This window comes from Dermacentor andersoni, chromosome 7 (assembly GCF_023375885.2).
Source record: "Dermacentor andersoni chromosome 7, qqDerAnde1_hic_scaffold, whole genome shotgun sequence".
NCBI classification, from domain to species: domain Eukaryota; kingdom Metazoa; phylum Arthropoda; class Arachnida; order Ixodida; family Ixodidae; genus Dermacentor; species Dermacentor andersoni.
The window spans coordinates 49,859,612-49,992,265 of record NC_092820.1 but is presented as its reverse complement, the minus strand read 5'-3'; the positions used below and the strand labels follow the sequence as shown (position 1 = coordinate 49,992,265).

At 46.0% G+C, this 132,654-nt stretch overlaps 1 protein-coding gene across 1 annotated transcript; it reads right to left on the bottom strand.

The window, feature by feature from the left end:
* Positions 1 to 23,189: 23,189 nt before the first annotated feature.
* LOC126534457 (A disintegrin and metalloproteinase with thrombospondin motifs 13-like) lies at positions 23,190 to 109,666 on the bottom strand. The gene is made up of 11 exons (XM_055072916.2): positions 109,543 to 109,666; positions 106,465 to 106,589; positions 89,486 to 89,551; positions 84,915 to 85,060; positions 84,803 to 84,840; positions 74,108 to 74,213; positions 68,179 to 68,313; positions 34,079 to 34,193; positions 32,014 to 32,052; positions 24,308 to 24,415; positions 23,190 to 23,345 (listed from the first exon to the last, which is right to left on the bottom strand). The coding sequence occupies exons 1-11, from the start codon at positions 109,640 to 109,642 to the stop codon at positions 23,310 to 23,312; spliced, it is 1,014 nt and encodes a 337-aa protein (XP_054928891.2). The 5' UTR covers positions 109,643 to 109,666; the 3' UTR covers positions 23,190 to 23,309.
* Positions 109,667 to 132,654: the final 22,988 nt, after the last annotated feature.

Below are 132,654 nucleotides of genomic sequence, written 5' to 3'. Positions count from 1 at the left end.
TAGCGAGGCCGAAACCCATCCATTTCAATGGCGCACACTTAATTTACATGCGTCTAGTTCCATGCCAAGGTATTTTGGCGGTACATCAGTCCACTTGATGCCTTCAATCTTTTTCTGGTTCCTAGCACCATGAGCCAAACAATGACTCAATTTTCGAGGAATTTATTCGTGCTCCTGATATGCTGAGAAATTACTCCGTTGTCGATACTACATCTTCAACACTGGGCTTATTCGTCCAGAAGACCACTAGATCATCTTTAGAAGCTAAGACCTTTACTTCAATACCCACAATATTGAAGCCGTCGATATAAGTCCACTTAAGGAGGCATGGTAGGGTAAATGGCACATGTTGGTATAAACGTAATATTTTATAAACGGCTGCAGAAATTTGCATCAAATTTCACGCGCTTACAAAAGATGCTTTTCGGTACAACACGAGGCACTTTGTTTGTGTCTAGATGGGTTGCCTTTCCTGTGGCCCACTCCCAAATTTCGAGTGTGTTTAATTATTTGATGTACCTTTTCTCCGCAACCACGCAGAGGAATGTGATGGTATTACGCAGCGTTATTCTAAATACTCATAGGTTGCATCTGAACTAAAGGGATATCATATCCACGTTGGGGTGCCCATCCAGAAAAATATATCTCTGCTTGCACAAATCCACAAGGGCGGTTTCCTGCAGCGTAAATTTTTCCAGTATTATCATTCATATAATCAGATATCTTATAGTTTAGAATATTTATGACTGGTTGTAGTACATGACTACAACGTTTCACTGGAATGGGGAGAACACTTTCTGAGAACAGGTACATTCAATTTGAAAAAATAACTAAAAATGCAATTTGGTAAAAATGAAGTTTTATGTTCCAATACTGCTTGTCGATTCTCAAATTGCCCCAGGAGACGGCATTTCACTGCTGACTTTCTTGCAAGTTTCTTCAACAGCCTTCTTAGTGTTCCATTTTATTCGTCGTCCTTCCTTGCTCTCAGCAGAGTAATAGAATTGTGCCCTGTCAACAGGCTTTTTATCGACCTTGTCGAGGGCAATATTACAAAACAGACCCGGAAAAATTCGTTGGGCCTCCAGAACAGCTTTTCGTGCAGAATTACCGTCATTGTCGTAGGCTATAGCATTGTTAGTTGCTGTCTTCAATGTTTTAGTACTCACAAAGTTTTCTTAGGGCAGCGGCACCAGATGAGTTGGTAGAGAGACTCGTTGGTGTTCTGTGTTTGTCCATGAATACATTTGCTCAAAGATCGATTAAGTTTCAAGTTATCTTTCTGTTTCATTTGCTGGACGATTGTGTCATATTATGGGAAAGTATTACGTTTGAAAGTCGAAACAGAGGCGACCACGTAAGTAAAAGCAAGAGTTTGACATAATAGTTCTTTTCTACAAAGGACTATTACGTCAAATACTTGCTTCTAGTTAACAAATTCGACTTTGCCATGACATCTGCTAGCAACCTGGTTGGCTCATATGGTAGAGCGGCTGCCCCGGAAAGGCGGTGGTTTCGTTTTCGAGCCCCGTACCAGGACAAATTTGTCATCAATTACGATGCTATCCTTTCGAGGAGCGCGTATGGGATTCCTTTGTGGCAGTTCCTACGATTAGGCGGATGTCTAATTTTCTTTTAATTATTATATATTTTAGTGCAAATCATTTGCTTACCGCACACACACAAGGAAAAGAATAAAAACGAAGCCATAACGAAGCAAACCGCGAACAACAGTGATAAACAAAGCGGCCTCCGTACGCCATCTTTAAAGCCAAGGCGCGCGGCACACTTCGGCGCGACATTTGAACCAGTTTGAGCGGGCACTCGAGGTAGCGCTTCCGCAGGTTTGTGCCTCATAGTGGTAAATTTTTCTGTGCCAAAATTGCAAATTCAATTTTTTGGGTGATTTACCCTACCATAACCCTTAATTACGCTTAGACATAGCGGTTCCAGGTAAAGGGCGAATAGTAGGGGGGACATCGGGTATCCTTGTTTTACTAAAGAGAAAAGAGAAACGGGTTAAGAGAGATGGCCATTAATAACTAAACGAGTAGAACAACACATGTAGCAAAGTCGAACCCCTTTAAGCACAACCAAGTCAACATTGGCGTGCTCTAGAAGAGAACATAAATAGAAATAAACGAAGAGCTTTAGCAAGGACTTCCTGGAGCATTGCAAGCTGCCCAGTGGAACCGTAACAGCAATGAAGACGTGTATGGGTGATATGTATGTTCATTTGGATGGAACGGCCCTCTAATTCCGCACGTATGTTTCGAACCAATAAGAAATGATATCCCAAATTGCAATTTATCAGATTTTATGAATTATTTAGCAGCAAAAATTTTATGATCCATGTTTGACAGTTTCACTTTTCACATTTCACAAAGAACGCAGTTTCACATTACCTGAAGTTTTAGGAAATTAAACTGTGTGCGTTTTCCAAAAAGATTCTAGAACGGTGTCCACCTTTAAGCTTATAATAAAATATCTATTAGTGTGGGACTCATACTTGCTCTGAAAGCTTTGTAAACTTCACTTGAACGTCGATTATTCCGGGTGTTTTCAATGGAGTCAGCTGAACAATTGTCAACTATTGAAATCTGCTTGTCATAAAGTTAGTAGAATAGGCTATTTTAGAGATTACGACATAGCTAATGATGATTCTGTGATTGCGCATATGGAAAATTGCCTGATTGATTTTGCTGACGACCATCCTAATATATCTTTGCTATGGAAAAAGTTTGCTGATATGTGCGATAATTGTTTGAATACGTTCGTACCAAACAAGCGAAAGAAAGTGCATAAACATACACCCTGGGTAACGCGAAAAATCATTCATTTAAAACGGAAACTAAAACGGGCTAAAAGGTCTACTCCCAATCCTATTATCAGCAATGGTATCAAAAACGATCTCACACGTGCAATTCACCAGTCTAAGGATTTCTTTTTCCCAACAACTTTGCCCAACTTTATGAATAATAAACGAAGAAAATATTGGGATTACATGAGCGATGTGGACAGGCACGTGACACAGGTTTTGGTTGATAGCCTCTCTATTGCAGATCCACAAGTTATCGCTAAGCATTTTAACACTTATTTCACTGGAGTGTTTTCAAAGGCAAGTACAACCGTGAATGTGCGTCACGCTTGTTTGTGACCGTTTGTTATTAGAAAATTATCGCCCAATATGCTTAGCATGTTCTTGTTGTAAATTATTGGAACATGTAGCAAAACGCATCACTCTATTTCTTGAGGAAAGCTCTATACTCTCAAGCTTTCCACACGGGTTTAGAAGAAATTTCTCTACTGCAACACAATTGATAATGGTGGTACATTCATTTGCACCATGCATAGATTATTGTGGACAAATTGATGCAATATTCTTAGATTTCAGTAAAGCATTTGACAGAGTTATTCAGAATAAATTGCTCAATAAAGTCATAAATATTAACTTTCCCGACATTTTGGTGCCTTGGGATTCTGATTACTACATAACCGAACGCAGTTTGTTTCAATTGATGGTTTTGATTCCTGCAGTCTGCCTGTAACATCAGGTGTGCCGCAAGGAAGCGTTCTGGGACCCTTTCTCTTTCTTTTATATATAAATGACATTGTCTTCGTAATTAGTCCTGGAACTCAAATTAGGTTATTTACAGATGATGTCCTATTTCGTGAAATCAGAGGTGTACATGATCAGGTTAAAGTGAATTCTAATCTCTATAATGTATATAAGTAGTGCACAGATTCTAGCATGACTGTTAATACCGATAAAATTGTTTATCTTTGTGTAACGCTTAAGAAAACTCTCAAATATATTTATAACCTGACATCTCTTCCTTTGAAACAGGTTACCTGTTACAAGTATCTAGGAGGGACAATCACTAATAACCTCTCTTGTAATCTGCAAATTGATAACATTTGCTCTTCAGCTTTCCGCAAACTTTGTTACTTAAGACATAAACGTTGTAGTTCTCCTCGTAATGTCAAACTTCTTAGCTAGTTCACATTCATTCCACCTAAACTTGTATATTGCTCTATTGATTGGGGTCCTTATACTAAGCGTAACATTAAGAAGTTAGGAAAAATTCAGCGAAAAGCTGTCAGGTTTATCTATTCCAAATTCAAGTACACTGATTCTCCTTCTGAGCTCATGACAGCTAACAACATTGAGCTACTTGAATCGAGAAGAAAAAAAATGTCGTTTAAATTTTTTAAACTTACTTCTTAATGGTAAAATAGCTATTCATCAGACAGTGTTTCTTTACCCTTTGGCCACAAGACCTACGCGACATTACCAAACACACTTTCTAACCCCTTACTTTGCAAGAACAGAGATATATGTTTTCCTTTTTCCGTGTTCTGTGTCCGACTGGAATAGGCTCACAGCACCTTATCATGCACTATATGACTAAATGATTATGTCTTTTTGCGTTCTTTCCTCTGGTACTATCATGTTTCTTTTCTTCTTGTTGTTCTTTTTTTGTGTAAAACAGATATATTGTAAATTGTATCGCCCGTCCTGGTTGGACCAGATTGGCCTGCAGTATGTAATAAGTAAATAAATAAGCAAACAAACTCAATTTCTTGGATTGCAAGAGCACCTCTGATGAACGTGCCCTCATCATCCTGCAATTGTCTTACAAGAGACATACAGCTCTCCAAGACTTTAGCATTGTATTTGTCGGGAGGGGTAGAGATCAGCACACTGTAGTAAGTGTTGAACTAAGAAATTGTCATTGGCGTTTGTTGAACGAGCACCTTGGAGTATATTTCCGGAATTACTTGGGAAATAGCTTTACGCCAATCGTCAAGCAAAGCTCGACGTGTTGGCTGCTCGGGGTGCAGGGCATGACTATTTTGTGATTAATAAATTCGTGTACATTTAGGAGGTAGAAATTGCTCAGGTTATTTTCACACAGTGCGCACGCACGTTTATTTGTAAATCGACAAGTGCGATTTGACTGTTCTTAGTGCGTTGACAATATATAGTTAGAAGTTATGCAGCTTTTTTTTGTTAAAGGAAGAATGATGGTGTGGGAAACTTGTGTGGCAGGGGTTGATGCTGTGCAAATAGAAGCGTCTACATGGCTTCTGGAAAACAGTTGGAAGTTTGTGCCCGCCCTATCTACTTGTGTCTTTCTCAGTCGATGTTTGTTGCACTACGCGTGAAGGTTTTTAGCCATGAACCAACCAGCGCGAACTAAACATTTTTGTAATCTTCTAGAGAGCCCACTGTGGTAGGAAATTAGGTACAGATTTCTCACCAATCTTTGCTTTGAACATACAATGGTCAGAGAACGAAATTGGAATGGTAATACAGGACACTCCTCGCAAGAGGAGTGATGAAGAGACATAAATTCGATGAAAAAAGGAGGGCCTAAAAGCGACCCTGAATAGGAGTGTAAATGCGCGATGCGTGGCCAGACACTCCTGTATCTATGAGCCCTGCATTTTCGATTACGTTAGATAAAACATCACCACTGCTGTCCCGCTAAATGTTAATCACGCTTCAATCACTGGGATCACACACACAATTGAAATATCCCGTTCACACAATGCAGCGTTCACAGTTCATTGCGCTAGACACAGTATCAAAAAAAAAATTCGTTCAGCAGAGTCATTGAAGGCAAAGAAGTTAACTATTCGTCAACGCACACCCTGGAACACAAAACTGTGACGTATATGTCGGCCTTTAATGTCTACGAGGTAACAAAAGTCTGAACAAAGTACGCTGTTTTTCAGAAACAGGAAGCAGCCATGGATAAACCAAGATCGTGTGAAACGCGGAGATTACACTCAGACAGAAAAGTTGCAAAAGCATGTCTCTATTATCATCACTCTCAATCTTTGTTTCCTGCACAGCGATGAAGTCTAGGCGATTTCTAGATAAAAGCCTGCAAACCTGCGCCGTTTTCTGCAAAGATCTGACGCCTCAAACGTTCAAAATTGCGAAGAGAAGTTGCTTGGAAAGCGTCGTGGTTACTACCCACTATTTGAACTTAATGCCCTACGTGGTCAGCCCTTCAGGGCCATCGCAAGGCTCCCTTCAAACCTCCGCGAGTCCTCCTGGACCCTTATTCTCGCTACTTTCATGAGTGTTTTGACGTTTTGTGGCGACGTGCTTTCCTTGTGGCAGTGGCCTTGTCCTTGTCCGAGCTTTATTCAGATCTGTTAGTCGCATGACGCTTTGAAATTGATGTATACGTGCTACTTCGTCTGTTTTCTGACAGCATAGGGCAAGTGTTTAGATGCTTTGGTGTAGCAGATGAGTAACCAGCGGCTTTCTCATTCTCTAGCTTGAAAGAAACTCGCGGCGTGGTTACGGGCGCTTGGTTGCGTTGTTGCTTGGATTGATCATATGTCTCTCCGCTACCTTCCTGGTGCAGTCATACGATGCCATTGTCTTTAACACCTACAAGGGACTTGCTGACACGACTTGTCTCCGTGGCAAATGGAACATCTCCGGTTGCGTCGAGAACCTCAAAGGCATTCCTTATGGAATCTTGCAAGACTTCACCGTGAGGTCGTGCGTGTTCTGTGCCGTAAATAATCGGCGTATGTTATGACACATTCTTCAGCTCTGTAGCCTTTAACGTCAGTTGCAGTTAGATCTTGGCGTCAGATCATGGCTACGTCGTGTTGACCTGTGGCTACTACGCGGCGCCATCAGGGGCGCTATAACGTAAAACTATTCCAAACTTTTCTATTCCAATTCTGCTATCAGTCCTCCACGATTGGTCAAAAACTTTTTTCGACCACCCCCACTTCACCTGTCTGCCACGCGACGTCACGAAAACCGCGATACCTCCCCATCTGATATGATGTGTGCACACTGATTATGCATGATTTGACAGAAAAAAGAAAAAAAAACTGTTATTTCTGATTCGAACCCTTTTCGGCATTAGCCCTCGACTATTGGTAAAAAGCTTTCGGGCTGCACCCACTTCACCTGCCTGTCACACGACGTCACCAAACCGCAAGAACTCACGGCGTCAAAGTGACGTGTACGCGATAAAGATGCATTAATATGCCGAACAAAACTGAATTTTCTTCGGAATAGCCGCAGGCTGCCCCGTTCCGAAAGGAATAGAAGATGGCTGCCTCCGATCGCTCAGACGCTGGCTACTCGCACCTGCCGGAGAGCATGGGTGTATTTGCGTGTAATAAAACTTCTTGCGTGGCCGTGTAACGTTTTCGAGGACTTTCGGCACGTTTACCCCCTCATTCTGCCAACTCTTCTTTGCTGAGGGTCCGTTTTAGCATCATTCTTGAGCTTCCGTTGCATGCCGCCGCGATTTTCGACCAGCCACCGCAAGCTAAGTAAGGGAAAGCCGACCAATCGTAGACGCGGGCACCACCCTCTTCATCCGGTTATCGACTTTCAATGCAGTGGCTGGGCCCCGATCGAATCCCTCTCCACTTGAGCGTTCTCCTCGCCTCTTTTCAGCCAATTAGATACGACAAGCCGCTCAGTGTAGGCAATGTTTTTCGTTTTTCAAGCAAACAAAAGTGACCTGCTATCAACGAGGAGAGCGTTTGATTGGTCTGTTCAGACAACCCTGCGGGTGACCGCCCGGTGCTTGCGTTGGTGGTTACGCAAATTTGACGTCAGGAGATTGGAATAGAAACATATTGGAATAGTTTTACGTTATAGGGCCCCAGGTCATGTTCCGTTGGCGTATTCTTGACTTCCAGGCTTGTTCGGGATGGCATCCTGTCGTTGCGGCATCGTCGAAATAGATGTTGAAGAAGAACGCATACCCCTCCATCCGATAAACGACGCATTGGATCGGCTCTGCAACGCTAAATACTTGTCCTCGTGGGACCTCGAGACCGGCAACTAGATGTCGAGGAGGAGTATCATAGAAAGATTTCCTCTTTCCCGCCAGGCAGCCTCTTGAGTTGAACGACATGCCATTCGGACTGTGATCGGCACCTGTGATCGGCATCGCGCGATGAACGCGATGTTAGCGGCAATGAAGTGGCATATCTGTCTTGTTTACTTGGATGACCTCATCGCCTTCGTCTGAAATTTCGACGATCACCTTAGACGGCTTGCGACAGTACTAGATGCCATCAATTCATCAGGGCTCTCTCTGAAGCTGACGATGAGCTTCAGTTCCGGGGCCACGTCATCAGCAAATCTGAGCCTGGAGTCAACCCCGACGTACAAAAGACATCTGCCATGGCAATGTCCCAGCAGCCCAATGACAAGAAGGCCGTGCGTACAATCCTTGGTATGTGTGCCTACGACACGCGCTTTGTGAAATAATTTTCACGCATCGCTGAGGCGCTCGCACCTCTAATTAAATATGTCGAGTATAAGTGGGAAACGCCACTGGCCAACGCTCTTCAAGAACTCAATCCGTACATGTCACAAGCGATGCGTGCGCACTTCGACGAGGACTGCCAATACAGAAATGCACACCCTGACGTCAGCAGCTAGGCCTCGGTGTCATCCTAGTCAAGGAGGAAAGATGGACTTGATCGGGTGATAGGTTTCGCTACTCAATCATCGTCAAAAGTGGATAGAAGCATCGATAAGATTCAAGAAACTTCCGAAAATTGTAGGCGCGTACTGCGTTGAGCGATAACATTTCTTAGACGGTGAAACGAGCTTACCCGATAAACAATTACACGTGTCGATATCGACAACTCAAAACCTTGTTTCCCGGAGGAGTCGATGGACAGATGCTTTCAAAGGTAACCATTACCAATCCAGCAAGTAGAAGATAATGTAGCACAGTTCTAGACCTTGAAACATAAGGTATCCAGCGTTAGCATCTGATAAAAGGGAACGGAAAGGAATGGATGACATTACCCAACGCAGGGCTTGTGAGTAAGCACATATTTACTGTGTTTCCTTAAATAGCATGTGGCACTCGTGAAAAGGAATTGTGCCCCTTTCGATCCCACAATTTTTCACTCGCATATATATCTATTTTGTTTTGTTTTCTGGCTTCCTTACCACATAAGAAACAAATAAGATATGAGAAGAATATTTGTGTATCGTTCTGTGTAAATGCGGAAGCATCTTTTTAAACGAGGACATCAGGGCGAAATGGCGGCAGTAGAGGCAAAAGTAAAGATTTCTCTCACAGTTGATTTGTCCGACGGTAGAAGTAGTTTGTTGCAGCCAACGACAAAAATACGCTCTTGGGCATGCGGCCTCAGAAATATGCGTACGGAATGGGTAGCTCGTAGGAGCAAGGTACATTTTCATAACTCCACTATACTCCACTGGTGGCTTCTCAAAAACACTTTCACGCCATGAATTTTCTTTATATGGTTTTTCCTCATCTGACACATCAGACGGATGTAATATATCCTGAACGCAGTCACCATTTCCTTTTTTTTTAAATATAAAACAGCCAGCTTCCAAACTGTCACTGTCCTTAACGTCCGACATGTTTCAATTTTCAATTTCTGCGAACATCTTATTTTCATCTTCAAGCGACAGGAATCGAGACCTATGCACCTTCGGCACAAAGTAAATAAAGCAAGACTTAGTTCCACCACCTCAAAAGTAAAGAGAAATAGCTGTAGCGCAGGACGATGCCCCACAACGTTATGTGACACGCGGCCACCACTTAGGCCTGGTGTCCTCAAGTGAGGCTCCAGGTTAACATACATATGGTGACTTACCTGTGCACGTGCGCGTATTGTCTCGATTTATTTCAGCTTTGATAGGGAGGTAAGAAATGTCCGACTATTACGACATTCCCTAATTGAAAATGGGAGCGCAGCTTTACACATGTTTCCATTTCGCGTTATATTAAGGTAAATGGCCGCCTCGGTGGAGGCCCAGCCCTTTGTGAAATTCCTAATAGCCGTCTTGGAGTCGCTGATTATTGTTCTGTATTGTTGCCGTCCGCTGATTATAGCCAATGCGATTGCCGTTTCTTCCGCTGCCTCCGACGATCTAGTCCTTACGGAGCCCGCAGTCACGGTCTTTCCTTTCGTGCATACGACCGCCATTGCGAAGAGGGAGTTACCTTTGTCAGCGCCGACACCACCATTGTCGTCCCTGTTTCGGGGGTACCGCGCGGCGTCTACGAAGAGCACCCCCTCCCGCGCGCCGTGGTTTTTGAGAATCGTTTTCGTGCGGCATTTCCTTCTCTCGACATTGTGCACGGGGTGCATGTTCTTCGGGATATTTTCCGTGTTAATTGCGGCTCGGACGTCTGGGTGAATCTGCATCTTGGGGCCGTTCATTCCGTGGTAGTTTATGCCGATCTTTTCCATGATTTCTCTGCCCGCCTTGGTTCCGGAGAGTCTTTCGAGTTGCGCTATTCTCTGTGCTTCTGCGATCTCCTTCAGCGTGTTATGCACCCCGAGTTGTAGTAACCTTTCGTTTCTTGTGTATTGGGGGAGACCCAAAGCTGTTCTGTACGCTTTTCTAATGAGCGCGTCGATCCTGTCTTTCTCGGCCTTGTTCCAGTGGACGAATGCCGCCACGTACGCGACGTGGCTGATCGCGAAGGCCTGAACGAGCCGTACGACGTTTCTTTCTTTAATGCCCCTCCTGTTGTTGGAGACTCTCTGTATTAGCCGAATGGCCGCCGTGACTTTCTTTTCCAGGCGTGTTATAGTTTCCGTGTTTGTTCCCCTGGCTTCGATCCAGAGACCAAAGACTCTAATCTTTTGGACCATGGGTATCTCCGTGCCTTTCCTCGTGGTTAATCTGATTCCCCTTTTGTGTAGTTCCGCTACGTCTCTGGGCGGTTTGCCGAACCTCCTGGGGCGGCAGAGCAACAATTCCGATTTTTCCGGCGAGCATTCATGTCCGGTGTCCTCTAGATGATTTTCGATTGCCTCTACCGCCCCTTGAAGCCTGTTCTCCATATCGCCCTCGCTTGCGTCTTTCGTGGTCCAAATCGTAATGTCGTCTGCATAAACTGTGTGATTAATGCCTTCTATTCGGTCCAGTTTTTCCGATAGTCCGATCATGACGAGGTTGAAGAGCATCGGTGACACGACGGACCCTTGCGGCGTGCCAGCGCTGCCCATGTCCACCTGGACACTCTCCTCCTCGTCCAGTCTGATTCTGGCTGTTCTTCCCGTAAGGAAATTTCGGATAAAATTATACGTTCGTTCGCCCAGGCCGAGTTGCACGATTCTGTCGAGTATGGCCGTGTGCTTGACCCTGTCGAAGGCCTTCTTTAGATCAAGTCCAAGTATTGCCCTCAAGCCCCGCCCCGTGGTATCTATGACTTGCTCCTTTAGTTGTATCATGGCGTCTTGTGTAGAGAGCCCTCTTCTGAAGCCAATCGTGTTGCTGTGGTACAGGTCGTTTGACTCCAGGTAGCCGTTAACTCTACTCAGGCAAGCGTGCTCCATCACTTTACCAACGCAGGAAGTGAGAGAGATCGGCCGCATGTTCTGTATTTCTAAGGGTTTACCCGGCTTCGGGATGAGGATCACGTCGGACCTCTTCCATTCGTCGGGTATCCCGCCGTTCCGCCAACACTCGTTGATGTAGTCTGTCAAGCGGCTCGTTGCCTGGTCGTCCAGATTCCGGAGCATCTTGTTGGTCACTTTGTCGGGGCAGGGAGCCGACTTGGTCTTGATGGTCTGCAGGACCGCCTTGATTTCTTGCTGGGAGAAATCTCTGTCGAGGTCTTCGTTGGGAGAGCCCGAGTAGTACCGGTGTTCAACGGCTGGAGGTCTCTCAAGGTAGAGCTTGACGATTTCATCACCCATTTCACGGATGTTTCCTTTGTACTTGTGTCTGAGCTTGGTCATTTCAGCTTTCGCCGCTGTCTTCGTTCCCGACGGGTCGAGCAGGTGCTTGAGGATCTTCCACGTCTTGCCCGTGTTGATGTTGCCGTCCATGGCGTCGCATACCTCGTCCCAATCCTGATTGCATAACTGGGCGCAGTGTGCTCCGATGGTCTTGTTTAGTTCCGCGATTTTGCGCCTTAGATTTCTATTGTGTTTTTGCCCTTGCAGCCGTTTCTGGATAGATTTTTTGGCTTGTACGAGGTGCGCGAGCCTGCTGTCCATCCGCGGAGAGTGACCACCACCGTTGTCGTCGTCTTCATGTTCGCGTCGAGCCTCCCAGTTGTCCCACTCCATCTCGGTCGTGGCCTTTTCTACGTCTCGTAGCAGCTCTCCGTTCCATTCCTCTATGTTTCTTATGGGTCCCTGTTCTTTTTCGTCTCTGATTTTGCGGAATTTGTCCCAGTCTACTAGCCGGAACTTATGTTTTATTCCCTTCGTGACGCGGGCCTCTCCTAGGGCTATGTTGAGTATCCTGTGATCGCTCCCCAGGTCCTCGAAGGTGTTCTCCCAGGTGATTCTCCCGGCTCTCCTGCATAGCGTTAGGTTTGGTGTGGTGTCCCTATGGGGGCCCGCACCCACTCTGGTGTGTGAGGCCGGCTCGTTGAGAAGGGTTAGGCCGGCCTTTTCTATGAGGTCGGCCAGATTTTTTCCCTTCTTGGACGAGTGTCCATATCCCCATTGCGTGTGTGGAGCGTTGAAGTCCCCACCGATGACGAGCCTGTTGTCGCCGGCGATGGTCAACGTTTCGTTTATTAAATCTTCGAAATTGTGTGTTAGGCCCTTTTTGGACGGGCTGCTGTAGACGTTCATGACGAAAGTGCTGCTCTCCTTCTTGCTGCGTGGCACGACTTCTATGAGGATGTGGCTAATGTCCGTAATGTTTCTCATAATTCTCGGGATCGCGACCAGTCCTTTTTTGACTAATGTGGTCACGACTATGTCCATCCCCGTCCCTTTTGTGCGTTGTTTGTGGGTGGCGTACCCGGAAATTTTGGCGTGGTCGAATGTTTCCTGGAGAATGATTACGTCGGACTTTTGTCTTTTTGCGGTCAATTTAATGTGTTGTGTCATTGTTGCTTTTTTGTTTGAGAAGCTGCGGCAGTTCCACTGCCAGATGACGAGTCTTCCCTTTTTGGTGCCCGCCATCTTTACGAGAGCTTCTTCTCCAGCTCTGCGAGCCACCTGTCGTACTTTAGGGCCTGCGCCTTCCTCTCTGCCTCGCTGTCACTAATGCGCGCCGCCAGCATCTCGAACATTTTCTCCATTTTGTCAGAGAGTTTGTTGAGCATGTCCTGAAGGACGTCAGTTTTTTTTGTGCTAGGTCGGGGTCTCTTGACCTCCTGTACCGAAGCGACCTGTTCGTTGGTCTTGGTCTCCGGGATTTTACGCTTGGCGCCCAGTGGGTGTGCTACATCTGCTAAGATATCGACTTCCTCCTCCATGGCTTCGGTGGATGGGGTGGAGACGGAGGCGAAGGCGGCTGACGGGGGCGACGATTGTGTCTGCATTTTGGTAAGTATTTCATTAAGTGTTTTCTGTAGTTCGTCAATTTTTTTGGCTGATTCGCTGTTTTGTTTTTTTGCCTTTTCTAGCTCCTGTCTGAGTAGCTGGTTTTCCGTTCGATATTCCTTCACGCGTTCCTCTATGTGATCGTACCCGCCCCTATCGTTACTGGTATTGCAGGACCTTCCCGATTCACGATTGGCCACTACGTCTGACCAGCTCACCTTTGCTGGTGTCGTCTGTTCTTGATTCTTCCCCTTCGTGTCGGGCTTCGACCCCCTCGAGGTGGATATGGACCCACTCCCGGTCCTGTCCCTGTTCCTGGACTTGGACCTCGAGGTCGGTCGTCCCCGCGCTCCTGGCCTAGACCTGGATCTGGATCTGTCCCTGGACCTCGAGATCGGTCATCCCCGCGCACCCGGCCTGGACATGGATCTGGATCTGGACCTGGACTTGGATCTGGGTGCGGGAGATGGTTGTGTGTGGTTGCTTTCCCCGCCGTCAGGGTCTTGTGAGCCGGCTACTCGCAAGAGTTCTTCCTCGTTTCTTCTCGCTGTCCATCTTCTTAGTTTTACCATGTATGGCGTCTTGTATTTAGCCCTGCAAGTCCGGCCCGCCGTGGGGTGAGCTTCTCCGCAGAGCTTGCATTTAGGTGTGCATTCGTGGTCTTTGTCCAGGTTTTTGCTACCGCACGCCGGGCACAGCTTGTCGTCCGGTCTGGGGCACACATCGGGTCTGTGCCCGAGCCTGCCGCACTCTTTGCAGAAGTCTATTTGTTTCCGATAGAGGGATACTCTCACCATGATGCTGTTGAAGTGCGCCCACGCGGGGACCCTGTTGCCCTCGTACAGTAGTATCACGGTGGTCGTGCTGCCCAGTCTCTTGGCGTACGCCAGGAAAGGGTTCCTCACGTTCACCAGTGCGTGCAAGAGCTGGTCTTGTGTGTAATTGAGGGGAATATTGCGGATTATCCCCTTGGCCATCTCTTCTGGTGCCGAGACGTACGCGTTGGTCGTGTGTTGCCTCCCGTTGATTGTTAGTTCCTTGATTTTGGCGACTTTAGTCGCCGTCGTCTCGTCAGGTGTGCTTACCACCAAGATGTTTTGCTTGTGGTTGGGGCAGATCGTGATGATTTCGTCGCTGCTCACTCCTGCTTCATTGCGTATCGCCTCGTCTAGGCTGGCGCTGCACGTGTTTCTGATGTTCAGCCCGTCTCTCGGTCTTACGATTATCTTGATGCCGTCTCTAGGTAGCCTGGGCATCTTGCTTGCTCGTAGAATCTTGTTCACTATGCTCTTCCCGCCTTTGCGCGTCGGGCTTCTCCAGCGGATGCCTTGCTTGTCTGCCTCTTGGGTAGCATTCGCCAGGCCCTTTCTTTTGTGCGTAACTCTGATCCATCCATCCGCGTCGCCGTCCTCGGCTCGGCTCGCGGGATCATTTCTTTCTTCTCTCGACTTGGTATTCAGGGTTTCCCCCACTTCTGCCTCGTCTACCTCCATTTCGGAAGTGCTTCCGAACCTCTGGCTTACACTGCGACACCGTTTTCCGCCCTAGCGGGGGCCGGTAGGCTTCCGCTATAGGCCTAGTCGGCGTTAAGCTTAGCTGTGCTTCTCACTTCGAAAAATCTTCGAAAATGGTCGCTCACCCCGGGTCTCGGTGTCCCTGGGTTCGGGTCGATTTGCTCTATCCGATGGTGGTCGATTTTCAGGTATTTGACTCGATAATTCAGCGGAAAACATTCATTAAGGCAGAGCCGTCGCGAAGTGCGTCTGCTGCGCTAGCACTTCTTCTTCTTTCCCCCAGAAACCACGAAATTTTATTAAGGAAACCTAAGTGAAAAATACACAGAGTAGACAGAAGCAGGGCTGATGGGTGCTAACACTGCTCCTATGTCAGTGATCTGTATTGAATTTTCATGGCAGGTACATATGAGCACGCGTGCACTCCAGGCGTAATCGAAGTATCGAACCAAATGATGCAGCTGCCCCTTCTAATCTTAGCGGCGATTACAAACCATCATTGATGAATGACATTCCTTTGTCACTTAATGCTGATTACGGTGTGCTAATGCACTTATTTCCTGCTCCTTTTGTGAAGAAAGTCTCTATAGCTCCCTTTCGGTGCGGTTTCTTTGCTTCCTTAGAAAGGTGGTTTTGTCGAGGAGTGGCACACAACCACAGTGCTTGCAGCATTCTGTCAAGTGGCCGCCCATGTTGCTGTTGACGACCAACTTTTGTCCAATATTCAGCTTGCCACACTTTATTGGAACATTCTAAACGAGATCGCCAACACAGTCGGTGTGGCACGTGACGTGCTTCTTGGAGCACGTAGCCGGCAACTTATTCTCCATAAAAGGGTAAATTTTGGCCGATTTGCATGTGGTGCAAAACGCAATGCGCACATGGCATCTGGCTCCGACCTTTCTTATATTGGGGGACAGCTGATGTAGGTACAAAATTACGTCCGTGTTCATGTTTTTTTTTTTTGACTTCCGCGTTTTTAACGTGTTTTAACTTCTGCAGGTGGCTTACGCACACAGCCGTAATTACGGAGGGAGAAAATAGAGTGTATTCGATACGGTTAATCTGGTTCCTAAAACATGTAACAAGCTCGTGCTCACATAACTTTTTTAATCTCGAATTGAGGCACACGTTAGCTATTCCTCTCTTTATCAGTTTTGAATGTGCGCTGTCAAATGGTAGAATGCTTTTCTTAGTGACCGATTCTAATAGACAACTTGAACCACTGGGTTGGAGCAGAATGCGTAAGAAAAAAAGCATGACAAGGGTCCGGTCATGAAACTATAATGACGAGAATTATGCATGACCACTGCATGACGAAGAGAGCGTGACAATGACACCATGATGAGTCATGGATGACAAGCCTGGAATGACGGTGACACGATCATGATAGCATCACAACAACATCTCCATACCCAGTGACCTAAGATACTGGGGAACTCGTGGGGCTGGTTCGAGGTAGGAGGCGTGATAACGGTGACATGACGAGAGTAACGCGCAGCTGGAAAGATGGCAATCTTGTGGCAACAACATCATCACGAGCATCAGCGAATGCCAAGTGCCCCAAGGAGATTGAAAACTTGGACTACTGGGTAGGGATTAAGAGATAGATAGATAGATAGATAGATAGATAGATAGATAGATAGATAGATAGATAGATAGATAGATAGATAGATAGATAGATAGATAGATAGAAAGATAGATAGATAGATAGATAGATAGATAGATAGATAGATAGATAGATAGATAGATAGATAGATAGATAGATAGATAGATAGATAGATAGATAGATAGATAGATAGATAGATAGATAGATAGATAGATAGATAGATAGATAGATAGATAGATAGATAGATATCTCAAATCGGCTGAAGTAGGCAAAGAATACTATTCACAATAAAACAATCTACTAAGTTCTCGTCACACAAGACACAGCGACCAGCGAGTTGCTGCTTCTAAACATGGCTTATACTCACGTGCGGGATTGGCCACATTGGGTTGAATAAAACATACTCCCAAAAAAAAACACCAAAGGGGTAAGGACAAATACTTAATAAGAAGCAATAGGCAACTGAATGATGACGCACATTTTGAGAGAGCCTGCACATAAACTTTCGAAGAAATAAAAATGCCAACAAGTGTCCCACGGTGGGTGCCCTTGCAGCGTAACCTTCCAGAGACTTAAATGAAGTTACGTAGAGCAGTAATCATCAAGTCTGGCTTGTGCGTAAATCAAATGACCGCCACAAAAAGACAAAACGTTTGGTTTTGAAAACGCTAAACCCAGATTAGCAGTTGGAAGTGCGAAGAACATTCGGCGTTGGCTGGCGAGTAAATGCCATTGGTTCGAGGCCCCTATAACTATCTGTCCATTAACTTCGCCTTCATTAACATCAGAGATTATGAGTTCAATGCATACAATTGTTCGTGGTTCACCCACACCAAAAGTCGGGGGTTCTTAGCCTTGATAAACACAAAAGTTAGAAAGTTTCGTATATATTTTGTGCCTATCGTGTCGTCGATGCGTTTTCATTCAAGGTGAGACATATGAGACACATAAGGATTTCATCTTCAGCATAAAAATGGCAATGAGTATCGTTGGCGTTAACTCCGTTGTCTTATATCTTTGTTGCATTGCGTGGGCGTTCTCATAAACACCCCAGTGTGAAACCTTACTCTTATGAGAATGGAGATGTCTTTCAAGTTGTTGAAGACATTCTTTTCGCGTTTGTTTTGGTCTATACAACGCCATTGCCGTATACCTAGTTTTTTTCCGCATTCAAAAGACATCAGTACCGAACGTGTACTTGGGTTGCAATTTGTGTACATGTGGTTTTGCAGAATTTCACTGGGCCCACTACTGCCGTTTTTTATAATATTCATGTCGAACACGCAATGTAGAAATAATGGGAAGGGAAGCTTTCATGAACGAATTAGACAAATGTCATGCTCTAAATGTGCCCATTTCACTCTTGCGTGCTTGGCGCAAGCGAGAGAGGCCGACACGCATGTGCTCTCGTGCACCCGTGCTATGCTAGGTGAGCAACGTGGCGATAATTTGAATAAATGTCAATGAAACGATATAAGTACACGTGCAATTCTGGCCTCAAAGAGCGTCTAACTTCTGTACTACGGACCAAGGTTTCATTCTACCATCATACATATAATTGAACTTTTTACCTATCAGCTATTTGCAAGGCAGCAACATCCAGCGGCCAGGGTGAGAAAAGTACGGAAAGGTTAGTGTTTCGCAAAAGAAAGGTTCATTTTAATATTTATTGAAACACGGACAAATAACTTATGAGTGCTAATAGTCTGCCTGTAGGCCGTACACAAAAGAGGACAACTACACGCAGCCGTGATACGAGTGCTACGGCAGGAACCGTCGACGGCAAATATTACGCGAGGCAATGGCCCGAGACATGAGAACTTAAGTTCTCGGGCAACCAGCAACATCGACGGTGATGCCGAAGAACGAAAGCTAAGAATTGGGAGCGGAGTCGGCAAGCGTGGAGCATGTGGGCGGACATGAAACATTGCGTCCGGAATCGCCAGTAACTGTCACTAAAGTTCCGAGCATATAGTCGCAGCAGGGTCCCACCTACATGCAGGCGTCCTGATCAAGACCCCCTTAAGTATGCAGTTGGAAGCGCCGCAGTAGCGTCCAAATTGGTTAAGACCTGCGTATTTGATACCTCAGCGAAGCACCAGCCGGTGGCATGCGCCTGCCTGCAGCTCGCGCTCACATCACCTTGAATGTACGTGGCGACCAAATCTCTGATGAAGGATTCTCACTCTGCTTTTATGACATTTCCATCACCAATAGCTTACTTGATTTAGTTTTTGGAACTGTCTTGTGCCCTGTAGCCCGAAAACAGTATATTTATGTGCATATGAGCTGGCATCATGTGTGCGTCCTTATGTGATTGTAACCCCTAACGCCCTAAGTGATGTAAACCCTGACCAATATAATCAACATGAAGCCCCACTGCTTTGTGATACATTCCTCACATTTTTTTACTTAAAAATCACCCATGGCTAAAATATTGTGCTAAAATCTTTCGTAAACTTATCTTCGGAAAAGTGAAGGAAGCTGTAGACATAGAACATCTCGTCACAAATGGCTTTGTGGGGAAAACTGCTTCATAACATTGTGCAAAACTGAAAGCAAACAACGAGATTGGCTTGCTTTGGATAAATATGACAACGCTCAATCGGGAACTTTCACTGATCCACCTTTCAGGTCGCGGGCGTTCTCGATCAAATAAATTTGAAGGAAGGAAGGAACGAAGGAAGGAAGGAAGGAAGGAAGGAAGGAAGGAAGGAAGGAAGGAAAGAAATCAACTCTATTCGAGGTCCTGCCGGCCACGAGAGCTTTGGGCTCTCATGGAGTAGGCGTCTCCCTCGACGGAACCGGGAGGTTGAGTTTCCTGGCGGCGTCGTGGACCTGCTGGACGGCCCAGAGTTGGGGAGCGAGTTCTTCGCTCCGGATTGCTTTTTCAAGCTTGCGCTTGTCCGGTTCGGTGTTTATGTGAGCTTACGAGCACGGCCAGAGTGAATGATAGACGTTAAGGAATGTGTTGCAATTGGTGCAATAAGACTTACCGTAGAGCTCAGGCATGTCGTGGTGTAGTCTGTTTTGCATGGGGTATGTGTCTGTTTGTAGCATTCTGAGTGTAACCACTTGAGCTCGAGTGAGCGTGCGGTTTACTCTCTACGTTATTTATTTCATTGTATGTAGTGGGGGCGTCCTTGTTCTCCGAGTGGTCGGGTGAAGCCACACGGTCTGTAAGCGCGCGCGTAGCCTTGTGTGCCACCTCCTTAAGGTCTGGGACATCGCCGATCTTTGGTCATAAGTGTGCCGGGAACTAGTATATGACGTGGTTCTTAATCCCTTGCTTTGAGACAATTCTGACTGCCTCTGCGTAGACCGTGCCCTTTTGGAAAGCTCTGATAGAGGCTATGGATTCACTGTAGATATGGGAAACATTGTCGTCGGTGAGAGCAACAGCGATCGCAACCTTTTCGGCCTGTTCAGGCATCCTTGCAATTACCGTGGCTGCATGTCTTGTGGATCCACGACCATCCTCAACCGCCACTGCGAATACGCGGGCAATAAATTTGAAGCGTTAACATTCATAGGTAAGCCTTCATTCAATCAAATAGCTTCCTAGCAATAGCGCGTTTATGATTTTACTGTATATCGTTTGAAAACACAACACAGCAATCAGAGTGAGAAAAATGACTTTCTTTTACGCAATTAGCATTGCTTGTCTACTTTGGGCTTATTTAGCCCATCCATCTCTCGATATGTTATATTGATCTACCCATCGATTTGTCTATATATCTAGTCTCTTAGACTGACTCAAAGGTCCTAATTGTGTACCAGGTTTGGACCCCCAGTATTGGCTCGTAGCAGTGACGCCATCGTGATCAAACCATCGTTATCACTCCAGCGTCGTTATCTGATTCTCGTCATGCCACGATGCAGCCGTCGTCGCACAGCCGTCGTGCCACGCCAGCGTGCTCACAGAGTCGTGATGTACCCAGTATGCCACTGTCATGCCATCATCATCATTGTGCCAATGTCATACGATCGTCGTCATGCAGTCGTTGTCATACTGTCTTCGTGATCTTGTTGTGCTCGTTTCAATGTCAAGAGGAAGGGGGTTAACCGAGGCATGGAATGGCAAGAACTTTATTTTAGTCCAGAGAAACTAGGGTCCGAGGGCACAAGCCCCCAGGCTAAGTCGGTGGCTCCGCTCACGTAGGCACCGGTAGGCCAAAGGCTTCCCCGATGTCGTGAGCTCTCCGGACGGCCAGGAGTTGATCTTGGAGGACTTCGCTGGATATGCGCCGACTCCAGTCCTCCTCACTGTTGAGATCCGAAGCCCTTTGGTTAACCGAGGGGCCCGATTTTTATTAGTCATATCACAAGAAGCGAACAAGCCCTGAAACCAAGGACAACATAGGTTAGATTATTTGTGCTTAATAAACGAAAATTTAGAAACTATAAATAAAGGGAATATAAAGTGTATGGAAAAACGACTTGCCGCACATCGATGGAGAACGATCCCACAACCTCAGAAATTGCCATTAATTTATCGTTTCTTTATTTTCATTTATTAAGCCCAAGTAATTTCGCCTGTGCTGTTCTTGGTGTCAGTGCTTGTCGGCTTCTTGTGATATCGTTTCATGGTCGTCATTTTACCTTTTTCAGTCGGCTCTCGTCTGGCCACCGCCGTCCCGTAGTCGCCATCCTTTCATTGTCATCACGCCGTCATCTTCGCACAGTCATCGCCATACATTGACGTCATCTGTCTTTGTCACGTTTTCGTCATACCACCCCCATCACTTCAGAAACTTCCTCCCACTGTCGTCCCGCTGTCACTCTCATACCGTCTTTGCCGTTTCAACAGCATCTTTCGTCTACGTCATTTTTTCGTAAGCATGCTCTTTCTACTCAGCAGAGATATGTACCTTCATATTGCCATTGCTGTCATTTGGTCGTTCTCGTGCATTCGTTAACATCATGCTGTCACCCTCATACACTCGCAGTCATCAAGTCGCCTCATACCTTGGTCCTCACACTGTCGTCACTATAAGATCATTATTACAGACTGGCCATCTCGTTTTCGTCGTGTCAGCTTCATCGCCCTGCTGTATTTATTGTCGTATCAATGTGATTCCTCCTGCGTCCTTCTACATAAGGGTTGTGTTGGGCAATAAAAATTAATAAAAGTAAAATAATTAAAATAGGAAACTAAGCCCTGCCTGCTGCACCGAAGTATGGCAGGCTGCCAAATTGGAAAAATAAATGAAAATGACGTGGTCAAATAATTTTGGAAAAATAACAATGGGGGGGGGGGGGGGAGTCTACCACCAGGGGAACCACGGCCAAGGGAACGGATGGTTGCGGGATTTATTATTCATGAATAGAATACATATTACCAATATTGTCTGTCTTGACGTACATTGGTCTTCTTTTGCTTCGTGATATTACATGCATACTTATACAATTTTTATTTCACTCGTCTTTTCTTGACTTACAATCTTTTTCTTTTTTCGTCTTCAATTGCTTGTGTCCGTTGTCTTGTCAGTTATCTTCTGTCTGTCTTGTCTTGTGTGTCTTCTTTCTTCTGGAGTCTGCTTTTCAGAGTGGGAAAAAAATCCTCTTTTCCCTTCCCTCCTTTTCTTCCCTTTTTCTCCTTTTTTCCTTTACCCTTTTTTCTCTTTCTTTTTCCCTTTCCCTCTCTACCGGTTTCCACAGCCTACAAAAGCTCAGATTGTTTTATCTGCCTTAGTTAAATGATACCAATTGTAAAGCCTAGTATCTGAACTAGTCCCTTCCCCGCTTTTTTTTTTTTACTTCATTCGAGTCTGTAAATATCTGATTTTATGTTAGCTCGTCTTTTCTTTTTCTCAAAGTGTTTAGTTCGTTTCGTTTGTATCTATTTATATTTTATTTATTTATTTATTTAAAGATATACTTACGTACATGTATATATATATCCATATAAATATACACTCATATACACATATACACGTACTCGCATGCACGGACACATACTCACATATATATGTTGTGTATCTTACAACTTCTTTCGTTCTTCAATTATTTTCTTGGTTGTTAAATAAAGACTACCAGCCTAAGTATTAATGTATGTATTATAGTTCTATAGGAATTAAGAAGGTTGGACTCTGGAGGAGATTGATTCGTTTCCTAGCACAATGCAGCATGGAGCATGGACACTCCCGCCCAAAGGGGCAGTTCTGGCCCTGTGATTTTACATCCCTCCATTTATTTGGTAGACCATTAGAGAAGGCAGTTTGAACTCATTGGTGTTCAATTCAGTTCTGACGTTATCCAACATGTTTATATGAGATGTTTTTAGTTTTACAGTGGTCATTTCATCGTCATCACTGCTTCGTCAACGTGCAGTTTTGTCGCGTCATCATTCGTAGTTTCATAGCGAAATCAGGCGGCGCCGGAGACAGTGTATATTGCACATTGTTGGAGAAAAGGAGGCTTCAATGTGACCGCTTTAGATTACAAATAAAATGGTTTGGGCAACGCCGTCTGCCAGTACATTGCTTGAATGTAAATAACATTACCATCAAGAGCGATGTTGAGAGCGATTGTCGTAGAATATCATTATTATACGTTCTTGGCGTTTTATTGCGGCATTTTGACCTCTCTTTTTACTCATTGCAGAGCAGCATGTATATAGTCATAGCAGTACCTCGAACATATGCACTCTCTTAAACACTCTTTCACAGCAAATCAAGGGCCATTTTGACCAATATGTGGAGCTAGCGACTCGGCAGAGACATTCGCGAAAGTTTCTCTAACTCTGGGTTTCTTGAAATTAAACAGAAACGTGTCGCTTCATAAAGCTTCATGCTTAGAAGCTTGAAGCAGCGCTTTATTGATTGTAAAATTGTGCATGTATTCGCGCAAAGGAATGCGACGCTTCCTCCATTCCGCGTAGTATTCGCAGGTTAGTTGATTTTCTCGCACATTCCGTTGATACACCTCTGAAATAAGAAGTCAGACATCCATCTTTAGACTCATAAAATTTCTAAAAGCTCTCTATGTTCTGTGTTTTTTGTTTTATTATTTTCAAATGACCTAAGTCTCCGAAGCGCCGTTTAGGTAAAAGAAAAAAAGTTTACATAGGTAAAATATTGTGCAGTTAAAATAGCACACCATCCGTATAAACAAATGTGCGCAAAGGGCTCACTATGCATAGTGCATTCTTTCTTGATTTTTTTCTTCAACATAATGAATTGTGTACTTGCAGACAAATCAAAACAGAGCTTTTGTTGAGCACTGGCTCGTTGAGTGCCGGTGTTTGCTTAATTGTATTGTTAACCCGCTGTAAATTCCTGCTCGCTGCTGTATTTCGTCACTAAGTAGTGCGGAACTGTGAAATAACCTGCGATGATAACTGCTCTCTCCAAAGAAACAAGCAGGCACACCTAATGAATATGCATTTCTACAGCACCACTTTTTGTGTCATTCTGTTGAAGAAATGTATGACGCATTCAGGCCATACTATGATAGATTCTGTCAGAGCTGTTAAAAATACTGCACTAAGTCTCAATGCCGCTCTCACAGGATGTGCCACGCTGTGCTACGAACACGTTAGCTACCGGGCACTTGGGTCGCATTGTCTGCAACACTTGTTAATAATGAGAAGTTCCCGTTACGCTCAACCCTAAAGGAAAGTAAGCAGAACTGAATATTCAGGTATTATTCATGTATACAGGTATTTCAGGTATGAATATTCAGGTATTTTTTATCAATAGTGTTTATTTCATTTTTGTGTTGCACCACGCGAACTTAAAAGTCCGGGTAGAGCAAGGACCGTGAGTTTATTTATAGACGTTTTTCTTGCCATTTGGGTGATTATGTCATAAACGGACATTAACTCCATAACAAACTGCATTGAGTGACTAATGTCCTCACTATAGGGATTTGAAAACTGTTCTCTCACCCTGTCCACAATACCTGTGGAATCTTTACCACAATGAAGGCCGTCGGGTGCGACTATCTTCTTTGGCGATTGGAATCCCGAACAGCAAAAGACAAAGCAAAGCTTTTCCTGCGGTGTCAAGTGAAATACATCATACGAAGTTAGGCGTGAACGTTGATAGGTGGCAAAAAAATACGATGCAATATTCAACGCCGGCCTTGACCCAAGAAAAATAATGCGATATAAGACCGTTCTTGTCGCCACATAGCTCGTCAACAAAAATAAAGCGTTGGTTCTTCTAAGAAAATAGCACACATATGTGTATCTGCTTGAAGTAGGTTCTGAAAGTGCACTACGAGAAATAGACACGTGATATCCTGGTAAGGATAAACAGCGGAAACTCGCGTTCAGTGCTTTCGGGTAGCATGAAACGCGAAACACTTTTGGGGAGTATGGCACACCATGGTATTCATGTTGCGTTAGGCAGCCCTGCGGTAAGGATGTTGTACGATTTCGTAAATTATTAATAAAATAAAATTATATTTTTATAATTTTAAAAAAGTTTATTGCTTTAATAAATTTTATATAAAATTTTGTTATATAAAATAAATTATAAAATTACAATTTTATATTGTTTTAATTTAGCATTATTGTTTCAGTTGCGAAGAAAACAAATTGGTGTGGCGAAGGCGTAGGCTGCTCACTCAAAGTCGTAGACCCTCTTTCCCTCCGTTGCTACAGACAAATGTGGGCCACTCGAATCAGGCGACGTGGTGCTGTCACGGTAAACTTCCAGTGTATGTGTATTCACCGAACGGGGCCAAAGCCAGAAAGATGGCCCCTACGCAATGATGTTCAACGGATAAAAATAATTTTAAAAATCGGCTATTTCCTAGTACTGTATATACGTCAGACAATGTTCTTTTCCGTGGAAACTTCATTTTTAGAAAACCCAGAACACGCATTTATTTAAAGAGATTGTTAAATGCTAGAGTAGCACTAAACATATAGTAATAGTAGCCATGATTAATGATAATTTGTGCTGCATTCGTGATATACATATACAATTTGGACCGTATACCTTCGGAATATTCTTCGTACTGTTGAAGTCAATGCATTCAATCAATAAATATGGTTACGCGAAGGCCGAGACAGTAAGACGAGCAACTATTTACAGGCTATAGTTACAACAGCGGTTGCAGCGCTGACCGGTTAGATTCACAGCGCGAACCCAGTTCGTTCGACCTTCTTTTTTTTTGAGCGATAGTACCCACGCACCTGGTTCAAACAATCAAATACCACACGTGTGTAGCACAATTCCCCAGCGGCTGAAGCGACGTGCTGGAGCGTCTAAATGTCATTACTCGGAGGGTGATGCTGCTTCACTGGATTGGGAAGCAGATGGGGCGTTATGGGATATCCCGTAGGTAACGGAATCACGGCATGAAGCACTCGGTATAGGCCTGCGTAACATTACAGTGCTTCTTTTGACAGGCCTGCCTGACGCGCCAGGGACCATAGAAGCACCAAAGAACCAGACGGGAAGTGCACGTCTCAGTGTAGGTGGTCGTACAAATGCCTTTGACTCTATTGGAATTTAAGATGGCGGTCAGGGGCAATTTCCCTTGCGTGGGCACAGCGGGTGATGGCGTCAAGTGCATATTGACTGGTCAGTGCATCGGGAGCAGGGAGGGTTGTGTCGAGGTGCAGTGCTCGATCTCGGCGGAACACAAGAAAAGAAAAAAAATGGGGAATAACCAGCTGTGTCGTGGCGCGAGGAATCATAAGCAAATGTGACAAACGGTAGAGTCAGGTCCCAGTCAATGTGGTCTAAAGAGACATATTTTGTGAGCATTCCTGTGAGAGTGCGATTGAGACTCTCCGTGAGGCCATTTGTTTGCGGATGGTACGATGTAGATAGCTCGTACCTCGTGGCACATGACTGCAGGACTTCCGCGATAACTTTTGAAAGGAATGTCTGGCCACGGTATGTGAGAAATTGTCGCGGAGCTCCATGTAATAAATTCACCTGGCGTGCAAGAAAATCGGCGACATATGTGGCGCACATTGTAGGGAGCGCTCGGGTGGCGTAGCACCTGGCCTAATCCGCAGCCACAGCGATCCACCAGTCCCCAGAGGTAGAAAAAGAAAAAGGGCCCAGCAAGTCCAAACCAAACTAAAAGAATGATTCCGCGGGAATGTCGAGTGGTTCAAGGCACCCAGCAGAAAGCGTCGATGGTGTCTTGCTTCGCTGGCTTATCTCACACGCAGCTATGTATCTTTGAACGGAGTGAGCAAGCTCTGGCCAAAAGAAGCATTGGCAGATCCGGTCGTAGGTACGCGAAACACCCAGGAGACCAGAAGTGAGAAGGTCGTGAATTTCGTGGAGAACACCGGAGCGGAGGTGGTTAGGGATGACAAGGAATAATGCAGGGCCGTCAGGGTGAACGTTGTTGCGGTAGAGTACGCCATCCTGAAGCGTGGATAAGTGAAGGGACCTATCGGCAAGTGACGATTCAAGGCGGTGAATGATGATACGCAAGGATAGGTCACGGCGCTGCTCGTCGGCGACGTTGAGTAGTCAGAAAACAGAGAGAACACATGTGTCGGCGTCAGTATCAGACGCAGAGGTTGCGTCTTCAACAGGGTAGCGATAGAGGTAATCTGCGTCCTGGTGTTGGCGTACAGACTTGTAAGTACCTGTGAAGGGATATTCTTGTAGTCGGAGGGCCCAACAACCGAGGCGGCCAGTAGGATCCCTGAGAGACGAAAGCCAACACAGTGCATGATGGTCGGTGATTACTGAGAAGGGCTTGCCATACATATATGAGCGGAATTTGAAACAGCCCCGACAAGAGCAAGGCATTCGCGCTTGGTAATCGAATAGTTGCGCTCTGCAGTTGTCAGGGGCCGGCTTGCGTAGGCTATAACGTGTTCGAGTCCGTGTTGGCGTTGCGATAATACGGCGCCGATCCCATAACCAATGGCATCGGATCGGACCTCTGTAGGTGTGGACGGCTCAATGTGGGCCTAGGCCAGTGGATTGGTGAGAATCGTGATAAGGCATGAAAGTGCGGTAGCCTGAGGGTAACCCACGGAAAAGGCATGTCTTCCTTAAGAAGTTCAGTGAGTGGTCGAGCCATTGCTGCGAAATATTTCATGAACCATCGGAAATAAGAACAGAGCTCCACAAAACTCCGGATGTCTTTGACAAGCTGAGGTGAAGGAAAAGCCTTTACTGCTTGAACCTAATCCGGGTCGGGTTGTACTCCGGAAGTATCGATGAGATGGCCTAGCACTGTAATCTCTCGGCGCCCGAAGTGGCATTTCGATGAGTTTATTTGGAGCCCAGCCTTGAGTAAAACGTCATGGATAGCTGCGACATGCTCAAGGTGCGTCTCAAATGTAGGAGAAAACACAAGGACGTTGTCGTGGTAACAAAGGCAAGTTGCCCATTTGAAACCTTGAAGCAGAGAGCCGATCATCCGTTCGAACGTGGCGGCGACATTGCATAAACCGAACGGCATGACCTTGAATTGGTAGAGGCCATCTGGAGTGACGAAACGGTATTTTCTTGGTCAGGCTTATCGACAGAAATCTGCCAATAACCAGATCGAAGGTCGATGGACGAAAAGTATTTGGCACCGTGAAGACAATTAGGAGCGTCGTCGATTCGTGGTAAAGGGTAAACGTCCTTTTAAGTATTTCGGTTTAGGTGGCGGTAATCAACGCAGAAACGCCACGTGCCATCTTTCTTTTCGATGAGCACGACCAGCGACACCCAAGGACTAGACGAGGGCTCAACAATACCTCTGGCGAGCATCTTGTTTACTTCCTGCCGAATAACTTGCCTCTCTGACGGGGACACGCGATACGGTCGGCGGTGAATGGGAACAGCGTCACCAGTATTTATCCAATGCTTAACAAGGGACGTCTGACCAAGTGGTCGATTGTCACTGTCAAATATGTCGTGGTAGGAAAGCAAAAGGCGATATAGGGCGGCTACTTGGTCAGGTGGAGGTCCGGAGCGACCATGGGATGTAGTGGGCCATTGAGATTGAAGGTATTGTTCGGGCAATCAGGAGGATCTGGAGATGCGTCGACTGCAAAAGAAGTGTCGTGGTCGTCTGTCACTAACCACAGCGCGCGCACCGCTATGCCTTCAGGTAACACTTGCTTCGTCAAGCCAAAATTGATAACGCGTATACACATCCGATTAGTGGCAAGGGATAAGACGGCGTGTGGCACAGAGATGTCGCGAGCCCGGAAGACATCACGAATAGGTACGACGGCATAGTCGCCATCAGGCACGGTTGCCGTTGAGGCCAATTCGACGGAGGTTAGGGCTTTTGGAGGTAAGCGAACAAACGCTGTAGTGCAGAGTCTGTTCGGTTGTGCGGGACAAATGTTTGAAAGAAGAGGAAGCCCGAGGCACAGCGTAGCGGTGGAACAGTCGATGAGGGCAGAATGCTTCGTCAGAAAGTCGAGCCCGAAGATTAGGTCATGAGGGAAACTGGTCAGCACGGTGAAGAGGACAGCAACTTAGCGGCCACCAATTTCTTTGCGAGCAGTGCACATACCCCTGACAGCAACAGTGGTGCCATTGGCGACGCGTACCGCTCGAGTGATGGCAAGCGTAAGAACGTTTTTCAGGCGACGACGTAGGCTAGCGCTCATTACGGAGACTTGGGCTCCGGTATCAATTAATGCCGTCAACGGAACACCATCTACGCCTACTTCAATTAGCTTACCACCAGTGTACAGTCGACGACTGGACACGGGTGGTAAGCTCTTTTCGTGCAGCCTGTTCGTGACCTCACGGGTTGTCAAATAGGTCACGAAGCCTCTCTTTGAAAATGTCCCAGCTGGAGAGCTCGATTTCTTGGGTGCGAAATCAGACAAGCGGTGTCCCGTCCAGACAAAGGTCACATTGGCAAGCATGATGGTAGGTTCGCAGTGGTGGCTTTGGCTAACAGGCTCATATATGCTGAGCCAGTCGTCGACGTCAACGTCATTTTGAGCGGAGGGTGACCCAGGATCACGGAGACTCGGAAGCGTAACGTACGTTGTGGTTAGCGCCGCAGGTGTAGTGGCGACGGGGTCGTTCCATCGGAAGCCATGGCTAACAAGGCGACGGTGTGGCCGCTTCGGAGCTCTGTGGCGAGCACATGGAACGGTCCACCTCCACCACAATGTTACGGGAAGGACAAGTCACTAAGACGAGCAACTGTTTACAGGTTATAATTACAGCACTGACCGGTTAGATTCACAGCGCGAGCCCACTTCGTTCTTCCTTCTCTTTTCTCGCGTGATGGCGCCCACGCACCTCGTTCAAACAATCTAATACCACACGCGTGTGGCAGTATCAAGATGGTTCATTGAATTGTTACAGTAAACACTTGGCATGAAGCCACGTCCTCAGGCACGTGAATCGCCCTAGTGAATTCTGACCATATTGATTCTGGTGCTCAAGTTTTGATTCCTTTATCAGTCAAACAATCGGCTGAAGAACACAGGAAAGCTTTTGTTCGGGCTAGTTGGTGAGCCAAACTTAAACTATTTCATTTGCAGAATTTACCAAAAGCACAATGGCTCGGCCCTTTCATGTTCGTTTATGATTTTTGTAAATTCTGCACTAAAACCGTATTAAGTATCAAGAGCAAAGCTAACTGATGATTTTTAATGGGCCTTAATACAAAGGTAAGTGAAAATCTTTGTGTTTATTACTTCTTCAAGCGCAACCTTCGTATGTCAACACCTTCCAACACCTTCGTAATTGCTCAGGCCAGTTGTTCGTGTGGCGAAAAATTTTCCATAAGTTTTCTCGAGCGAAATCAGCAGCATTCAAGCGTTTTTTCTCCAAGGACGCTTGCGCTGGGCCATTTTTGAGCGCAGTAGTCTAGAAACTACCGAATGAACAATCCACTTGCTCTGTTTCTACTTACAGCCCGTATTTTGTGCTTCAAAGTCACACAATGCCTGCTAGTCTCCAGTTGATGGAGTTGGTTTTCCGTGTGATATTGTGCTTTAGGCACAAATAACTCTTTGTCTCCGCTATCCGCAGACTCCACTTGGACTCCCCTAAAGTCTCTCTGAACTCCCGCTCATGCTCGTAATCTCCTAGCGTCTCTGCTTACTGTTCGAGCATGTTTTGGACAGTAGACTCTAAATAAATCAAGCCTTAAAGGACCGGCGGAATATGCTTCGTACGCTGCTGTATAGACGTGCCATACATCCTCCTGAAACTTTTAAATATGTCAAGCGTCTGCAGCAGCTAGCTATTGCAGTGGTTTGGACGTTGTCGATGCCTACTCGAATGTCTAAGCTTCACCAGTTTTAATTTCGAACGAGGAACCCAGAGCGCATGAAACGAAAAGCATATATTCTAATGTTCCTGTCGATTGCCGAGAAATACTTTGTTGTGCAGCGGAATACACACCATTACACGGCATCCTGTAAGGCATCCGAAATTTCAGTTCTCCTTATTTTGGTCGTCTAAAAAATTTAATTATAGGGTTTTACGTGCCAAAACCACTTTCTCATCATGAGGCACGGCGTAGTGGAGGACTCCGGAAATTTCGACCACCTGGGGTTCCTTAACGTGCACCTAACTCTAAGTACACAGGTGTTTGTGCATTTCGCCCCCATCAAAATGTGGCCGCCGTGGCCGGGATTCGGTCTCGCGACCTTGTGCTCAGGTGCCTCACACCCTAGCCACTGAGAAACCACGGCGGATTATTAAGTGGTAGCGCCGCGAAGGTGTTCCTGTCGGCGCATGCTACATATATAAAATCTAAAATTTGCGCATGTTTAAACCTTACCACCACTTGTTAAGAATGGCTTTCCAGATAGAAGACAAATGTCACAAAATCTATATTTCCGATGATGCCTCTTTTTGATAAAATCAATAAGAGCTTGCTTCCATGGTCTTGTTTATAGAGTGTTAAAAGAATTTGGTTTCCGAATAACGAACGTTTTCATTTAAAATTAATAATTCAGGCTGTTGTCTAGCACAGACGACAAATCCGCTTGAGCTATTTCTGCTTTGCGAAATTCTACAGGGTTTTGGTAGCGGTACACGCTGGAGAGGGAAGGGGGTTGATCCTTGTGGCGGCGCCACTGTAGCCTTCAGCGCAGTTGAGGAAGACCACTGCTCGTGACGATGCACTGTGAGGTAAAGAGCACGCTTGTTTATTCGGCATGAGAGAGCGCATTCAAAACTTGCGGTAATCATCAGAGTCATGACTTGTCGGTTTCAATAACTTCTGGCCACCACTGATCTCTCTTTACGTCACCTCTGCAAATTCGTGTTCAGGGCAGCACAATGTTATTTACTTAATCACTGTGCTCGGCCGTATCACGTGGCAAACATTGCAGTGGCATGGCTAATAAGATCATGCATGCGCCGTAAATAACGGTATTATAATGTTCATTCACTGTGAGTCTCATTCCATCTGACCTCGCAGCTTAATGTACCAGGATTGTGCGATACACTCGCGTCCGCAGCACGAAAATATTTATTGGAGCTCAATCAGCAAATTATCCTATAGTTCTCGGGCACAACACTACTTAAAGCTGACCAGGCCACCAAGACCTGGAAAACGCAACTTCAATAAATAACATAATAAGGTGATTCGATATCATTTAGCCTAAGTCACATCGCATAATTGTTGTAAACATCGGCAGTTACACACTGTAAGTGAAGACGCAAAGACAGTTGTGCTTACCTCGTCTGGTATGCATGCTAGGCTGCCCATTTCCAATGCCTGAAAGTAAAGAAGCGCGAAAAATAGAAGATCCAAAAAGGAAGCACTGAAAAGTTACCTTCATTCCATCGTTAACGAATTGTGGTATACTATCAATGAGCACGTCAATGCTCAGCTGCAGTGGTGTAGCTTCCAAGTAAGGTTAAGATGGCCCCCAAATTTATAGTTTCATCTTAACTTCAAGTTGGGTACATCGCTAATCCTCCTATAGTCGGTCGCGTTCAAATTTTTACAGAGGGGATCAATTACAGAACCAAAGACCCAACGTGGTTTGTTAATGGCTGTGGTCTTGAGCTGCTATGCACGAGGTCGCTAGATCAAATCCCGCTCATAGCGATGGCATTTCAATGAGGCCTAAATGCGAAAACACCAATGTAGTTAGATTTATGTGCAAGTTAGAGAATCCCTGGTGGTCCAAATTATGCTATAATCCCTCATTATGGCGTCCTCCCTCATAATGAGATCGTGGTTTTGGCACGTAAAATCACTTAATTTTATTTTGATTTACGTGCTCAAAGCATATACGTTGGAAAATATGAGCTGCAGGCATTATGCAACAGCTTAAATAATCGGTTCGACGTCAGTTATAGCAAACGAGTTCAACTTCCAGACACTGCTATAGTCCGTTAAATAAATGTGCTTCAGTTCCAATACATCGCGCTAAAACTGAACATAATGCACATTATCTACAGCTGGTATAACACACACGTTTGTAATGCGAATAACTATTGTCATTGCCATTGCAGCCATGCCAAAATAGGTTACACAAATAAATATTGCTACGTTACATTGGTGGACGGGTAAAAGAAGACAAGGACGTTAGTTTCAATTCTGGCGGCTCCCTCAGCTAAGCATTCCGCTACCATCGTTCGTCCTCGCATTTGTAAATTAACGCGTTTCACCGTAACACCACTGGCGGAGCTGCGAGACACCGCAGTGGAAAGCCGAAGAACGACAGCGGAAGCACAATCTCTGGAGCTTCGCCGAAGTCGCCGACTCGCCGGGCCACCAACTTCAGCTATCAGCCCTGAACATGAAAAAACCGCATGAAAGACGGCCGCATATTGCGCAAGGTCGAAACTTGTGCGCAGTGAAGCTGACCGCAGCTACACCGCAAAAGTGCAAGAGTGCATTGCGGTCGTCTTCGCTGCGCACAATTTGCGTCCATGAATAATGTCAAGAGGTCATGACAATATCTTGTACTTTATTGTAATTTAATTTGCACAACACTTATTCTATGCTTTCTAGAAAAAAGTATGAGTGCCTTCTTTTTTTGTAGCTCTAAAATGTAAGGCTGAGCAATTGTCAACTAACCTGTTAGCAGTAAGCGACTGCTGCCTGTAAGTGTTTCTAACAGCAAAATTATCATCATTATTATCATCACCAGCCGATTTTATGTCCACTGCAGGACGAAGGCCTCTCCCTCCGATCTCCAATTACCCCTGTCCTGCGCCATCCGATTCCAACTAGCACCCGCAAATTTCCTAAATTTGTCGCACCACCTAGTCTTCTGTTGTCCTCTATTGCGCTTCCCTTCTCATGGTACCCCTTCTGTCACCCTAATTGTCCACCGGCTATCTAGTTTGCGCACTACATGACATCCCAGCGCCATTTTTTTCTCCTAATGTCGATTAGAATATCGTCTATACCCATTTGCGCTCTGATTCAAACCGTTATATTTCGGTCTCTTAAAGTTATGTCTAGCATTTTTCCTTCCATCGCTCCTTGGGCCGTTCTTAAATTGTTCTTAAATTGTTTGATGAACTATTTAAAAAGAAATCTCGGGTCTCTTTTATTTCTGTGAGGTAATCATTCACAACGGAGAGCTAATAATACGACAGAGAGAGAGAGACAGAGAGAGAGTAAGCGTCAGTACAGAGTGGGTACGCTCTTTTAGCAACCAAGTTACACATGAGATTTCTGTATTGTCCTTTCTATTTTGACATTGGCATTTATAGGCTTCCGTCAAGCTTAAAAGGGCATGCATGAAAGAGTTCCGTAATTCGTGTAACCGCCAAATGCTTACATCACAGTGTACAGAGCTCAACGCGGTACAGTACGACGTTCTTGAAATAGGGGGCGGCAACGGAAGATCCTTTGCTTTACTTGAGGAAGTTCTTTTTTCCAAGCATGTCAGCTTCCTGCAAGGAAAATATTCAATAATATACTTTCATTTCAGCAACATGATTGGCGGCTGATTGTGTGCCATGGGCAATACCCACAACATGGGACTTTCGAAAGACGTATCAAGCAAAAAAAAAAGAAAGAAAGGAAGAAAAGAAATCATTACCTTGGTTTTGCTAAAGAATATATGTAATTCATGGGTACATTAGGTGCAACTAGTTTTCTGAGGGATATTTATGGTAGACCTCATTCGAGGCCATTTTCAAGATGAAGTTAATCAGCTTTTATGCGTGAAGCAAGTTTCCAATAATAATAGTTAGGTATGACACAGGATGCTATTAAACTAGCGAATAATATTTGCCTGGTTCACACTTCTTTTTGTATACTATTCGCTCTGCTGACGGTGGTTGTTTAGCAATCTGGTTAGCATTAAGCAATAATGTACGGTACACAAATCTGCGAAATTAAGTGTCTTCCGGAACGTATGCACTTTATTTTGCTAACACTGGTCCACCCCACCTCCCCCCGCAAAAACACATAAGCAGATTTCAAAAGCGCTTCCTTTGTAAGCAGACATATGGAATAGGCTGTATAAGGCAAAGAGAGATCCATTGAGACCGGAAATAAAAGCGCGTGAACCAGAGGAGAGGATTCTTATTTGCGACGCTAAACTGGTGGAGGCGTAAGCGGGAAAAAGAATGCAAGGATGCGATGCATAGTACTATTGCTGACTGCGCTAGTTGGCAATCCATACTAAACGTGAAGAGCGCAACAGCAACAAATTGATGAGAACCATAAAAGGGATCTATCGCTTTAATTTATTTGTGAAAATCCCACTAGCGACCAGCCAACCGATTACACGGACAATACGAAACCATCACAGTGTAGGCAAAGGAAACTTCGATTCAAGATCATGCGCTCACATGGCGTGGAAGGATTTCTCAGTGTAAGTGGGTGGCTGGTGGTGCGGCTACCCTCACTGTATATTAGTGCTGGTGCCTGATCAAATAATGTGAAGGACAAAGAAAAACTCCTGCCAGCATGTACAGAGAGAACCAAACAAGGAATCGTACTCATAATTCCATACATTTATTGAGTATCACCTAGCCTTCTCAAAGTAGCACTTTGACTGGATGCGGTGGTTGTATTTTCCGCTCCCCTGAAGCATGGCGTGACTGTGCAAGTTCATTTATCTGTGCTCCAGAAACTATTTAGTTGTACTGAGAACCATTCAGAAACTACTGTTCACAGTTATACAGGGGTAATTCAACAATTGCTGTTTTGTCTGAAAGCGTATATATTGAGCAAAGAAGTCGTTGGCTCAATCGTCATCTGAGGGAACGCTGTAGTAATGCTGAGTAACAAAACCAACAAACATCTCGCCGCCCACTTTTATTGAAAATGTTATAGGTGTGCTCTTGTAGATCACACCTATAACAATGCAATCAATATCAAATGACTATTATTTATTCGAATTTTGAAGAAAAGGAAAAGTTACAACAGCGGAGATTCCAGAGGGCTCACAGAAAATGAACTTCACTGTTGAGATGGCACGAGAATGCAATTCACATGTATGAGTGTGAAACATATGAGTACATTAGACGACACTGCTTTCAAACAAACCCGTTTGAACTTTTGACTGCGGGTTTTTTTCCATTCTTTTGTCAACGTATGTTAAGGAAGTTTACACGCTTCCAATGCTCAATCCACTCGCCCAACTAGCTGTGGCATTGCTCCTTACCTGCCCATCACAAGTGATAAATGTATGTAGAAATAACGTATTTGTTGAAATCATGGGATATATTCTGCAGCTATTAGTTGTGAAATTATTGAACAAGTAAAGTGACTATATACTATTCATCCCTGTTGGGGTATGTATACGGTATTTCTTTTAGAACAAGTTTCCCGTTCTTACATGGATGGTGTATGTTACTGGCATCAAATCAATTTATTTACACTAATGGTAAAAAAGTGCATGTAAATAATTTGCATACTTAGCCTTCCCGGCTTGAAATTGGGCGCACAAAATAATGCGGTAGTTACGGTAGCGAAACAACTCTACATTGTATATCAATTTTGTCTACAGCAAAGTTATACAATGTTCGCATAGAAAAATGAAACTTAAGGCACACAAGAATTTATACAATATTTATATAAGTAAAAAAAGATATCTAAAAAGATAATCAATAGCTTTCAATGGACTCACGGTTTCATCACTTCCTAATAACGTTTTGGTATCGGCAATTAAAACATGACCTATCTACGTTTGCAGGTACTTTGTAGGCAGCAGAACAGACAATAGTTCTTTTACCGTAAGCATTCTTAACCATTGAAAGGCTTAATTGGCAGTGGACAAAAAATCTTGTTCAATGAGGTGGATACGCAAAAGCAGACGAAGGAAGTGGTGTGTTTTAATTTATCGTGTATGAGCAAACAAGCCAATTTGTAAGGCCTCATAACAAAGAATGGTGTATAATTTAGACGATCAAAGTGTGGAGCGGATCTATCCGTGAATCTGCTATGTGCAAATAAACGAATGTTTTTTTTTTCAGTATTTCCGCGGGGATGAGAGTAGAATAGTTCGTTTAAATACGTGTTATATGTTGGTTACCATGATTCTACACAGTAAATCATGTGGCTGGGGAAAAGGCAGTAATATAGAGTTTCTAGTGCACGAATTGGAAAGGACTTTCGAGCTTTTATTTGGACAAAACAAGCTCGTGGTAATTTAATGTTTACTTGTGTTATACGAGGATGAAAGATAAAGGTAGCGTGATCAAAAGACTGAAGAGAAGAAGGCTCTTTTTTTGTCCTGTATTTTAATCGCGCTGCCGTATACCTGTTCAAGATGTGTTACCAAGAAGCCCTCATTGCAACCCTGAAGAAATAAACAAAACTTGAATCGAGAGTTACACCAAGACATACCTGTTCACCGACTTGCTCTAAGAAGTTTGTGCTAATTCAACGGCCAATGAAACTGTCTGAAAGTTTCTAAGGACTAGAGAAAAGCATGTACTTAACTTTTGGCGTATTTATTGTCAATTTCTTTTGTGAGAACCATCGGAATATCTCAGAAAATCCCTATTCAAGTGAATTTCACCCATCTGAATTTCTTGACAGGAAAAAAGATCTGTGTGGTCCTCCTACTTAATAGTGCACCCGTGAGTGCAGTGATCATAGGTTAGTGAGGTCTAGGATTCCTCTCAATTTCAAAATAGAAGGAGTAAAATTGGCCCGCAAGAAACAGCGCAACGTAGACACAGTAAGGGTAAAAGCAGACCAATTCAGGCTGGTACTTGCAAACACATATGCAGCCTCAGAACAGAGAGATGAAGATGACATAGATGTAATGAATGAAACCATAACTAGGCTGGTTTCAGAGGCAGCAATAGAACCGGCACATAAGACACCGAGGCAACCAGTAGGCAAGCTCGCCCATGTAACAGAGGACCTAAAAAACTCAAGACATAAGACCGAATTCGTGGAATTGTAAAAACTGGTCAAGAAGCAGAAAATAAGCAATATTCGAAATTATAAGGTGACAAACACGGAGCATACAGTAAAAAAATGGACTCAGGATGAAGTAAGTTAGAAGGAAGATTGGAATAGGACAAAGCAAGATGTATGCACTAAAAGATAAGCATGGTAATATCTATAGCTATCACGAAGGCATACTGAAAGCAGCAGAAGAATTCTATACTGAACTGTACAGTACCAAGCGCAGCCACGATGCCTCCATTTGAAGCAATAATGAACACGTTACAGGGACTCCTTTTATTACTAGCGATCACGCCAAAAGGGCCTCGCAGGACATGAAACGGGGAAAAGCGGAAGCAGAATATGAACTACCAGTCGAGGAGACATAATGACTGAAAAACCGGTGGCACTTTATACGAACTGTCTATTGAGTTCAAGGGTCCCAGAGAACTGGAAGAATGCCTACATAATACTATTCAATAAAAGAGGAGACGTTAAAGAATTGAAAAATTATAGGCGAGTTCGCTTACTCCCTGTATTGTATGAAATATTGACCAAGATAAGTTCCAATAAAACAAGGGGAACACTGGACTTGAGCAAACCAAAGGAACAGGCTGGCTTCAGGAGATACTCTACAATAAGTCAAATCCATGTTATTATTCAGCGTAATTGTTAATTCCGAAGATTATAATCAGCCTCTCCGCATGGGTTTCATAGATTACGAAAATGCATTTTGATTCAGTAGAGATGCAAGCAGTCAAAGAGTCACAACGTAATCAAGGAGTACAGGGCGCCAACGTAAGTATCTTAGAAAATATCTACAGAGATTCCACAGCCGCCCTAATTCTCCACAAGAAAAGTACGAAGATACCTATAAAGAAATGGGTCAGACAAGCAGACACAATCGCTCCAATGTTATTCACTGTGTGCCTCAAAGAAGTATTCGAGCTATTAAACTAGAAACACGTAGGAGTGAAGATCAATGGTGAATATCTCAGCAACCTTCGGTTTCAAGATGACAGTGTCCTGTTCACTAACACACGGGACGAGTTACAAGTGATTGTGGACCTTAAGAAAGAGGGTGTGAGTGGTCTTGAAGACTATTATGCAAAAGACAAATGTAATCACAAACAGCCGGGTAAGAGAACAAGAGTTCAGAATTGCCAGTCAGCCTCTAGAGTCCGTGAAGGGGTACGTTTACCTAGGTCAATTACTCACGGGGAACCCTGATCATAGGAAGCAAATTCACGGAAGTATCAAAATGAGTTGGAGCGCAGACGTTGGAGCGCAGAGGCAGATATTGATAGCTCCTGAGTGGAAGCTTACCATTATCATTGAAAAGGAAGGGCTATAATCAGTGCATTTTACCGGTGCTAACATATGAGTAGAAACTTGGAGACTGACAAAGAAGTTGAGAGCAACTTAAGGACCACGCAAAGAGTGATGAACGAGGAATGTGTGGAGTAACGTTTAGGGACCGAAAGAGAGCCTTGTGGATCAGACAGCAAACGGGCATAGCCGATATCCTAATTTACATTAAGAGAAAAAAACCGAGCTGTCAATCTCATGTAATGCGCTGGTTAGATAACTGGTGGACCATTAGTGTTTAAGAGTGGGTGCCGAGAGAATGGAAGCGCAGTTGAGGACCGCAGAAGAGTAGCGGGGCGATTAAATCAGGAAATACATGAGCGCTAGTTCGAATCGGTTGGCACAGGACAGGGATCATTGGAGATCGCAGGGAGAGACCTTCGTCCTGCTGTGGACATAAAATAACCTTATGACGATGATGGGGATGTAGATGACGATGATGATGATAATGAACTGAGAGCGCTTCACAGATCACGTTTATATAAAACAAAGAGTAATGGTCTCAACACTGAGCCCTGAGGCAAGCCACACAGGAATAAGTTACCGTTAGATACAAACCTATCTATTTTAACACACCGCTTTGCGCCAGAGAGCTGGCAAAAGACTGCTTAGCTGGGCTTCTAAATCGATACCGTTCCAATTTTCGATATCATTATGTTATAATTAACAGTATCCAATGATTGTTGTGTCAATAAAAAGGCCGACTACATGTTGTTTGTTACTTAAGGCTTTGATAATAAATTCACTCGAATACTGTGCAGCCGTGGATGTCGGTCTGTGTTTACGAAAGCCAGGTTGTTTATCTGCTAGGATTTTCTATTTATGCAGAAAACAACTAAAGCGTTCAATTAACAATTTTGCAAATTCCGTGTTAAGGGCACTAAGCATTGATATCCGCCGGTGGTTTTGAATGTCACCTTTACTTCCAGACATGTACATAGGAGTGACTGGAGGTATTTTGAATGTGTGCGTATATGTAGCCGTATAGAATGATATGTTACATAATCTTTTCAAATACTCACTGAGCTCCTCGGTGTATAAATAAATGATGAAAATGCGTATTTTATCTCTACTAGGTGAGTTCCTCCTGTCATTGATTTAACAGTATAGATATGTTCGTCATGAGTAATGTCGCATACGCATGAATGACATATAGGAGCTGGAAGCCTAGGGGTCTCGTAGGCGGTAAACTGTTTTGCAAGAGCGGGCTCTAGAATACAAAAATATGGAATAAGTTCTTCACCAAGGCTTGACATGGTTATTCTTGGTGGCATAACTTGTGGTAACACGTGGTCCTCGCCAGGAAGTTTAATTACCGAGTTCACTTCTACCCACATGTTTTGCGGAGCATATTGGTGGTTTTGAAAGAGGCATGTGATGGTAACGCCTTTTACATTTTCTAAGCAGGCCCAGAGTTCTATTTTTATGTATTTTCACTCGCTTCGATGGTATTCATTGCCTTTAAATCTGTCATGTTATTATGCCACCTGTCGTTTGTATAGGGGGCAAAACCTAAATGGCTGCCCAAGCACATACCAAGTGGGAATAATAACACTTAACATCAGTAATTATTTAAGACACGATGCGATAACATTAAAGAGGTGGTGTAATTCTATAGTAACATTTATATTGTTCTTAACATTTATCTGTAGAGTGCGTTTATGCGAACTACAGAGGTTATGATCCACTGAGGGAATTACGCGTTCCTTTAATTCTTTTCTGAAGGGGGTAGCTGGTCAATAAAAAAACAAAGGAAAATGGTCTGAAGTACCTGCGTCAATAGCAGCAGAGATAGCCCGTTAAGTCCCAAAATAACATGTAATGTGGTCTATAGCGTTTAGGTAGTGGGGTTAACTCGACTTGGTTGCTTCATATGTATAACATATCGATACAATTCATTCAGGTTCAGGTACGGTATACTGTTTTAATTGATAGTGCCAATGTTTAAGTCGCCACATATAATAGCAGGTTTATTCATGGAAGCAAAAAAATTTTAAGGTTGGTTCTAAGGTAGCTAAAATGCTAATGCGCGAACGTGGGCAGCGGTATAGAACACGCATGGTTCACTTTGAACTTATTTCGGTGAATAAGAAATCTCGTGCTCCCGGAACGTGATATGTCATTCTTGCAGTGCTTAAAAATATACAGGTTTTCATATAAAATGCAACTCCTCCGACACGAGCCTTGGCTGATAGCGAGAGATAATTGAAATTGATATTTGGTATATTAAGGACATCAATACTCAACCATGTTTCTGACAATGCAGTGATGTACTACTCAAAAGAACGGGAAAGTAATAAAATCATAGATATTCAATGTTTTTATTTATGGTTCTAACCGTGCAAAGTAGTAGTTTCAGGTTATGTGTAGCTGAACATGCAGCTCTTAGGTACGATATACTACACATTTCTGGAGTCATATTACGTAGAGTAAGGCTACTAAATCACACGATTAGCTTAAAACCTTCCTCAAATGTTACTTGAATGACCGACGAGTTTCAGTCTTCTTCGCTAGAATTTTTCCGTTAGAAACCCACGAAATTTTCCAATCGTGTTCCTTCTTTCTTTGAGTAGTCTTTTGCAGCAATATTTTCAATTCGGGACACAGATGGTTATTAATAAAGAAACGATTGTCCGCTTGGAATCACAAGCCGGTAGTTAAAAGCTTGTTCCTTTTATACAGTTGAAGCATATTGTTTTGGATATTGCGGGATGCGAACCGAACAACGTTGCATTTAGGTAAAAACACAATGAACAACTTCCACACTAAGTTTACTTTCGACTGCCTGTACAGCATTCTAGAGGTTCTCGCCGACAATGACAGGACGACACTTTCTGTAATTTCATTGCTGTACTGTATTGCTTCAGGTCTGCCACATATTGGTTTTAGCGGCAAGTTCTTGCTTGGGTTGTAAGTTTTATTTTTTTTTCGAGTTGGTTATTGTCTTTTACAGACTTGAGATCCGCGCAAGCACCTTTAGGCTTTCACACAAAATCACAAAGGAACGGATAATAAAGACTGTGGCTGTCTTGATGTCACCAAAGTCTTTACTGATTGTTTCAATTTCGTCAAGCTTAGATTATATGTCCTGCACAATCCTTGCTAATTCCTTGATGGTGCTAGGTGCCTTATCTCCCATTATACGACCAGAGCAGCGATCGACTCAAATTAGGTAAACGAAAGAAAGCACCACAGTCCCACACCTGAAACAAACTGAATGGCGTTTTAGCAGAGCAACTCCATGCGCACTTCTCCCACAGGCAGCCACTGCTCTGTGCCGATATAGTTCCGCCGTCTTGCATACATAGTGGTAGCTCCGGCGGTGCGAATGCGCAACGTTGTTCTTTAGTCAGCAAGGTTGAAGGGCTGTCATCCAGGTTGTCCTTGTAATCAACGTGTTGATCTGAAAGATGATGAACGGCGTTTTAGCAGCGTAGTTGCATGCGTGCTTTTACCACTGAGTTGCCCGCTTCTCTGTGCCGAGGTAGTCTCGCCGTCTTGGTTTTATAGGTGTTGCTCTGACAATGCGAAGGTGCAACGTTGTCCTCTAGTCAGCAGGGTTGAACGGGAATCATCCAGGCTACCCGTGTAATCACCGCAGTGATCTGAAATATGGTGAACGTCGTTTTAGCAGCGTAGTTAAATGCGTGCGTTTATCATTGAATCGCCCGCTGCTCTGAAGCCTATAAAAGACAGGGCATGTTTAAAAATAGCTTCAAGATACACCAATGAGACCACGATAATAAGCGCTACGGCGGCCTCTCTTTCAAAACAGACTTTTATGTGCTTGGTAATGGTTCGTTCTGGGTCCCTATTTTGACAACTATAAAACACATTACTAAGCAAATGATTACAAAAGCGGTCTCCTAGGAACAATTGGTTACTGAATAAGCAACTCCCGTACCAGCGTGAACATTTCGCTGCAATCTGGCGGTCATTCATAACTTCATTTGTTTCGATGTATTGGCGAGCCTCTACGTTGCTGCCCAGTGGTCATTTCATATTTCATCACAATTTGTCGAGCAAGACCTGCACATAAAGTGGGTCCCATCAAAGGCTGGACAAGTTGCTTTGAAAATAGCTACAAGGTATGGCAATGACATCACCAGTGTTTTGTTAGCAATTACCTCTCGCGTGCTGGTATATGTTCTGTTTTAAGTGACCAGCTAATTAGTGAAAATAAAGTGCCTATATAAAAAAATTCCTTGCACAATTGCGTAGGCCAGAATGTGAAATCGTGCATCGCATTTCGCATAATTATTTTGCAGTTTTCAACTCGGAAAAATTTTTCCACTTGCTTTTTCTCAGTTTTTACGTTACAGAAAAAAATGCGAAGAATGCGAAATAATGGCAGACCTGAGTGCTGCGCGCAAGCGACAGTAGTTCTCTCCAAGACAGATTTAAAGAATCCACACTACCTAAATGGCTGGCTCAGTAACCACGAATCTTACAAAGACACAGCATATGCATTGGCTATTCGAACTACGACATAGTCACGGCTTGCTTCTTCACTTTTTCTTCACTTAGGTTATATTTTTAACACCACCCTAAGGTGGCAAACAATATTTTAGCTTGGAGTGGCTGCTTTCTCCAGGCAGCAACGAGCAGCTACGCCATCGCTTTATCACTATGCCGTCGCCTTATCACTAGTCAGCCATTACCTAGTGCTTATTCTTTGAAGGCCGTTTTGGGGAACGCGCTGCTGCCGCTTGGGCGAAACTCGCAAACCCGTCTTCCTTTGGCCTTTTGCCTCTCCTTTTAAGTAGCAACCTTTAACGCGGAAAAGGTGCGTGGGGAAATGTAATAAGCTCCAAACGGCTATATACGATCTTGTTAAACGCTATACACAATTTAGCTCTCGAGTATAAGCAAATATGCAAGTTTTATAAATTAAGGCAATATTGTTACGGAAGGATGAAAGAAGAGAGAGGAAGAAGAAGATCGGAGACGCTGGCTGCTGCGTGTTGTTGGTGGTCAGCCATCTTAACTACTCTGACTCATCCTGTACATATATTGTAAATATAGTTTTTCTACACTCGCAACGTCCCCCTAAGACATTGGTGAGAGGTGCGAGGGTGCCACGGCGGGAAACGAAGCTCCACAGTGGACGTTGCATCACTGTCCGCCCCATGACTGACGCTGAGCACGCGGGATCAACGTGGTTGCCGCGACCAACGTCACCGTCGCCAGCAACGTTGTCATCACTTTCGGTTGTCGTTGTGCAACGGAAGGATCCTGGAACTTTCTGCGGGACCGATGGCGCCGGTGTTGCAGAATGGGTGGCCATGTACGAACTCGTGAGTGGAATAAACAGATGGGACCCTATGCCTAAGCAAGCTGTAATGTTGTTCTACCTAAGAGGCACGGCAAAGGTGTGGTACGAAACCACAAAGAGGAGCTAACCAGCTGGGACCAATGCAAAGAGAAATTGACAGAGTTGTTTGGCAAGCCAGCCGACCGTAAGATTGCCGCAAAGCAGGAACTGGCCTCTTGTGCCCTATCCCCTATGGCGTCCTATGTCTCCTCAATCCAGAACTTGCTCCTACTTTGTCGTAAAGCCGATCACGGCATGCCAGAAGCTGGGAAGGTCGGGCACGTGCTTAAGAGAATTGCTGACGACGCCTTTAATCTGCTCATGTGCAAAAGGTGCTCTACAGTTGACGCAATCATTAAAGAGTGCCGACAATTCGAGCTCGCCAAAAGCCGACGCTTCTTGCTATCATTCGTCAGACTTCCTGATACTGCGGCAACGTCAACGTGTGAAGATCAACTCGCACAGCAGCATGCGTCGATGTCAGAGGACGTGGTGCGAATCGGTTGACGTGAACTGGATGCGATGGCGCCCGCAGCTTTCTATTCGCGTAGCCCTGACGTTACCACATTTTCAGTTCCCCTCGTGCAAGCTATCGTTCGCCAGGAACATGAAAACATTCGTTTACAGTCTGTGTGTGCCGTCGCAAATCCCAGAGCTAACGACCGCCCGACTATTACTTTCGCTCCACCCCGACGCTTCTCTCCACGTTATCGAAACCCGACTGAGCGGAGACCTGCAGACAACCAGCCGATATGTTTCACCTGTCGCCGTTTTGGTCATGTCGCCCGACACTGCCGCAACTCGTGGCCCTCAACACCTCGCAGGCCGACCAACCTGAGCCGTTTTGACGGAAATACCAGCACTGTTTCACCTACGGACTAGTCTAACAGCGCCAACAATTCCACTCGGAACACGTAGTACAGCCGCTCATCATCGCCGCACGGACACCAGTCTCGTTCACCTCAAACACGTCGTCTATCTTCCCGTTAGCCGCAGCCATGTTGCCTTTCGTCCCACGTAGCTTTTGGCCGCACCCTTTCGGAAAACTAAGGAATGCAGCCTTCGAGGGTGGTTCTGCATTGTCGACTACTGCAGCAAATCGTTCGTCTGTGCCCACAAGGAGAATTGTAATTGACGTTAAAATAGACGGTCTACCTGTCCAAGCACTCGTCGATACTGAAGCCCACGTATCTGTGATGAGTGCAGCCTGCGTAGACGTTCAAAGAAGGTCCTCACCCCAGCAGCTGCCCGAGTGCTTCGTGTGGCCGACGGCGGCGTGCTGGTTGTTCTTGGAATGTGTACTACGCGTTTATTATAGCCAGCCTCCCTACTTCTGTTCTCTTTGCTGTGATCGACAACTGCCCTCACGACGTTATCCTTGGATTTGACTTTTTATCGACTCATTCTGCTCTCATCGACTGCGTGACTGGCGTTTTTCAGTTAGAACTGCCTCAACTCGCCGATGCTCCGAGTGCCGCGCCACTGCGCTTGTCTGACTGACTGACTGAAACACTTTATTGTTTGAAGTATTTACAGGGAGCGTGTGGAGCAGTCCTTAAGGGGCCGTTCCTCATAAAGACTAGGTGGGCACCTCATTACAGGAGCCCATTGGCTGTAGCCACGACTCGGGCACGGCCGACCAGGGCCTTCTGGCTCGCCAGGTCGGAGCAGCCGAGTAGGGCCGCCTCCCAGTCCTCCCGGGTAGGGTTAGGAATAGGGGGAAGGTGAGGGGTTGATTGGCATGCCCACACCATGTGAAAAATGTCCGAAGATTTTTCCTCAAAGTGTGGGCACTTCCTGAGCACGCCGGGTCGAAATGTTTTTAGACTGCCGGGCACAGCAGTGCTTTAGTATAGAGGCGAAGGAGTAAACGCTCCTCCGCCTTCGTGAAGCCCTTACAGGGCTTAGGAAAGATTGCATGGCCGTATTGGTAGTGTTGGGTGATTTCTTTGAAGGTAAATGCCGGATTGGGGTCGGAGTCCGCAGCGACGGGAGATGAGGGCGATGCCCGGAGAGTGAGCGCACGGGCAGCGCCGTCGGCCGCTTCGTTTCCCTCGAGACCCTCGTGCGCGGGAGGCCCCCCTGCAGGCCCCTCGTGAGTCGCTAAGATTAACCCGCAAGTCCTGATCTGCGGCGGGCAGTGCGATGGCCACCTCTTCCGCATGTGTTATGTTTTGTGCTTTGAACTTAAGGCCGTTCCCCGCGGTGCTTGGTGGACGACTGCGGCCGTATACCAACCTCCATGGTGTGGGCCGGAGGCGTCCACGTAGAATACTCCGTGCTTGTTCCCATAGTCATGTACCAATGCTTCCGCCCACGCGAGGCGCCGGCCACTATGGTCGTCTCGTGTCATGTTGGCCGGAAGAGGGCGCACGTGCAGGGCGTATCTCTAGATTTCCGGGATGCGCACGCGCTCTTCCGTCAGTGTTGGATGGTGGATGTGTAGTCGGGCAAGAAGGCGGAGACCCGACGGCGTCTTTGAGAGTCTTGTGTAGTGGTTTGTCAAGTGTGCTTCTCGGAGTTCCGCGAAGGTGTTGACTAGTCCCAGGCCGAGGAGGCGCTGGTTGAATGTGTTGATCGGGAGGTCAAGAGCACGCTTGTAAATTTTACGGAGAGTCACCTCGAGGGCGTTCTCGTCAAACCTGCGAAGGTGGAGGTAAGGAGTCGAGTACAACACTCGACTGGTTACGAATGCGCGCGCCAGCCGCAAAGCGTCTTTGCACTGTACCCCCCGCGTTTATTGGGAACCCGGCGAACCATGCGGCCCACCTGGTCCCCCACCTTGCGCAGTTTGGCCAGTGTTGTGTCGACTCGGCGGTGCTTATGAATAAAGAGTCCCAGTACTCTGATCTGATCGTGTTCTGTGATGGGTCAATTTGGTAGGGACAGTTCGATTTTGGTAGAGCACTTCGGCGAGGGGCGAATGTGCACAAATTGCGATTTGGCCGGGGAGCATTGAAGGCCGCAGCGGCGGACGTAGGCATCCACGATCACCGCCGCTTGCTGCAGGTTGGCTTCAATGTCTCCTACCGATCCGTGTTTAGCCCAGATGGTGATGTCGTCGACATACAGCGCGTGCTGTATGCCTTCTACATTCTCCAGCTGAGCCGGGAGTTTCAGCATTGCCAAACTGAATAGTAGGGGGGAGAGGACTGCGCCCTGCGGGGTACCTTTGGTGCCTAATTGGTAGGGGCCGTGTTCTTGATCTTGTATCCGGATGTACGATTGCCGGTCGGAGAGAAATTGCTTAACGTATTGAAACGTGTTGCGTCCACAGTTGGTTTGGGAGAGGTGTGTCAGAATTATGTCGTGTGCGACATTGTCGAAAGCCCCCTTCAAATCGAGGGCGAGTACTGCCTTGTCATTGAGGGGGTATTCGACGGGGTTTAGAATTTCGCGGTCTAGTTGAAGCAGAACATCTTGCGCGGACCGGTGCGGGCGGAACCCGAACATGGTGTCGGCGAAAACGTTTTCGTTTTCCAGAAACTCGGACAGCCTATCTCGCACCATAGTCTCCATCAGCTTTCCCGCAGAAGACGTGAGGGAGATGGGGCGGAGGTTGGTCGTGGTTATGGGTTTTCCGGCTTTCGGAATGAAAGTGACCAGGGCGGTCTTCCATTCGATTGGAAGGAATGCCTCACCGAGCCGGATTGAATTTATGTATGCGAGGAGCGCCTCGTAGGCCGGGTCGGGAAGGTTGGCAAGAAATTTCACTGTTATTTTGTCTCTTCCCGGCACCGTTCCTCGCCTCATTTTAGTGAGGGCCGCCTTCAGGTCGTGAAGCCGGAATGGTTGGTCCAGCTCCGCGTTCTCGGAACCTACATACGAGTACGCTGGCCCTCGGGGGTCCTGTTGTATACAAAGGTATTGATCGCGTAGTTTGCGTGCTAATTTTGAGATGCCTCCGTCGAAGCTATGGATAGCCCGTCGGAGATGCTTTTGTGTGTCGGCTCTGGTTTGAGTAGGATCGATCAAGGCGCGAAAGAGACGCCAGGTGCTCCGGTTAGACATTTGTCTAGCGGCCGTGTTGCATCGGTCCACCCAATTCGAGTCGGCGAGCTGGGCCGCGTACTCTGCTGCTCGTTGGGTGAGCACGGCGATGCGAATTTTGAGCTTCCCATTGTGTTTTTGGCGGCGCCACCTACGGACGAGGCTGTGCCGCGCCTCCCATAGGTGCAGGAGGTTGTTGTCCACCTCCGGCGTGGCCTGCGATAGTTGAACTTGAGTTTCCGTCGAATGAAGGTGTGCAACCAATTCTTGGGACCACGCGTGGTAACCTTGTTCGTGGATAGGGGCCGAATTAGCGTAGTTTTGCCGGAACTTGGTCCAGTCGGGTAGGCGGGCTTGGGCGTGGGATCTTGCCAATGGTTTGCTTCTGACGGTTGTGTTGAGTATGCAGTGGTCACTGCTGAGGGTTTCCTCGGTGTTGGCCCATTCTGCGTGTCTAATGTTTTTTGGTGAAGGTAAGGTCCGGACACGTGTCCCGAGTCACGGAGTTACCCACCCGCGTTGGATGTGCAGGGTCGGTGTGAAGAGTCAGGCCCAGCGTGGACGCAAGTTCCGCTAGCTTGCGCCCGCGCTTTTCTTCACGCACGTACCCCCAGAGTGTGCTGTGAGCGTTGAAATCGCCCACGATCACCAGGGGATCCCTTGCCCGCAGCCTTCAGGGAGCGACTGAAGAGGGCTGCGAAAGTTACATTTTTGAGCTTGGGAGTACAATAGATGTTGAGTATATATATGTAATGGTGCGTTTTGTTTCTTAGGCGGAAGAAGGGTGACCATCACATAGGAATAATCAGTGTTGAGTTCCAAATCAACCTGGTTGGCTGTATAATTTTTGTGCACCCAGATACAGGAAGAGGGGTTCTGCTGGAACGTGGTATAATTTCTAAGGGTGGCTCCGCTCCCTGGCTCCTGGAGGGCAACCACTGCGGGGAGTGAAGCGAATCTTGACAAGAAAAGGCGGAGGTCCGCCCGCTTGGCGCGGGAGCGGAATCCCCGGCAGTTCCATTGGGTAATTTGGAAGGGGGTGGCCGAATTGGTACGGGGAGAGTGCCTAATTTGAGGGCTGTCCGCCATGGTCATTGAAGGGAAAGACCAATTGCAGGGACGCTGCTCCGGAGCCAGCACTCGCGGAAAGAGGAGCATCCTCCATTCCGGAGAGCGAGGAGGTGTCATTGTCTTCTGCTTCAGCTTCAATGTTGCGGCGCGACGTTTTAGGACAGCGGCCAGACACGTCTTTGATAAGACCGCCGGTTCTTCGGACGCCACGCGAGGATTGCGCGATGTGCTGTGCCATGATTGTCGGTATGTTTTCAGTTATTTTGGCGATGGCGGAGGTGATTGCCGCGGAAATTTGACTTTCTAGGGTGTTGAAACGGGCGTCTATGCGGGCCTCTAGACGGGCCTCAAGTGCAGCTTCCGCGCTCAGTGCTGCATTCGGTGCCGCGGGCTCACTCTCCATAGCCTCAGTTGCGGGGGTAGAGGGTGGAGTGGTAGGCTGTTTTAACTGCGATTCCAGGAGCGTAATTTTTTTGAGCAGCATCTCAATTCGGCCCTCGAGAGCTGCTATCTGGGCTTGCTCGGCACTGCGTGCCGCAGGAGGGGAGGAGGTAGGGGAAGAGGAGGCAGCCCTGCCCGTACCGCTCACCGGCGTTCCGTGTTTCACGGCGTTGGCCCAGGCCCTGGCCTCGCCTCGTGGTGGCGACGTCGACAGCTTTCCAGTGCCGCCGTGTGGTGGGGGCTGCTTCGGCGGTCGCTTGCCGGCTCCTCCGGTAGGTGGCGCCGGCTTGTCGGTGTTACTGTCGTCCCGGCTTGGTGACTCACCGGGCAGGCCAAGATGGCGGCTCTTTTTCTTGGCTGCCATTTTCCTCTTTGCCCTGCCTTCGGGGCGGCCATCTTGTGTGTGCGGAATTTTGCCGCACACTCCCCTGAGTTTGCGGCGTGTCCACCGCCACAAACAGAGCACCGTGGAACACACACGTGAGGGGCCCGCTCCCCCTCCACTAGCGGGGCTTGTTACCCGCAGAGTCCGCACATGTTCTGCTGCGTGTTGGGACAAGCATCCGCTCGGTGGCCGACAACCCCACACAGACCGCAGGCCGGAATTGTCCGGTAGTAGGTTTGCACTGGGATGAGCATGTTCGCATAGTGCACAAAACGCGGTTTCTCCCCCCCGGCGAAGGTTACCCGAGCTTTGTTAGATGAGGCGAATTTCCTCACCTCGACAATGGTGCCTGCTCTCCATTGCACCTGCTCTCGAAGCGATTCAGTAGTGTCAGAGTTGCTGACGACGATGACGCCGTGGCAGATATCGCCTCCGTCTTGCCTAAGGTATCCGTGGAGCGGAATCGCCCCACGCTCGGTGTTGATTGAGAAGTCCCCGAGGAGCCGATCTGCCGCCGCCGGGTTCGGGGTGTGGATCAATATCAGGTTTTGTTCACGGGACGGCAGAACCGTAACAGACCTTGCCACCTCAGGCCCGAGGTAGGCCGTAATGGCGGCACCGTAGCGGTTCTCCGAAAAGGCTTGGTGCAGCGACACATGTTCGCGTGGCTTGAGCACGACCACGAAGTCGTCAGGGCCCGGTTTTGCAAATCGCCGAGGCTTGCAGTTGGTAAGGGCCTTGCGTTTGCTTCCCGCAGCGCGCGAGGCGGGAGGCTGCGTCTTGCCGGCTGGTGTGCCGGAGGCCAGGGCGGCGACGGACGCCGCCGTCTTGGCTTGAACGAGCGAGCGACGCGCGACCGCGTCATTGAGAGATTGGTGCCAAAATGTCGGAACAGGAGCGGAGTTTCGATCTTTTGATGTTGAACCCGTCATCCAGGCCATGGCGTCGGGATTGTAACCCCTCAGGAATGACGCGGGAGCCGTCATTTGACCTCGGGAGGCCGGTTCCACGCCGCCGGGCATCGGCATCGCCGTGTGGCCTAACGGCGTCGCCCACGAAGGCGGGTGTAATTCGGTCGTAAAATCTTCAAAAGTGATCCCACCTGGTGAACATTAGTATCCACGTGGTCCAGACGGTTTCCTGCGTCGATTGACGTCGGTCTTGCTGGGGTGCAGAGGATTGAGCCGTGACTCCAGCCGAAAATCGACGGTGCCGATACACCACACGTCTTACGTCGTCGCGTGCTAGCAGCGTCTCCCTGCGCTTGTCCTCGCTTCAAGATATGCGTCTGTCTCCCGAGGCAGTCACTTACGTCACTTTGACCCCCCCCCCCTGCCACAGGTTCCTGACGGTGAATATGTACTTCACCCCATCATCGACGTGCCTTTGATCCGGAACGTTGCTTTTTGCGCATACGTTGATAACGGTTAATAAGAGCGACGTCGTTATACCGCTTCTGAATTTCAGCCTGTGCCCTCAAGTGCTTCCGGCCGTCATGTTCTTGGTCAGTGTTTCTAGTGGTTTCAAATTTTACATTGAGAGTCTGAATACCGGGAGTGGCTTATTAGCGCCAATCGCAGCTTACTGCTCTGGTTCCTTAACGGAAGACTTCGCGAAAGTTATTGCACCTGACCTCACCTCTGCACAGGCAACGGACATACGACTCCCGCTTAAATCGTACCTTGACATCTTTGATATCGGCGACAGGCCTTTAGGTCAAAACATCTGTTGGTCGTCACCGTATACAGAATGGATATACGAAAACTATTATTCGGCGTCCCTGTCGTGTATGGCATGCTGAACCTCGAGTTATCCAATAAGAAGTGGACAAAATGCTCCACATAGGGGTCATCGAGCCACCAGCCAGTCCTTGGGCTTCGCATGTTGTCCTTGTGAAAAAGAAAGATGGCACCTGGCGCTCTTGAGTCGATTATCGCCACCTAAACAAGATCACGTGAAAAGACATCTACCCACTACCACGCATCGATGACGCCTTGACTGCTTGCACAGAGCTAAATACTTCCCGTCCATCCATCTTCGATCCGGCTACTGGCAGATTTCACTTCATGAAATGGACTACGAGAAGACGGCCTTCATCAAGCCGGATGGCTTATATCAGTTCGAAGTCATACCCTTTGGCATATGCGATGCTACTGAGACATTTTAACGTATGATGGACTCTCTTCTGTTGGGCTACAAATGAACCACCTGTCTTTGTTACCTTGACGACGTTATCGTTTTTTTCTCCCACGTACGGCAGCCACCTTAGACGACTCGCTGAGATTTTTGTGGCCTACCGGAATGCCGGCATTCAACTCAACTCACATCGCACGTTTTTGGTCGCCACAGACCACCACGCACTCTGCTGGCTGACTTCCGTTCTGTACCCGAATAAACGGCTTGGTCACTGGGCTTTGCGACAGCAGCAATTATCATTTAGTGTCCAATACAAGACTGGACGCCTCCACAAGGACACTCACTGCCTCTCGCGTTACCCCGTGGATCCTCCCGATCCTGTTGCGCATGATCCGGTGACCTGCGTGATGGCTTTGGCTGACATTACCGACATGCGCGCTGAACAACAATGCGACGCATTCTTACAGTCCATCATCATAGGAGTGCAATCCGGCAGGACTGACGGCACGTGCCGCATGTTCGCGCTGCATGACGGAATCCTCTACCGCCGCAACATCAACCCTGATGGCCCTGAGTTGCTCCTTGTCCTTCCTTGTCATCTGCGACCCCTCGTTCTCGAACAACGTCACAATGCACCAAATGTGAAAAACCTTTCAGTTTTGCGTACATACGACCGTATACGGCGTCGGTTCTTCTGGCCGGGTCTCTGCCGCTGTGTGCGTCGTTATGTCGCAAGTTGTGAATTGTGTCAGCGCCGGAAACCTCCTCTGGCACCTGTCGGACGACTCCATCCTATTGATGTTACCTCTTAACTGTTCTTTCGCGTAAGCCATTGACCTGCTTGGCCCTTTTCTGAGAACCACAATAGGGAAGAGTGGATCGCCATCGACACTGATTACGCGACACGCTACGCGAAAACAAAGGCGTTGCCGACTAGTTGCGCAACTGACGTAGCCGATTTTCTCCTCCACGACGTCATTCTCCACCACGGTGCACTTTGACAGTTACTTACAGAGCGCGGCCGCTCGTTCTTATCTCGAGTTGTCTACGACTTCCTTTGCTCTTGTGCCATTGAGCCCAAGCTGTTTACCTCCTACCACCCATAAACGAACGGTCTTACTGAACGCCTGAACCGATGATGATGATGATGTATAGGGTGTTGTGGCGCAAGGGCCAGTCATGGCCAAAGAGCGCCAAGCAATGATGTTATGTACTCTGTGAGAAAAATAACAACAAAGGGTATGGTGGCTGTCTATGACGAGATAGTGTGGCTGTATAGAGGCATAAGACAAGAAGCAGGATATGAACATGCTAACAAAATGACAATGGCTTGTGAGGTGCGCTGTTAAGCTAAAAGCTATACCATGAAGGTGTGAGGTACTAAAACGTATATATGTCAGTAGCACTACTGCCTCAACGAGGTCCTTAAGTGAAATGGCCCGGAGGCAAGTGCTATACAAAGCGCTGCTTTCGCAGCAGGAGCCTCTGATTAGAGGCCGTGCTACGAAACATGTGGGCCTAGTATTTGTAATGCGTCAACATCCTGTAAAACGTTAAAAATGGTTTTTGGGTTAAAAAGCGGGTCAGCACCAAGGAACATACATGGGTGTAAAGGGATCTGCTTTCGGTACGCTAGAGGGAAGTGCTTTTTCCTTTGAGATTCTGCTTCGCGACACTCCAGCAGGAAATGGAGGATGGTCAGTGTCTCGCCACATTCACGACAGGTTGGACCTTCGCTACCGGTCAATAGATTAGAGTGTGTGTCATAGGTGTGGCCTATCGTAAGGCGGCAGAAAATGACTTCAGTTCGCCATGTTTTTGTTATTGGTGCGTAATTTCCTAAGTGTGGCTTAATTAAATGGAGTTTATTGGAAATTTCAGCACCCCACATCTGTTGCCAATGCCTTCTATGTTCTTTGCGCAAAAATAGCTTTAAGTCTGAAGGTGCGATACCTATGGAAGAGTTGCCAGCTTTTTTTGTAATCGATTTGGCAATTTCATCAGCGAGCGTGTTGCCCTCGATGCCCATGTGCCCAGGCACCCAACATACTATGATGTGTTTATTACACGAATATAATTTGCGCAGGAGTGAATATAGATTGGTGAGTATGGGATTCTTGAGGTTCTTGAGTGACATCAGAGATTTTACGACAGATAGGGAGTCTGTAAATACAATGGCTTTCGGTAGGTTTGTTTTCTTGATTTGTTGAACAGCAGACAGTATTGCGTAAGCCTCTGCGGTGAAGATGCTAGTTTCCGGGTGCACAACGTTGGATTCGGAGAACGATGGGCTGACAGCTGCATAGCCAACGCCAGCGTGCGACTTCGAAGCGTCAGTGTAAAATTCTGTGCACGGGTACTTGTGCTGGAGTTCTAAGAAATGCATTCTTATGCGTGCCTCTGGAGCGTCTTTTGTAACGTCTACGAAGGATGTGTCTTATTCTATATGCTGCCACTGCCACGGCGGCAGTGGCCTTGCTGGGACCATAAGGCTTTGCTCAAGAGTCGGAACTTCCATTTCCTCAGAAAGTTTTCTAACGCGCAGAGAAAATGGTTGTCTAGCTGCAGGTGGAATATCAAACAGCTTTGCAGATGCGAGGTGGTTTATGGTTTCGTAACACGGATGGTCGCGGTTCGCGTTAACTTTCTGAATGTAAAGGAAACTGCAGTAGGACCTCTGAAGATGAAGCGACCATTCGTTGGCTTCAACGTAGAGACTCTCTACAGGACTCGTCCTGAAGGCATCGGTAGCCAGGCGGATACCTAAGTGATGAATAGGATCAAGAATCTTTAAGGCGCTTGGAGTGGCAGACTGGTAAACCACGGCCCCGTAGTCTAGGCGTGTACGTATCAGGCTTTTGTAGACGTTCATCAAGCATTTCCTATCACTGCCCCATGTTGCATGCGACAAGATTTTCAGAATGTTCATTCTTTTTAGGCACTTATGCTTAAGATATCTTATGCTTAAGTCTATATTGGGATCTGCGGTCAGTCCTCTCTTGCGTGTGAATAACACACATGAGCTTTTATTGGGATTGATTTTAAAGTCATTTTCTCTGGCCAATTTAGACCCTTTGTTCAGTCCTATTTGGATGTGTCGTTCACAGATTGCGAGGTTACATGACTTGAAACGGACCTGTATATCATCTACATATAGGGAGTAGAACATGCCGTGCGGTATTGCTGAACGCAAGGAGTTCATTTTTATGATGAAAAGCGTACAGCTAAGTACGCCTCCCTGCGGCACCCCAGTTTCCTGTGTATGTGGTCTGGACAGAGCATTCCCAACTCTAACGCGGAACGTGCGATTTGATAAGTAGCTTTCAATTATGTTAAGCATATTCCCGCGGATACCAATTTCGGAAAGATCTCGTAATATTCCAAACCGCCACGTTGTATCATATGCTTTTTCCATGTCGAGTAAGACAGACAGAAAAAACTGTTTGTGTATAAAAGCGTCGCGGATATTTGCTTCTGTGCGAACAAGATTGTCTGTTGTAGAACGGCCTTCTCTAATGCCGCATTCATAAGGACCGAGCAGTTTGTTTTCTGCAAGGAAATGTAAAAGCCTGCGGTTTATCATTTTTTTATAAAGTTTGCAAAGACAACTTGTTAAAGCAATGGGACGGTAACTTTCCACTGAGGATGCATCTTTACCTTGTTTTAGAATGGGTACTACGATGGCTTCTCTCCATGCCAGTGGAAGGAACCCACTTGCCCAAATAGTGTTAAAGAGGGACAGCAGAACCATTTGAGCGTTAGAGTCCAGATGCTTGATCATCTCATACATAATATAGTCGGCTCCGGGAGCAGAGCTTTGACATGTGTTTAATGATGCTCTGAATTCCGTAACACTGACGGGAAGGTTGTAAGGTTCGTTTTCACCACACTTTCTATTGAACGGCTTGCTTTCTGCAGATTGTTTCAGTTTATGGAAAGACTCCGAATAATGTTCGGAGCTGGACACATGCTCGAAATGCTGTCCAAGGGCTTTAGCCTGGTCTTCAAGGTTATTGCCTTGGACATCGACCAAAGGCAGGAGGTAAGGTTGGCGGCCTACTAATTTTTTCAACCGACTCCATACTTTTCCTTCTTGTTTGTAGGAGTTAATGCCGGAGAAGTATTTTTCCCAGCTTTCCCTTTTAGAAGTGCGCCGTGTTCGTCTTCCTTGGGACTTTATATGTTTGAAGTTAATAAGGTTCTCAGTTGTTGGAGAGTGGCGCAGCATGTCCCAAGCCTTATTCTGTTTTTTCCGTGCATTCCTGCAATCCTCGTTCCCCCAGGGCACTCGCCTTTTCTTCGGGGCCCCGTTCCTTTGTGGGATGCACTCCAATGCGGCGTCAATCATAAAAGCGGTAAAATAAGCAACAGCGTAATTTATATTAAAATTGTTAAGAGCGTTTCGAGGGATATATGTCAGCGTCTTAAATTTTTCCCGGTCTGCAGATGCAATCTTCCATCGAGGGTCATGTGGGGAAGGATCACGTTCTTTTGTAGATTGCAGAATCAGAGGAAAATGGTCACTGCCATAAGGGATCTAGATAACTTTCCCATCTAAACGGAGTGCTAAGGTCGGGGATGCTATGCTTAAGTCTATGGAACAGTATGCGTTATGCGAAATTCTGTAAAATGTTGGTTGTTTCTTATTTAGCACGCAGGCGCCTGAAGAAAACAGGATTTGTCCTATTATTTGACCTCTTGCATCGCATCGGGAATCCCCCAAAGAGTATTGTGTGCATTGAAATCCCCAACCAGTATGTATGGGTCTGGCAGGGCATCTATTAATCCCTCGAGTTCTGTTGGATGGAGCCGAGAGTGAGGTGGTATGTAGATAGAACAAATGCTAAATAGTTTTCCAAACAATAAGGCCCGATCCGCAACTGCCTCAAGAGGTGTTTGAAGTTCTAGAGCACGGCATGCAACGGACTTATCAGCTATTATTGCTACCCCACCGGAAGAGGTGTTGGCATCGCCACGGTCCTTGCGAAAAATGGCGAATTGCGTCAGAAAGCCTGACTGTGTTGGTTTTAGGTGTGTTTCTTGTACACACAGCACCTTGGGATTATATTTATGTAACAGTTCTTTGACGTCGTCGAGGTTGTGGAGGAGACCTCTAACGTTCGGATGTAATATTGATGTATCCATGTTGTTATTAATATGTGCTGTGTGTTTAGGAAAGAGAAGCTACTTTAGGCCCACAGGGTTCTTTCCAGGCCCCGTGAAGCGGGTTTTGTCCTTTTTGGCGCGCTCCTGAGAACTGCGCCGAGCCTTCGGCGTCTGGGACTCCAACGCACTTTGTGATGTATCCATCGCCTCTGACGAGGCGCTGGATGTCCGCTCGCGGGTGTTTCGGGCTTCTCTACGCGTGCAGAGGCCCTTGAAGCAGTAGAGACCGCAGAACCCGAGGGCTGCTGGCTCTTGCTGGGTGGCGGACCAGCACTAGCTGGTCCCGCAGTGGGGACGAGTGGCGATGCCGCCGGTCCACTCTGGGTGGTCCTAACAGCCGCCGAGTACCGTTGTGGCCGTGCCCCCAGCCGTGCCACTTCGGAAAATGTAGGTCCCTGTGCAATAGAAAGACGCTTGCGCGCTTCTTTGAATGATATATTTTCTTTTACTTTAAGTGTTATGATTTCTTTTTCCTTCTTTCATGAAGGGCAGGAGCGAGAATAAGCGGCGTGTTCGCTGTCACAGTTTGCACAGTGAAGTGGGTCGTTGCAGTTGTCAGCAGGGTGGTCATGGTACGCGCACTTTGCACAGGTGGTACGGCCTCGGCAGCTCTGAGAGCCGTGGCCGAATCTTCGGCATTTAAAACATCGTCGTGGATTTGGTATGTACGGTCTGACATTAATTTTCATATAGCCCGTTTCGATGCATTCGGGGAGTGTGCTGGTACAAAAGGTAAGGATCAGGTGTTTTGTGGGTATTTCCTTGGCATTCGGGGAGTGTGCTGGTACAAAAGGTAAGGATCAGGTGTTTTGTGGGTATTTCCTTGTCATCTCGGCGGATCTTGATTCGTTGTACATTCGTGACATGCTGCTCCTTCCAGCCCTCTAGCACCTCTGCCTCAGTCAGTTCTAGAAGGTCCTGCTCTGAAACTACGCCTCTTGTGCTGTTGAGGGAACGGTGAGGGGTTACTGAAATCGGGGTTTCACCAAATGAAACAAGATTTGTCAATTTGTCGTGTTGTGTTTTGTCACGAACTTCAAGGAGAAGGTCGCCACTGGCCATTTTAGTAATTTTGTATCCAGGGCCTAGTGTGTCAGTGAGGCACTTCGCAACAACAAATGGAGAAAGCGTTCTTACAGTCCTTTGGTTCGTTTCGGTATGGATGACGTGAAAATGTGGGAAAATATCTTTGCTCTTGGCGAAAAAGTTAAAGGGTTCATCGGTGCGGCCTTTTTTCAAAAGAGGTCGATCAGGAAGCTTTGGGAATGAGCTAGAAGCCATAGAAATTACTGAAATTACGGCAGCTGTGCCGGCGACCCACCATGGAGCCCAACACGGGGACGTGACAAGATTCTGTAAAAATGCAGCCTGCCAGCGCCAGCCACTATAACCTAATGTATATACCCAAGTTTGAATATATTACGCACGGTTAACCATCGCCGCCAGGAAATATGGAAGTGAGAAGAAAGGAAAAGAAGACAGGAAAGATGAAAAGGATAGAGAGAGAGGCGAAGATTGGAGAGGAGGACAGGAAAAGGCGACTGCCGATTTCCCCCAGGTGGGTCAGTCTGGAGGTGCCGTCTATGTGAAGCTGAGGCCGAAGAGGTGTGTTGCCTCCGCCGGGGGACCTTAAAGGTCCAGTCACCCAGCTTCAGCTCAACCCCTAAGATCCCCTTTTCCTCAGACACGGCTAAGCCACGCACGGCTACACGCAGGAGGGTCCAACCCTCGTGTGCTCGGGTACGTGGTGTCGCAACACACCAAACGCCTGCTGACGCAGACGCCCCTGCGGGGCCTCAACCGAACAATCACGGAGAAGCTGTCGACGTACGTATCCAACGCTCACCGCGACTGGGACCCGACGCTGGCTTACGTGACATTCGCGTACAACTCGTGCCGACATGACACCACAGGATATTCATTTTATCTCTTGTATGGTCGCGACCCTACACTGCCGTTTGAGACCATCCTGCCTTTTGTGCCCCGTGTTGCAGCTGAGTACGCTCGTGAAGTCATCGATCGCACTCACATGACACCTCAAGTCGCCCGATCGCGTTTATTAGCCTCGCAGCATATACAGAAAGAGCGTTGCGACCGCTGCCATCGCGATGTTAAGTTCACACCAGGTGCTTGGGTGCTCCTCTGGTCACCATATCATCGGGTTGGCCGCTTCCAGAAGCTTCTCTCTCGCTCTAGAGGGCCTTATGAAGTCTTCCGCCACGTTAACGACGTAAATTACGAGATTTCACCGCTACACTTTGAGGCATCCTCAAGTCAGACGCCTTATGACGTCGAGCACGTTTCGCGGCTCAAGCCGTACTTCACTCGCAATTCTTCACCTGCCATGCTCCGAGGCGGCGCTTCTCCACCCGGAGGTACTGTTATGGAAGGATGAAAGAACAGCGAGGAAGAAGAAGATCGGAGACGCTGGCTGCTGTATGTTGTTGGTGGGGGTCAGCCATCTAAACTACTCTGGCTCATCCTGTATATATATTGTAAATACAGTTTTTTTATACTCGCAAAGTCCCCGTAAAAATATCTATGTAGGTCATCACTATCAACAGAAAAAACTAACCAGTGTGGGCAAACTGACTGCTAATACAACACTGATGTTGACATTGTAGTACACACAGCACTTCTTTTAACAACTTGGGCCAGGCCAGGGCGGACGCACGGTATGTGCTGCCATATGTCAAATTTCTGCCTCGTGATACTGAAGCAACATGGGTTTTATGTTCGATTAAAACATGGAGGCCGTGATACCGCTGGTTATAGAACAATAATTATAATTTGTTACACATGCAGAAAACACAGCACTTTATCAAAATTTTTCTCAAATATTTGCATTTAGCTTGTACAATACATTTGCAAGCGTGCTCTAATAATTGCCGGATGTGGAATAAATATTTTACCATTGTGCGATCTACGACATATTTAACGACAGTGGTGCTACAATCTACCAAAAATTGCATGATTGCTTGAAAATAAGGCCAAAGTCAGCGGCGATAGTGCTCCTTAAATTTAAAAATAACGTGTTTGTTTACTTAATAGTAAATAGAAGTATATTCGTTTACTCCACACGTGGCACGTATTACATTTCTAACGAACATTTCCGTGGCGCGATGTGGTAAAACAATAAAGGTAAATTCTATTAAGTGCCATTTGGGTTAAATATCTCCAAGGCTAATTCAATCTCTGTGGTGTCACTAAGTTGACGTGGGTGACCAGTTATTCTTTATTCAAAACGTACTATAACAATGGGCAACACGAGAACAAGGTCATTTATACCAGCTTCGGACGCACTTCAGTGACAGACCTCTTACCAAAAGCAAACCTGCCACCATTAATGCAAAGAAATCGTGTATCACGACTAAAATTTCCTTTTCAACTTATTAACGGTCATTATACGACAGATCTCACGGAAATAATCACTTTTTCATCTGGTTATGCTACTAGGCAGCGACATAGCCGAACAATAACCCCATTTAGTGCACGTAATAATTGTTTTAAGTATCCCTTCTTTCCCCGAACAGTGGTTGAATGGAATCATCTAACCAATGACCAAGTTTGAAAATCATCACTTTCGGTCTTTGTTTCTAGTATTGAGCAACAATTTGTTATCTTGCTGTGCCACTGCTATGTTCAAGCTCTGTTAACCTGATTTGTATTGTTTTCGTTGCCTATTCTATAGTGTTCTTTACATATGTATTGTTTCCCACCCTGCAAAAATCCCCAATGGGGTTTGCAGTACTGATAAATGAAAGAAAAGGAGAGAGCAGGAGCCAATGTTTCGACAAGTGGACTTGTCATTTTCACGAACTTTGAACACGAGAACAAGGTTCTTGTTTTCTTCATTGTCTTTCATTTCCATCTCCCGCTTTCCCCGTGCTTTCCCCTTTACGATAACGGTACTTTTTACGCATATGCAGGCCACACATCATAATGTTAATAATGAAGCGTTCGGAACGTTGTTCATAAACGGCAACTGTGCGGTTTCCGACTCGTATCGAAGTGATACGTCAGTTCTAACAGCACACATTCTCTCTACGTGGCATTCTACTTCTGTTATTCGCTGGATGTCAGTAGAAAAATGCTTCATGCTACAACACCACTATTTCATCAGGTACATTTTTGTTGATAAAAATTCAATTGTCATTACAAAGTCTCAAGCCATAAATGTGATGTTTGTAGCGTACTCAATAGTACCTGTAACAGACACAGGTTGCCCTCCCCAACATAATAAAATCCCAAAACAAAGGTGTATCGATGGCCGATTCGCTTCAAGAGTGCACGTGTCAGAACCTCCACTTTCATTCCAGCTTTGTAATCTTCATGCCGATGTTTTATTTTAACAAAATTTCATGGCCATTGGTGTGAGCATCAGGGTCGAGCGACGAGCAATGTGCAGAAAAATTTGTTAACACATCTAATACGCGTGGTTCATAACTTCACAAACCGCCCTTTTTCATCGCTACCATAAACTCCTTGTATTGCGTTGCAGCGCGCTTCTGCTTTATCCAATAAGCCTAATTTTCGCTTATCTTTAGGAGGAGTAAGCAACAGTCCTTCTTTAGGAATTATACAAGGAAAATTATATTGTTGAGCTCTTCGCGGTATGCCTTTATCTTGGGGATTAGATTTTGCTTAACTGCTACATACCGTACCTCGCACAATTTCTATCAGCAATTGTGCATTACTGACCCTTTTAATAGCCTGCCGCTAGTAATCCATTATGTATCGTGTTTGAAGTAACGGGCCGAGGCGACTTGTTGCTGAGCAAAGAATGACCAACTGGTCGTTTATTCATACGCTTATGTACTTGCGTAGGCAGCGAGGGAAAGGAGAGTCAGGGAAAGAAGTGGCAAACGATATCGGCGCACATGCGTAATAGCCCATTTTGATACATATGTTCTTCATACAATTGGGAGACTTGCTTGTCTTCACATAAACAAACACACACACAAAAAAATTAAGCTAGCAGACTTGACGAAAGTTTCTGTCGTAGCAAAGACGCTTCGGTTCCGTCCGGGATCTGGTAGACCGACGAATTGTTGGCAGTGCGGATGGGTTTCCCGGTGTGTCTTGTTGCCCAGTTGAGTCAGGAACCCCGGTCATTTGCCGGCTTGAGCAGCGGTCGGCTGCCGCAGTGTCACCTGCGTCGTTTACCGGTTCAAAGTCTTCGATCGGTTGTAATACGTTATTCGGTTCCGGCTCAGTCTTCCCGGCTGCTCTCGTAGTCGTTCCCGTTTGCGCAGGGCTCGTCTGTTCGCCGCAAATGTTGTCGATTGTGCCTCAGCTGTTGGGGGTTCTCACTTTGGACCATATACGAACGTGGTGCTGCTTCTTTAAGCACCGTTCCTTGCCTGACCAGTTCCCATTTTTTATCCGAACAACATTTCCTGCTTCAAGAGGCGATGTTGCCTTGCCCCGCAATGATTGCCGATGTTTTGATACAGGGCATCCCCCATCAGTGTTGAAGTCGGGAACAGTTGTCCGAAGACGACGACCTTGCAGCAACTCTCCGGGAGATCGTCCATCGTCTAAGGGAGACGATCGATAAGCCTAAAGGCCCAACCAGAAATTCTCACGGCACTCCGTAGCTAACTTCAGAATTCTTTTAACAATCTGTACCCCCTTTTCGGCTAGACCGTTCGAGCGGGGGAAATTAGGGCTGGATGTTATATGTTCGAAGTCGTACCGTCTTGCGAAAACAGCGAAGTCACTTGAAGCGAACTGGGGCCCGTTGTCAGTGCAGACTTGCGCAGGAATGCCATAGTAAGATGATATGGCAGATATCTTAGAATCTTTCCGTCGCTTTTGTGCCCACCAACCTTTCAACCTCTGGGAAGTTCGAGTGGTCGTCATACACTACCACTTACGAGTGCCCTGCGTATTGGAACAGGTCAACTCCGACACGGTGCCATGGTCATTCCGGTGTAGGCCGTAGTAGCAGGGGCTCGGTCTGTTGGCTGTAGGCGTATTTCTGACACACATGGCACGTTCGTACCAGGTTCTCAATATCACTGCCGAGTGCTGGCCAAAAAACTAGTCAACGTGCCCTGGCCTTGCATTTTTTCTGCTCCAAGTGACCCTCGTGCATCCGCCGCAGAATTTCGGCCCTCATGGCTTCTGGTATGACAATCTTGCTTCCTTTTAGCAGTACGTCATCCACTGCCGCCAACTCAGATTTGAACGGCTTAAGTTCCCCTTGAATGGTCGCATCTGTGTTTAGTTCTATAACGCTGCTTAATTACGGATCCGTGCGAGTTTCTTCTTCCAGTCGTTGCTCTGCTCTTGAGCTTACAAGGCTCGAGACCACTTGAACTGCGTGGATATCCACGTCTTTCGTTTCGCCAGCGCACCCAGGCAGCTTGGCAGCACGGGACAGCATATCTGCGAGCAGCAAGTCTTTCCCAGGGATGAATTGCAAGATATAATCATATTTGAAGAGACGGATGACAAATCGCTCCAGCCTTGGTGGCATGTTCACAACACTTTTTTGAGCGATAGCAATCAGTGGCCTGTGATCAGTTTCGACCAGGATCCTGTGGCTATACACAAACTCATGAAACTTTTCGCACGCAAAAACTATAGCGAGCGCCTCCTTTCGATTTGAGCATACCGCGTTTCACTCTCGCTCAGAACCCGCGATGCGTACGTGACTGGGCTCCAGTCGTTTCTGTGCTTTTGCAATAAAGCGGCACCAATGCCGGTTCCCGAGGCACCTGCCGTTACCTTCGTTTCTTTCTTTGAATCGAAGATGGCTAGAAGCGGTGGGTGTAACAGTGCTTCGCAGATCTGAGCCCACTCCTGCGCGTGCGCTGATGTCCATTCAAACACCACGCTTTCCTTCATAAGGCCACGAAGTAATGACGTCTTTTCACTTTGTGAGGGTAAATATTTGCGAAAGCAATTCACGACGCCCAACATTCTTCGAACCGCCTGGTTATCCTTCGGAGGTGGTATGGCGTGTATGCTCTCAATTAAGTCTGGGCTGGGACGGACACCGTTTTCGCCAATCACGTCACCAAGAAATGTTACCGGTATCACGCAAAATACACATTTTTTCTCATTAAACGTCAGCCCACCTTGATCCGCTTGCTTTAGTACGGCTCGAAGCATTTCATAATGCTGCTCTGTCGAGTCACCCCAGAGCAGATTGTCGTCAATGTATACGCGTACTCCTGTGAGGCCTTCGAATATTTCTTTTAATGTCTTCTGGAAGACCTCGCTCGCTCAAGAGATTCCAAACGGCAGCCTTAAAAACCTGTAGCGCCCAAAGGTCGTCGCAAAAGTGCACACGCGGGACGTAGATTCGTCCAATGGTATCTGATGGAAACCAGCGTTTGCGTCAAGCCGAGAAAAGAACTTTGCGCCCGATATTTCGCTTTCAATGTCTTCCCGGTATGGCATCGGATAATCTTCACGCATTATGCTTTTGTTTATGGCCCTTGGATCCAAACATATGCGAAGCCGGCCGTCCTTTTTTCTTACTACAACTAAAGGGCTTACCCAGTCGGTAGGCTCGTCCACTTTCGCAATGATAGATGCCCCTTCCATGTGGTTCAGCTCTTCCCGAAGCAGTTCTTTCATCGTCAACGGTACCCTTTGGGCAGGCTGCACCATTGGAACGGCATCCCGTCGCAGTACCATCTTTTACAGTCGCTTTACGCAGCCGGTTCCTCGAAATAGGTGGGGAAAAGCCAGCTGGGGAGCGCCTTCTTCGCTTGAGTCTACTGCATTCACTGTTTGAATCAGTCCGAATTCCCGACATGCCTTGAGACCAATGATGGCATGGCGACCTTTCTTCACAATAAAAAGTGTAACGGGACGTTCTTGGACGTTTATGCTCAGGACTGCTGTTGAGACTCCCACATGCTTGATAAGGCTTCCGTTATATGCCCTTAAAACTGCTGTGCTTTTTCTTGGCTGCATTGCTCGATTGGCACGCCTGAACACAGACAGAGATAGTAGGTTGGTTTGCGAGCCAGTGTCTACATTAAATCGCAATTCTTGGCCGGCTATCTTGCCGCGAACTATCCAATCTGCTCCCGCGCCGCCACTTATGCCGCAGACGCCAATATTCAGGATATCGAAGTTATCGTCGGCCTTTTGTGCTTCGTGGAGTTGGTTTATCTGGCGTTTTCTGTAACATGCCGCGAAGTGTTTCTTTTTCTTGCATGCGTAGCAAAACTTTCCGCGAGCCGGACATTCTTCTGGCGCATGAATTCTTCGCATTGACGGGATCGATATTGTTTTTGCTGTCTCGTTCAGTTTCTCTCGTGTACTCGACTTGCAGCCTTTCCTTCGACCATGATGCATTTTGCTTCGCAGAAACTTCGGCTGCTTTGCACATTTGGTCAGCTTTCTGCAAGCTAAGATCCTTCTCGCCAAGTAACCTCTGCCTGAGCTTCTTGTCGTTGATACCAAAGACCACTTGGTCCCTTATCATGGATGGTTCAAGCTCTCCAAAGTTGCAGAGTTTCGTTTGCTTCTTGACATCCCGCAAAAAGCTTTCAACTGGCTCTGCCTCGTCCTGCACTCGAAGGCGGAAAACGTGCCTTTCATAAACTTCATTTCCTTCGGGGAGACAGTACTCTTAAAACTTCCTGACCAAAGTTTGATAACCTTCTTTGTCCTTACTATCGGCAAACACGAAGGTGTTTTACACGTCCAAGGCATCGTCACCTGTGGTGCTAAGAAGTATTGCCGCTTTTACAGCTTCCTTCCTTGGCTTGTCTAAGGACGTCGCTGTGATGTAGAGTTCCAACTTCTGCTTAAACAGCAGCCAGTTTCTTCTCAAGTTTCCGGAAAGCTGCAACGGCTCCGGGGGCTTGACGGCGTCCATTCTGCTGCCTAGACAAACACTTCTGACACCATGTATCGTGTTTGAAGTAACGGACCGAGGCGACTTGTTGCTGAGCAAAGAATGACCAACTGGTCATTTATTCATACGCTTATGTACTTGCGTAGGCAGCGAGGGAAAGGAGAGTCAGGGAAAGAAGTGGCAAACGATATCGGCGCACATGCGCGATAGCCCATTATGATACACATTACAGGCAAATTTTCAACATCATTTTATTTATTTGAGCATTGCTAGATTGCTTCAAGAGCGTCGTATGCAAGGTTTGAATGCCTGAAGACACGTTGTATTCAGTTGTTGGACGCTTGATGCAATGGAGGATAAGTGCATTCCACATCCGAGGGCGACATATTCCGCAAGATACTTCGTTCCTCAAAGAACAGTTGCTGCGGGTGGAGACGCCCCATGAACAATTTACGGCTTAAAGAGAATAAGAGAATAGAACCACACTCCAATGTATTTCTCATCTCCCGATTTTTGGATGTCATAACTTCTGTAAGATTACAATAATAACTGAGCGTAAATAAAGTGAACAGATGTTTTTTTCCCTGAGAGTTTATCAATTGATGTGACCGCATTTTTCTCTCAAGAAATATTAGTTTTAGTTATTTGATGCAGTGCAGTGAACATGTTTTCTGTTTTACCAGAAATACCCATAAGGGAGAAATGCGGATCTAGAGCAACATGTAACGCGCAACATCAACTATTCAACCACTTGTACGAGTCAAATGAAATGCTCTGCAGTCTGAGCACCAGTCATCCTCACTAGGTCTAATTTTTGGGGAGACCGAGTCAGTCCGGACCACTTTGCTAACCTATGGTGCCGAAACATCACTTTGAGGAACGCTCTTTGGGTCGCTATTCAGGGGTAAGGCGTATGTACCACACGGATTCATGCTGACACGGTGTTCATAAAAGTAAGCTTGCCGCTCTAAACAAAGTCACAACCTTCCCATCCTTTACTGTTATCATGAAAACGTAACCTCATTATTTTACTATTTGAAACTTATTGAAATCGATAGAGGCCTATGTTTTCATCAATAAACTTAATAGGCTCCGAAGATTACGCTACTTGTCGCCATGGAAACGAATGTAGTTGGGTCTGAAAGTCCATGGTTCATGCTTTTTTTTACCAGTTGCAACTTGATAGAAAGGAACAACTAATTCTTTTATGCAGTTCTACGCCACTTGATTTATCCTTCTACTGCTGTTTATGCTCCCTCACATCGTGTGTTATTGCCATTTTTTGTGTGTTTCATTTGAAATATCTTGGTAGAAGCTATGCATATTTATTTATATGTGTCTTGCGATGCTCGCTCACTTCTTCTTTGAGCTCATCCTCACGCATACCAATATGTTCTTGCCTAACCAAAAATAACGATGTCCATATTTAACCGCCATCAGGCGTCTATGTGGCACCCGAAAGATGCTTCCTTTATGCTTTCGTTTTTTGTGTGAGTGGGTTGCCGTTCTTCCGTGGTGTGCTAGGATGGTCCCTTTTTGGGGACAACTCCCGCAGGTAGTGCCTGGTAGCACAAGGCCGGGTGCCCCGTGGGCAGGCGATACTCGCTTGATGTCCCCCGTAGTCATTTTACTGATTCACTGTTATCACAAAGTGCAGATATAATTCCACAGAGAAACTGAGGATTGAGGACGCAACAACTCCATGAGTTCAATCATGTGGTGAGAGAGAAATATGGTGTGAAGTTGCGAATATGGTTCATTCATGCATTTAAAAGTTTCTCATTTTACAACCGTCGATTCCGCGTATTGCTTTTTGAAACAAGTCACCTTAATGCCGCTGGAAGAAGGTGGAGTGTGCATTCCGAGAAAGCCAGTGGCAGGCGAGGTTCAGTCCCCATGAGAAATCCATCACCTCTCCGGCAGCAGCGAGCACTGCCAGCACCGTCCATATCAACGCCAAACCTGTAGAAAATACAGTGCCCGACAAGGTTAGGGTGATAGTACGCTGATTAAGAACAGGCTTTGTCAAACGACAGCTAACTCTGCCATTTGTGTGTGTTGTCACCTGTCATGTGCGATTTACTGTAAAACAACGTGGGATATTTCAGATATAACCCATTTATTTGGATGTATTAGTTCGCTCAAACACCACTTTCTATGGTTGTGAAAGGGACAATTTCAGAAACGACCCTTAGGGGGAAATATAAATGCGAATACCATTCTTTGAATACTTAAATTGTTGTCAGTGCCACTATCTATCTATCTATCTATCTATCTATCTATCTATCTATCTATCTATCTATCTATCTATCTATCTATCTATCTATCTATCTATCTATCTATCTATCTATCTATCTATCTATCTATCTATCTATCTATCTATCTATCTACCTATCTATCTATCTATCCTCCTATACTGACTGAGTGGCCCAAGTTATCTACCTGCTTGCGCCACTAAGTGTGTGCTCTTTGTGGTGATGCCGTTGTGGCTGCTCCAATGTCCTCATTGCTTCATCGTAATGTCTTTCTTCGTCATGCCGTCCTCGTAAAGCCTTCTAACATAACCCAACGACCACGTTGTTTATTACTGCTAAGCGAAAGCTACAGGAATAATGAAAGAAAAGGAGAAAAAAGGGCGCTTCTCTTTCCAGAGGCTCGGTGTCAGCGTGGCCTATTTTCATCACTACGTCTTTGAATATGCGCACCCCATCGTAATAATTTTGGTGGACAGTGTGGGGTAAGACAACGGCACCCCCGAAGAACGACGATGAACCGCCCGCAGAAGCGCAATCTGTGGAGCTTCGCCGAAGTCGCTGAATTGCCGGTCTACCACCACAAATGGCTTCCCACGGCGACAACCCGCCACCTTCTACCAGCTACCCATGGCAGTTCTACACCGTACCACTAACCTTCGCCGGAAAAGCCGGGGAAGATGTGGACGGATGGCTGAGCTTTGGCAACGCGCAAGTCGGTTCACTGGCTGGAATGCCACCACCCAGCTTAACAACGTTGCCGTCTTTCTCAAGGGCACCGCGTCTGTGTGGCTTGAAAACCACGAAGAAAGCATGACGAAGTGGGAAAAGTTCGTAGACGAAATCAGGAAGTGCTTCGGAGATCCAGCAGAACAAAATAAGCATACAGAGCAAACCCTAATACAGCGAGCAAAAGTTCCAGGCGAATCCTGCACGACGTACACCGAGGAAGTGCTGAAGTTGTACAAGGCCCTGGACCCTCAGATGACAGAAGAGGACAACGTTGGTGATCTTTTAAAAGGGATCGCCGTAGACGTGTACCAGTTCCTTATCGGGAAAGACAGTCTGGACTCCGTAAGTGACGTCATTCGACACTGCCGCACATTTGAAGCCTTGAAAGCTCGGTTTCACTCAGAAGTTCGGCCGCCTGGCCAACGTAGCTAACGTCGCCAGTGTTGACGTGGTCCCAGCTACATCCGGCCTTGCGTGAGTTATTCGGCAAGTGGTGCGCGAAGAGCTTGACCGACGTGAGGCGGCTTCTCTCTACACTCCGCTGGATTGAGAACCCTTTTCTCGCTGCGACTTCCGTGAGACTTCCATCAACGCCGCATCCGTAGACGCCTACAACTTCACTCCTCGTTCAAGATTGCCAAACCCTATTATGAACGCGCATCCCAGTTATCAGTTCCAGGACGGTTACTCACCCAGACCACCTGCAGTTTATCAAGAGTGGGACGGGCACGCCAGTTATTTTGCTACTGACAATTTCGGTGCGTCCCGTGAGCGCTCCATCTGCTTCCACTGCGGTATTCGCGTTCAAGTCGCCAGATTTCGTCCTCATCGCCGTCGCATCTCACCACCGTTCCATGAGCGACCGCGCACTTTTTGTCGGCGTAGCAATCGGTGCGGCGACGGCAAACGCTGGCCTTCTGACTCCGATAGCAGGACAAAATACCAGGCGAATTACCGTTGCGACTGACCGGCTTCTGTGCGGAGCTTGACGCCGCCGCCTTCACGCCAGCGCAGGTGCTGTCTCACGGCACGACGGCGTCTCACGTCACCGCCACCGGGAAACTAGGCGGCGCGAGGAATGGAGGTAAGGTCGCCAATCATCAACTACACGCACATATGCCTCCGCCAGTCACCATGTGTCATAACAAGATTCGTGTTTTAGTGTAAATGTTGCTGCGTTGGCCTTATTGAACGCAGGAGCGAGTGTCTCCGTTATCAGCCTGGATTTCAAAACCCGACTAGGCCGTGAAGACTAGGCCGCTAAAGCATTTCGTGCTCTCAGTGGGGAGTGGCTCCTATCAATTGGAGTGTGCATCGCGAACGCTTACTTCTCCGATTACGTGTATCAAGCCGAATTTGCAGTGCTTGCTCAGTACACTCATAACGTAATCCTTGGCCTCAATTTTCTACACCAGTGCGTTGCCACTGTTGACTGCGGTACTGACGAGCTTTGCCTGTCTTCTCTTGCCTACAAACCAGCGATCTCACCCTTTCGCCGTCGTAGAAGATGCTGTCTTGCTGGCACGTTCGTTATCCAGGGCTCGAATTGCTGCTTGCGGTGTCGACGCCGATAAATTTGATGCAATTGCTGAGCCTGTGCCATCGGTGTTTGTGAAGAAAAGTATGTTCGTACCTCGATGCGTCCTCTCTGTGGCCTGCGCAACAACTACACTGTGGGTGTCAAATTTAGCCTCCGAGTGTGTTGTGCCACCCAGCGGTATGCAACTTGTGTCTTTTAAAGTGGATACCAGCCTCAGCATATGCGCTTTAATTGATGACACGTAACATGAATCCCGACAGCACGGTGCTTACCACGGTGTCTCTGAAGAATCGTCGCCTTTTTGAAAACTGTCTTCACAGAAGCATCAAGTCCTGGTTAGCGTCCTTAGCAAGCATGCGTCATTATTTGATTTCCTGCAGAGCGCTAACAAAGTTCGGGTTCCGACTACGCGGCCTCGCCACAGGATCGACACGGGGTCGGCGCAACCCGTCAGGCAGAAGCCTTACCGCGGGTCCGCGTCAGAGCGCAAGATCATCGCTCAGCATGTCGACGACATGTTAGCCAAGGCCGTCATCCAAGATGCGTGCAGCCCTTGGGCTGCGCTGGCCACGCACTTGAAAAATAGAGGTGGGTTCTGGAGGTTTTCTGTCGACTACCTACGTCTCAATTCTGTGGCGAAAAATGATGGGTTTCCACTTCCCCGGATCGATGACGCCATCAACTGGCTTCATTCCGCATCCTACTTTTCAACTGTAGACCTCCGATCGTGGTGCTGGCTGATACCCATTCATTGAGCAGACAAAGGGAAAACGGCTTTCGTGACGCCAAACGGCCGGTTTGAATTCAAAGTCATGCCGTTAGGTTTGTGCAACGCGGCTGCAACATTTGGAAGGTGTATGGACACGGTAGTGCGTGCCCAGAAATGGGAGGTTTGTTTGTGTTATCTTATCTCAGCGACGTCCTCATTTTTATCCGCACTTTTGCAGTGCACCACCATTGACTGGACGTTGTTCTGACGTGCCTTGAACAAGCTGCCATTACCCTCAACTCCAAGAAATGCCACTTTTGCCAGCGAGAGGCGCTAGTACTTGAAACACGGTTTGCGTACGCGCTAGTCAGTATTCGATTGTTTCAAGTATCGCTTACAGCGCGTACATAGACAGGGACCACAGAACGACGAAGACAAGCGCGGACTTCCAACTCATTTTTATTTTGAGTAACAAGCATACATACCGAGACACCGAGACAAACGAACGCTCATGTTGGTTTTGTGCTTTGGGGGTGGGGGGGGGTGGGGGGAGGGCTCGTTTTTCTCTTGGTGTCTCGGTATATATGCGTGTTACTCAATATAAAGATGAGTTCGACGTCAGCGCTTGTCTTTGTCGTTCTTTTGGTCCCTGTCTATGTACGCGCAGTAAGTGATGTTTGAAGCTAGTGCCTGGACATCTAGTGCACAAGCAGGGGGTGCGACCAGACCCACAGAAGGTCGCTGCAGCTAGCGTCTTTAAACAACCGCAGTTACAACGATTGCTGAGGGGCTTCTTGGGTGTTCGTTCGTACTTGCGAAGTTTTGTGCCCAACTTTGCCGGTACTGCCTACCCTCTGATTTCATTGCTGTGCAAGGATAACCCTTTCACCTGGACAGCAGATTGCGATTCCTCGTTTTGTCAACTGAAGTTCATGCTCTCTTCCGGACCCATACTTCGCCATTTTCACCCCTCTGCCACAACAGAATTGCACACCTATGCGAGTAGAATCGGCCTCGGCGCCTTCATCATGATCCAGCGTTTTGGTGACGCCGAGCATACCATTGCCTATGCCAGCCGTTCATTGAACAAGGCCGAATAGAATTACACCGTCGCTGAGCAAGAGTATCTCGCTGTCGTATTTGCAGTCCAAAACTTGCGCCCAAATCTCTACAGGCACCACTTCAGGATCGTTGCTGATCACCATTCACTATGTAGGTTGGTTGGTCTCCGCGATCCGTCTGGTCACCTTGCTCAATGAGCGGTACGCTCGCAGGAATTTGACTGCAGGCCGCTACGAGAGATGCCCACATCATGCGGGCGCCGACTGTCTTTCGCGGCTTCCGCTACCAACAAGTGCATGCTACGCCGACAATTTCGATGAGTTTCTCGGCGGCATAGATGGCATTCTTTTTCCCGACCTGGCGACTTTCCGGGAAGAGCAGCGTGATGACCGCAGCCTAGATTCTCTCTTCGCCTCAGCTGCTCAACCGACAGGTAAAGTGGCTTTGCCATCCAATATGGCATGCTCTACAAGGAGAATTATGCGGTTGATGGCGCCCGTCTTCTCTTAGTGGTCCATAAGAATTTGAGAACTCACGTGCTCCGTGCTATGCACGACGACTCGACCGCTGGGCACCTAGGATTCAGCAGAACATACCACCGCATTCAGGCTCATTCAGGGCCGATTCTACTGGACTAGCATGCGACGGGATATGGAAAGGTATGTGGCCAGTTGCATAACTCAGAAATAAATTGGTAGGTCTGTTGAACTAATTTAGGTTAGCAGATAAGGGAGACAGAAGCGTGAAGACATACTTGGTACTTCGCTCTTCATTTCTTTTGTTTTAGTTACCAGACAATTTTCCCTTCACAAATATGCCATGCATTCGCGTTCGATGGACAGTAAGTGACAACTTGAGCTTACGTATAGATATAGATATATATCCACCTGAGTAAAAAAGGTGAATGTGCTGGACCAAGGGAAATATATTGGATGTTAGAATAAGATAATTCATCAGTATATATACATTTTCATAAAAGCCAAGAATGCGTAGTTGGTCACACACATGCTAGCACATGTATGTGTGTGTGTGTTGGAGAGATTGTGTCATTATCTCTGTGTAGGCGTGTGAATGTGCGTGCGTACGTCTCTTTGTAAGTGTGTGCGGTACAAGTTATGCCATCCTACTTGTCTCTGTTCTTAACTGTAATATTGTTTTTAGTACAAGCTATATCTATGAAGTGCTGAACAACATATTTTTAACGGCATGGTAAATGGTACGTTACCAATGATTATATCCGAAATCATAAAATTGAGAATGAAGCTCTAGGAATTCGATATAGTACGGGCTACTATATGTCACCCCCATTGGACTGGAACTGAATTTATCAATATAAAAGTCTTATAATGTCTTATGTGCAGCTGGTCAGATTTTTCGGAGTTGTCTTAATGAGAATATTAGCCAATTTCAAACGCTGGCGGGTGCTCCAGATGCATTTGTAAACAAAAAAACAATACTTACGAATGAACAATTAGCTTTGCAATGTTGTTCACGGCTGAAAAGCTTCCGTCGTCTTTCACCAGCAGAAAGTTATGCGGCGTGCACACACTTCCTTTGACAGCAGAGCCTGCAAAGATGCATGAATTGCCAAACTGAAGCGACGTACCGTACACCAAATATCAGTTGCTCACAAAACCAAGAACGTTTGTGATGAACCATCCCATACATTAACTAGATACATGGTCTTCGTTTATTTACTTGGAACAGAACGTTGGCTCTATGTGTTTTAAAATAGGCAGGTGGAAGATTATGAAAACACCAGTATAGACCCATCCCTAAAAATAAATTAGTACAATGAGGGGCCGCCTATCCAAACTGATAGAAAATGCACTGAATTTGTAAAACACGACTTCAATAACGAGAATGCAAGGAAAAGACTGCTTTATTAGACGAGAACGCTTAATCAATAGCAGTAAAATTCAGGGGTCTTTTGTGGCCTATTCCCACCCGGATAATCAGCATAGACTCCTTAGTTTTCCTATTTCCTTGGACCCTAACAAGCATTCTCTGTTAAGGAGTTGGGTGTCCTCTGCTTTCTTGTGCGTTGTCTCTAGAGAAGTACTTCCGTCGTCATGGAATGTTATTTTTGCAATGCATTTTCTTATGAGCGCCATCATTTAATGAAAGGAGTAACTTTTGTATCTTGAGTGCTATCTTTCCGTTTGGAAACAAAATAGTCTTCCTGGATGTGGTATTACGTAAAACAAATCTAGAACACATCAGCTGCCTTAATGTGGAATGTGTCCTCCTGGCAACCGGCAAGATGCAAGTTTGTATTATACTGATCAAATTAGAAATGAAACATGGACACCTACATAACATTTTAGGTCAATATCTGTTCGCTAGTCCGAGCATCATGGTAAAGTAGTCGTAAGGATGGAAACTGCCTGGGGAATCTATAAAGCAAAACCAACTTTTTTTATATAAACATCTATATATATGTGAAATGCCTCAAATCCTTTCCAAATGACTCAAAAGTTCATCCTAATCGCAAAACAGGGATATAAAGATTACATGAAAGTGATCACTCGTGTGGTGATGGATGTGCGTAAGAGACACATTACATTTCATTTGTTTAATTCAGCTGTAAGAATGTCATGGGATGCATGAGTCAGCCAGGAATGGGATCACTAACAACAGCATACCGAACCGCACGTCGCTCCCAGCTTGCGATCTCCATGACGCAATCGATTGGAAAGTGCAAATATAACGGCAATAATATATTTTTTACTGCGAACCTGTGCATGGCTACTCCAGCAAACTTTCTGCGTCCGTGCATGTACACCATCACGTCGAGAAAGAAAACTTTATTCTTCAGCGCTAATTAGTGTTAAGGAAAGCCTTGTCTTGTAGGTTCGATAGCATAACTGTCGAAACCTACAATAAATTGCCCGCTGTTCATCGTAATGCGCTCATCGCGAGTCTCGAGTGACTGATGACGCAATGTTCTCGGCGTAGGCGCTCGTTTGCCGCTGCTATAGCAACCGTGCCCATGTAAAAGCCGTAATGAACGCACACGTATGTATGTACCAATGTGTGTTCGTCAATACATAGGCGTGATTGTCACTTAGCGACCTTCTCGGCAGTTGTTCTTGAGCGTTTCCTTGGGGGAGACACGTATCGTGCGCACTGGAGAGGAGCAACGTGTCCTTCTAGAACGACGACGGGAACGACAGTGGGGATGGGTAGGCCAGGAACGAAAAGCCGACAAAGCCGATCCTGCGTATGTCGATTAGCCTGGCCCATCGTGTGTGCCGACCAACGAAAACCAACGAAAGTGGGTGACATCCACCTATAGTTTGAGAAAGAAATCTTTGAATCTTGACGGAACTGAACTTCAGTGTGCGACGACACTAGTTCAATGCTTTACATACCTCACCAGGATAGCAGACATGGTTCTATTGTGACAGAGTCGTTATTGAAAATGTATGGCGCATGCATACATGCCAGCACAATGGAGCCTCCGACTGCGATAATTCAATATCACCGTGATATACAAGTCCTGGAGAAAAGTCTCTGATGCCTACTACCTACCGACTGCCTCTCAGACTGCCTCAACAACCAGGACGACCCCTAAGGACAATTGGTGACGAGGACTTCTCCGAAAAAACTGAGCACAACCGGAAATAAGCAATCTCGAGTTTTTGGAAGAAGCAACCGACTTCGACCCAAGAGTATTTAAGCGCAGATTGTAGTCTTCTTCATTGCAAAACGACGTCCTCACATAGTAGTTCTCGACAGCCCACGCCAATTTTCATCTCGTTTTGTGTAGAGCAGTGCAGCCAGTTCTCCAAACCATTCAAGGTGATCGAAGGGTAGGGCACCTGCAATTTCGCAGTACGGTCGCGAGGATTCAGTAAAACTATTAGTCGGCACCCTTGAACGTTGGCGTCGTCAATTACACTGAGAGCTCCCGAGACTGCTAGTGGCGCAAGACAGCAACGAGAAGACCAGCGGGACTGCTACAAACGTTTGAGTCTTTTTGGCGACCTTTCTATCAGATCGGGATGAACGTCTTCGGGCCCTTTCCCATGTCAACGTCAGAGAGCAAGTGGGTCGTCATGATCATCGACAACCTTACCCAGTGCGGTGAGACAAAAGCCCTTCCCAAGGGAAGTGCGTCGGAAGTAGGGAATTTCTGCGTCGAGAACACCCTGCTGCGACATGGTGTACCAGACGTCTTTATTACCGCCAGACAAGCGGCTTTTAGAGCGGAACTTGGTGAAGCCATCATACAACATAGCCAGACAAGTGAGAGCAGAACGACCGCTTTACGACAAGAAGACGAATGGCTTAAGGGAACGCCAGAACAAGACTCGCGCCGACATACCAGCGATTGCGTCGACGTCGAACAAAATAAATGGGATGCTACTCTTCATGGTTGCTTATTGGTATTTTAGTTGCGCTGCAAAACACCAGGTCACGGTATTAAATCCCGGCCATGGCGGCTGCATGTCGATGGGGGCGACATGCAAAAGAACACCCGTGTACTTAGGCTTAGGTGCACGGTAAGGAACCACAGATAGTCCAACTATTCCGGAGTTCTCCATTATGGCGTGCCTCACAATCACATCGAGGTTATGGCACGTAACACCCCATAATATTGCCGCTAGGTGTCACGAGCCAGCGCTGAAAAAGAAGTTGGGACTGGAACGCGCGCTCAGCACGAGACGGGCGCTGGAGAAGAAGTAGAAGCTGAGGATGCCGGCTTGAATTTATTGCACGCCATCTTGTACAACTGTCTGCCTCGCCGACGCCAGGCACATCCTACATTGCCTTTTTCGTGACAAAACTGGTGGAGGTGCGGGGTACGGTCCATCCGATGCCACATACCCCTCCTTGTAGCAGGAGTACCAGCCCTATACTCGTGGACACCCCTGTTCACCGGGCAAGCAGGAGAATCCGAGGATTACCTCCGGAGCTTGATCATCTCTCCGCAACAACATCGACGCCCTCACACACCGGTATGGAAGGAACAGCGACGTCCCTACCGACCACTAGGCAAGGTACGGCCACAACGGCAACTCAGTATCTGCTGCAGAATCGCCGAGTGCGGAAAGTGTTCCACGGAGATATCTTCGAGGATGTAGAAGACTGGTTAGTCCAGTTTGAGCGCGTTGCCGAGATGAACGAATGGAGCGACGCGGCGAAGTTAAGGAACGTCTACTTCAGCTTGGAGGACGGTGCCCGCACTTGGTACGATAACCGAGAAGGGTTCATCAAATCGTGGCTCGAGTTGCGTCGTGCCTTGCTGGAGACCTACACCAATGCTCAACGCCGCGAACGAGCCGAACGGGTGCTCCAATCCCGCATTCATCTGCCGAACGGGAGCGTGACGTCGTACGTCGAGGATATGACGCACCTCTTCCGTCGGGTGGACCCAACCATGCCCGAGGAAAAGAAGCTGCGCCATCTAATGCGGGGAGTTAAGGAACAGCAATTTGCTGGCCTTGTTCGAAGCCCGCCGAAGACCGTGGCTGAATTCTTAACCGAAGCCACCATGATGGAAAAGATGTTACACCAGCGCTCAGCTTTCGATGAAAGGGAATTGAACGCAACTTCACCTGCGGACCAGCGCTCAACTCCGTATGACAGGCACGCGAACTCTGCTTCACTGACAGACGCGATTGCCTTTGGAAATGCGGACGTTCTACGAGACCTTATCCGCTCTGTGGTGCGTGATGAGCTTCAACGGCTCACCTGCCCGCCTCAGCCCAGGCTAAGTTCTATTTCTGCCGTTGTGAGGAACGAAGTGCAGCAAGCGATCCAAGGTCCCGTTTCAAGCAGCAATGCGCCGCCTGTGACAGCACAGTTGCAGCGGCCATCGTATACCGAAGTATTGAGGCGAGTCCCTGTCCCCGCTCCGACCCATTTCGACCCCGCCACGTCTTACGCCACGTCATACGTCCCGCCACTCCTATCAGTGCAACCGATCCAACGTATGGAGGATCGGCGCCGGCTCGAAAGGAAATCCGACGTCTGGCGTACCCCGGACAGAAGGCCTCTGTGCTATCATTGTGGAGAAGCCGGTCACATATACCGCGAGTGCCCATACCACCGCCTCGGACTGCAAGGTTTTGCCGCGGATTCACCAAGGCCCAGATATGGCGAAAGGCCTAGGGCGATTGAAGAATACTTGACCCAGCAGAGTATGCCACTGTTCCCGCGGTGGCAGTCGCGCTCACCGTCCCTCAGGCGTTCTTCCCCTGCTCTTAGAAGCCCTCCAATGACAACGCAGGGACGATCGCCAAGCCCTTGCCGGGGAAACTAAGAACAGTGAATTTCGGGGGCGAGGCCACTGATAATCACCCTTCCGAAGACCTCCAATCGATGCGAGCACGGTCTATTCATGACGACTCAACGACGACAGCAGCCGAACCCAGCGACAAACTCTCGCTTGACATCCCTGATGTGCTCGACGGCCGCCACGTTAGTGCGTTATTGGACACGGGGGTCGACTACTCAATCTTGTGCGGAAAACTAGCAACGGAACTTCGAAAAGACATCACGCCTTGCTCTGGAACGCAAATTCGTACTGCTGGTGGGCACATCGTAACGCCGTTGGGCATGTGCACGGTCAGAGTACAAACTCATGGGTCCACGTTTCCCGCCAGCTGCCTTGTACTCCGCGATTGTTCTCGTGACCTCATCTTGGGCGTCGACTTTCTGCGAGAGTACGGTGCCATTATAGACCTCCGGGAGCGCACAGTGATTTTTTTTTTCCACTGCCGGAATAAGGACTCGGCTCGCCAGCAAGTGTTGAAGTGTGCCGTGAGGCTCTCGATGGCCGCTTCGTTAAGATTTTTCAGCGCTCTGTTCGTAACGCGGTCGGGACCAGCGGAGGACTTGCTGTTGAGATCGTGCAGGGCAGGGCTTAGTTCCCATACTTCAATGTCTCGATCCAGCCACTTGTTTTCTTCGCCTAGGTAATCCGGGTGCGTTTCTGTGGGAGTGACCAGTAGGTACTTGTCATCGAGGCGTTTCTTCACTTCGTCTTTCCCGTGCTCAGTCAGCGCCCTGTGGACGATCTTGGCAAGGTTGTGGTGCTCTTGAGACTTGGTCATTGTCGTATCCAAAATATGTCTCAGCAAATTCCACGTCTTGCCGCAGTACATCTGGCCTTCCGCTGCGTTACAAACGTCATTCTATTTCTGAGTGCGTAGCACTCTGCTCTGGGACTCGACCTAACGGTTGAGTTCGGTGACCTTCTTGCGTAGCTTTCTGTTGGTCCCCTGCGTCTTCCACCTCGACTGGATGGACTGCTTGGCCGCGATGAGGTGGGCCACGCGGCTGTCGACCCTGTGGACACCTAGTTTACAATCTCTGTCGCCCACTCCAAAATGCCTGTAATGTTAGTCTCCTCCTCGGGTAACAACGCTCGAAACACGTACCAGTCCGTAAGTCTGTTTCCTAAAGCTTCTGCCCACTTCGTCGTAGCCACCGAGCGGGACAGCAACCTCCACAATTTAATGGTCGCTGCCAAACTCGTGCCCCGTGTTTCCCCATTCAAAGTCCGCTGTACCGCCACCGTTACCCCTGACGAAAGTGAGATGGGGCGTTGTGTCTCGGGTGATCGAGTTGACGGTTCTTCTAGGGTAGGCTGGGTCGGTGATTAGATTTAGTTCCAAGTCGGTAGCATCTTGCATTAAGTCCCTGCCCTTTGCCAATGTTTTGGGTTAACCCCAGGCGTGATTCAGCGTGTTAAAGTACCCGCAGATTACGAGCCTGCTGTTGGGCCCCGCGACGTTGCACGCTTTGTGTAACAGTGCTTTGAATTTCTGCTTTCCGTGTGACGGGCTCTTGTACACATTTACCAGAAAAGTGCTTCTGCTTTTCCCGGTAACCACATCTGCCATAGTGTGCTCGATTGTGCTGGTGCTCAACAACTCGTGCTCGAGGTACGTGATGCCTTTTCTGCCGTTCCTGCCGGCCGCTGCCCGGAGGCTTGGCGGGCTGGCGTGGGACCGGTAGCCTGAGAGCTTGACCTCCTCATTGACGGTCTCTTGCAACATGATGATATCTGGTTTTATTGATACTTGTTCTAAGTGTTGCTGAAGTACAGCCTTTTTTCCAGCAAAACAGTTGCAATTCAAATGCCAGACCAGGAGGCATTTCACTGCTGTTGTGGTTGCGGTGGCTGATGTCCTATCCATGCTTGCTGAAAGTTAGCCATTTGCGTCGCCAAATTCTGCGCTGTCGTAGCCAATTGCTGGCACGTCTGTTCAATTGCTATGAAACGTTCGGTGATTGCATTAGTGAACGTAGTGCGAATATACTCCTCAAAGTGGTTGAGCCTATCTTCAAGGTTGTCTAAAATATCACTGAGTCTACGCTCTTTAAGATTTTCAATTGCTCAATTGCCCTTCTCTTGGGTGCCCGACCCGCCGCGGCCGCGATCTCTGGCCGCGGGTTCACCGCGACTTCTGGTTCATCCTCTGTTATTGCAATCTGCTGTGGCGGTGGCGATAACTGCTGTGCTTGCTGCTGCTGTAGCTGGATAGCCATGATTTTCTTGATCTCTGCCATTTCCTTATTGATCTCATTGAGTGACGCCTCTAGTTCAGTGTTCTTCTTCCGCAACGCCTCGTTTGGTTCTCTCTAAGCACCTTCATCGACCCACTTTCACCTTTAAGTTCCCCTCCGCCACCTTGCGATGGCGGTGACTGCTGCTGCTGACATTGTTGCTGTTGCTGTTGCTGCTGCTCTCTCTTGGCTACTCCGACTTTACTGCGTCTGCCCAGCCGACTCTGTCTTCAGATTTTGATCGGCGGCGGCAGCTCATGCTTCTGTTTCGACTTCCGCTGTTGTCCCCGTGCGAGCGTGACTCATGGGAACCAGCTGGGCCGCTCGGTCCTGCTGACGTCAGCAACGGTGGAAACTCTCCGGGTGCTAGTTGTTGCTGTAGGCGCTGTTCTGCCATCTTGCGCTCCCACCGCCTTTTCCTTACTACGTAGGGAGTTTTGTATTTGTTCTTGCATTCTCTATCGGCCGTTGGGTGTTGTCCCCCCCAGAGCTTGCATTTAGGGTTACACTCGTGGCCGTCGACAGGGTTATTGGCCCCACAGTCGAAGCACACTTTTTTATTGGGGTTAGGACAAACGTATCTTCTATATCCTACTTTGCCGCACTGTTTGCAGACATCGAAATGCTTGCGGTACTGACTGCACCTCGTTAACACAGCGCCCTAACATGCACAATTTCGAACCTTTTGGCCTTCAAAAACTACAATTATGGTAGTCGTATTGCCAATTCCTTGCGCCCCTCTTGCTGGTGGATTTCTTTAGTTAACAACGTTCCGATCAATCTCTGCCGGAATGGGAATGTCTTGAATGATCTCCTTGACCGTGCCACATGGTGTGCTTTGGTACGCGCCTACCTCGTGTATCTTATCCCCGATGCGGATGGCCTGAATCTTGGCATAGGACAAAGCACGCCCCTTATCGGGGGTACTCACCCCCATGATATTCTGGTGTAGGTTGGGGCAGAAGCTATCCGCCCCGCCGTCTTCTCTCGAAACTCTCGCCTCCGCCATGATGGCCGAGGCAACGATACCAGTCTGCGTTCTTGCGATGTTTAGGCCTCCCCGCGGCCTCACGATCACTTTGGTGTCCTCTCTCGGCAGCGCGTCTGGCATTCTCGCAGCCCTTGGTGTCGATGCGATCATTTTCCTGTTGAAGTGGTCTCTTGTTTTATGCCTCTACTGGCGAGTGTCGGAGCCCTCGCTAACCGGGATTATGCGCTGGCTTACTTGCCACCAGCCGATCCCAGTGTGGAACTACTCAGGATAAATCTATTCCCCTTGCACCTCGACGAACATCTGGCCGGGGCCAGAGCTCGATGTCGTCGGAGATATCGCCCCCTCTTACCCGGCCGCCATGACGTATGGTTGCACGCAGGGGTCAGGCCAAATCCCGCCGGCTGCGGAGCAAGCCTAGGCTTAGTTCACCACCGCACCGACGCCGGCGAACAAGTTCCATAAAATGGCGAAATACTTGCCTTACGTCGAAAGTTAGGCATCGCGCGATTCATAACGCCTTCACGAATACACTCGCAACAACGAAACTGCGAATTGAGTGAGAAGGCACTGCCAAATGGGTCATCGAAAATGGAGCCAGTGCCAGTGATCAACTAGAGAATCACTTCGTCTTCTTCCTCTCCTCGCCATAAGTTCACCCAAAAACAATTATTGTTGTAAAGTAACGCGTTTAACTGTAGCCTACGCCGCCACGACAACGGTTCAACAGGATCATGTTTCTGAAGTGATGATCATAAAACGACAGCGTGAGAATGATGCAGACCTAATGGAAATGGTAATGCGACCACTATGCGAAGGTATTTGCGTAATTACCACGACCTAACGAGTGTGCGGTAACGATGTTATAATGGGGACAATGAAACGACCACTAGGGCATCACGACGATGGTATGACAACGAATTCGTGGCGACGACTGTATGATGAGGATACAATTACGAGGTTGCCATTACAACGGAAAAAAGAGAATGCGATGGCAACGAGGGCATGACGGCAATGGTGTGATAACTATTGTATGATGAACTCTATATGACGACGGTAACAAGATGACGGGAACGACGAGACATCGATGGTGAATTTAGAGTGACGGCTTTAGAGCCACCACGACTGCATTGCGACGACTGTATGACGATGACCATACGTCGAGGACGCAATGATGACGATGACATAGCGGGGTTCCGAGGAGAAGGGGAGGACGACGAGTGCATTACAACGACGGCGTGGCAAGTATTGTATGACGAAGACTCGATGAGGGGTTTTGAAAAATTCTCGCGTCCTTTTGTGCGATCTTGCTGTGACCTTAACTCCAATTAAGCAAAGAAATACTTCGGATTTAACATAACAAGGTGGGAAACGCATCTGTTACACTGGCCAACTGTGAATAAATTTTATATCTTTTTTATAAACCTTCGGCTATGTGGACACGGGTAGAGTCAGAGGTAGAGAATGCTAGAGCCTTACCTTACCATCGCCTATTCTGCTGTGATTACCCCGGCCCTATGCAAAATTTAGTTGAACTCTAGTTTCCATTATTATGACGGAGTAACAGTTAATAACAATGTAAGAGTGTAACAATAACAGTATTTTTTACTGCACCAAGTTCGTAAACTTTGCCTTAAACAGCGGAAAGCACTCTAACCAGTGAGCGAGAAACTCGATGAGGCGGCCATCACTCCTACGACAAATCAAAATACCCAACTGAATAAATAGCAAAATTACACGAAATATATTTAAATTATTTAGTTTGCAGAACGTATACAAGGTGTCCCAACTATCGTGCACGAATGTTAAAATATATGTAAATGCCACGTAGCTAGACAGAACCAAGTTTGTCTCGTTTTCCGTCGGTTGGAGAAACTTACATATTCTTTTGCAATCCACCTTACTACATAATTTATCCTAATTATATAATCAACTTCTCAAATGTTCCAATTAGATTAAAAGTGTCAATGAGGAAATTGTAGGGCCACATGAAAAACTCCCAAAAAAGCTTTCTGTTGCTCAATACGGGGTACATAAAAGTGTTTTTCCGAGCGTCAACAAAGCCTGTGAATACATGCAAAGTGCCTCGAGCGGCCAGTCGCGCGGCAATTTCGCGTGTATTTTGCGTGTACTAAGAGCGTTACTTTTTGGACTAGTGGTATTTACTGGCTTCTGTAGGTATTAAACAGTACTATTACTTTACTACCTTCACTTCGTAAAAACGCAGTGATTTGTGCGACAAGTAACATATTAGTTTTCAGTTAGTGAGTATGACTACTTTATATAGGAGTGTGTGTTTGACTACACTGCCTCTACGATCATCTACCACTTTCCGTTGGACAGATACCTAGAAAGTGGGCGAGGTCTTTCTATATCGCTTTGGCTATAATAATATCATCGAGTTTTTCAAATCTGTCTTTATTAAAATAGATCACTCGATATATTAATGCCAGAAACGGTCATCAGTGGCAGTTCAGGAGTTGATGCTCAAGAAAAGCGTTGGCTGCGTTGACCTTTCCTTTTGATTTTCTGAGACCACTTACACATAAAAATGCTCAGAAGGTTAAATAACCATATGCTTGTCTTAAATGTAATGTATTTCTGCTGACTGCATTATCACAATTTATGCATGACATACTTGCCAGTGCGTCTGTCGCCGTTAGGATCCCTGATGGTGCGTCTGCATAAGTTCGTCAGGGATTAGAATGACAGAAAAAGCACAAGTTACTAAGAAATAGGGAGCTCCATACTTACTTCGTTATTAGAATAATAAGGTCTTTTCCATGTGTATGGCTTTCAAGATCCTTAGCCAGCTGCGTATTCCAGTGGTGAAAGATATCTTTGATATTCGCCGAGTTCCCAGATTTTATAAACAGAACTTGGCTTTGTTCCACGGATAACTTCAAATGAAGGAATGAAATATTTTCACAGATAAGCTCACTTATCTTGCGATTATACAGAACAACTACATTGATAACCACGTGCACGGGTAAACATGACCTTCCATATTAGTGATCTTGTTGCTTGCAAAATATTTCTCTTTTCAATTTTTGCCTCATATTGTAGCCGAAGAGTAAGTGGCGTCTTTGCCATCTCGCTAGGTGTATCTATTGAAAGAAATATAGTGTTCGAGTTCTACGTAAAGGTTTATTTAGGGAAATGAAATTGTTAAATTCTATAGAAATCGAATCTTTGCAGCTGTTTCTACGCCAGATGAGTGAATGTGACACTTATACGAGGCACAAGATGAAGAAAATACTGTAAACATGAACAAATGGTTAAAAAAGTCGCTACCAGCTGTAGTACAACGGATCAAATAGTCACTATATGGCAAGAGTTAAGAAGCGGTAGCTTTGTAGGAACATTTGCTTTATTTAAAAAGTCGGATTCTTACCAAAAGCGGTCATAATCATCATCATCAACGCATGTTTATTTAAACTGCAGGTACGAGGGCCCTCACAGTGATCTCAAATTACCTCCGTCTCATGCTAGCTCATTCTTTATTAAACAAGAATTTCTTAGTTTAAAACACCGCCTAACTCTCGGCCCTTCTTGATTCGCTTCGTTTTCCTTGGTGCCTTTCTTGCGGCTCCAGTAGACCACCGGCTAGCTGCCCTACTAATTACACGGCCCAGGTACACTTCCTTGGGATAGTAACTGGGACTCGGACAAACTATGCAGACGTCAGAGGCAGGTTTGTACCATCGCGGTTAGCGTTGGCGTTGTCATTCAGCCTCACTAACGACAGCAAACGCGGTCCTTACACGTGGTGGGTTGGAGGGAGAGAGGGCAGAAACTTTAATTTTTAAAACCCATGTCCGGGTCTGTGTTCTAAGGTGATAGTTCAGATTACGTCACGATGATGGCTAGAAGATGGGGAAGAAGAGTTGTTCGAAGGTCTCTGGGGTTTCGGGGCACGCTTGGATGGCTAAAAAGACGAAGCCAAGTGGATGTGCCGTGACCACTCCACTCAGCGGCTTGCTGGCGGAGCCATTTAAGCATTTTGCTATGTAGCTGAAGCTTTCATGCCAGCAGAGCTTCGCTGCTGTGTTGACACCTTATTATAAAGCGTATGCAAACATTTTAACCTGACAAGTGCACGAGCGGCCTTGTTTTGCAGCAGCTGATTTGTGTTGGGTGTGGCCGGCACCTTCTTAAACCGCAGTTAAATGCATTCAACTGTGTGCGACATGCAATTACAGCTAGAATGAAGCTGGAGAAGCACATTGCCGTGTACGAAGGGCTCGGCACACATTGTTGTCAGTGAAGCCGATGTGGGACATTTCCACTCGAAGCGTACATTGAACAACGCAGATTTACTGCGGGGAGTTAGCGCACGGCGGTCGGCTTAGGGTAGAAGCCATCGGCTGCACTTCCGTGCGCGTGCTAGCGTTGTGGGTGGTAGCGTAAAAGCAGTCTAGTGTCGTCAACTCTGCATACCGCATCTGCGAAATAAAGGTTGTGGGGTAAGGCCGCTAAGCAACAGCTGCTTCATGTCGTGAAATACCTGTTAATGACACGTGCGTGTGTTTACTTGATTAAATTACGTAAAGACAAGTAGACACAAATAAACCCAAATCTACAACAGGAACATTCTGTATCAGAACGCTCCGTGGCGAAAAGAGGCATCGACTTCCGACGCTACAGGACGTGCGAGTCCAACGCTTCTCCCAAGGTTGAAACTTGCCGAGCTGCCATTAGAGGCACTGGCTGTAGGCACGGACACTACACGCACGTTCGGCGTGACCGCAGGAAAACACGGACGGAAGGCGGCCGGCGTCAGCGGCAGCTCTGTCTCGCCTTTCGCTGCGCTGCCTCATCATTGCTACTACATACCTATTCGTGATGGAATTCACTGAAACATCACTGGTCTGCCCTGAGAAGCGTTTTGATGGGCTTCAGTAAATACTTCGAGTAGATGTGGTGAGCCAGCATTCCGAATGGACAGCCAGAGGAGAACTGCGAGAGAGCTACCTTTGATAATTCCGGTTTGTGGATAACGTACATCACCATAAAATTGACCTAATATTTCTGCAGACATTGAAGAAATATAATATTTGGGAATAGAACGCTGTGCTGTAGGGTCTGCGTAATAAAAACTTGTAGTATTAGAACCTCGGTAAACACAGGCGTCTGTAGACACCTCCTGAAAATTTTAACTGTTAAATTAAGGGGTTTTACGCGCCGAAACCAGTTTCTGATTATGAGGCACGCCGTAGCGGAGTACTCCGGAAATTTATACCACCTGGGTTTTTTTAACGTGTGCTTAAATCTAAGTATACTGGTGTTTGCGCATTTCGCACTCATAGAAATGCGACCGCCGTGTCCGGGATTCGATCCCGTGACCTCGTGCTAAGCAGCCCAACACCATAATCGCTGAGCAACCACGGCGGGTAATTTTAAATGTATCTTTGAGAAGGCACCCTCTCAGTTTGCGAAGTCCGGCAGGGTAAAGCGCTGTTTTCTTTCAAATCCCTGGCGCACTTTCCTAGACTAGCGTCCAAGAATGACCGTTTTTTTTTCTCAAACTCTTCGTGTTTTCCGATATTCACAATCTCCAGGAGCATTGATGTAATTTTCCTCATTGGCGACTGCTCTATGTCGTGTAAGGCATTTTGGTCCTGACGCAGCCTATCAAGATAAACTTTTGATTCAGTAAGCTTTTACAAGGCGTGCTAGTGGCACCAAAATGTCTAGTTTTACAGCGAAGCACCTCTATTCTCCTTGGACATAGACAAACTATTTCTCATACGTAGAGCAATCCCGGAGATAGCGCGATACCGGGCCGACCCACGGTGGAGGTCAAGCAGGCGTTAAGCAGCGCCCACACGTTGGCCGATACCGAAGATAGTGAATACCGCGCCGATCCACGGCGGAGGTGCGGTTTTCCAGTAAAGGGTCCACATTTACAGCTTTGTTGGTCATCCTTCTTCATAGAGCGGAAGGGCACTGATCTGTTTTTTAAAGGTTCCCTTCATAACCGCATTCATTTCAAGCTTCTTGACAAATATCATGCATGTGTTAACGCGCATACTATGTTTTTCGAAAGCATCATTGTAACAGACACGCCACAGGGGAAGAAACAAAGCCGAGATGTATTTATAGAAGAAAAAATGTAGTATGAAGCCAATTGTACGTTCTCTGATGAAAAAAAAAAATTGCAGTTCCGTCAGGAAGGTGTATGACCGCTTGCGATTGCAAATTGGCAGATAGCTGTACAAATAAGGATAATAGCTTTATCTGCGGTATAAACTTGTAAACATTCGCTTACTAACTGATTTAACAATAGAAGAATCTGTAAGCGCGGCTCAGCGCAAACTTAGAAAAAACAGACACACAGAGAGAGCGCTGTATTTGCATGTGTGCTTCTTTCTACGTCCTTGTACAGTCGCGCTCACACATTTATCATGGATTCAAATCAACTAGCCCGTCAACGTGTTTTATCTAAATTAACCAGCACGGTGTCAGGCGCGCACAGGTAAACATGAAAACAGATAACTCGATGAGCGCGGAAACTCACTGTCAGAATTGTGGAGTGAGGAACCGCGGCAGCAGCAAGCGAATTGACCTTCATGCATCTCTCGCTTCAAAGAGAACTAAACACTGAAAGCACTGCGCATACGAAGCTACCAGTGCTACACGCACTCTGCAAACATCGCAGATCACTTTGAAGATGAGGCCCACGCCGGCGCGCACTTTCGCCACGTCGCAGATTGCTTTCCAGACCCAGGAGCGCCGGCAACGCATCCCTGCGGCATCCCCCAAAGGTGTCTACTACAGCGTGTGCGATTCGCGTGGCTAACGCCGTGGTATACGCCGCGGTTGTCTCCACGCTGTACGGAGCGGCGGGCAAGGAGGACATCGAGGCACCCTAGAAGCCGCAGGAGAAGAACGCCCCTCCTCCCTCGTCTGACCCCCGCCTCGCGCGCGACACGAGAGTGCGAGCATCCGGACCGCGTTCCTTCTCGCGCACGCGTAATCTAACCCCGTTCGCCGGCTCGCCCGCACACGCTGTCACTGATGAGGAACCGCACGGTGGCGGCAAAAATGCGTCTGTAGGTTCCGTGTAAATGTTATCACGAAAAATGATCTAAATTAGTCTTTACTAAACAAATACCTTCTTCATGATTTTTTTAAAATTTTATAACTGTGCAGGTTGGGTCATCCAGAAAAGGGCAACCGAGAAGGTAGCATGAACTGCAGTCATCTGTACTGCCCGCTGGGGGCGCTCATAACACGGCTGCTGGCGACATGACTCGTGATTGCATCGTGAAGGCCGCAGAAGTGAACGGGACGTTGATGACGTCCCTTATTTACGCACTTACCGGATGATATTCACGTCTCACAAATTCGAAGCGCCCGTTAGAAAGCAGATCGAGGCGTCTTGACACCTGCATGTAAAGAATCGCGTAACCTTTTCAGTTATCACCATCAACGAGAATGAGTGCTTTGTTTTAGGTACATAAATGGTAGGCCATAATTTCGCCATATGGTCAAAGCTACAATTATAGCATCTCACAAAGTGGCAGTCAACCTGCATGCTAGAGGTAAGTAATTGGCCTGGCTCGGACCTAATATAAGATAAACTTTCTCCTAGTAAGAGTTTCGCTCTATCGAAATTGCTACTACTGTACATCGAAACACGTTAAGCGATTATCATTCTATATAACCAGGTCCTAACAAAGTTAAAAAGAAGCACCTATGAAAATGATCGGTTGCGCTCGTTCTGTAAAGGTCACGCCATACAATAAACTTTCTCATAGGCGCGCAGTGTCCGGCAGAGCTTGGGCCGAATTTCCCACGCACCAGCTACGCTGAGGCTGATTGACAGATATTCTCGGCAGTTCAGATTGCCAACATGACATTTATTCATCGCATGCATTGCACAGCGGTTGACGCTGTTTAGGCTACTTTGCCCGGAATGTAAGTTACTTTTCGTTACGTTTCACCACATATAATTGCCTTAAATGTTCCGGCGTTTCTGTTAGACGAGTGAATAAATGCGTATGTGGAGATAGAAAGAGGAGCACTATGAAGAACACTCATGCAGAGTGGAATATGTGTCCGTAATTTATGGTTTCGAAGCAAGTGCTGCGATACGTTACAATGCGGTTATGCGCGATCCATCCTAGTGTGCAGCAAGAACTACGTTGGTACTTAGCTCAACTCTGGTAGAAGTGTTGGCAACCACATGAGTTAATTTTGTAAAAAAAAATAATGTTGGTTGGACAATAGGGGACTTGGCAGATGTTTGATTTAGACTCACCTTCCTTCAAATTTTGGGCGTTATAGGAAGCCACGAGAAAGTTTCCCCTTTATAATCAGGGAACTAAACTCGAATCTCAAATTATAATTGGACAAAAGAGGCTGGAATGGTAACAGTTATGGGCGACGACTAACGCTTATTATTTCTCAAACTAAATAGCGGATCCTCGGACAATTACAGAATAATCATGTTTACCAAATTTTCCAGTGCTGTACAACGACCGTGCAAGGTTTCCAGATTAACATCGGTGAACTCATTTGGCTTTCATTTCCTATCTGTCGGAGATTCGTAATGAAAATATTATATTGTTATGTTTATTCTAGTTTATCCGCTACAAACTAGGTTCCTCCGAATACATTTTTGAATATTATATTGCCATACACACATCCCTCCTGGTTAGCCAAAGTTTATTTTTTTCGATTGTCTGTATGACACTCTATTTGGTGCACGTGAGCTTGGAGGGATGACTATTTACTGCATCTGACAACATTGTGTGCACATAATGTTTTGAAAAGCCATGAGTAATGTACCAGCAACGAAGGTCCTTCCACAGCATTTTATCAACACGGTAAATGCCATCTTTTGGTCGACAGCAAAGAAGGTGAATGGTGCGGTGAGTATTTCTTTTACTGAAAACGACTGAAAGATGCACCGCGCTCAAGACCAGAAGATATGTACGTCCAGCTTACTACAGCAACATCGCAGCTAAGAGAATCGAAGGTTGTATTGCTGTTTTTTGTCAACAAAGTGTAGAGATTAAATATTGTGCATCGTGTTTTGTCGAATACAGGGCCAAAGTCCCCTATTTCTCTTGAGCTTCTTTGTGACTATAAAAAATCTTACAAACATCCCGAAATGAGTAACAGAGTTGGCTTACTAACATAAATTTCTTCAGTTTTGTTCATAAATAAATTTTGGATCACATAAGATATTGTCCGTAGTTCAGGAGCGGGGCATTTTCCACCATCTGTTGTGTCATCATAAATTTATATTACATGAGGCACCAACAAAGACGTCACTGACATATTTGGAAGACTTTTGCTATTGCCTCTTTGCTTCTGATGCAGCCACGCGTGTAAACTATTTAGGAAGCATGAGAATCGCATATTCGACAAGCACTCAGCTCGCCGAAGATGCACTACTATGTAGGAAACGTTCACCTGACACAGCGCTGACTGCCGCTGTGCTTATCTGGTATTGCCATTGAGCAAGACACGTTGCCTAACAACATAACAATTGTCGTCACATGAATCTTGCTAGAGTTATTGCTATACTCAATAACACAGAAATTGCATCTCAACGTATCACCCTGCGGACGACGAATGCCATCAAGAGGACCATTTCGCTGCAGTTATTAAAATAAAACAGCGTGCATAAATCTTGAAAGAAAAATGGCTCGTTTGCGTGACAACCACGAGTTTATGTAAAGCACGCGTGGAAATGAACAAAGTCCTTTTGTCACGCTCGTTTTCTGCTAACATCACCATCATATGCTTTGAGGGCAGACGGTTTGCAACGGGAAAAGTACCGCAAATTTTTTTCATGCACTATTGTCTCTCATCCACTCTTTTCTGTTGACCTATTTTCTTATGGCGCAGGAGAAGCTGGCATTAGGTTTCACCCTTCGTATTCCCCAAGTCTTACAATAATATCCGACTGAATTTCCCAATATTTTTATCAATGTAACTTGCAAGTGCGAGCTTTCGAGTGAGTAGGCATTGTTAACCACCTATTGTTGTTCTAGCATGTTTTGTCTCTTATGTGGAGCAGAAATAGAGATCCACAAAAATTGTTTTCGAGAACACCCGTAAAAGTCAACTGGAAGGTCACAAGCCACCTGGCCGTTCATTGTCCAAGTTGTAGTTGCTTGCCGTTTGACAAGGCATATGTATTTTTTCTGGCACAGGAGAAAGTGTATATGAGATGTGCAAGCTCTCAATATTTTCACGAACTGAAATGGTTGTGTTATTGCTTGTCGATTACTTTGTCTCTCAAACACCGGTTAGTAGGCAGGTGGTTAGTGTTACCTTAGACGTCTGCTCAATAATATTTGATCTAGGTTTTCGAGCAGCTTCATCACTCGTTTGATCTATTTACGTAAATTTTGTCATTTTGATACAGTCATCTTTATAAATTCGTTCAGCTTTTAATAGCGCGTTCATCCATCTCATATACTTGTGTATTCTGTTTGGCACCGACGGCGCCACCTTGACTTCGCTGAAATTAGGGTATCGTTTTCAGAACGATGTAAGTACCGTTTAGGCACTTCTGGCATATGTTTTGCACACGTGTTTTTGTCATCGCTAGTTTCACAATATTGCGCTAGCATGAGTAAGAATGTTGTATTTCCTGCTGTGTTTCCTGAGTGAACAGTCTTATTAAATACCACCTACCTACCACACAGACTTTTACACGTTACAGAATACGCTCCTGATACAATTACGATTAGTTCAATCGGATATGTAATTGATAACGGTTGAAATGTAATCGATCCCTGCCACAAAAATTTATCAATAATCAATAAAAAATCAATCATGGAAACTGACCCTGTCAAACGTTAACTCCTTAACTCTGTCTAGTGAGGCCAGCTTGCAGGTGTCTTTCAGGAACAATCAGCCATTGTTTGGGATATCAACGGCCTTAGTGAGATTAGAAGGACTGGAGAGGCTTCTACAGTGCTAACGCCCATGTCCTCTGCTATAGAGGCGTCTCGAAAAAGAAGCCCCCCCCCCCACAATACGGGCTAGGATTCCGAATACATAAGGGCATAGCGGGCAATATTGACGAATTCTATGGCATTAGTGAGAGGGTAGCAGTAGTCCTAATCAAACCTAATAACGGGTGTATATTGAAGGTATTACAAGCCTACGCTCCAATATTCAGTCACGATGATGATGAAGTAGATCAGTTTTATGGAGATGTTTGATTAGTGACGAGAATAGTTCAATCTCAGTATACTGTAGTAATGGGCGACTTCAAAGCAAAAGTGGGGGAAAAGCAGGCTGGTGAACAAGCAATTGGCAACTACGGCCCAATTCTAGGAACGCTAGACGAGAGATGCTGGTATAATTCGCAGAAAGGACTAAGTTTAAAATAATGAACAAGTTTTTCAGCAAGCCTAACAACAGAAAGTGCACCTGGAAAAGCCCTACTGGTGAAACAAGAAATTAAATTAATTTCATGCTTTATGCCGGTCCCAGCATAGTGCAGGATGTAGAAGTGATAAGGAGGGTAAAGTGCAGGGATCATAGGCTAGTGAGAGTTATCATTCACCTTCATTTGAAGAGATGACGATAGGTGGCATATACCCGCCGTGGTTGCTCGGTGGCTATGGTGTTAGGCTGCTGGGCACGAGGTCGCGGGATCGAATCCCGGCCACTGCAACCGCATTTTGATGGGGGCGAAATGCGAAAACACCCGTGTACTTATATTTACGTGCGCGTTAAAGGACCCCAGGTGGTCAAAATTCCCGTAGTCCTCCACAACGGCGTGCCTCATAATCAGAAAGTGGTTTTGGCACGTAAAACCCCATAATTTTTTTAATAGATGGCATAGAGGTAATGAATGAAACCATATCTTGGTTGCCTTCAAGGCAGCAATTTAGGGGGAGGCAAGGGACCAAGGCAACAAATAGGCAAGCTCTCCCAAGTAACAAGGGCCTAATAAAAAAGCGACAAAGAATGAAATTGTCCAACTCAAGAGATCAGATAGAATTCTCGGAATAATCTAAACTAATGAACAGGGCCAAAATAAGGAATATCTGAAATTTTAACGTGACAAAGACTGAAGAAGCCGTAAAAATGCCCGCAGCATGAAATGAGTGAGAAGGAAATTGACATAGAGACAAACCAAAATGTATGCACTGAAAGGTAAGCAGGGTAATATCATAAGCAATCTCGAAAGCATAGTAAAAGAAGTGGACGAATTATATACTGACCTATAGAGTACACAGAGGAGCCACGATACCTCATTTCGAAGCAGTAATGAACAGGTTGCAGCGAATCCTTCTAAACTAGGGATGAGTTTAGAAGGACCTTGCAAGAAGTGAAACGTGGAAAAGCGGCAGGAGAAGATAGAATCACAGTCGATTTAATGAAATGTAGAGGAGGCAAAGTGATTGAAGAACTGGCGGCTCTCTATGACGAAGCGTCTGTCGACTTCAAGGGTCCTGCAAAACTGGAAGAATGCAAACATTATACTGGTCCACAAGAAGTGAGACGTTAAAGAATTGAAAAATTCTTGGCCCAATAGCTTACTTCCAGTATTATATACAATATTCACCAAGATGATCTGCAATGGACTACGTGCAACAATGGACATACCAACCAAGGCAACAGGCAGGTTTCAGGATGGGATATTCTACAATGAATTGAACCCATGCCATCAATCAGGTAATCGAGGAATGCATTTGATTACGTAGAGATACCAACAGCCACAGATGCATTGCCTAATCAAGACGTACGGGCCGCATACGTAAATATCTTGGAAAATATTGTCGCGTGGTCGTGACGGCAAAGAACACAGTAGCAATACTGTGAACGACAAAACAAACTTTTATTGGGCGAACCTGTGCCCACAAAACAGGCTACACTTATAGCAGAACGATAGCGGCGAACACGCTCGGCGATCGTCGAAAATCCGATCAGCGGGTCAAGCGCGTCGGCTTTTATACAAAAGTCGTCGAATGCTCCAGACTAATCGTTGGGACCCGCGTGCCTTCCACAAAGTTCTACACCATTCGCGTCAGGTGATGAAATCAGATAACACAACGTTCGGCGACAACAGACAGCCGGGTAGAAGCATCGATAACTTTCCAGAAACTTCGGATAAATGCAGGCGCGTCCCGCGCTGTGCGATTATATTTGTTAGGTGGCGAAACGTGGTCGCTCGATAAAGATAAGTACACGTGTCAATACACCCCCTTAAAAAGCATCGACCCGATGCTGCATACAAACGAAAGTAATAATGAAAAACACCCGTAGCAAGGAAAACAACAAAATAAGGAAGTTCGTCAGCGTCCGTAAAAGGGTTTCAGACGCACCACGTGGACCACTTCAGATCGTGCGCGGCGCCGCTGTGAATGCGAAATTCCGTCTGGCACGACCTCATAGTCCAGTGCGCCAATACGTCGAATGACCTTGTAGGGTCCGAAATAGCGGCGCAATAGTTTCTCACTGAGTCCTCGGCGGCGTATTGGGGTCGAGACCCAAACACGGTCGCCAGGCTGGTACTCGACGAAGCGTCGTCGGAGGTTGTAGTGTCGGCTGTCGCTCCTCTGCTGGCTCTTGATTCGCAGGCGGGCGAGCTGTCGGGCTTCTTCGGCGCGCTGGAGATAGCTAGCGACGTCAACATTCTCTTCGTCAGTTACGTGCGGCAGCATGGCGTCAAGCGTCGTCGTCGGGTTCCTGCCGTATACCAGCTTGAACGGCGTTATCTGTGTTGTTTCTTGCACCGCCGTGTTGTACGCAAAGGTTACGTACGGCAGGACCGCGTCCCACGTCTTGTGTTCGACGTCGACGTACATTGCTAGCATGTCGGCGAGGGTCTTGTTCAGGCGCTCCGTGAGACCATTCGTCTGCGGATGGTAGGCAGTTGTCCTCCTGTGGCTTGTCTGGCTGTACTGCAGAATGGCTTGGGTGAGCACTGCTGTAAAATCCGTTCCTCTGTCGGTGATGAGGACTTCTGGGGCACCATGTCGCAGCAGGATGTTTTCGACGAAAAATTTCACCACTTCGGCTGCGCTGCCTTTTGGTAGAGCTTTAGTTTCAGCAAAGCGGGTGAGATAGTCCGTCGCCACGACGATCCACTTATTCCCGGATGTTGACATCGGAAACGGCCCCAACAAATCCATCCCAATCTGCTGGAATGGTCGGCGAGGAGGTTCGATCGGCTGTAGTAATCCTGCTGGTCTTGTCGGTGGTGTCTTGCGTCGTTGACAATCTCGGCAAGTCTTGACGTAACGGGCGACGTCGGCGGTCAGACGCGGCCAGTAATACCTTTCCTGTATTCTCGACAGCGTCCGGGAGAATCCGAGGTGCCCAGCGGTTGGACCGTCGTGTAGGGCGTGCAGTATCTCTGGACGCAGCGCCGACGGTACAACAAGAAGGTAGCTGGCGCGGACTGGTGAGAAGTTCTTCTTCACGAGTAGGTTGTTTTGAAGCGTGAACGAAGATAATCCACGCTTAAATGCCCTAGGGACAACGTCGGTGTGCCCTTCCAAATACTCGACGAGGCCTTTTAGCTCCGGGTCTCCTCGTTGTTGTTCGGCGAAGTCTTCCGCGCTTATTATGCCAAGGAAGGCGTCGTCATCCTCGTCATCTTGCGGCGGTGGGTCAATGGGGGCGCGTGATAGGCAATCGGCATCTGAGTGCTTTCTTCCGGACTTGTATGTTACAGTGATGTCGTATTCTTGTAGTCTGAGGCTCCACCGCGCCAGCCGTCCTGAAGGGTCCTTTAAGTTAGCTAGCCAACACAACGCGTGATGGTCGCTGACCACTTTGAATGGCCTGCCATAGAGGTAAGGGCGAAATTTCGCCGTAGCCCAAACGATGGCGAGGCATTCCTTTTCGGTTGTAGAATAATTGCCTTCCGCTTTTGACAACGACCGGCTAGCGTAAGCTATCACGTGTTCATGTCCATCTTTTCTCTGGACTAGGACGGCACCGAGGCCTAGGCTACTGGCGTCAGTGTGTATTTCGGTATCGGCGTGCTCGTCGAAGTGCGCAAGTACGGGCGGCGACTGCATGCGTTGTTTGAGTTCTTGAAATGCGTCGGCCTGCGGCGTTTCCCACTTGAACTCGACTTCACATTTAGTTAGCTTTGTCAGCGGCTCAGCGATGCGTGAAAAGTCCTTGACAAAGCGCCTATAGTAGGCACACATGCCAAGGAATCTGCGCACTGCCTTCTTGTCGGTTGGCTGAGGGAACTTTGCGATGGCAGCTGTCTTCTGTGGGTCGGGGCGTACTCCTGATTTGCTGATCACGTGGCCTAGGAACAAAAGTTTATCGTAAGCGAAACGGCACTTTTCCGGCTTCAGAGTGAGCCCTGATGGCTTGACGGACTTTTATTGGGCGAACCTGTGCCCACAAAACAGGCTACACTTATAGCAGAACGATAGCGGCGAACACGCTCGGCGATCGTCGAAAATCTGATCAGCGGGTCGAGCGCGTCGGCTTTTATACAACAGTCGTCGAATGCTCCAGACTAATCGTTGGGACCCGCGTGCCTTCCACAAAGTTCTACACCATTCGCGTCAGGTGATGAAATCAGATAACACAACGTTCGGCGACAACAGACAGCCGGGTAGAAGCATCGATAACTTTCCAGAAACTTCGGATAAATGCAGGCGCGTCCCGCGCTGTGCGATTATATTTGTTAGGTGGCGAAACGTGGTCGCTCGATAAAGATAAGTACACGTGTCAATATCTAGAGAGATTTCACAGCTACCTTAATTCTACAGAAGAAAAGTAGGAGGATACCTATAATGAAAGGGGTCAGACAAAGAGACACGATCACTCCAATGCTATTCACTGTGTCCTTGGAAGAAGTGTTCAAGATATTAAAATGGCAAGGCTTAGGAGTAAAGATCAACCCCGAATATCTCAGAAACCTTAGGTTTGCAGATGCAATTGTTCTGTTCAGCAACACTGGACACGAGTTTCTACGAATGGTTGAGTACCTTAGCACAGGGAGTGTAAGAGTGGGATTGAAGATTATTATGAAAAGACAATGATAACGATTAATAACCGGGCAAGGGAAGAAGAGATTTCAGGATCACCAGGCAGCCTCTAGTGTCTGTGAAAGAGTACGTTTACCTAGGTTAACTAAGCACAGGGAACGCTCACCATGACAAGGAAATTTACAGAATAAAAATGCGTGGGAGCACATACCACAGACATTGTTAGCTCCTGACTTGAAGCTTACCACTATCATTGAAACTAAAGGGGTGCAGTAGGTGCATTTTACCGCTGCTGACATATGGGAAAGGAACTTGGAGATTGACAAAGAAGATTGCGAACCAGTTAAGGACCGCACAAACAGCCATGGAATGAAGAATGTTCGACGTAACATTAAGGGACGGGAACAGAGCAGTGTGGATCAGAGGGTATAGCCAATGCCAATATTCTAATTGACATTAGGAGAAACAAATGGAGCTCAGCTGGTTATGATATGTGCAGGTTAGATTACCTGTGGATGATTAGGGTTACAGAATGAGTGCCAAGAGAAGGGAAGCGCAGTCGAGGATGGCAGAACACTAGGTGGGGCAATCAATTTAGGAAATTCGCCGGTGCAAGTTGGAATCGGTTGGCGCAGGACAGGGCTAATTGAAAATCGCAGGGAGAAGCCTTCTTCCGGCAGTGGACATAAAATAACCAGATCATGATTATGAATCAATAGAAGCAATCGATTTCTTTACGTTACTTTCCCACCTATTTTATTAAAATTACTCTAGTACCATAAAAACAACCAGCTGGACTGGTGCTTTTCTTGAATGTTATTAAGCTCTTCACACGTTTATTTTCACTGATAGTTAGCTTTCAAGATTTTCTTCGAAAATTTTGATTCACTTCCTTTCGAAGATATCTGCAGCCATGCTGAAAACTGGCTGAATGTGCGCATTGGAGAAAAGTACTGTGATGTAACGGATGAACACCTTGCACACAAGGTTGCAGTCACTCAATGCCACAGTGCACCTATCTGTGTCGCGTGTGAAGCGATACGCTTTATAATTGCTGAAGCCAGGGAAATGCTACTAGTGAAAAACGGACAAGTTGCCCATAGGCGATTCCCTTGCATCAACGCCCGAAGTGGACATCGCTATGCAGTGGCACCACTTGAAATAGTCGGCAAACATCTGATGAACCTCCTCCATGTTCGTTTTGCTTTTTAGCCTCTTAGGCCTAAACGAATAACTCTTAAGAGATGTCATCAAGCGCACGTTCCTTCAAAAGGTGGGCAAATCTGCGACGTAATTTAATATGAAGTTGCATGGTATTGAGCTACAATAATAGTGATCGCCTGCTACGATCGCTGAAATAGGTGTATATGAGTACCGCACATATCAAACACAAATAACCACATTCGCTATTGGCCTATAACTTTTGTATGTATCACAGAAGTCATAGAATGCATTAAGCGCCAGAAATGAAGCAGCAGCTGTTACCGCCTATGAATGCTGCCTAAAGGCGCTTCCTGGAGAGAGAGACAGATTTATTGAAAGAAAAAGAGGCTCAGTGGTCGGACTTATAAAAAATGTGTCAAATGTGAAGCTGCGCTCTTGTTACGCGAATAAGAATTAGTTTCAGCAAGCTGTTTGTGGGAAGGAGGTAATCCTTTGGGCATTCGTCATTTAGACACTGTAGATTAGATACATTACACTTCATGCCTTTAGATAAGGTACTTCACGCTAAGTTTAGTTACTGAAGGATGTCTCTTGTTTTATTTCATTTTATTTATTTATTTACTTAGTTAGCTAATTATTTATTCATTTAAACATACAGCGAATCAGAAGAAGGAGTTATTGCAGGGAGGGAAAAAACATGCAATACAAAAATACAAGTCATAGGGTGATCATACAGGCGGACTAATTTGTAGTGTAGTAGTGAAAGTACTACAATGTTGTTGTTCATACAAAACGCGCAATATTAGTAACCAATAGTAAATCATGAATACGTAGAAAAACAAAGGGTAGTACAAAGTGGATAATGTTACGGATTTTTTGTGCATTATACAATTTTTACAGAGCAGAGAATGACTTAAGTAAATCGAGAACAATAATAACAAGTCTTCAATGTTATTTGCAACACAATGGAATGAAGTTAACGAGTGATATCTGCGAGGCATGTAGCTAAATCTCATAAGATTGTAAAAAGTATTGTAGGAATTAACCGATGACAATATCTGAAGGTAAGTTGTTCCATTGTTTGCTGGCGAGTGGAGAGAATGAAAATCTAAAACAGTCGGTGCTAATACGGCAATTTTGTAGCTATTCGAGATGCTTATGACGTGTCTGTCTATTGTCAGATTTAGTCAAGTAGCTGGAGCTATCAAAATAGCACGTTTCGGCAAAGACGTAAACGATGACATGCAATTGGCTACTCAAAAACTAATCCAATTATTGCGAGCATTACCAAGTAAACAAAGTTGTTGTTGAAAAGCAAAACTACCATAAAACGTGATGTATAATAAATAATTTGTTACGTTTGATTCACTTCATGTAAGTGTGCTATAAGCCCACATGAATCTTACAGAAACAAATGTTTGCTGTTCAGGGTGTTTCACTTAAATTGAGCCGAGCATTACAAATATGCAAATGCTTTGTAGCTGGACAGAACCAAGGTAATATTGTTCGCCGTCTCTTAGAGATACTCCAATTAATTTTTGTATTCCGCCTATTTACATAATTAGTCTTAGGTAATTAATAAACTTCGCAATTATTATAATTCCATGAAAATTGTCCATGACAAAATTTAAGACCAACATGACAAACTCCCGATACAGCTTTCTGTTGCTCAATACGTGCTACAAAAAAGTCTTTTTCTGAGCATGCAATGTGCGTGTATTCGCTGGCTTGTTTCACGTTCAGAAAATGGCTTTTATGTAGCGCGTACCAAACCACAAAAAGCTGTGTCGGGAATTTTCCATGTTGCTCAAAACACTTCTAATTGACACTTTTCACCTAATTATAATAATTGAGAAGATTATTAATAAATTAATTTGAATTATCTAATTAGGCGGAATGGAAAAATAATGCTCAGAATATGTTCAAGCGAGGGCAAACAATATTACCTTGGTTCGCTCAAGCTACGAGCTATTGAATATTTTTCAGTTTTAAGTTTTAAACACCCTGTATTGCCCTATACATTCCTAACTTACAGTTGGCCGAGAGGTGAAAAACAAGTTTACCTAAGCACTTCTCATGAGTTGTGAATGCGAAAGCGATAATGTCCAATTGAACGCTGCGGTGCGGTCCTTCCAGTTATGAGCTCCTCGCATTGAAAAATCACCGTCTGGGAGGGGGGGGGGGGGGGAGGGAAGCGAGCTGCTTAGAAAACAAAGAGTAGTTGTCCTCCTGCATGTCCGATAGTGCAGTGTCTCCGTGAGCGGCGCGGAGAGTTTCGAAACCAGCGTTTCAAACCATCGTTAGTGGGCTAACGATGCCCAATGGGCGCAGTAAGGAAAGAGTTAGTACGGACATAAAATAAAACAGTTCATCTACGTGGAAACTGATAGACAATGCCATATTGCAGCTACCGTTTCAGGTCCATCCTCATTCAGCCTTATTTTTGTAGGCTTTCTGCCTGGCGAAATGAATGAATCAATTCTGGGGTTTTACGTGCCAAAGCCGCGATTTGATTATGAAGCACACCGTAGTGGGGGAATCCGGATCAATTTTGACCACCAGGAAATCTTTAACGTGCCCGCAATGCGCGGAACACAAGGTACGGGTGAGCAAGCCGCTAGTAATACCGGCCAACTAGAAGGTAACAGATTCGCTTTAAGGGAGAGCAGGTAAAAGGCCAAGATCGCTCGAGCGTAAAAGAAAAATGCCAGCTGCAAGAAGCAACAGACTATGGTGAATATGTTAGGTCACCGTGAGCGCAAGCAGTGTTGTAGTTATGTATAAAAGATGTCAATTTGGGTGTATCTCGACCATCAGTGCCACTTATGGTGTATAACGCGCCGGCTGCCATGTACACTGATTATCGCGTTGAAATCACTGAATACTTTACACTTTGCCGCAATACATTGGAAAGCAGCACACCTAAATCTAGACTCATGTATCCAGTTGACAACTATAAGAATGTGGGCTGCACGGGCTGTGGCTCCAAACCCCTTTCGTCTTCTCTCATTTAGCAGAGGTCATGAGACTGGAACCACGTGATCATGTGCACTGCTTCTATTGCAGATTGCTTGTTTAGGAATTATTTGTTCACTGGTTTTACTGGTATTGATCTATCGAATGATCATCTCATTTTTGCCGCGATAATGGGCTTTTTCTTTCTTGCTCTTTTAATCGTTCTTTTTATCATGAGTGTTTCAATTTTTATCCTGTTCTATTTTGCCTTTCAGCAGTTTTCTGTAAGGATCATGTCGATCGCCCGTATACATTTCTTCCATAACTTGCGGTAATTTTGTCATTGCTTTTAAGCAAGCTCTAACATTCTTTCTTCCCTCTGCAGTAAGCTTACGTTATTGGGTATGTGGAATATAGAAAAACTAATTAAACAAAGAAATATTCATATATATTACATAAATAAATCAAGGAATTATTAAATCAATAAATGTACACAATTTTCAAGGTGCACATAGCCATTTTAGAAGTGTGGTCTGTCAAACGTGTGGCAAAGGATAGCTAATTTGCTTGCTGTAGAAAATAAATTACCTGCGGATTTCTCCCACTTGAACGCAGCTGACGAATGACAAAAGAATGCGTGACGGCTTGCGTGTGGCAGCTTCTCATCATTAGGCAGGGCAACGGGGGTTTAGATTTTTTTCTGGTATTCTAGTAATCTTCCAACTTTTCGTTTTATAATGTTGTCACCTATTTGACCAGGTTTTCAGTGATTCACGACATCATTCATTTAAGTGCCAAGAATCTAATATGCGTTTAGTCTGGTTCTCAGACAATTTCCTCATAAATTATTGTGTGGAAGGGTCGCACACAGCTGCATGTACGGCAAACTTAGTGGTTTGTTTTATTCATAAATGGGCTACGGCAAAATCAACAGAGGAAAATGGACATATCAACAGGTACAAAAGTGGATATTCATATTTAAATAGGTACCCATTATTTCACGCCACTTCATAAGCTACATAAAAACCAAAGTTATGCAAGTCACTGAGCGAATGTGTACCCCTTTGTCCTTAAATATATATGTTTGAGTTTTTCGTGGCATCTTTTTAACAGGCGAATGACTGGAAGGGTTTTCAATAGCTAAAGCAGCTATCTCTGAAAGAAATGATGCGAGATCGAGACGTGCATTGCCTATGCTAAACTATGCTAAACGAATCGTTTTTTTAAAGACTGTCGTGAACACGCCTCAGAAATATTTAACACTTGTATATTTTAATGACTCTAAGGTGGTGAGACAAACTATCACCCTTCTGCAATCAAGCAATTTGAAACAACTGTGCTCGCGTGCTACGAAACTGAGCGTTTACAGCCTGAGGTGTTCTCACTAAAACGCACAAACCAGTGGCAGCGTTCCGTGTAAGAGCCATTTCTTTTGTACACGTGGTAGCAGGAGGATACCGCATGTCTTCAGCGCCGCCCCTTAACTAATGCTGTTGATTCTATTGTAATTGCTGCGTGTAAACGTGTCGATAATTATTTCTTGCCTATTTATCTGCAAAATTGTGGCACTGGTATTGTTTATCTGGAAGGTGAATTGTTTACAGTTTCCCATACTGAGGTAAACCAAAGCTTTATGTTTTGTATCAATGAAAAAAAATGATGACAACACGAATCCTTCCGGATGAACTAGACCTCTGATTGTTCTAGAGCTCATTCATTTTTAGCTGTGAGGTTACACTTGTTGCATACAGCGGACATACGAACGTGCATGAAATGCGTGTTTACTTAATCTGCAACTTTCCAGGTATTCTCAACACTACGCTTTCGTGAGCACGGGCATGTCGTCAGAAAAGATCTGCTCATTAAATGTATTTTGTACAGGGCTGCCATGGCGGCGGAACAAGCGGAAATTGCTCTAGCCATCAGGAGTAATAAGTGGGCCTGCATTTACAGGGATTCAAAATCCGCTGTAAAGGGTTTTGATAAAGGCTACGTTGCTGTAGTTGCAGCTAAACGTTTTGAAAACATTGTGATTATGACAACTGAAATCCGATGGTTTCCTGCGCATATGGGGAAACGAGACTCGGGTAAATCTCAATGAGGTTGCTCATGACTTTGCAGGAGGTCTGGCTAACCGTGACAGTCACAACCGAGCCGTTCACCATCAAGCCAGGGAATCTAGAGATCATTTAATAACATACAATGACGTTACCAAACATGAATATTTAGGAAGCAGACAATTCCCATTGCCACATTCAAAACTGAACAGGGCTCAGGCAGTCTCACTGCGCTTATTGCAAACGGGTACACATCCCACACCGCACACCATTAATAAAACATATCCAGAGAAGGAGATTAAGATGGATTGCAACGATTGTAATGACATCATTGGAATCAAACATATGCGGGCGGGGTGTTCCGCGACTCTCCCCAACCTCGTTGAAGAATGGACACAGTGGGAGAAAAGGATTCAAAGCCCATTGTTTCAGGACCAACTAAGGGCCGTCCAGAGGGCCCATGATGTCGCTGAAAGGCTTGGCCTGACAGTGCCAACGTGAGAGCGGCCCGCCTTGGCTTAAGATGTCGAGCCTCCAGACATCATTACAATAAAAGTTTTCACACACACACGCACGCAGGGCTGCCAATTTATTAACGCGATTGCGTTAAGGCGCCCGTGCCGCAGAGAATTCGGTGTCGGTGTCGGACGACATTTCGGCGAAAAGGTTTTGGAACCACCGATACCAAGACCTTCCATGTGACGCAAGAAATTTACTGAACTAATTGAATTTCTCAAGTTAAAATACATGGACACTGACTTACATACAACCTACAGACGTTATAGCTCTCGGATTGTAATTTGAGTATACGAAAAAACGCAATTCTGTTACGCGAAAACTCCAGGAAACCCCTTTTCCAGCGTTTCTACGATTCGCAAAGAAGCCGTGGCGTGAGCTAATTGCGCGCACCGGCGCGCGGATGTCTCGGGGGCCACGGAGCGTCGCGTCCAGTTCCATTCAATACTTTCAGCTTGCGCTCGGCTCCGTCACATCGCGGCCCACGCAAGAGGCCACGTTTCTACCACAAAGCCTGCCTTCATGAATAGCGTTCACGGCCAGCGTTTCCCGGTAATGATTAAAATTATGATTAAAATGATTGAATGAAAAAGAGCATTAGCTCAAATTTTCGTGCAGAAGATGTTAAGAAGCGACGAGCTCAAATTTTTTGTTACCATAATCTGCGGTTTTCTGACCATCGAGCGTTCCAGCAGTATTCACGCTGCCCGAATATATATATATATATATATATATACTCGTATTTTATAAGTCAGTTCATGTAACTAATAAATTCATACTAATGAAAGAGGGCAATTTCGTCTAAGTACGAAGGTTATGGCTAGGCTTGTACGTATATATCAATATTCACCAAAAAGTGCAACAGGTCGCAATTTCTCCACATTCGACTAATATATATTACGTACTTCCGAAGACGAAGTAAAATGAGCGATAACGAAGGAAACGCCAGCAGAGAAATGGAACACAAACAAAGGCTTGGTTCTGTGAAACTTTAGGCGCATGTGGCAGCATTGCAATGAAAACAATAGGTGGCACAAGGAATGCGCTGGTGTATTTTTTTTCTGCGTTACACTACGTCGCCATAATTTGTCTCAATGGTCACAGAAACCACTGCCATTTCTTTCAGTTTGCGGCTTCCAGGTGCATTGTATTATCGTGATCGTTGCAGGGTGAATGAGCTGTAAAGACTTCCACTGTCATGTAGCATACCAAAGGGGCGACCACCTTAACCCAAGGCAAGGAACGCGAGTTATTTACAGCATATATCTCCTTACAGTTTCAAAGGAATAGTGTACAATTTGGATGGCAATATTTTCTCGTAAAAGATCAATCATTACCGCCTATCAAAATGACTAGATATGATCAGCTGTTGAGGCAATGTTTATGTACACAGGACGCCATCACAATAGCACTCTTGTCGAACCAGTCACCCTATTCACCACGTTCTTGATATCTTTAGGACGGCCGAGCTTTGGAGACAACACAGTTGTTTTGCGAATGCTTTTTTATGCGTGATTTTAAAGAGAATGCTCAATAATTGCTATATGTCACTTTTCCGACGGCTACAGTTACAAAATTGTATCGTAATAAAGTCATCGTTCTACTAACTTTCTCTCGCACATTTTTTTTTCTGTACACTTCATTTTGCAGCACAAATCTGGATCTTACGGAATTGAACATCTCCTCGTAGTACGCTTCTTTTGCTTTGACGGTATTGTTGGGATGCTGCTGGTTCGAGTCCTCAAAAATAACTATGGAAATCTTCCATCCACTGTGTTCGCTTGAAGCGGCCCCTGGGGAGTGCAAAATAAAAGACTTAGTCTTTCGCCAAAACAATCTTGTACATGTGACAAAATTAGCCCTTCAGGCGTGTGTGGTGAAAAGACAGTGCTTTATATGAAACGTTTTATGAAATTTCTGAAGTGTTAACTGATCTCAAGTTTCCTCCAATATTACATGTAGTGTCAATGTGTGAGAACGCATCACAAAAATAACGCGAAAAAATCACAGTAAACCGAAAGAGCACCGACATACACTTCCGTTTCATTGCGGCTAAACATGTTTTCATACATGTTCACAGAGCCATTTCACATTTCCACATAAACACAGCGTCATTGTCCGCTAGGGTCACTGACGAGTCTCAGCGACAAATGTCCTAAGTGCCCAATTATATCTTTCTTTTGATTTTCACGCGGTTGTCCTAGTGCAGTCGTGTCTAGAGATGGATCACGCGACCTTGTTTTTTTTTGTCACAGCACAAGCTCGTTGCCACTGAGCCACTTTGGTGCGTGAAATGGCCCTTTGGATGGATGGATGGATGGATGGATACAAAACTTTAATAAGGTCCTGAGGTACGCGACTCAGCGCGCTGCGGGCCGCTCCCACGTTGGGACAGTCAGGCCTTGCCCGACCGCCGCATCGTGGGCCCTCTGGACCGGCCATAGTTGCGCCCCGGCATCGGGGCTCTTGATAGCGGAGAGCCACTTGTCTTCACTGATTTGTTCTGTGCCTCGTAACAAGGGGCAACGCCAGAGCATATGGTCTATGCTAGCGATGTCATTGCAGTGCCTGCAAGAACTAGTGGCATAGGTGTCGGATAAATTTTGCGGAATAAAGCCGGGTTGGGATATGAGCCTGTTTGCAATAATCTGAGGGCCAATGCCTGCGCTCTGTTTCACTTCTTGTGTGGAAGGGGAAAGTCTCTCCTGCCGAGATAAAAGTGCTGCGCAATTTTGTTGTATGTGGTCGGTTGATCTCTGTTCTCCACCACTGCGGGCCGGCGTTGGAGTTCTCCATGGTCGCGGAAACGAGACTTTAACTTTTTTTTAATATTATCTTTTGGCAATTGACTCCTCTGACTGCCTTCTTCTTTTGAAAACCCCGTACACTTGTTTTATATTCATAGAAATTGAAGGGGCTTATACCCCTAAAATCAGCGATGTGGAAAGCCGTAGTGAGGGGCAGAGGTTTGACTTGACATGGCAGAATTGCTTTTGTTTGCCCAGATCTATGCACAGGGTCACTTTTAGGCATTCTGAGCCAAAAGAAAACCCTCTCTAGACACTTTGCTCAGAACAGGGCAACTTCCCTTATAGAAAAACACGTTTTTTTTTCTTCTTGCTTTCACTGGAAATATAACACGCAGTGTCATATTTCCAATGTATGCGGCGCATGCCTGCGGCGCAAACCAGATACTCATAGAAATATGGTTTAGTTGGTTCACAGTTGACAATCTTCCACGTACGATCCGAACCACCCAGTAGTATTCCCATATGCAAACGCAAAGGTATTCGCTTTCACACGATCAATGTTTACCTTACACTGCATTCGGTTATATTTGAATTTAAAATGTATCTAAATAAATTTCGCGCCGACGGTGATGACACATCACACTAGCACCAAGTAATAGAGGTTTTCTTGCCACAGGGAAGCGATAACATAGATGCTTGTGGCATGTGCAACTGCGGGTGCAGCCCACGTCACATGCGAAACATATCGCCTTGGGGCTTGCCTCAATCTTAAGCCAAATGACGACGACGCACTATTTACAATGATCACAGCTTCACAGTAGGGAACGACATTGACAGTTGAGAAGCTTCGTTGGTACTGGCCCATGTTTCCTCCGTGACTTACAGTGTACCCAATTTCCGCTAATGTATCATAACGTGATAGTGTTTTGTCCGATATCCCAAATAACAAATCCATGAGACCCGTAAAATCCATATCGAATACTGCCCTTGGAAACATTACGGCAATATAATAGTTATCTAAAGAAAGTGTTTCTTTAATCGACATTGCGGTGTAGGATATATTACATCTTCGAACGGGATGAGTCAGCGTAGCCAGCTTCTAACATGTTCCGGGACATGAAATCCAAGAAATACTTGTTCAATTCGGAGTTTATACGCTATATGACTCTGGAATTGGCGACTACACTGTTTCTCATATTCATCCTTGCATCACCTGCTCATACAATTTGCAGAGTTACCAATTTCCAGTCCTATACTAAAAAAAGCGTGTGATGTTTTGGTTTCCTTTTTTTCAATCGTAGCGTACGCCTGTTCTCTCATCGCACTCGTAGCATTCCACAAAGTAAGGTCATGCTGTTGTGTGATAGAGAAGCCTTTAATGAATATTAGCTACACATCTACTTAGTGGTTGCCCCGAAACTTCGGAATACACCATATTGGAAATGCAGAAAATTATAAAAATTGTATTTTGACGAATGATAACATAAACAACACGAATTTCCAGTAAGAGAGCGAAGAAGAATATTATTGCTCTGAAGTGGTAGCGTCCAGCCTGTATAGTTTCAGATAATTGCATAGCAATGTCTCCTGAGCTTGCCTATCTGACGAAATGCGACCGATGCTGCAGACTTTCGCTTGGTGCACTGGTGTTTAAGAATGCCTTTTGATATCGAGAGATGAAAACTTTGCCACTGATGTACGTTTGATTTCGTAACGCACATGCATTTCGCCTTTTCAGCGAGATGGATAGGCGCTACTCAGTGAAGCATACCCTAGCATAAGCTGCTTTGCCGATTAGACTAGCGAAAGAGAATGCTATATCTGACATAAATACACTTTGGAAACGAAATGCACCTTAAATGAGGTAGTATGATTACTAATGCACAGCATACCGCTGACGTCCTAAGATAGGTTGCTTTCCAATGATCGAGCCAATAAACAGCTGCTTGGCTACTATGTTCTGAACGCTTAAATTAACTGTCTATATTCTACTTACCTGTCCTCGATGCGGTAATATAAAACGCCAGGAAAAGATGCAACACGAGCGAAGAACGCTGAATTGAAGCCATATAGGTCATAAAGCTAGCGCCTAACATGCCTACATTTGGTATGTTTTGAGTCTTTGTGCTACACGAAGAAAAAAACTGCGTGTCAAATTTCAAGTGAAAACAAAATACAATCGTGTTGCCACAATTGCATTGTATTTTATGAAACTGATGCTTCCGGACATCATAATGCGTCCTCCTCAGACTTTGAACATGTTATGCCAAACACAATACCCCGTTTCCTACAACAACATGAAGAGCTGAAGCGGTGGTTGATAATGGAGTATGTGCGAGATATGGGGCCACAAGAAAGTTTCAGATAATTTATTCTGCTTTGCGTTCAGCTTTGCTAACACCAACGTAGTTATGAATGTGTAAATCTTTTTCTCAGCACGTTGCTTGTGGAAATTTCTTACAGTCTGAGAACATATGTAATTTCGCAACAAATGTAATAATACTAACAATAATTTAACTCGGTATGTGCCATCTCACAATGAATGACAATAGTAAAGTATTTACCATTGAATCATTATAGCCGCGCAGCGTATTGTGACTGTTGAAAAAAGAGTTTTGTCTGAGGCGTGTACTGCGGTGGAACTCCTTTTTCGCGCGTTCCTTACAACATTCAGTACTATAAAGCGGCACCCCTGCGAAGCCTGCACGTGGCCTCTCAAGTACATGGCGTGACGGTGCATGCGAAAAAAAAAAAGGAATTGTTGGCTCGTTTCCCGCGCACCATATGGCGCATACTCAGTCACCAAGCTGTGTTCAGGGCACAGATAGCTGAAGTGTTGGCTTGAAAGCCGTTCACTAAAATGCGGCCCATACCCAGTGCATTTGTGGCGCAACTTACTGATGTCATTATCTCAGTGGTTAGTCCCACGGATAATATCGTAAGAGGCTGATATCAAATGAGCGACCTGTGGCTCGTATATATCGTGAAAATAGAAATATTGGGATGTAAGTTACCTGGTTGCGCCCTCACCTTGAGCAAATAGACATGGTGTAAGCGTTGGAACTTTGTCGTAAAGTTCAGTCTGTTAAACGACACATGCGGGGCTTTGAAGCCATGGAGCGCTGACAGATGACAAAATGTGACGTTACATTTGCGCTCAAGGATGGTCGGTCGACTAGCTTTGTGGCACACCTGGCGACTCTTTATTGGTAAAACTGACTTTTGCTTTTTTCCCGTATGTGCTGAGCTATGCTTAAGGAGAAACATAGAAGGAAAGCTACAAAGCCAGCGCAGGGCGCCACGCTGCAGTAAATTTCGTCGCTTCGGACATCTTCCGGAAGGAGGTGTCGGTATAATGCAGATAAGTTACGAGGCAGTTGTTGAGGGAATTGCTCGAGGCGCTGCTAACGTCTGTATTTTCAAGCGGTCCTCGACTGCAAGTTCTTCCTTCATTCGATTATGATTTGTTTGCTGATAATTTGTTGGCATGCCCTTCGAAGCGGGGTGGGGCCAACAGTGACTTAACCTGCTTGAGTTCATCAGGTATGCTATACATGCTTTTGTAGCTTTTTGCTTAAATCTCTGTTAAATATTTCCTGTATTTTAATTAAAGCTTCTTTATGTACTCGTTGCCGCTACCTATGCCTATATGAGATCTTTTTCGTGTATGGCGCTTCCTTGCTTTTGTTCCACAACTACAGTAAATATCTCTTGCTTATATCGATTTTTGTCTCGGTAATGCTTTCATTTGCTTTAAATACAAGCGCTTTTGAAAGATGTACGTTACGAAGGAGTCTACGTGGGTAAATTCCCTTGCTTTTATTTAGGATGTGCAAAGTGGTCTCCGGAAAAGTGCTGTAGTAGACGCATGCCTCATCGTGTTGCGAATATTTGATCCGGTATGTTCTCGTCCGTCTGCAAGCAACTCTACCAGCAAATAGCAAGGTAATGCCCTTTGTGGTACTGCGAAAATGTCCCCTACTAATTCCTTTTACAGCCAAGATGTATGTGGCAAGCCGATTCGTCTGTCTGCGCGTCTGTCTCTCGCCTGCACGGCCAAACATCCTCCGGTGCAACCCCATGCGCATGCGCGATAAAAAGAGAAAGAGAGACGTACGATTGGGACTGCCCCAGTAGTGACGTCGTTGCTCTCTGTCGCATCCGAGCGCACGCACAGCAGTTTCTGTCCAGCTCCAAAATGGGTAGGCCACGCGTCATACGTACTTCTAGGGTGCGTAAAGCTTTCGATCAGCAACGCCATGGGCAGAACCGAGAACGAGCTCTTCTGCGCCATCCCGGTGCTCCAGCCGGGGCACAAGAACTGGCTCGGGCAACCGAGCGCAAGCAGGAACGGCGTATCAAAGATTCAGCAGCCTACCACTCCCGTCATTTAATGAACCGTCGGTATTAACCCAGTGATAAACACTGGGGCAGCACGTTCCAGCTTTGCCGATTAGCCACCTGTACGGAGTGCTTGGCTGGTGATTGTCTTATAAGAGATTTACCGCTAGTTCGTTCCTTCCAGTACGCTATGAGTAGGAACGGCTGAGTAGCGTGAGGCGCCGTCTTAAAAATACAGTCGTTCTTTAATTGTATCCCACAGTCGTTCTCAGATAAGCTACATGTATTGCGCTATCATATCGCACGTGAAGGGGCGACATCATTATACTGATAGTATTTTTGTTTAATTTCTCCCTGAAACCTCACTTTTTGAACAATAACATGTTATTTATTGGACGCATTGCTGTGGTCATTGCCAGTATTTTTCTGTAGTAATACTCCAAGTTTGTTAACATGACGTTGATAACAATCTAGAGCTACATAGAATGTAAAACCAATTTACTTTCTTTATTTACATCTTGCTCCCGGTATTTCAGATGTGGAAATATTCTCGCAGTAAGACTGACGTTAAGCTTCCTTAAGTCTTCCTGACATCTGCATTACAACTGTAAACAGCCCATGAAGATCTAATACAGAACTCTTCGATGAAACCTTTCAGTTAAAAAGAAAACGCAAATACCAACGACCTGTGTTACTACAGCTGCGTCAACTACATTTATCTGCGCTCGCATTACTTTTCGTATGGAGTATGCACACTGCAGGATGACGTAAGTTGTCTGAGCGAGAACGGTAGCTGTGTGGTCAACAACGGGTCGATTTGATTTCGTGGTGGGTGTTACGATTTACAATACCATAGTAATTCACAAGTTACGATAAAGGATCGTACTACCAGTGTCATAATATAAGCAGAGCACGTATTGTTTTTTTTAGGGATTCCAGAAACACATGACCTCCGTCTGACGAATTCTTCCCTTTCAACGAGGCTTGCAGAGAAATGCGCATCAAAATTCAATAAGCATGAAGGCCAAGCAGAAGTTATTTACGACAAGCAGTGCCAAGGTAACCTTGCTGACAGCCAGTAAGCCGTCAGTAACGAATCGTGACCAGATTGCGAAACCTGAAGTTCAAAAATTTTCTCCCTTCGTGCCACCAAGTTGCATATGGTAAACTTGGTTCTTGCGACGAACTGACACATCAGATTACAGAGAGTGCTTGGGGACAGCAACTACACGAACAGTAACATTCGTAACATTGTGTGTGGCATCCAGAACATTGACTCGAAGATTACGGTAGCTAGCTTTAGGAGTGGAGGAAGCAAAAGTCCATGCAGACGTCAGCTATGGAATGAAAAATGACACTATGGTGCAAAAAGGAACAAGAAGAACTGAGTGCAGTTATAAGAAAACAGCTCCAAACTTCCAATCTCTCCAAACATACATCCACTCCGGCATCTTAGTTCTGCTTCATGAAGAAAATTCGAAGGACAGCTTATGCACATGCTACTGCAATTACAAAATAAATTATTGATATAGTAAACATTGGTCGAGCATTGGTCGCATTTGAAGGCTTTCTTTTAAGAGAGCCTTCCTGTATATAAATTGGGGAGTTTATTTATTCTACGTCATTAATCACTTTATACTTTAATAACTACCGGTAAATTGAAAAGCTAGACTCACGTACGTCGGTCAACGCCCATCAGTCCTAGCTTAGCTTCTGAGGGAGGATGATGCCGATGATGATGAACACATTTTATAGACAGGAAAGAGGAGGGCATTGAGGACAAGGGCAATGGGATCCTTATTCCGAGATTTCGCTGGTTAAGGCCGCCGCCTTGGCTCTTTGCTCGAGAGTTTACTGGTCCTCGAGGGTTGAGCTGGGCAGAGCTGCCTCCCATCCTTCCTATGCTGGCTGTTGTGTAGCGTCTAGAGCACTATTAGCCGGAGTGAAGAAGAAAATTGGTGCGCCCTACGCCACCGGCTCTACCTAAAATAAATTAAACAAAACACATTCCGTATGACACTTGATAATTGCTAGAACGTGTTACGTAGTGCGCTTTTCTCCCTTTCAACAGCTATTTTCTTCCTCACCCCGCTGTACATGATACGGACGTTGTTGCCAGCACTAAACACAAATTCACATGCATGCATTACCTGGGTGTTTAGGTCGCTGTGACACAAACGTCAATACAGTGTACTCATGGCTTTAATATTCCTATATCTCTTCCATGTGCTATTTTGTGTGAACTGAAACTGATAGACTGTTTATAGATACTGACTTTGGAAAGAAGAGGGATATACGCTTTTAATAGAGGGTTATTCTGGCTATCGGTGCTGATGCCGGCTTGCCATCGGAAGGCGTTCATTGAATAACCAACACTTTGAGCGGAGCGATTACCAAATGTGGATGAAAGTGCGTGCGAAAACAGTGGCGCGGTAGCTCACTTGGTAGAGCATCGCACGCGCAATGCGAAGAATTCGGTTCCTATCCCACGTGAGGCCACTTTTTTCATCCACTTTCAGTTCTTTTATTTCTGATTTCTTTTGTTCAATTAGTAAGTCCAAGTGATTTCCCCTATGTTATCCTTGGTGTATTTGTTGCCTTCTTATGATTTGATTACTGAAAATTGGATCTCTCAGTTCCCTTTCTTCTCGTGAATTATAGTGGTAAGAGCCGTTTCCTTGAAGCGCTGAAGAAAACAATTATAGCGAGTACGTTCGACGTGAATCTTCTGTTGGCTATTTATATCTCTCAATACTGTGTACGTAAAGAATGACATGGTTTTAGGGCGCTCCATCATAGCATGGGGGAGTTGCTGCGTGCAATTACCGGATAAGAGAGCTTTCGATGCGGTATTAGGATACCACTAGGATACACCAGTCGGCATTAGCTTTAGCGCCAGGAACCTACATTATGTCATCACACGCCCAAGACCCTCGCACGTTCAACGGGACCCTCGACGGCATAGTGTGAACCCGGTTTCCTATGCAGAGCAGCCAGATAATCCATTCATTTGTGCAGGGACTAATCAGTGAGACAAGTTGCATTGGAGGAGGTTAGATACAGAGCCACCACACATACAGCAGTTTTTAAATGATACTGATCTACCGAAAATTTTGCCAGCTACAACTACTGCTGAACGCTACATAATGATAATCATTGATGTTTGGAAGAAGTAGGAGACTTACGAACGTTGGTAATTTTCTGAAATGTGCGTCCAAATTCGCGAAGTGCGAAGATAGGAAATGTTTAGTTAACATCAGTTTGTGAGATATGAGGAGTATGTGCAAAGTCGTACGTGGACATATAGATATGTAGATCAGTTGACCTATTTACTCAGCATTAATCCTTCACTGATTATCGTTTTCTCAGTGTTTGCATCGGTAGCATCACCGGTGCTTTCACTAGTGGATTCACCGTGTAGAACGCAGCAACAGCAATGTGCGTCATTGCTGTTGTCAATGCGCACCTGTGGAAGAACGCAGATGCCCCGTGCATAGAATGCCAGCCCGGATGTATCGTACAATAAGTGATTGCGCATTCTTTTATCAGTGCTCTAGTAGATCGCAAGCTCAAACTGTATTCCGCAATAACTTCTTGTGCGGAGTATTGTCGGCCTTCTTCATCGTCATAACAAGGACGAAAGCGGATGATATCACCGTTTCGCTCACAATCACATACGACCATTCCTTTGTATAAATAACAGCCAACACCAACTCAAGCTACCTGCGGTGACTTTTCAAGAGGACGCATTCACTCCACCGCGCTCCGCGCCCCTTACGATGGCCCATCAATCATCTCAGATTTTCAAATCGTCCGGACCGTGGCCACAAAAATATTAATCGATACGAGAAAACTAGCGTTTTCGCCCGAGCATGCACTACTCAAGCGAAAGCGGCTTATAGAGTTATACCCCTGTCACACTGGGAGTTTTAATGTCATTCGAATCGAATGGCATTCGGTGCAGCGAATGTCATTTGCCCGCGGAGGTGCTACACTCGAAAAATTGATGTCATTCGGTGGCGATATCAATGGCGATAATTCCGAAAAATACGTGGCACCGAAAGTAGCACAAGGTAGGTATAAAGTACTTGCATAAGCAATCCATATATTTAAATGTATTTTTGGGACGTCACTTCACTGAAAAAAAAATATTTTAGTAATGCCTATAAAAAAAAGTTGTTCTATTTGAGACCATGTGGCCACTATAAGCCAAAACAAGGCTTAGCCACCTGAGTAGCCGATAAATTGAAAACAAACAAAATGGCTGACATGACGATGCTGGACGACGACGCTAAGTTGCAGTAGGTGAAGCGATTAGTTGCTGCGTACTTTGCATTACGAGAAGGCGTAATAATCGGAGGAAGCGATTAGACGTTCTATGGCCGACGAGCAGAGTGGCGGCGGCATGGGCGGCGGCCAGACGCTGCTGAGCTGGAGAGTAACAACATTTTGCCACAGCCGGCCGCACATATTTTGTCTCTTTATTAAAGTAACAAAACCATTAAAACACGCAAACGTTATTATTTCTATACGAGTACGGTTTTCAATTTGCAAATACTGTGTCCTGTTTTGCTTAGTTTCTGGGGTTGAGAGTACACATTCGCTCCGAGCGCGAAGCCGAATGAGTTTCTCGAACTCATTCGATTGCGGAAGTCATTCGGTGCTAATGGCATTAAATATCGCTGTCTAGCAACCGGATAATGTCATTCGATGCTAATGCCATTCGGTTCGAATGACATTAAAACACCCAGTGTGACAGGGGTATTAGACTACATACCCCCTCCCCCCGTACTATGCCTTCTCCTTCTCCACCTCTTTGTTCCAACACAAATCTCTGCCTCGCGAAGACACCCTTGCCGGACATCAACTTCAGGCAAACAATTTCCAGCAGCTCAGCTGAAGCACGCTGTACGTCTAACCATAGCATTTACGAAGAACAGAAAACTGGGTGAGTTAGAAGAGACTTGTGATTTACAGCGCGAAAATACGGGAACAAACAGAAAGAGCCAAACGAACGCTGTCTTACAATGGAAGTATTATTGGAAACTGGAGACCAGCAATATAATAATCATGTTTTTGTTTTGTTTTCTCGGATATTTATTCGGCTACAGTTTCCAATAAACTTTCAGTTCCAAGACAGCGCCCGGGTTGTACATTATTATGATTGTCCTCGTCGCGCCACTGCGAGCCGTACGCATGACTGAATCACACAACGTGGGGCTGTCTATAGAAACTGGCACTCCCGCCTTGCATCCAAAGAATGGGAGATCGCAGTCTCCAGCTGAAACGCACGCGAATATAAACAGGTTGGTGAGACATACTCTGTGGAAAGGTGATACCGCGGTACTCCTGGATTGAATACCCCACCACCTCGCCCTGAGCGAAATGCAGGCTGCAAGGCCGGAGAAAGTAGCCAGCCTGCATTATATTTTATTTTATTTTAAAGCATAGCTTTCCACTTCTGCTTGTGCTGCTGTGCACGCTGCGTCCAGATCAGGTTCAGCGCCCACGTATACAATACAAGAGCATCGCAGAGAGGAAAGCTGTCGCGAAAATTTGGACACTATCAAGGCTGTATGAATGGATGTCATGACCATCCCCATTGGAACGGGGCAGTGGGTTGCTCCGCCAAGCTCTTATTTTATTTGCTAATGACCTGCCTATGTTAAAAAAACGAATAATTCCTATAAGCAAAGTTTCTGAATCCATATTAGGGACTTTTGTTCTGTTTTGTAGTTTCCTTCTACAACTCTTCCAATCACCTCTTACGAATCTCTATGGCTGACATGTTTACTTTCCCTTTGCTTTCACTGAACCAAATGGCTTCAAGGAGGCCAGTGATTCCTGCAGGGACCGCTGGGCAGAAATCTTCACAAGTTAATACAACAGGCTCCATCGTTTGTCTAGCTTTACTACAGCGAGTACATGCTTCTTGTTCCTTCTTACATCTCGCTTTATAAGTGCGTGTTCTAAGGCATCCTGATCTCGCTTCGAAAAATAATAAGCTTCGGATAGACTTCCTTCTTTTCCTTCCCTTTGATTTCCTTTTTTTCTCTCAAGTCGTACTCAGGGCAGGTTTCTCTTACATTGCCACCGTCCATGCGATTAAGCCTCTATGACATTCCATTTGACGTTCTTTGTTGCTAACCATACAGGCCGCATAGTTACTGTTAAGCTTCCTAGTTCTTTTCCTCCCCCGGGAACCAATGTTATTCCTGTACAAGTACCTGAACGCTCTCCCACCCCATTCACCTTCAGCCATATTCTTCAGTGGTTCTTCATAATTAATTTTATGGCGAGCTTCCCTCACTTCAAGATGTGTCCTGCCAATACCATCCTGCACAGCTTCATTCTAGTCTTCCCGTGAGCGCCCAATGCGAGGCGTCCCACTGACCTTTGGTTGCCATCTAGTGATTATTGTACGGTTAATTTCAAACAAGCTACCGCATTTGCAAATGTAAGTCCTGAAACCATTACATCTTTCCACATACCCCGGAGCACCTCGTACGTATTGTATCCCTATAGCGCTCTGTTTCATTATGGCCTCATTTCTCTTCTCCTTTACTGTTATTGTTTTTTCGTGTATTTCCATATATCTATGATCTTTGTTTATCCATATACGAAGGCATTTATTTTCTTTTATGCGAGGTATTTCCTGGCTCTTCATTTTTACTGTCTGTTCATTGTTTTCATTGAATACCATAACACCAGATTTTTAACCCTAAATTTCAAATCTAACTCATAGCCTTAGTGCGCACAGATATTAGACATGTGTTGCATACAATTTTGCTTTGTAGCTAGCAACACAATGTTGTCCGTATAAAAGAAACCTGGAAGCTGCTGCTCTACTACTGCACCCTGAGGCGTCGCATGTTTACAGCGCCCTGGAGGTTCTTGGGACGTACTTTCTTGAAGGCTGTAATTATCCATTTGCCCCAGCAAAAGGATCGCAGAAACTTCAGTGATTACCTTAGCTGTATAACCTGGCCCGCAGGTATCTCCCGCTGAGCATGGCCGGGCTGAACGACTACGCAACGTACAGGAGTAGATCGTTCCCCGAGCTGGACACTACTTTCAAAGCCTACAGGGTTAGGGAGGCCTTACAATGTCTCAATGCGAGGTCTGCGCCGGGGCCAGACCATGTAACAATTAAGGCTCTCAGGAACTTAGAAGACGACTCCATAGAATGACTCACACAAGAAGTCAACAAGGCCTGGCAGATGGGTGAAGTTCCCCAGGGCTGCAAAGAAGCACTGATAATACTAATCCCCAAACCAGGCAAACCTCCGAACTTTTCCAACGTGATACCTATTTCCCTCCCGTCTTGTGTCGGAAAGGTAGGGGACCAACTAATTCACATTCGCATAGCCAAGCATGTCAAATGGAACGGTATCTTTCCCTATAACATGGTGGGCTTCAGACCAGGTTCTTGACACAAGACGCAATGAATCTCGCGACGGTTTAGATCATAGGCAGCGATACGAGCGACGTGCGGGGCATTCTCGGGCTCGACATGGAGAAGGCCTTTAATAATAAATCGGTCAGACTATTCTAGAATCAACCTTGGATATCAACCTAAGCCATGCCTTTCACGGCTACGTCAGGTCGTTCCTGGAGGGTCGCAAAGCTACGTTAACGGTCGGAGACCGCAAATGGGAAGGGTACTCGCTCGGGCCCAGAGGAACGCCTCAGGAGGCCGTGATCATACCCTTGTTCAATCTGGGCAACAGGCACACAATATATGCCGACGACATCACCATCTGGTGTACCGGAGGCAGCGAAGGGGAGGTGGAATCGAGTCTACAGGACGCGATCGACCCAAGCGAACATCGCTCGAGGGCACGGGGCTAACGTCCCCGACGAGAAAGTCGGAGTTAATTCTCTAGAGACCGGTTCATAAGGTTCCACACCAATGGGGTTGAAGCCCCTGGACGAGGCTAACATCAAGCTTCACACTATGATTGGCCCCAACATCCCTATAATTGACACTCTACGAGTACTCGGAATGTTCGCTGAGTCAAGTGGAGGCAATATTACTACGCTCAGGAAAACCACAAACTAACACGGAGTGCATGATCGACTTGATCAATAGAATCTCCAACAAGAGGGGTGGTCCAAAGAAGGATAATCATCTCAGACTCTTCCACGCATTCCTCATGACCCACATCGTCTACGTGGCTGCAATGCACAAGTGGTACGCGTCTGAAAAGAACAAGTTCGATATGCTAATCCAAAAGAGCATCAGTAAAGGATAGGAGTTTCGGTAAATTGCAGGTCGGATCTCGTTTTCCAACTGGTGCACATAACGCACTCGGCGAAATCATCGAAGCTCAGGAAACGGCTCAGATATCACGTCTCTCCAGCATCCCTGCGGGGAGGAGATTCTCGCGGTCTTGGGAGTCAACCCCACTGTAGTGGAGGTACGTAAATGTGAAATGTCGAATAACCTAAGGAACAACGTCACGGTTGCTCCTTTTCCCAAAAAAAGTCCATAAGCAACACAATGCGGGCAGACGCAGAGCTCGGGCTGTGGCACGGCTACGGAAGATCAAGGAATCGCCTCATACAGTCAGCTTCGTTGACACGGCTCAGTGTATGACCACATCGCACTTCGTCGCAACGGTAGTCAATCACAAAGGGCAGATACCTTGCACGGCCTCCATCAGAGGCTCCACCCCAGCTAGGGTGGAGCAGGCAGATATCGCTTTAGCACTCGTAGAGGAAGAGAGAACTCAAAGCTTCACTGACTCAAGGGTGGCGGTCAGGGCATTGGTCTCTGGCTGCATGGCCGAAGAAGCACATAGAATCATCGACAATAGAATAATACGAGCACATACTATCACGTGGTCCCCGGCACAACTCGACTGCCAGCAAGATTCCCTCTCCAACCTCAATGACCTCGCACACGTTGAAGCGCGCGCACTAACCAACCGCGGGGAGGTGAATGCGAGTGAAGGTCTTTTGAAGCTGGGCTTGTAGAGTTCCGGGACATTCTTCACACCTTTAACGAGGTAACTGAGCACTACTACTTTGGCAGGACAGTTTACCCCCCCCCCCCCCCCCCAAATAAACTATAAACTAAAGAGACCGCAAGCTATCACAGTGCACGTGCTTCAGACAGGATCGTATCCAAATTTCGTTTTATTTCACTCCATCCATACTACCACATTCAGTCCGGACTGCCCGAGCTGTAGGTAGAGAAGTTTTTTGAAACGACTGCTCTGGCAATGTCCCTCTTTACAGAGAGGCACGCATAGCTGTACCGCAGAAGAGTGGAGCTCTGCGCTGCGGAGCTCCAAGTTTTCGGCCTAGTATTGGCTGTCCAGAGAGCCCACGATGCTGCGGTGAGGCTTGGCCTGCCGGTTCCAACACGGGGGCGTCCCGCGACTTCATCAACTCCCTTAAAAGGGGGCCTCGGAGCATCTGAGGGACCATCAATAAAATTCTTTGTCTGTCTGTTTGTCTGTCTGTCTGTCTGTCTGTCGGCTTACCTTTCTACAATGTGCAACCTTCCATACGGGAGGTGGCTAGAATGGTTGAGGAGACGTGAGGGAGAGCATCCCGTGAATGGGTGGAACCCACACAGGCACAACACGAGTGAATAAGAGCCTTGACACGCTTCCCTTGCAACTCGATTATGTTGGGGGGAGGGCGGGAGCCGGAGCAGGTGACGTTAGAAGGTCAGGAAACGTTAGTACTAGACGCGGAAACGGTTGCGCACACACGCGATATATTTAACATTATATATATATATATATATATATATATATATATATATATATACATTAAGGTACGTTTATAATATTTCTGAACAATAAAGACCACGGGAATTTGTCAAACGGACAAATGATTTTAGGCGTGCAAACTCGAATCCGAATAAAAGAACCGTAGCGTCTACGCGACATTGTAGCAGCGTAGCAGCTAGTCGTCGTACGTCATTTCAACACTTTTTTCCCACCGTGGTAGAGGAGGGGACGGTATGGCAATTCTCAAGCTTGCGGGTTCTGTCCCGACTGCGGCGGCCACATGTCTACAGGGGCGAAATTGAAAACGCTCCGGTACTTATATTTAGGTGCTCGTTAAAGAACCGCAGAGGGTAAACATTAATCGTTGGTCTGTCACTACGGCTTGCCTCATAATGGGATTGTGGCTAAAGCACGTCCTGCCCCATAATTCAAATAAAGAGTATTACATACACCACGACGTGATGTACCATCTCAGGGAATGACAATGCTAACATGCCCTGAGTTTATGAGCAATGTCCCACAACGGCGCCTCAAGCAAACGCGTCTCACTGTCTGTTCTGTGTATTTCCTAGACAAACAGCAGCAGTGCACGCAAGTAAACGTTTACCAGCTCAGGCCTCTCGTATTGCACTAAACGCTGAAGAAATAGAACATTCGTCGTCATCTTTACCGCTAATTATCTTCACCTAAAGCAAACAGCACAGAAGCCTTCGCTTAGGTCGATTCCCACAGCGCACTGGACCGGCTTAATCGTTCCTGTAGAAATACTTATTCCCTCTTCTCTTCTTAGCCTAGTTTTTGAATATTTTCCATGGTATGGAACATTTTGGCTAGGGTACTAAGGAGGTATGTCGAAAAGCACGCAGCTTTTTGGACCCGGCATCAATTGTGCACATTGCAGAAGGTGTCAGAAACTTACTGTAGAATATGCATTCGCCGCTCTACAAAGCATTATAAAAACATTTCTACTGTGCGCATTAGGAGTATCCTAGATCACGGTAGAATGCAAATTATCGGGCGTGGAACATTCATGAACATTGTGCGTGGTCGCGGTAAGTCTTCGAGTATTACCCGTACAATCAGCTGCCGCACCCGTGTTCCGTGCTAATACCATTTTGAGAATTGTGCACAAAATGCTAACACTTTGTGCTCAACTAAGGATAATGAATACCCATGCCATGAGATGACACTACCAGAGCCGTCTCCTGGATCAACACGAGCACCAGGAGAGCCGCAAGGGCGTTCATCTGACTAATGAACTAATTAAATTTCGCGGCCCGTCCGTAACCTGCGCTGGTACTCTAGCTATGTGCCTGTATTGTCAGTGGTAGGGAGTTCCGGGCGTTTCGTTTGGTACTGAATAATTGTTCCCGCATGGAAAGAATTGCACGAACAAATGCTTGGGTATTAGTTGTAGAGTCTTCATGCATCAGCGTGAACAAAATATTTCTACATCAGTAACTTTAGCTTCTTACCATCTGAAAGGTCGACGATTGATGAAGGGGTGTCTTGCTTTCTATGCCAGTGCGAAAAATGCCAACTGTTGTCAGCACCTACAGGGACCGTACCCCATAAAATATTGCCTTATCTAAACGCAGACATGCAGTGCCGTTTCAAATGGGTGGCAAGATGAATTTATGTTCCTTCTGTTGTCGAAGCTCTAGGCTCCAATATTGCATGTGGTCCATAAGAGCATGGTTTCTTGAAAGTGTAGAATTCAATTGGGGTCCACGACCTATGGAACTCTAATATATAGAGGAATGACTACATGTCAGCTTCCTGGTGTTGAGTTCTAGGAAAATGCTGTCATGAACATGAAGAAAGTAGGTAAAATTGCCTTTCTTAGGCACAATGGAATACCAAAGATCGAAGCGGTATGTTTGCGAAATAAACGTGCTTGAGAAGAGGAAAACCTTATCTGTAGCTACTGATTTTGAATTCGGCGCTTTTCTGTTCTGTAACTTTCACTGAAATTTTATTACACATGGGCTTTTGAATTCGCCAAGCAAACTGAAAAATTGAAAACACGTGGCATCGCGCTCTGTTTGCGAAAGCCATTACCACCGATCAATACCAGCAGGTAGGAAAACAATGGAAAGCTATGAAGGGAATAATCTTGGAGTTACATTTATTGCGCCGACAATTTCTGCTCCAGCTCTATTGCTTAACAGTACTCGTAGAATTAAAAATTCTAAGCTTTTAGCTAGAAAAACGAATTGACATTAGTAGGCTTCACATTGGTGAGGGGTTCTTTAAAATCGAAGCTTTCTTTGCCTCTTCTCACGAATTTCCGGGCGCTGCTACAATGCTCTTGCCGCGCGTGTTTTGCTGCAATGGTCTTTCTCCGCTGGGTTTCTTAAAACGCCACTAGATGGCGCTCACATCAGCGCATCACGTGGAAAAAAAGTAGGGAAACGATAAAAGACGTTGACGTACAAAAGCACAGTTCGCAATAGGGGATCAGAAAATTTGGGCGTGGTAGTTCAGAGTGTTTTTTTTTTCCTTTTTTCATTGTTTAACCTAGGTACGATATTAGGCAGTATAGTAGCAACAGCTTGGTGGCACAACCCACCGCTCCGTTCCAACGGGGACGCTTATAATATCCATCCATCCATCCATCCCGCGGTCGATGCTGTGTTGCTGACTAACAAGCAAAGCCATATGCAATGTCTGACTAATATCCGCGGACAGGAAAGCGACAATTTAGGTCTGAAATTTAGCGGTAAAAAATCAGCTGCCATGGTATTCAATGAAAACAGCGAACAGATAGTGTCGATTTAGGGCCATGAAATACCTCGGGTAAAAGAACAGAAATACCTTATTATATGCATAAATGAAGAAGATGGGTATCTGGAAGCACAGGAAAAACAATAACAGCAAAGGGGAAGGTAAATGCGGCCATAACAAAACACAGAGCGCTACGGGGCTACAATAGGTATGAAATGTTCCTGGGTGCGTGGAAAGGCGCTATAGTTCTAGGACTTAAATTTGCAAATGAGCTTGTTTGCTTAAGTCATTGGTACAATCAGGACTCGACGGCTACCAAAGGTCAGTGGGACGCCTCACATTGGGCGCTCACGGTAAACTACAAATGAAGCTGTGCAAGGTGATATGGGATAAACAAGTTTTGAAGAGAGGGAAGCTCACAGTAAAGTTAATTATGAAGAACGACTGATGAGCACGGAAGAAAGTAAATGGGCTGGGAGAGGGTTCAGGTATTTGTACAGGAAAAGATTGATTCACATTGGAAGAAAACAACTAGGAAGCTTACCAGCAAGTATTCGACCGGTATAATCTCATCAGTGGCGGCAATGGAAAATAAACCTGTTGTGACTAGCTACTTCAATCAATTGGCCAACCGGTTTATTACGTTCTTTCTACAGGCCACAAAATAATTTAAATTGAAACGCAGAAATACGAAGAAAGAATGGATACTGGCATCCATTGTAGAACTATCTTACCATAAAAGATAGATTATAGAGGCTTTGTAAAAGTTACCCGACGAATCTAGATCTGCAAAAAGAATATCGAACCATACGTAACAAGCTTACTGCTCAGTTACATGTAAGTACACGGGAATGCTGCGCTAAAATTCTCACACTTTTGCAGTAACGTAAGAAAGACATGAGGCTTGCTGCGTGACTTGGCGGTAAAACCTGAACCTAAAAGTCTAGCTAATGGCTTGCTGAAAACATTTTCGCCTGCAGAGTCATTGTACATTGCGAACTCCTTTAAAGATGCCTTTGAACTATCACTGACAAAACTAAAATAGCCGTCTTCTAGAACTCTGAGGTTAAATTACCTAGGTCAGATGATTCCAAACACTGTTATTCTACCATTCATTAATGCAAGTGACTTGTGGAACTTGATTAACGCAATTCCCCTCAACAAACTGGCAGGCTATGACCGAATAAGAGTGCGAGATATAAAGGGTAATTTCTATCACCTGGAATACGTATTCTTCTTTATCTTAAACGGATGTTTCGAAGCAAGTATAATCACGCAGGTTTCAAAGACCTCAGTAATTAAACCAATTTATAAGAAAGGTAGTAAATCAGACAAAAATACCTACAGACCAATTGCAATAATGAATGTGTTAGCGCGTGTAATAGAGAAATTTATTTACACTTGCATGGTATCCCTTTGCGATAAATTTGATATTATAAATATTTAATATTATAGCATTATTATAATAATTTCAAATTATATTATTATAAATATATATAAATATATTATATTATTTCTTTTTATGCTATGTAATGACACCATTATTATAGATAAGCGAGATTACGTGCAGCCACCCCACCACCACTCCAATAGAACCTGTCATAATAAACACATCAGGCAGTATCCGACACAGTGCGACACGTTTAGATATATATATTTCCCATGGGCAATAGAAATCTGGAATTCGTTGCCAAAGGAAATTGTAGATTCAGATTCTGTGGATGGTTTTTCGCAAAATTGGAGCCATATTTTCGTTGCTCATGAAAAATTTCAGTGCGTAGATAAAGATAATGAGTTGATTGAGTGATTGGACACTAGTGCACGTGTGATTGTATACTGCCTTATGACTTCAAATGCAAAGATTGCAATGTGCTGAATAGTGGTGTTTTATAGATCCCTGATAGCTACATGAATGTAATACGACTAATATTGGAATTGTTTTGAGCACCTTTTGTTATTCCTTGATTCACGAGAAACAAAGGAAGTGTCTTGTGTTGAATACCAGTGTTTTATGACAGTTTCCTTTTGTTCTCTGCATTTTTTCTTCTTTTTTCTTTTTATTCCTATTTTTTCCATGCACACGTGTATTTTTACAATCCCCTTCCTGTTTGGGCCTGTGCAAAGGCCTACTATATTGTTAAATAAATAAATAAAATAATAAGACCCTCCCAATACGGTTTTAGACGTAGGTTAAGTACACTCAATCTGCTTGAATAATGTAACGATTATGTACGTAAAAATATCGATCAAAATAATATTGTGCCTGTCCTTTTCTTAGATCTGACAAGAGCTTTTGAAACCATAGAACACGACATCATGATATACAAACTAGAAAGTATTGGTTTCCGAGGTCCATATTCGAAATACCTTTCCAATTATTTTTCAAGCCGTTTGCATGTAGTCTCTATAAAAAATCGCGCTTACGGTACAACATGCCCCACAAAAGCCACCAAGAAAATTGGCTGAAGGCTTAGCTTGGTTAAGCCTGGAAGATTTGCGAAAGCAATACCCTTGGCTGCGCCTTGGTTCGGCTGATGGTGTGGACATGGTTGCCCTTTGTTAAACTTATGGCTATACATCATCCGAAGTAGCGCAAGGCAGCGCGCCGACCACTGCGAGGAGCCGAGCTGTAGCCCCATTTATCCTCCTAGCGTGACGTCACACCAGCGAGCGCCCTTTCTCGGTAGCGCCGCAGCAGCCGCGCGCAAGGCTTCGCCTCCACCATCGATGCCGCGAGCTGGGGCCCCGTCTCTCGGTCTGGCGTGACGTCACACCAGCGAGTGCCCTCTTTCGTTGGCGCCACAGCAGCGGCGCGCAAGGCTTCGCCTCCACCATCGATGCCGCGAGCTGGGGCCCCGTCTATCGGTCTGGCGTGACGTCACATGGTCACGTGACGCGCAGCTGCGTAAAGAGGCGCCACGACCACCGATGGGCCGAAAGCGCGAGCAGTATTGCTTTCGCAACAAGATACATTGTTGAAAACCAGGAAGCGGAGCCGAAGTAGCGAACGTCTTTATTCGACGCTTGCAAAACCAACTAAAGAAATGCAGGCGCGCGCTCGGCTCCACGCACGTTTCTAACTTCGGCTTCCTCACTTCTTTTTCGGAGCATAATATTTAACAGCTCACGGCCGATCAATTTCTGTGTGCTTGTTCCTTTTCAAGAGGGAGCTTGTCCAGTTTATTCTAGGTGGTACAGCATCTGTACCGATCTCCGCAACCTGTTGCCACTAGAAGTGCGTACTTTGCATGAGGGAACTTAGCCGTCGCTGCCCAGAAATGAGTCGGTCATTTGTCCCATATTCCACAGTTGTCTTGGCGAGTTTAATTCATTTATCAGTATTGTCTCCAAGCGTCACTGATTCTGAGTCTATTTCCATTAATGTGGGGGGGGGGGGAGGTGAATGAAGTTCTTGGAGGTACTCTTGTCGCCACCACTTCCAGAAATTGTTTAACACATGTTCTCTGTCTTTCAAACTTCGTTGAAGTAATTCGCGTGACGAAGGTGTATCTTTTGATGCTGTGCTCGTGGTGGAACCATTGCTGGGAGGTGTCTTCCTGATGGGAGTAGGTGCCGCAGCGGGAGCCATCGCAGCCACCATTGGTGACGTGCTGCTGGTGCATGCGTCGGGTGTTATGTGACTTGCCTGCCCTGGCCCCGGCCCAGACAGCATTCGTAGCCCTCCAGGGGTTAAAGGTGGTGGCTGCTGGGGTGAAGGTAATTCGTTTCACAGCCTGGCGAGCTGTAGTGGGCGGCCATGACTTCAGGCCGTCGTGGAAGGGGCATTCGCTCCACCCGCAGAACGGGGGCCAGCGTGTGGTTCTTGCGTTTTAGCCTTTCCAGCGCACTGCTGTGCCTCCCTGAGAGTGAGGACCCAGATGGAGCTTTGTTGTTGACGATGGGCGTACGGCAGGTCCGCTCCAGTGTCGCGGGGCGGAAGACGATGACGTTGAAGACAACAATGATGACGACAATGACAAGGAGCTGTGCCACGACGACTTCTCTCCACCTGCCGTGTCAGCAATGTGGTCCCCCCGACCAAAGGTGTCAATGCTCCCATGCCGCTGCTCCAAGTAATTTCACAGAGCCTGCGGTTTTGTGACTTGGTTACATATTTCACACACAACTAAATAGAAATCTTCCCACGCTAGACAAAATCCGAAATGTTCCATATCTTCTTTCTTAATTTCATGGCATCGCTTTCTCTTTTTGCTGTTTCTGCCTCTGTATCGGCTTCTTCGTTTTCTGGATTCCTGAAGCAGGTAGTTTCGGCCCAAGAGTTCCATGACTGTGCTTCAGTAGCCGACACACTATTTGTAGCCACCATTCTGTGAAAATCTTTCAATAGTTTGGCAGCAGAACGGTATTTGTCTTCTACCAGTTGGAAGTGGCATCGCAGAGTTGCAGCAAGGAGAAAGGGACTGCTGCAAGTTCCAGAAGGAACCGTTGTGATGCGCGGTTCTTCAATATTGGAAGATCCTTCTTCAGACCAGAAGTAACGAAACGCGTCTCGGTCTTGTTCAGCCAGCGATACTTGAAGAAACGATTTTTGATGTCGGCGGAAATTCCAATCTCAAAGCTGGGAAACTTCAGCAGTAAGTCGAGGATGTTGCGGTTCAAATTCGGCCCTGTCCGCAAGACATCGTTGAGTGAAGGTGAGTCCGAAGCATGAGAAGAGGCGTCGAATACCACCCGTACTTTAGTCGTAGTTCTGTCGCGTCGCGCTACTGCTTGGTGTGGCATATAGTACGTGATATGTTCACTCGTACTGTCCATTGTGACCTCCTCAGCGTAGTCTTTGTTAAAGTAGCTCCTAATGGCAGTGTCATATTCCTTCTGAAACTCTGGAATTTGATGTAGCGTTCTCTGCAAGGACTCCAGCCTCTTTAACGCGACATCCCGGTTATTTCTAAGCTGGGAACAATTGCTGCGCCATGGCAGTTCAACTTGATAGCGACCATTATTTCTGATAGTTGTTTCCACGACGTTCTTCAGGACGTGTTCGTCATCTTTCGAAAGTCTGTCTTCGTTAGTCAGAGTCCCAGATGTTCTACTTCCCAGGAAGACTTCAGTTGCTGGGAAACATTGACTTCCGTTAGGCATATGTTGAAGTTCCTTACGGTTTCCGGCTTGTAGAACATAGGTGGACTTCTGGTATCTCCAAGAAGTGTCCATCCAGTGATAGTTTCGATGGCGGTCAAGGAGTCGTCCAGTCGATGAATTCTTCCGCTGGCATTCTGCCAGTAATAGTCTGCACCTATAAGGGTGCTTATTCCAGGCTCAGGCGAGACCTGAACAGCGTTGACGTCAGCCAAACGTAAGTTCTTGCTTTTCAACTTTGCAGGTACATTTGTCTCTGCCAATGCTCACAAGTCATTGCATATTTCGGGTACTTCTATTGCCTCTACATCAAGTGAGTTTGAGTTGTACTGGCTATGCAGCGTGACTCGTACTCTCCGATATTTCCGCGGCGTTGAAACGTTTCCAAATCGCGAGATGGTGAGCTGCTCTTTGGCTAACACAGTGGCTTTCAGCTTCCTAGCTAATTCTTCCGTCATGAACGTGCATTGACTGCCACCAGCAATCAACATTCTTACAAAAGATTTGCTTCCAGTGCCCTGAGTCCAAACTTGGGCGGTCTGCAGAAGAACTGTGTGCTTTAGCGAGTCTGTTGCCGAGCTGGAAACAGTTGTCTGCATTTCTGTATTCTTATGCTTCCATTTTGAATCACACATCGTGGCGATATGTCGCCCCTTGCATTTCGCACGGCTTAATCTCTTCCTGCTTCGGCATTCCTTAGCTTTGTGAAATTGTCTAGCGCAGCGGAAACAGCATCCTAATTTGCGTAGTTTCTCTGTTTACTCGTCTAATGTTAGTTCCGTTGGGCAGACATCCACCGAGTGATCTTTGTCTCCGCATAATATACAACTATCTGAAGTGAGTTTCACGGTTAACATAAATGCAGAACCTTGGAAATGCTCATTATATTGTCGTTTTGTGGTTGAGGCTTGTTCTCTCTTGTCAGAAGTCATCATTATAGTGTGTTCCCGGCTTCTTACTTCAAGGCTCAAGAAGTCTAGAAGAACAGACATTTCATTTAGACTGTCATTAGTAACACCTGCATTTGTCGAAGACAAGGTGCGCTGGTTATAACGGAGTACCATTTCTTGTGGAAGGTTTTGTATTATAGCAGCTTTCAGAAGCACTCCATATTCTTTTTCTTCGACGCCAATGTTATGCAGGGATCTCACGCGAGTCTGCACTACTTCATGCAACCTTTGAAGCCCTTCGAAATCTTTGCAAGAACGAACTTTACGTAGGTTTAGAAAACTACGCATGTGGTCGTTAACAATCAGTAACTTCTGACCGAATCTTTCTTTCAGAAGTTCTATAGCTGTGCTATAGCTTTCGTTAGTTGTCGACAGGCCGCTGATGACACCTTCCGCTTTACCCATCAAGTAGCTCCGAAGACATTTCCATTTGTCTACATCTGTGATATATCGGTTTTTGTGAACAGTAGACTCAAATTGATCTCAAAATTCGGGCCATTTATAGGGGTCACCATGAAACTTCGGCACATCGAGCTTCGGTAGATTAACGCGTGCGCGTGATTGATGAAAGTCATCGTGAGATGCGTGCGTGAGATGCGAGCGGATAAAATGCGTTCAGTGCGGGATTTCGCGAGGATGATCGATCCTTGATACTGTCCGACGCTTTGAAGCCCATCCTCAAGGTTATCATCGGTAACATGCTCTTCTACTTGGTTATCAAGGTCCGTAAGCATAGTTTCCTTTATCTTCTTCAATAGATTAAGAAAGTTTGTCAGCTCACCAGATCGTGTTGGTTCCGTCTGCATAAGAGTTGTCATGTGGTTGATGATCCTGATGACCGCCGATCAAACGGTAGCACGCTTCCGTCGTAGTCTTTCCATGTTGTCACGTCGGGAATCGGTGGCTTCATGCTGACGTGGATCGTTCTTCGATTCTGTCACTGCGCCGTCGCGTTGATCGCGTCGGTCGGTCGTCATCTTCAGGTAGCTCGCTTCAACGTCAGGGGTCTTCAACTGTACATCTGTGGTCCTGGTCACGGCACCATATGTTGAAAACCAGGAAGCGGAGCCGAAGTAGAGAACGTTTTTATTCGACGCTTGCAAAACCAACTAACAAGATGTAGGCTCGCGCTCGGCTCCACGTTCGTTTCTTACTTCGGCTTCCTGACTTCTTTTTCGGAGCATAATATTTAACATCCATATAGTGATTATACATTAGTTAGATATGGTGTACCTCAAGGATCGGTCCTGGGACCTCTTTTATTTAACATTTACATAAATGTCATTGCCGACATACAACTGAATGCTGCAATATTTTAATGCGCTGATTACACTGCACTATTTATATCACACGAATCGTATTCTGAAGCCGTAGAACTACTTCAAGAAGACGCTATTCGGGTGATTGATTGGTTAAATGCTAATCAAATATATTTAAACAAAGACAAGACCACCATGATATGTTTGAGAAATCCTCATACAACTGTAAGCCTGGACCTGTCCATTCAATTACATGGTTGTCAGTGTTTAAAACGCTCTTGCATGTCTCTACCGCTATACTCTTCTGTTAGTACCTTGGTCTTCATTTTGACGACCGTGTGTTGTGGGATGGCCACATTGACTGCATAATGAAGCGTTTACGAATGGTAGCAGCTCAGTTATACACGCTTAAATTTTACACGCCTGTTAAGTTGCGAAGGTTAGCTTTTAAGGCTCTATGCCACTCTGTGCTCAGATATGGTATTTCAGTTTTTGGTTCCTGCTCACAAACGAAAGTAGATCGAGTGGATAAGTTATTGCATAGGATAGCTGCGACCATACTGTTTGATACCGCTTATGATTGTTCAGACAATCACGTAAGAAGTAGTATTGCAGGTGTTGAGTCCTTTTCGGATCTGTTTGTACAAGTTAAACTTATTCGTAATATTTTCTCGAATCGCCACAAAATAATACAGAGTAAACCTAAAACGCTAAGAAAAACATACCTTTATCAGTTCCCGCCTATATATACGAACTATGGTAAAAAGTGACGAGAATATTACCATCCTTATTATTTTAACCGGTTGCCGAAAGAAATAATTCAACAGCATTCCCAAAAAGAAGCCAAACAACAAATTAAAGCATGGTTACTTCAACCTGAATATACTTGACAGTTATTGTGTGCTTATGTTTTTAAACATTTGCTATCATTAATTGCACTATTGTCTTGTAAACAAAAAAGACTGTGATCTTTTTTATATATGTA

Coding starts and splice junctions, on each gene's coding strand:
- LOC126534457 (XM_055072916.2), bottom strand. CDS start 109,642: ATGTTAGGCGCTAGCTTTATGACCTATATGGCTTCAATTCAGCGTTCT. Junction 32,053..34,078: donor TGAGCTCTGTACACTGTGAT/GTAAGCATTTGG, acceptor CTTTACTTTCAG/GCATTGGAAATGGGCAGCCT. Junction 24,416..32,013: donor TAGCATGCATACCAGACGAG/GTAAGCACAACT, acceptor TTGACACCGCAG/GAAAAGCTTTGCTTTGTCTT.